Here is a 132,135-nt window from a genome sequence, read left to right on the forward strand (position 1 = left end):
TGCTTGTGTTGCTGCTTGAGGCTCCATTTTATCCATATATTTTTTTAATTGCCTACTGTTTGACCTACTGCTTGAGGCTCTATTTTGTCTATATATATTTTGTCGGTTAATGTTTTCGTGGTTATGAGTGCAGCTTAAAAACGTGGCTGACTGAGTAATCGGGGTAAGGTCCTTGGGTTGTCATCATATTTCACGTTAAAAGGTTGTGTGAAATGTTAGGTAAAACTCTGCTATTCAGAATGAATTTTTAAGAACATGTTGGGTTGAGTAACCGGGGTGAGGTGCTTGACTATTATCTCTCTTCGCGTTAAAAGGATCGATGTGTTCTTAAGAAAAAAAATTATAATTAGGAGTCTGCTAGGCTAAGTAACCGGGGTGGGGTGCTTGACTGTAATATCTTTTTGCGTCAAAAAGTTCAGTATATTCTTAAAGCATAAAAAATATAAATAATAAATAAATAAATAAATAAGAAAAAGAAAAAAAAAATAATTTGGGGACTAAAGGAGGAAACAAATAGGGTGTCTTGGTAGGTTTGGTAATTTACCTAATTTTCATTAAAGAATTCAAGTTGATTCTAATTTTTGTGTGTATTAATTGGAAAAATTTTTCTGTTTTACTTAAAGCAAGCTTAGGGTTCTCTTTATTTTTCATATGTATATTTTTACTGATTTTTATAAAAATTTAGAGTGGTATTTCTTTTATGGCAGAATCTAACTTTCACAGTAGATAGGAACCATACTTGAGGGCAAGCATGGGCTAAGTAGGGGGAATTTGATAACACTCTAGAATAACGTATTTTTATGTATTAATCATGTATTTATTCTAAGTATGATCCTGCTAATTTGAGTTATTTATGATCTTTTATCTCATAGAGACTAAATTTGAGGCAAAACCAAAATTAAGGGCCAAAAGTGTGAATTTAGAGATAAAATGGGTCAATGTGCGACACAAAAAAAAGTTAGTGCCAAAAGTGCAAGCATGGAGGACATAAGGGTTGAAATGCAAAAAGATGAGATTTTATTCTATCAAACTCCATTTTAATTATATTAGGATAATTAACATTAAGATAATTATTAAGGATTATCTAATTTTAGGATTTTATTTTATTTATATTTATTCAATTAAATGTATTTATTTGTTGGGAGTTTAAGTAGAATTAGACTATTTCCCCTAGCACTATAAATAGGGGGTGAAATAACTCAAAAAAGATCGATCTCTTTTTTTTTCTGTAAACACTCTTTCCCAAAAAGTCTAAGCTTTTGTTCTTCTCATATTTCTTTTCAATAAAATCTCTATTTTTATTATATTTATTTTCTTTTCCACCACAACCATGAGCCACTAAACCCATCTAGCTTAAGGTTATCGATATTCCCCAAAAAAGGTTCTTGAGGTTTAGAGTCCGTAGTTAACCTCCTCGCTGAGTATTCATCGTTTCTCTGCACTATGAGGCTGACGCTTCCGTCCATGTCCCTTAAGAAGTAAGCTTTTCAACGTATGCAAAGGCGCCGCTTTGTAGGTTTTGGGGAGGTTGCATAGTCGGTGCGTTAGGTTATTGCGTAAGAGGTTGGCGAGCCCAAGAGACACAATGGTGTGGGATTCGCTATTGAGAAGCGTTGATCTAGCATAAGACGATTCCACAGAAGCAATTGTTGGCTAGAGTCAGGTTCCACTAAATCGTAAGTCTAAATCCTTAGAGCTGGTGGTCGTAGGCGTCCTCTTCCACTATAACTGGCTAACTCAGTTTGGGAAGGGTCATCTAAAGGTCGAGGATTGAACCCAAGGCTGAGCGAGGCAACTGGAGGCTGGAATCTCTCATAAAAATTTCCTTTCTCTCAACTCTAATTTTAATTTCTCGAATCTTCGTTTCAACATTTTTAATTCTGTTTTTATTTTATTTTTTGTTTCCAAATCCTAACGTTTAATTCTGTTATAAGCTATAGAATAATATCAAAAGGGAGGTTGTGAATCAAAAGGGAAAATTCTGGTGAAGCTGATGTTGTAGAAGACTACAACGATTGTGAACTTCTAGTCGCTTTTGTCAACAATTTTAAAGTGAGCCAGGAGTGGATCCTTGATTCGGGTTGCACCTTCTACATGAGTCCCAATCAGGATTGGTTTACAACTTACAAAACAGTGTCTGAAGGTGTTGTTTTGATCGGAAATAATGTTTCGTGTAAAATTACAGGTGTAGGAACGATTAAAGTTAGGATATTTGACGGAGTTGTCAGAACACTTAGTGACGTGCGACATGTACAAATACACAGCTGAAAGTGGGGTTTTAAATATTTCCAAAAGTTTCCTCGTTGTGATGAAAGGGCAGAGAAAGACTGCCAAGTTATATATTTTACAGGGTTCTACTGTTACTGGTAATACAGCTATCGCTTCCCCTTTCTTGTCAGATGATGATATTACTAAACTTTGGCATATGCGCCTAGGGCATATGAGTGAGAATGGCATGGCAGAATTGAGCAAAAGAGGACTTCTTGATGGACAAGAAATTTGCAAACTAAAATTCTGTGAGCACTGTGTTTTTGGGAAGGAAAAGGGAGTTCGAGTCAGTAGAGGAATCATAACACGAAGGGAACATTGGAGTATATTCATTCTGATATGTAGGGGTCATCTAAAGTGCCTTCGAGAGGTTGAGCTAATTATATGCTAACTTTTATTGATGATTTTTCCATAAAAGTTTGAGTATTCTTCCTGAAGTAGAAAAGTGAAGTATTTTCCGCATTTAAGTCTTGGAAAACTATGATTAAAAATAGACGAGAAAATAAATAAAATACATTTGTACAGACAAGGGCTTAGAGTTCTGTTCTGATGAGTTTAATAAAATGTGCAAGTTAGAAGGGATTGTGAAACACTTGACAGTTCATCATACTCCACAGTAAAATGGCGTTGTAGAACGAATGAACAGAATGATCATAAAGAAGGTGCGATGTATGCTGTCAAATATCAACTTACCAAAGTCGTTTTGGGCTGAAGCAGCCTCTACTGCATATTTTTTGATCAACCAATCTCCATCCGTTGTCATTGAGAAAAAGACTCTATGAGAGGTATGGTTTGGTAATCCTGCTGACTATTCTGATTTAAAAATCTTGGGGTGTCCTACGTATGCTCATATTGATAATGGAAAATTGGAACCGAGATCTATTAAATGTGTTTTTCTTGGTTATAAAGCTGATATAAAAGGGTATAAGTTATGGTGTCCTGAAAATATAAAAATTATGATTAGCAAAGATGTTGTTTTTGATGAAACTGCTATACTACCTAACTTATCTCTGATGTTGTGTTTACTTTAAGAAAAACAATGATGGTTCTTTTGTGTATCTACTCTTTTATTTGATGACATGTTGATAATAGCAAAAGATAAATGAGAGATAAGAAAGGTCAAAGCCCAACTAAGTGAAGAATTTGAGATGAAAGATTTGAGACTAACAAAGAAGATACTTGGTATGGAGATTCTCGGAGATAGAAAAACAAGTAAATTGTACCTAAGTCAGAAGGAGTACATTGAGAAAGTTCTTTGCAGGTTCAATATGCAGAGTGCTAAGCCTGTTAGTACTCTTTTAGCAGCCCATTTTAGACTTTCATTGGCTTTGTCTCCACAATTAGATGATGAGATTGAGTATATGTCACATGTTCCATATTCTAGTGCAGTGGGATCTCTCATGTATGTTATGGTTTGTTTACGTATAGATTTATCATATGCAGTCAGTGCAGTTAGCAAATAAATGACGAATCTTAGTAAAGAATATTGGAAAGTAGTTCAGTGGATTTTAAGATACTTACGAGGTACTATTGATGTTTGCTTACAGTTTGGAAGAACTAAAGTTGGAGTCATTGGGTATGTTGATGATTTTACTGGAGACCTTGATAGAAGAAGATCTCCCACAGATTATGTCTTTACAATCGGAGGTTGTGCAATCAGTTGAAAAGCCACTTTGCAAACTACAGTCGTTTTGTCTACCACTGAAGCTGAGTACATGGCGATTACTGAGGCTTATAAAGAAACTATTTGGTTGAAGGGACTCTTTAGTGAACTCAATGATGACCTCCTAATCAGTACAATATTTTGCAACAGTCAGAGTGCCATCTTCCTTACAAAAGATCAAATGTTTTATGAGAGAACAAAACACATTGATGTTTGGTATCATTTTGTTCGTGATATTATTGTTCGTGGCGATATTGTTGTGAGCAAAATTAGTACTCATGAAAATCTTGTAGATATGATGACTAAGTCACTTCCTATAACCAAGTTTAAGCATTGCTTAGACTTGGTTGGTGTTAATTGTTGAAGTTAAACCCTTAAGGGGTTTTATGGAAGAGGTGAAAAACTTGTTCGTTGAGAATTCGTGTCAAGGTGGAGATTGTTAGAGTTGTGTTTCCCAAATTCTAAAAGATTGTTTGCAAGTCAAGTTAAACAAAATATATCTTCTTTCTAGAAGATGTAGTATTTATGAGTATAATATATTTAGCATTTATTAGCATAATATATTTGACTTTGATTAGAATTAAGTTTTTTCAACCTATAAATAGATGTAGTCGAAACTCCTCTTGTGATCATTCGAATTTGAGATAGTGAATTTTCTTCTCCTCTGCTCGTGGTTTTTTTCCCGAAAGGGTTTCCACGTAAAAATCAGTGTGTTCTTTATTTTTATTTCTCTTTTCTTTGTGATATATTTTCATTACCAACATTCTATTTTTACAATGGATGATGCTATGAAATCTAGCTCTAGCCTAACTTCGGCTGATGGTTTAATAAGAGATGAAAATGTTGATTGAATTGGTGGGTTCATGATGAAAACCAGTACTACTAATAGTGCTTAAGTGGAATTATGGGGAGTTCGAGCTGGTTTGCTTTTGGTGAAGAATTCAGACTTGTGTGCTTAATTGTTGAATACAAATATTTATTGGTGGTGGATTTTTTTAAACGACCAAAAGAATTCCGTCATCCTTTGAACACTTTAATTTCATATTGTTTGGATTTAACTAGTGAAGGTTAGTAGTGGAAGTTAGACATATTTTAGAGAAAGTAGTAGATGTGCGGATCATTTGGTGAATTTAGTGCAAGGTTTGGGTATTGGGGAGGTGTGGTTGGATGAGCCACCTTGGACTCGTAGACCTTTGCTACAAGCGGATGCTTGTGTTAAAGGAAGTGTTAGATTGTGGTTTTGTTTATTATCATTTTGTACCCAAAAAAATAAATGTATGAATTTTTCTATAATACTTTATTATATTTTTACTATTTTAATAGTTTTATATATACAAAGTAAAATAGTAATTTTTTATAATGAACAAGATGAGGTGTGACAAATAACTATTACAACTGTTCTATATCCATTGTGAACCTTGCCTCGTCCTAGATCTACTTTTTAAAAAAACCTATATTTTTCAAAACAAATTAGTTCAAAATTTAAAGGGATCAAATTTTGACATATTGTATGTATATTTAGATCATTATTAATAAAAACAGAAAATATAATCATCAACCAAGAAAAATAAAAGGTAAAAAGGAGTTAACATCAATGTCTTGTCAAAGCACAAGAATAGCAAAAATGATGTTTTGTTTTAATGATAATTAACCACTTAATATCATGATCATAATTTACATTTATGGTGTCTTAATCATTCAGTGTCTTTTACATTTTTTAATCATGTCATTTGGAACATGCATTAACTTCAAATCATGGTATAAAAATCTTTAGATATCTTTGCTTTACATTGTTGATTATGATTAGTTTTGGTCAATCTAAGACCTCCCACAAATCATTTCTTTTTGTTTAATCTTACCGACCAAAAATCTTGTATGAGAAAATTGCAGTTCTTTCACATCATTAAAGAGGCCCCAACAAATTTATGCTAATTTTTTTTTTAAAAGTATATCTTTTGCTTTTCTTCTTAGATTTGTTTAAACATTTTGTATTCACTCTCAACTTTCAATCTTAGCTTACTTCTTTTTTCCTATTGAAAATGGCATTAAAGGGCCAATCAAAGGGGTGGAAGATCTATTGTTTTAGTTTTGAGGATTTGACTCTTCTTTCTTCTTCTTTTGTAATATATAAATTATAAGTAGAGTTCTTAAATTAAATGATAAAATTAATTATTAAAAATAAACATATGATAATATTTAAAATTTGCTCTTGAAATTGAAGTATGTCACTATAAAAATTAAAAGGATAAATCTTAAAATTAGACATGAATTTTAATTTAATGTGTAATTATATATTATACTTTAATTATGGTTCAAATGTATATTTGAAACTTTAATTTTGACTTGATCATACACATTTAAATAAATACATAATTTTATTTTTATACTGGATAAATATAATTATTTATGTACATAATATATAAACATAAAACGATATTATATCGATAATTATGTTAATAATTCATACGAATTAAATTAAATCAAAATTTTATATATAAAATTACAAAAATCAAATTTATGTACACAATTATGCATTAAACCATAATTTATGTATAATTTTAATATTTATCCAATTAAACAAAAATACTTGAAAGGTATAGTATTAAGAGAATTAAACAAAAGAATGTCAGACATTTATGACAGTTACCTAATCTTTTCCGATTATTTGAATGCATTGGATGATCCATGTTTCACGATTTCTCCCAGTTTGTCTTTTCTAATTTTTTAAACTAATCATGATTTTTGAATAGAAAAGACAAACACGAATCAAACACCAGTAATTATACGTCAATAAATTAGTGATTATTATATTTATCATAGGCACTTCACGTGGAATTCGTTTTATTATAATTTTAAAATTATTTATTCGTAAATTTTCGTGATCATAATATAATTAAAAGCATTTTCTAGATTTAAAATTGGAATTGAAATTAATTTGGAAAAAAATTACAAATAACATAATTATCGATGTCCTGAATGTGTGTCACAATTAGGTAGGTGTCGGGCACGCCTAGGGTTTTGTCGCACTGTTTGGGTTGGCGACTCCTCATCGTCCTCATCTTCATCTTCACGTGCACGTCCATGTTGATGGCCAATTTCATCTCCTTCCTTCGTGCTTGACTGCCTTTGGGTCCTAGTCGCGCATCGTACATCCCTCTTTATATGAGTCGGCGGTTGCGAGGATGACCCTCCTCGGTAGAAAAACGTTGTTGGAGGTGTTTGCGGCACTATCAAAGGATAATTGTATGGTGTCGCATAGGCCGACTGTGGATAAAAGGTGAGAGTTGTCGACGATACCGGATACATCGGTGTTGCTGGCAGCATCGGCACGTAATATGGTATGGTGGGTGGCGGTTGTACGAAATATGCACCTGGAGAAGGTGTTAATGCAATGAATGATGGTGTGTGCTATGGTGCTTGTGTAAAATAAACTGGGTTAGTATGAACCATACTGACCGGGTGGTTGCATGACAATCGGTTCCCCGTGTGGAGCTGGGGCAGATGTTGATCTCCCCGCAACATGTTCTCCTGACCTAGGATTGATGGGCCCTCGTCTTTGCCTCCTACGACGACGCTGCCTACTCCTTTCTAAAGCCGACAATAGATACGGCTTGCCCTTATGCCTGAACCAATCCATGTAATCTGGAGATGTAGCCAACTCTGGTGTGAGAAATGGTTCACGCGTTGGTAAGTAATCGTACCTACGCTGCCAAATCTCGATATACTTTTGGTGGAATGAAGACCAATCTTCCTCAAGTCTCCCCCGCAAGTCGATATTGTGTAGGTCATCGAGCTTTTGGGGTGACGACGGAATACGTTGCATACACCCGAACTGCCGCATCACTCGGTTGGATTCATGCATCTCGACTGTTGCAAAAACGATCAATGGCACTTTAACGTGCCAGATGTTACGATTGGCCAAAAATTTGACCGGGATGCATTCTTGAATTCTTGGATTTGCATATGGCATCCATACAAACTGCAGTACAAATTTACAAATTTTAGCACGTACCTAATGTTTAATTTTAAATTTTAGAATTAAAAATCGATAACTTTGAAATTCATAAACTAACCTCCTCTTCGGTTTGTTGATCTAAAGCTAGTCGAATATCCTCGAGCTCGGTCGGTATACCACTATGTCTTGCGGGATTGTTCCACCTATTCAAATAACATGTTATTTCAAAATTAAAACAATGAAAACTTAAAACAATAAAAATATTATCAAATGAATTTTACCATATTACGAGTGGGAATTCATAAGGGAGGTCCACTCGGGGGCGCAAAAATGGTAGTCGATACCATGCCCACGATTGAAGAAGGAGCATGCAACCGCCGATTTTAGCTTTTTCTGGTTGCGTTGCTCGACACATTTCTCGGTACAATGTCGCCAACACTGCTGATCCCCAACTAAGTCGTCCCGCTTCTTTTAAGTTGGCTAGTAGTAGCAGCCACCTTAAATGTACCAGATTTCGAGATTTATCTGGCATGAGCAAACCCCCGATCAATTTTAAGATGAACGCGCGCGCGAATTGTTCTTTTTCAACATCACTGGCAGAAGCTTCGATAGTTTTGAAGTTGTCCTCCAACCATTTCATCTCGATTCGACTACCCTTAAACTTGTTCGGCACCTTCCCTAATAATTGCTCGCATGTTGCACTCCAATCAACACTAAGCACTGGCCCCGTAACAACTTCCCCATCAACTGGTAGACCGAGTTGTAAACTAACGTCCTCGAGTGTAATTGTACACTCACCACAGGGAAGATGGAATGTGTGTGTCTCCGGTCTCCATCTTTCGACCAAAGCACTAATAAGTGTGGGATCCAATTTAGTCCCCCCAAGCATGCGAGCCACGTATAAAAATCCTACATCTTGCAAGTGTCCATAAATGGCATTCGGCGCACCTTCGCTTAAATTGTTTATGTATGTCTCCAATATCCGATCTTCGCCCTAAGTATATAAACATAAAAAATTAATAATGTTAACAGCATAATAATTCACTAATTAAAATTAAATAATTTAATAACATTTTCTTAACAACATAACAATTAACTAATTAAAATTAAATAATTAAATAATATTTTTAACAACATAATAGTTAACTAATTAAAATTAAATAATTTATAAATATTTTGTTACCATTTGTAATTGAACGACGGAGATATGCTTGTGATCCAAACGAATAAGCTGATTTGCCATCTTACAAATTACAAGAAATAAAATAAAATTGGTGAATTCAGAGAAAAATTTAAAATTGAGAATTTAGAATAAAAAATAATAGAGAATTAACAATGGAGAATAAAAAAGTAGGAATTGAAAATTGAGTTGAAAAGAATGAGTTTATATAAGAAAAAAATATGGTTATAGGAATCCTATAATTGTTGGAATTGTGACCATTCAAGGATTTGTTACCGTTGACTTGAAAAAGCGTCTTATAGGGCGCGTTTTCACTATTACATGAATCGAGAAATTTCAAATTTTTCGGCATATATCAACAAATTAGCCTAATTAAATGGGTGAAGAAATTCTGCATCTAAAAGAACAAAAAAACATAGGTCGACAAATGTACGTACCTCTTAGAAAACAAACACAAAATTTCACCTCTGTTAACTTCCTCCTCACTTCTTATTGTTTCGTTTGCTTGAATGGATTTGACAATTGAAAGCTCCCACTCTTTCTAATTTACACAACAATTCCTGTAATATTATAAAATCATTAAAAAAAAGTTGCTAAAGAAAACTAATAACAACGGAATAAAAATCCCAGAAAGTGTGAGGAAGAAGAAGAGAAAATTTTGAAAAAAGAAAGGATATTTGGGAAGGAAGAAAACCGAGAAGCTAAATCCCGAGAAACAAACAGAAAACAGCGACATTCAAATATAAATTTATATATAAAATAAACATAAAAAATAAAGAAAATACACTAACTCACTAACCTATCGGCTCTCCCATGAAACAAAGATGAGCAAACCAAAGAACACCAGGGAAAGTTAAACATTACATAACCCCCCAAAAAAAGAGTTTAAAATCAATACAAATACAGAAACCTTTATTGATAGTAACATTACATCGAACAACTTGAAACTTCTTTTTCTGTGATAAAAGAAAAAGTATATATCAAACAATAAATGGAAACACAATAAAAAGGAAAGCATTACTAAGATTTCCGACTTACCTTAAAAACAAGGTTCGTTTATAGTATAATTTCGCAGAACAAGTAATATTGCTGATAAGGACAAAAGAGGGAGATTTTTGTTGAGACTCGAGATGGCATTTTGGGGTAAGTGAGAAGGTGAATAAGATTGGGTTATTTTTGATGATTTTATTTTAAATTTTTTTATATGATTATTAATTTATTAAATTGTGATCATTTACGGTATAATAATAAATTGATATGCGAATCAATTAGAATCATCAAATTATTTAAATTCAAATTCGGCTTGGGGTGTGTTTAGTATTGCTTTTCAAAAGTGTGTTTAGGGTTAAAAGTGTTTTTAAAGCCATAAATAATAGGGTAAACTATACCCATGGTCACTTTTGTTTACCTTAGGTTACATTTTAGTCACTTATGTTTGAAATCTTACGTTTTTGTCACTTATGTTATCGTGTTGTAACATTTTAGTCACTGAGCTATTGATTGTCGCTAACAGTGTAACGGTAAGTTGACGTGGCACGTTAAATCATCATTTCAAACAAAAATTTTAGGGTAAATTATACAATCGATCCCCATATTTTTTCATTTTGAGCAATTTAATTTTTTTATGTTCTTTAAATATTTTCTTTATTTTCCATTATCTTATGTTTCTCCCTCTATTTTCTTACCTTCTCCATTTCTTTTAACATATCAAGAAGTAGAATAGGCAGTGAAGAAATAAGTCGAAAACCATCATTGCCTATAACCAAAACCCATAAACCCATACCATGCTTTTTTCTTCACTGCCAATTCGACTTCCTGATATGTTGAAAGAAATGGAGAAGGTAGGAAAATAGAGGGAGAAGCATAAGAGAATGGAAAATAATGAAAAAAAGAAAGAAAGTTAAAAGAACATAAAAGAAAAAATTAAATTGCTCAAAATGAAAAAAATATAGGGACTAATTGTATAATTTAACCTAATTTTTTTGTTTGAAATGATGTTTTAATGCGCCACATTAGCTTACCGTTATACTGTTAACGACAATTAATGGCTCAATGACTAAAATGTTACAACACGATAACATAAGTGACTAAAACGTAACCTAAAGTAAACAAAAGTGACCATGGGTGTAATTTACCCTAAATAATACTAAATAGATAATTTTTGGAGTCAGAGTTACTTTTTAAAAGCACTTTTAAACTCAAAAGCAAAAGTAGTTTAAGACCAAATGACAATTTTAACCATTATAAAGTATTTTATATAATATTTATATTGGATATGTAATTATTTTTCTATTGAAATTTATTTTAAATAAATGATATTATATGTTTAAAATTTTATTAGTTATATTTTAATATTTAAAATATAGTTTATATAGATATTCAATTAAATTTTATAAATAAATAATATTAATTGCTTTAAAATATTTAAAATTTATTTTCATATATTAAAATATTAGTAAAAATTATAATAAATTAATTTCTATATTCTTATTAAAATATCATAATATTAATCAATTTGAACATCATTTAAATGTTTATTTGTTATTTTAACACTATATCTAAAATGAACATTTTATTTTTCAAAAACACATTTTAACAGCAATACTAAACACTTAAATCTTAAGCCAAGCTTCTCAAAATCACTTTCTCCACAGCACTTTTTAACAGCATTTCTCAAAAGTAATGCTAAACTAGCTCTTCGACTCTAACTTCACAACAATAAGTTATATTAAAAAAATTCAAAATCAGACCTGAAAATTTTAGCATATTTGTTTTGTTTACATCGTCACTTATAATATATTATAGATGGTATAAAAAACTTATATAGTTATATATATGTCACGATTGGATCCAACCTTAGAGGCATGGACTGAGCTGTAAAAATATAATTTGAAATTACCATCTTTGAGCCTCACAAGTCCTTCACAAATTTGTCAAAAATTCGATTTCATGTCACAACATAGAAATTTGCAGAATGGAAGTAAATTTGAGGTAAGTAGGATGGTAACAATCTCAGCTTTTTATTTTTTCTCTTTGAAATGCAATTTTGGAATTTTATGGTCTTAAAATGGAATACTTCATGCAAAAGAAATAATTGTTGACCCTCTATTATTGTTTTCTTTTTTCCTTCGCTTTTCATTCGATATGAATTTATATTAAAGAAATAGTGGAGTAACTAAATCTCTTTTTATTTAAAAAGGAAGATATCATGAAATAAATAAGGTATCCAATTATTTAGCAAAATACATGTAAAGTCGACATATGAAGGAACCAACTTCACCATTATATATTATACGTATATTTTTTTTTTCATTTGCATTACCTGCTTAACTTTGTGGTTAAATAGATCATGTAGGTTTAAAAAAATTGTTAATTGATTAAATAGGTCGATTTTTTTTAAAATTTAGAGAAATAAATTGTTTTTAGAGAGTGTGTGAAAATTCACCCAACTAGACAAGCTTTTTGTTGACATGTTGAGAAAACATTTTTCTGAAAATTTCAAAGAAAACGTGTCCAACTGGCATACTTTCCCTTACATGTTAGTAGAAATCTTATCCAGTTGGATAAACTTTCTTGCCAACCATGTAAAAAGCAAGCTAAAATAGATACATTTTCATATATTCTCTCCAAAAATAATTTATTTTTTAAAATTTTTAAAAAAAACCCGACCAATTAGCTTTTTTTTTTTTCAATATATACGGCTAATTTAGCTCAACTTTCTTGACGTAAAACCCCGACATCGAAGAAAAATTGAATCTACCCGTGGAACCAAACAGAATATTGGAATTAGTGCAACCCTGAACAACTGAAAATTGAAAGAAAAAAAAGAAGACCCGTGAAGCTTGAAAATTGATCGTTGCAGTGCAAAAATTGAGAAAAATAGAGACTTACAAAGTTGGCAGCTGGAAGAGCCGACTGCCCCATCTATTTCCATTATATATATTATTTCATACATACGAAAAAAAGACTTGAGTAAGTATTGAAATAAATATATAATTAAAAACTAATTTTTAATTAAAAAATAGATTTTAGTAATTTATGAGTAGAGGTATTTGAAAGAGAAAGTGAATAAACACAAGTGTCGAAAAAGTGAGAAATAAATTCAAGTGCGTAAAGCATTAAAGCTGAAGCCAGTAATTTCATTCAAAGCTGATAATGAGTGAGTGAGAGATGAGATAGGAAGTAGGAAGGTGGTGTACAGCATAGCGCCAGTATTTATTGTCCTCGACTTGGATCTGTCAACTCAGCTCACCTCTACCTACCTTGCTTTTTCATAGCCCTACATCATTTTGTGTACTTACAATAATTCTTTATGTATTTATGCTGCAATCATGTTATCTTTGAGAATTTCTTTTTTCGTGTATTTATATTGGAATTTTAAAAAAAAAATCTAAAATGAACTTGTTATAAGGTAAAGAAACTTAGCCGGTGGATCAAAAAGAAAATGATCTAAGCCATTGATAAGGGAAAAAACCTAAACGCTGAAGTAATCAAATTACCAAGTTGTTTACACGTTAAGAGTTATTTAATTTCTTACAAATCTTTTAATGTTTCAAGAACCTTTAATAAATTTTTCATTATTTATGAGTTACTTCAACTTTTTAGAAACGTATTAAATAAATTTTTATGATATAGGAATTATTTAATTTTTAAAACTTCTTCATTGTTTAAGACACCTCTTCATATTTTAGGTAACCTTAAGTAATTTTTCGTTATTTATGAGTCTAATGTTTCAAGTAACCTTTAATGTATTAAGTCGTAAATAATGAAAAATAATTTCAAGAAATTAAGTAATAGATATTAAAGATTTTTAAAAAGTAAGTCATCGTTAAATCATGAAAAGATTACACGAGATTACTTAAAACATTAAAGGTTTAAAAAAAATTAAATTATAAATAATAGAAAATTACTTAATACATCAAAGATTAAAATGAAATAATTTAACCGATAACCTATAAAATAGGTTGCCCCCATGGAATTCGAGGGTAGTAGATCCTGGAAATTCAGTCGGTTTCATTACCCATTTTGTTTGTTCATATGATGGAAATTAAACCCAATATTTCATTGTAAATCTTGCTATCTAACCTGTTAGTCGAGTCTAAACTAGGATGATGCAAAATGGGAAATGAAAGAAAGCCTACTACCTTTCCATTTTTCATCAAACATATTGCATTACTGCAAACTATAACCAAAACAAAGGATAAAGATCACTTTCCACATCTTCGAATTAATTCCCAAAATAATAAGAACTAAAGCAGATTAGTCTTGGAATTCCTAAATAAATCAATGTCTGTAAAGAATGAAGATTAGCAAGATATATATAAGTTCACAATGCTATTGCTTCGAGCCATGAGACAAAACACAGAACTAATCAATACCAGGCTGTTCAAACTGATGGTTGATATAGTTTTAACATATGAACCTAACACACTCCAAGGCAAAGTTCTAAAGGCTTCTCCTCAAGCAACTAAAGATACACAAGTTATAAGAAGTGTTGTCATTGCATGTGCGTCCAACCATAGAACAAACTTATATATTGCGAGGTATACTAGACAAAAGCAGCACTGCTTTCAGGCAATACCCTTTTTCTGTGATTTCTCAAACAAAATGTGTAAACAAAACATATTGAACTAACTAAATTGTAAACTCTGTTGTCAAAAGTAGGCCCGAAATGAATCCCTCAGCTTACCCAAAATTGCGAAAGCTAAGAAGCACAAGCATCCCCCCAGTCAAAGCCTTAGCTCACAATCCAAAGAAGCCAAGCTCACTGGCCTTCTCCTTCTCAAAAGTCTCGAAATACTGATAGATGATTGTGACTGCCAGAAGAATACCCGTCCCTGACCCAATTGCTCCCATAAGATCTGCCAATACTGTGAGTGCACCAATGCACATGCCTCCGAATGCAGCAGCTGTGGGAATGTAACGGTTTAGCTCTTTCTGTAAGCTTCCCTCACGATGGCCAGGCATAACCATTTGTTGTTCCTGCAAAATAGCAGAAGAAAAATGATTCATGAAATTTCTAATGATGCGTAATGCTACCACAGCTGATGATCTACATGCACAGCTTTACTCATAACTTTAGTATCACAGCTTAAGCCTTCTAAGTTTAAGGAAAAACTAAAAGAACCATGGGGGGAAGCATGCACATCCAAATATTGAACCAGAGCCCCCCTAGTATGTAGATATCAATCATATAAAATTGACAATTACAACACCACTGAGGTGTAAAATACCTCCAAACAAATACTTGACTATGTAATTTAAAGAATATTCAGGAATGATATGATAATTTTTAAATAATCTAACATAAAACAAAAGTTACTCAGAAGCATAGATGGTGTTGATAGTGACCAAGGATATGGGTGATGTATAAAATTTCTCAGGTATGATGTGGATATTTCAGTCCTTCCCAAATTTTGGATTCCTTAGTTGGCAAGCTGGATATAGGTAGAAACAGGAATAGGGGGTTGGCTCTAGGCGGGACATGGGTTGCTAATTGATGGAAGAGTTGAGGTGGGTTCAACTTATGCATTCTAGTATCTTTTGGTTTACATAAAAAATATCTTATGTTATATCCATCTACTAAGTTACTAGCTTTATCAGTTATGATTTACCATAAAAATACATTCTCTCATGAAAAGAGAAACACAACAAAGTGCAGATTTCACATTAGGTATAACTATAATTGTAGTGTTTTGACTAAATAAAACAAGGTAGGAAAAATATGCTTTCTGCAAAAAGGGTTACTCCGAGTTTTTAGCTCATAAGTAAAACCAAAACATGTAATTGCACAGTGAAAACACAAGTCTACAGAAACAAAGTAAATCTAAAGACAGATTTTCAGAGAAGATCACATACCCTGAGCTGCTTGGCAACATCTCTAGCAGATGATCCTGAGACTTCAATCCAAGTTTTTGAGAACAATGCACATGCTGACAACATAAACACAAGATAGAACAACGCATGGAAAGGATTGGCAGCCATCTCAGCTAAGCTGCAAGACATTATAGCCAGGAGTGTCAGCATAAGTTGATAATGAAGATTCCCAAATTACATTGTTATTGACTTAACCAACTAAAGTGTTAGCATCAGAGACCAAGATGGAGAAAATAGTTGCTCGAAAATAGGAAAGGTTCAAATCACCTTGATGGTGCAGTGATATAATATGCGAGGCCACCAACAGGAATGGTTTGACCATTTGAATATTCAGACTCCTTCCACTTGCCCAAGAGATTCACAAAAAAGTTTCCACTGTACCTTCTGTACAGTAACTGCAGAGGGACACATGATTAGATGCATTATATTAAAAGGCAACAGATATAGATACTCATGTAAACAGGTAAACTCCAGTACCTGAGAGATAAAGTAAAGGTTTGAAACAAGAGCAGAATGTAGAATGATGGGCATGTTAGAGGTGTAGAACAGCTTGATAGGATATGAACCCTGCTGTCCACGGGCATTCTTTGACCTCACAGGCAAAACCACACGGAACCCTTGGAAGTAGATAACAATTAGAAAAATCAAGACTGTAGCAAGCAAATTTGTCACGTTTGGTAGATTCTGTCGATAAAAGGCTTCTCGGAGAGCACGAATCTTGTTTTCTCGAGTTAAAAGATTATGGACAAATGCAATAACAGCTCCTTCAAACTCAGCACCTCTGCCACTGTTAATTGTTGTGGGGCTAAATGCCTTCCAGATTATGTTTTCACTGCAAGTCAATCAAACCTCTTTTTAGTGCTAGCAATTGTAATTCTACCAATGATTACGTCATGGAACCACAAACTCTGCTATATGATATTAGTGGTAAGACAATAAGAATCCTTAGCAACTTCTTTAGTAGATCAAGAAAGCACAGATAAAAATAAAAAGCTACAAATGCTCACCAGATATTTGTTGCTATGAAGAGGGAAATTCCAGAACCGAGACCATATCCTTTCTGAAGAAGTTCATCCAGACATATGACGATGATACCAGCAAAGCAAAGCTGAAGGATGATGAGAATGGCATTTCCTACTCCAAGCTGGCCGACACTACCATACATCCCAGAGAGAACATAGGCAACTGCCTCGCCAATAGCTATCAAGATACCCAACAATTTTTGGGCACCATTTCTGGAAAGAAAGAGTACTCATCATACAAAATTATACATCTTGGAAACTAAAGAAGCAATTTGCAGCTTAAAGAAAATATAAAGCCACCTGATGATTGCTTAGCAAAAACTCAAAGAGGTAAAGCATGAACACAGGTGTAAGCATGCATGAGCAATGCACACCAAAAGAAGCTCCCCTGCATGGAAACAATATTACATATTCCAAGAAACTATCACAATAGCATTTTACAGCACAACCATGAAAGGAAAAAAAATTCAATCTGCTACCCTAGCAAAATTACTGATTCCACAGTCAGACAACCAATAACATTAAAAGTCTAATGGAACAAATGAAGCCATCCAATATTGAGCAACAGAAGCCAGCAACAAAAAAAAGCCGATCTTCATTCAGTGACTATAGTTACTTGAATAATGTAAAAGACAGAATCATAGTTTACACCCTTGAAAGATACTTACAGAAGGGCACGATCTTCGCGGACATTGTTGTCCACTTCAATGATTTTAGAACCAGCAAGAAGTTGTATCACCAGTCCAGACGTCACAATGGGAGTGATTCCAAGTTCCATGACAGTCCCACGATTTGAGGCAAGGATAACACGCATCCAATAGAATGGATCTGCACCAGTAGTAGAATGTATGCCATACAGAGGGAGCTGGCTACAAACCAAGAAGATGAAAAGAGAGATCACAGTGTATATGACCTTCTCTCTGAAGGGAACTTTCTTGTCAGCAGTTTGAACTTCAGGCAGAAATGAAAGAAACGGTCTTACAAGATGAAGCACTCTAAACCCACCCCCCATCTTGTTTTATTCAACTGTAAAAAAAAAAGTAAAAATTTGGACCAAACCAAGAATTGAGAGATATAAATAAGTTGATAAAAATGATAGAATACGGCTCTAGAAGTCCTAGCAAAATACAACACTTGCACCAAAAGAAGAACTCACAGATGGACTGATGGAGTTTATAGTTCTAACTCTTCAAGCAATGAATCACAAAAAAAGAAAAAAGGAAATGATATGGATGATTTCTAACCTTATAAAATCATCATTAAGGGCAAGTGCCTGTTAAAACTGAACAGCATTGTCAAAAATCTCAAAGTAGAAGAGTTTCTAACAAGACAACAACGGAGAAGTTAAAGCACTCTAGCAAAGTTTACTCTAGTTGGAAACAGAAAAGAGAAAGATTCAAATACTGCTGACAAAACCTCATCTTTGATTACTCATTTCTTAAATCCATAAAAACAAATTTCTTCTCTCAATTTTATTTGAAAGACACAAGTTTTCACAGTTGAAACGAACCTCAAAACAGAAAAAAATCCGCAACTAAATTGAAAGACCGAGCCTCTCCAATTATTTCCAATAAATTTCAACGAGCTCATCAACATCTTCATCTAAACGAGAGGTAACAACCGATCTAAAGGTTCCCCATGTAGATTGCCCTAAATTCCTAAAGGATATTTATTCAAAAGAAAAAATCCTAATGGATGCACGGGGAAGAAAATACTGGTTTGAAAAACACTAAAGGGGATCTAAACTCAGAAAACTGAGTCAAATCACCACTTCTTTAAAACAATTTATCCTTAAATTAGCAAAAAATAATCCAATTTTCAGTGACCATTACATTAAAAATAAATTTCATCAAGATTCACAAAACCCTAATCAATATCCATCAGCAAATCAAATCTTTGAAACAGACACAAAGCACGATTCAAATATCATTAAAGAAAGCTAATAAAAAAAAACAAAGTAAGACAATAATTACGAATTGGAAATCATAATCATCATCATCATCAAAGATCTAAAAATGGAAAGGAGACGAACCGTACGCACTAGCAAGCCGGAACCGTACCGTATGGAGTAGGTGAATTCTGAGGAGGAACTGTATGTGGTTTGGCTGGGTTTTAAGGGTCCCTTCCGTAAATTGCTCCGTTTGTTCTGTTCTGGTAGATAAACTTCTCCGTTTTTCAAATCTTAAATAGAGACACGACGTCGGGCGAATGAGGACAAGACACGTGGTTTGTGAGAGTGACGTGGATAAGGAGACGGCAAGTTTGACCCGGGATTGTTGTCATATCTGTCAACGGGGGTACTACTTGGCACGACCATCCATTTCTGGATAATATGATCCCAATTTGGGATTTCTTTTTTAAACGAATTTTGAGATACGAATTTAAACTAAATACGTGTTCATCCTCTTAATGGGTTAGGAAGCTCGGTTCGGAATTTGAGATGATTTTCACAAAAATTTTAGATTCGTAAAATTGACTAGAACAAATTTTTTTTTTTTTAAATATGAAATAAGTTTAGATTTAAATATTCAAAGTCCGATCTCGACTTCATCCGATCTATTTTTAAGTTTATAATGTCGAAATCATTTTTTTGAAAATAAAAAATTTTAGTTGTCGACTTAAAAAAAAACAAAAATTGAAGTCGCCACCGATTCTTTATTGAGGTGTGATCGGCTCACCTTAAAAACGACTCTGGTCTACGATATTTGAGAAAACGGATTCGGGAGTCAGTTACGCACGAGGAAGGGTTAGCACCCTCGTAACGCCCAAAAATCGGTACCAAATTGATTATTTAATGTCTTGGTGTCGAAAATTAAAAAGATTTTGTTAAACTCAAATTTTGAAATCTGAAAAGGATAATCAATTATTCAAGTCATGCGAAGAAATTGAGTCCCAATACGTTAGGGTATAATTTCTCAATATCCCCGAATTTTGAATATCACTTTTTAATTAATTTTTTAAAGAAAATTTTCATTTCGAGAAAGCAATATGTCATGCCCAATGCGTTAGGACATAACATATTAAATTCCCGAAAATGATTTTTGTTTATATATTTTAAATAACGAATATTCTCGGTTATTTGGAATTAACAAAGAAAATCGGAACCCAATACGTTAGGGCTCAATTTTTCTCGAAAATCCCTAACTTTGAATATCGTTTTTATTTTGAAAATCTTTGAATCATAAAAATAATTTTAATGTTTTGACAAAATCAAAATGTATTTAAAAAATGTATTAAAAATGTCAATGCGATATGGAACAAATATTTTAATTTAAATTATATATATTTATAAGTATAATATATAAACAATTTTAGCAAATACGTATAGGAATATGAGGGAAAGGAAAGAAAAAAATGCGCAAGTCATAAAAATAATAATAAAATAAAATACACATAAAATATATTAATACATGTTTTTAATAAATGTATAAATATAATGTATTAGTAAATATAAAAACATGGAAAATGTTTATAAAAGCATTGAAAAGAATGCAAAAATATATGTACATATTACAAAATGTATATACATATGAATTATAAAACATGAAAACATAAATATTATTATATAAAAAAATGAGTGTATATAAAATATGGACGAACTATAAAATAAAATATATGATAATAAAATATATACACGTACTATCTATATACTTAAAACATTTATAATATATATGTATATTAATATATATATAGGCGCACACATATAAATACAATAATAATATTATAATAATAATAATAATTATAATAATAAACAATATACACAATATAATAAAAATAAACTAAAAAAACAAATTAAGGACTAAATTAAAATGCCAAACAGAAGTTGAGAGCTAAATTTGAAAATAAAAAAAGAAAGGGAGTAAATTAAAACAGGTGCAATAGAGAAAGGACCGGAAGAGAAATTTTCCAACTCGCCCTAAAGCGCTGCACACTATTGGACTAATTGAAACAATCATAATATATGTTGCAAAATTTAAAAGTGATAAATAAAGAATTTAGAAAACACCATAAAATCATAAGGACTAAATGCGCAAATGGCCCATTTTGAACCCTATAAAATCATTTCCCTTCTGTCACTTGAAATGCGCCGCAGCAGCACTTCCTCTTTGCTGTTTCAGACCCTCCCCTCTGCCGTTCAAGTCCTTTCCCATTTCCGACTAGAATCCGACGAATCGGGGACATCTTCCGACGACTCACAACGGTAAGTCCTCCCTTCCTTCCCCTCTTCGTTTTTTGTTTTGTTTTGAGAAACAAAAGGAAAATAAAATAAAATAAAAACAGTAAAAAAAAGAACAGAGGAAAAAAAGAACCAAAATCCGTCACCTTCAAAAAAATCTTTGTTCTCTCTTGTATTTTCTTTTTTAAATTTTCAATACAAAAAATTTTGCTAACCCCCCCTTTTACAGATTCGATTTCCTTTATATAGCCCCCCTAAATCTTTTTTACAACTTGCTATCCCCCCCCCCCCATTTTGCTTGCTGCTCGTGGTTCTTTTTATTGCAGGTACATGCGTGTATGGGAATTGCTGCGACGTGGGGCACGGCGCTGGAGGTTGCTGAGACGTGGGATGTTGTTGCGAGGGAAGAACGTGGGCAGTTGCGGCATAGGGCGATGGTGGCGTCAAGGCTCTCTGCTGGTTAGGCTAGGGATTTGGGTTAATGACTTGGGCTTGTAATGGGTTTGGGCCTTAGGCTTAGTTGGGCCCAGACAATAATTGGGTATTACATATAATATAATATATTATATTATTTTTATAAATTGTGTAATTTAAAACACATTAAAATAATAAGTTAATACTAAATATATAATGCTACTCTAATGTAAACATTAAAATAATGTTAAGATAACTATATAAAAAATTCAATAAATAGAAAAATATAAAATTATTAAATATTAATATAAAAAATAAAAAAATATTTTTAAAGAAATTTAAAAGATAATATAGGCAAGTCTAATATGAACTTAAGTTTATCTTTTGCAAATATGAGTTGGTTTGGGAAAAATTTTAGACCCATATTTTAGGTTGGGCTAGACTTGAACAAATATAAAGTATGTTAATATTATATTTAGGCTCGATCCATGAGCACCTTTGGCATCCACCATTCGGCTGAAACGAATTCATGAATTGTGTGATGGGATTAGAGATAAAATTTTAAAATAAAAATAAAATTCAAGTTAAATATTTTGTATCAAAATGGTTTAAATTGATTTTTAAAACTTTTTATTTGACAAAGAAGGTAAAAGAGATTAAATTGACTTATTAATATTTATAAAGGACTAAAGTTAGAATTATACCATTTAACCAAAAATGGTCAATCTCATTGCCCTGTTCTATCGAGTTGGCAAAAGATTAAAGGAAAATTTATATTTTAAAGAGAAAAAAGGATAATATACTTAGTAAGTCCCTCTTTATAGTAATTAGATCAAATTAGTCCTTTTACTATTAAATGGATCAATTTAATCATTGTACTTATAAAATAATCAAATAATATAAAATCTCAACAGAGTCATTAGGCTCATTTGAGCAGATTAGTCATAGTGTAAAAGCTTTTATGATTCTTTGAATGAAATATTTTGTTTAAAGTTGAACTATAAGTAAAAAGAAAAAAAATTCCATGTCGTAAACGTTAACTCTATTTCAATTTAATCTTATTCGATTCATATTAATAATATAGAGGTTGATATGATCCATTTAATAATAGGGGCTAATTTGATCTAGTTTGACTTTGTAAATTTTAAATTAAAATATGGTAAAATTACATATTAGCCTCCAAAAAAATAATTTTATTTAATTCTTATTAAAAATAGTAAAATTATAAGTTAATACACAACTTTAACTTTATCCCCCGGAGGAGTGACTGCATGTAAAGGGTGATGCGTGGTATACCCAAATTCACGTTTACCCACAGTATATGGAGATCAATGGCTACATGTATGCTCTTCTCTATTTATTTTTTCATTTCTGCAGTTGCTGATTCGAGGTTTACTTTCTATGTCAACTCATTATATGTCAAAGTTTGGTATTACTGCTATGTTTTTTTCTTGAATGCAAGCAGGGAATGCATACCTTAGACCTCAGAAACCTGATAATGGGCACGAAGCTTCCACAAAGAGGCTTATTTGGGAAGTATAGTTTCATCCAATAAAGCCTACCTTAGCAAAAACTTTTAACTTTCTCCTTCTTATCCTTCATTGCAGTAACCACCCAACTAAGCTATTATATATCCCTTCAAATTTGCACGTATGCTCAGGGAACACCCAAACCAAACATGAACACCCCCCTGTCACTGAAACCGTAACTGCCCAATTGTTTCAGCTTTCTCTCTGCACACTATACAAATCGGAGAATCAACAAGTTCCCTTCTCCATCAATTCTCTCTTGTACCAATTGTTTGTATTATTACAAGCCCTCTAAATGAAGTTCCTAGTCTTAGCAGGAACCCTCATTTCCCTTATAATTTTCTAAATGCCCACATTATCATCTCTTTCACTTTGTCCCCCGCCCCCCGGCTCTAATTTGAGGTCTATTTTGAGCACTTTCATCATTCCCACCTCCAATCCACTTGTACGAAGAATTAGATGGCAGCTTCGACGTATTCACATGTCTCTTAATTTATTCAGCTAGTTTGCAACACTAGCTAAAAAATGGTGCTAATAAGTGGGAACATACCCAAGAAGTGCAATGCCACAGAAATCTTTTTGAAGATGCAAAGGCAATCTTCCACCCACATGCATCAAAAAGAACTCTTGCAAATAGCTTATATCTCGTTTTAGTGACTGCATTCAACACACGATTACTTCCATTCAATTTATTAATTAATATCTAACAATTAGAAAGAATCAATCTTTACATTGTCTAACACATTAATTAGCAACTCTGTTTTGAATTTTGAAAAAGCTTCAGTTTACACTCTATTCCAACTTTAATGTTCAAACTACTATTGGAACAAATACCTTAGTTTGTAGTTGGAAAATAGTTTCGTTCTAAATTTTGTTAGAATAGAGAATGGGACAGAACAAATTATGATAGAACATTTTTAAGACAAAGTGAAAAAAGAAGCAAAGTAAGGAGATAATTAACACGTAATATTTGTTAAAGCAGTACGGATTCATCAATCTTACTCTATAGAGTCCTATTTAGAGAATGACTTTATTTCACAATTAGTCCATATAAACTATTTGCTAAAGCTCAAACTACCCTTACACCAACGGATATTCACAACCCAAATATTGAACTCAATTTGTTATGAATCACTCTCCCAAATACCTCACAATACAACCAAGCTAATGTAACACCCCTAGCCCATATCCGTCGCCGGAATAGGGTTATAGAGCATTACCAGAATATACAGATCAATTACAGACATTTTCATATCACTTAACATTCATACCAGAAATGGATCATATTGTCCCTTAAATGAGCCATCGAGGCCCAAAATGTGCATTAGAAACAAGTCGGGACTAAACCGGGTGCTCAGAGAATTTTTTTGCGAAACTTCAAAAATTTTTCCATAGTGCAAGGGACACACACCCGTGTGGTCAAGCCGTATGGCTCACACGGCCAAGAGAGACGCTCGTGTCTCAGGCCGTGTGGGCATTTGAAATAGGGCACACAGCTGTGTCCCTGCCCGTATCCATACCCGCGTAACTCTTTGGCTTGGGTCACACGACCGCGTGCTATGCCGTGTGAACATGAAAATTTGCATTAAATAGGTGAAGGGGTCACATGGCCAAGCCACACGCCTGTGTGTTAGGCCGTGTGATCAATACTAAGCATTCTGTTTTGAAATTTTTAAGATGCAGGGGACACACGGCCAAAACACACGCTCATGTGCTAGGCCGTGTGTCACACACGGTTGAGACACACACCCGTGTCTCTGCCCGTGTAGACAAAATAAGGCCATTATTAAGCCATATTTCTCACCCAAATTTTGACATCAACCTATCACAACAAATTGTACATTTACAAACCATATCAAAGCACTCAAAACATGCTAAAATCATGTCTTAAACATGACATATTACCACATACAACCAATGTACTCTTAAGCACCTCAAATAACAATTTATCATTATGTCATCCTAATACTCATATTTACCTAGGTATCAAATGCATATATGCATAATTAACTCATATTTCAAGGATAATAAATTTACTTATATATATACATCAAAACATATTCATCTTAAGCCATTCCCATGACTACTTACAACCAAAACATTTGTATGCCAACATTGGCCAAGTTAACCTATACATGCCATTATAACCAAAGTTGATTCACTAAATATACCGAAATAGGCTGATGGATAGTGTGATGTAGCTCCGACTAGCCTCCAACCTTTATGAGCTTCCAAATACTATAGAACATAAGAAATAAATAGAGTAAGCATTTAATGCTTAGTAAGTTCGTATAACAGGAAATTAACTTACCATTTAATTTACATTTAAGATAAGCAAATAAACATGCTCAAGCCAATTTGGCCAGTTGCTTAAACACATATCCTTATAAAGCATGTTAGTCATGTAATTTAAATGAATATCAAGAAACATGTATGAGCTCATCAATATTCAATTTCCACATATATATATATTTATCATATCAAGTGTCCATGAACATGCACATATCATATCTTGTATTTCAAGTATATATTCGTAACAGTTTATCTCAATTTCATAATTTCTCATATCAGAACTTTGCCCATTGAATCATTTATAATATCGATGGATACACGGGTAGTACACACGAAGTGTACAAATCTGAAATCCGTCAATTCACATTCGGGAGTGCTCATAAGAGCACATAAACGGGAAGCTCTCTCTCGAGCCATATAACAAGAAGCTCGTATGAGCTGTATAACGGGAAGCTTATCCGGGCTGTATAACGGGAAGCTCATAAGAGCCATAATTAGGAAGCTCATGCGAGCCAATAACGGGTAGCTCTGAAGAGCCATTAATTGGGAAGCTTCGGATAGCCATATATCAGGAAGTTCAAGCGAGCCATATTGGGAAGCTCCGAAGAGCCATTAATCAAGAAGCTCACAAAGAGCTTTTAATCGGGAAGCTTCGAAGAGCCATATATCGAGACGCTCATAAGAGCTGTGATGTGTCCACAACACATGCAGGATCACAACCAATCGGGATGCTCCGAAGAGCTATTAACGAGAAGCTCGCAAGAACCATATAACGAGAAGCTAATGAGAGCTAATAAAAGGACGCTCTTTCGAGCTGTGGTGTGTCCGCAACATATGCAGGACCACAACCAATACGGGAACCCTATATCCATCGAATTTTATTTGTTCAAACGATACTTAATACTTATCATATATTTTTCGGATATGTGATCAATTTCATAAACATGGCTGTTGTCAACTTGGGTTTTGAAAAATGAAATCGAATGTGGGAGTCGCCACTAATCTTTTTTTGATAAGGTGTGATGGATCACCTTAAAAAGTGGTTGTTTTTAATAAACGATTTGATTTTATTAAAACAAAAATTTTGGTCTACGAAATTCAGAAAAATGGGTTCGGGAGTCGGTTACGTACGATGAAAGATTAGCACCTTCGTAACGCCCAAAAATTGGTACCTAGTTGATTAGTTATTGTCTTGATGTCGAAAATGAAAATCTTTAAAGAATTTTAAAATACGATCCTTATATTAAAATGTTGAAAATTTTGGGGAAAAGAGGCATATTTCACGTTAATCGAGAAAAAGAATCATATCCAGTAAGTTAGGACACAATGTCTCGAATTCCCGATACGCGAACGAATGCCAAAAATTTACTTATTTAAAAGATATCATCTCAGATTTTAGAAAAAAGGGATCAGGCCCAGTAAATTAGGACTTGATCTTTTCTTAATTTCCGAGGTCGTTTAAAGCTTAGGTTTGAAAAAAAGACTCGTGTATTTGGATTCATCGTGAAAATCGAGACCCAATAAGTTAGGGTACGACCTTCTTGAATTTCCAAATGAAAAATACTATATTTATTATTTTTTTTAAAAAAATACTCATTTCGAGAAAACAACGTGTCATATCCAATGTGTTAGGACACGACTTATTGAATTCCCGATAATGAACTTTTTACTTATGTTTTTTGATTAAAGGGCATTCTCGATTATTTAGATTCAACGAAGAAAATCGGAACCCAATACGTTAGGGCTCAATCCTCTCGAAGATTCCAAATACCGAGTATTGCTTTTATTTTCAAAATTTTCCTTTTTCAAGAATCTGAGTAAAAATGAATGTAATGGAATAACAATGATGATAATCAAACAAACAAACAAACAAATAAATAAATAAATAAATAATAAGACCAAAAAATTTCAATCATGCAGACACAATGACAAATAATAAACAAATAAAAACTAAAACATAAATAATAATAATAAACATGTAAACAAATAAATGAATGAACAAAATGAACAAAATTATAAAATATAAAAGACATATATATATGTATAAAATTATGGAAAATATGAAAACATATGTATGTACACATATTCTAAAACTATTATACATGAAAATATGTATATATATATATATATTTTAAAGTTATAGAATATAAAATGTATATGTATGTATAAATATAAAACATAAAATATATGTGCGTGTATAATATATATATATATATATATTATATTATATTAGATACTTCCATATAAAAGATAGTGATATATCAAGGGTGAATAAAATATATAAAAGAAAACACATAAACATCAAATATACGTAAAGATAAAATACAATAAAGATTAACAATGGTATACCACCAAAAATGAGTAATAACGTATAAACTTTCAAAAGAAGCTTAAAACAATCATACATATATAATAAAATAGTATATACACAAAGTAAGTACATATATAAACGAACCATCATTAATAATAATAATAATAATAATAAACCAATAAAAACATATATATATATAAAAAGGAAGGATTAAATCGCAATTAAAACTAAATTAATAGGAAACAACTGCAATTAAAATAAAGAGCGGGATTAAGACGCAATACACAGATTATATAGGGGGTCGGATTGAAATATTCCCTTACACCCCAAAACGCTGCGCGGTGAAATGGATTAAAATGGGACAACATCAAAATGCGGGACAAATTTATAAAATAAAGAAAAAACGATCTAAAACTACGAAACAAATTAGGGGGACTAATAGCGAAAATTACCCATTAGGGCAAGAACGCGCGGACCCTGCCTGCGAGTTGGGTCAACGTGCGGATCTTCCCTCATTAAAACGGCGCCGTTTTGATAGTTTTATTTAAACTAAAATTTTTACAAAAAACAAAAAAAATTCATTTGCAGCTAGAAATAAAAAAAAAAAACTCAAACACTTTCTCTTCTCTGTTAGGGTTTCAAAATCCCTTTTGGGCCGTCGCCATTTTGACCCCTTTCGCCGCGGTTCTACCGCGATTGGCGGTCAGAGGCGCGGCTAAGCCGCTTCAATCTCCCTGAAGCCGATTTGGAGGTAAGGTAAAACATCCATTTCCTTTTCTTTTTTTTTTCATTAATAGTTTTTTTTTAAAACTAACAGATTTATAAAAAAGGGAAACAAAAATAAAAATGAATAAAACAAAAAACAACACAAGAAAAAGAATGAAGAAAAACAACAACCTTTTGTTTTCTTTTTGATTTCTAATGTCTGTTCAAACTAGAAGACAAAGAATAACCCTTTTACAAACTATTTTTGGGCTATTTATAGCCGATAAAAAAAATACATGCTTTTTCTGTTTTTTTTTCTTTTGTTCTTGCTTGCGTGCTTGTTTTGTTTTGCAGGGGGTTAGTGGCCGGTGGCAGAGAGCAGGTGCGGTGGCAGAGCAGGTGGATAGAGGGTCGGTGGCTGAAGACCCTAGGTGCGGCGCACCTAGGGTTGCTGCTGCTTTTTCTTTTTCTTTTCTGAACATGGGCTAGGGTAGTTGGGTGTATTGGGTTTGGGCTTTTAGATTTTGGGCTTATGGTATGGTTTGGGTATTGGGAGTTTGGGCTAGGGCAATAGTACAATCACACACAATAATAATATTCAATTTAAAACATATAAATTCTTAATTTAGTAACACGAACTTACCTTGACAAGTGTTTGTAATATACTAATCCGATACTTTTTCCTTTCCTCGATCCAATTCTGTATTTGTTCTATCTGGATCTATACAAGTAAATTTAACTCAATTTAATAAAATTCATATTCAATTCAATCCAATTCACATCTTAGGAAAATTACCATTTTGCCTTTATACTTTTATTTAATTACGATTTTGTCCCTAGACTCGGAAAATGAAAGTCATACAATTTAATTCTTATTCCAAGCCTAGTCAATTTTTACATGTAACACTAACAGCCTATGTATTCACAAAATTTATAATTTTTCCATGAATTTTACAACTTTTCAATTTAGTCCCTAAATTATAATTTCATCAAAATTCTCTTTACAAAAGTTGTTTATCTATCAACAACCTTTCATTTTCTACCATAAAATTTCATAATTCATACATACTCATCCATGGAAAAACTTTAATACTTTGATAACTTTTCAAATTAACCCTCGAGATAGATTAAGTTATTACGATCTCGGAAATATAAAAATTAGTAAAAACGGGACAAGAATGCTTACCTAATTAGGCCAAATAAGTTTCTCTTTCTTCAATTCTCCATGGCTAGGGTTTACATCTTTTTAACTTGGGACAGATGATGAAATAAGATGATATTAGATTTTTATCATCTTTAATTATTTCTATTTCCAATTTAGTCATTTTCTTTATTTAATTTTCCATGGATGAATCATCATACTTATCTACTAACTCCTCTTAATGGTCTATTTACCATATAAGGACCTCAAATTTTGAATTCCATAGCTATTTGACCCCTTTAGCTACAAGAATTTAACTTTTACACTTTATGCAATTTGGTCCTTTCTATCAATTAAACATATAATCAATAAAATTTTCTTAATGAAATTTTTATACGACATTCCTATCATAATGCGGACCATGCAATAATATTAAAATAATTTTCCTTTCGAACTCGGAATTGTGGTCTCGAAACCACTGTTTCGATTTCACTGAAAATGATCTGTTATAGCTAATCTCTTCAGAAAAATACCTAAAAGAGTGTCACTAATTTACCCAATAAAATAGAAAAATTCAAATGCTAAAGAAACTAAAAAAATAGTCCACCAAGTGCGACACAAACAACCTATACAAACAACCCCTATAACAGTGTTTTGATAAACTTTAATCTCTCATTTAAAAAATGAATTTATCACTTCAAATATCTTGAGTAATTATCGATAAGAACCTTCATAAAAAATTTCTTAACAACTTCAAACACTTTGAAGGATAAGGATAATGATGAGTATCCACAAAAATTCAAACTCATTGAAAGATAATGATCACCACATGTTGTAACTCAAAGTTACTTCCTTATTTGTTGGTCCACAAGATTAAATTATAGGTTATGTCATTAAAAAATCAAACATGTCCACACAAAAACTTTGACTGCACCAAAGCTGTTGTTCTATCTGATGTTTAAACATGAAGTGGAGCAAGAGAAGTAGTCAAAGTTCCAACAATCTCCCCTTTGATATTTTGACAAAACTAACAACAAATAATTAGCTTTTAATCCAAACAAGTCAAGTATGAAAGGAACAAGAATATGTTTTTACCTAAGAGGTAGAACCATGATCGAACATACACTCCTCATGATATCAACAAACAAGTTTATTTGTTCATCACATAATCAATCAAGAAAGTGCCAAAGTCATCAAAGCTAAATTCAAGGGATGTAGAGCATGACATATAAGCTAAACAAAACAAATATCATAACCAATATAAATCAGGATGATCAAATCGAAAATACTATTACCAAGAGATTTTCATTTTTTAAACAAATCTTTCATCCAAAGCCTTTACGCTGTATTTGAATTTCAATATTAATTGAATTCATTTAAGCTTCCAAGAACTCCAACACTTAAGTGTTTTGGGTAGTCAAAACAAAAGAATCCATCTCTTCAATATCATGACCAAACCAGATCAGCACATTAACCTCCTAAAACCAACAATATCAGTTCAAAGTATAGAAATATTGAAATCAATCATAAGTAAAATCAACAGTATTATCCCCTTACTTTATTCATCCCAATCAATTTCCATCATGTTATTTAGAGGGATGAGATTAAATGCAATATCAACAATAAGGGTCATATCTCATGGAACAACAAGTAATTTTTTCACGAAATTTAGAAGTGTTGACACCATTTTTTTGATTGAAAAAGGGGTCGACTTGGTTTTTGAAAATGAAAACGAAAAAAAGGGAGTCGCCACCAATCCTTTTTGATAAGGTGTGATCGGGTCACCTTGAAAAGTGGTTGTTTTTAATAAACGATTTGATTTTATTAAAACAACAGTTTTGGTCCACGAAATTCAAAAAACGAGTTCGAGTCGTTATGCATTACGAGGAAGGATTAGCACCTCGACACGCCCAAAATTGGTACCTAGTTGATTACTTAATGTCTTAGTGTCGAAAAACTTAAAACTTTAAAGAAATTTAAAATACGATCCTTAAAAAAAACTCGAATGGCATGGATTAAAATTCACGAGGATATTTGGCAATTTGGTTAAACGAGAAATCGAAACCCAGCACATTAGGGCACGTTCCTCGAATTTCCAAACGCAAAACATTGCCTTATTTTGAAATTTTTGGAAGGATATTTAGTTATTTGGTTGAATGAGAAAAATCGACACCCAGCACCTTAGGGCATGTTTTCTCGAATTTCCAAACGCAAAACATTGCCATATTTTGAAATTTTTTAAAAAGGATATTAAGCCATTTGGTTGAACGAGAAAAATCGACACCCAGCACCTTAGGGCATGTTTTCTCGAATTTCCAAACGCTAAATATTGCCTCGATTAGAAATATTTTCCTTTTTGAAACATGATATTTATGTGCACAATGGAATAATAAACATGATAATGTGAATAAAAAATGAACAAAAACGAATAATAAAATAAATCATGCATATACCATAGCAAATAAATAAATAAATAAATTATAGCATAAAAAATGGACATATAAATAAATACATAAAAATAAAGGAAAATATATGAAAATTATAAAATATGAAAAATATGCATATGTATATTTTAAAATTATTAAAATAAAATAAAAATATATATGAGTATGTATACATATATTCATGAGGAAAAGGAGTATATAGATATACATATATAAATATGTACATATAAAAAGTATTTAATATATATTAAATAAATTATATATGAAATATATATAAGCACTTATATAATAATAATATAATATAATATGACACATATATTTAAAATTACATAAGTAAATATAAATAGAAATATAATGATAATAATAATATTAATATTAATAATAATAGTAAAGATGATGATAATAATAATAATAATAATAATAATAATAATAATAATATTAAAAATAATAATGTTAAAAATAATTAGCTAAATAATAAAAGATGCTAAAATAGATTGAATCGCAATAAATACAAAGATATAGGGCCAATTCGAAATAAAAAAACAAAAAAGGATTAAATCGCAACTCGCGCCAAACAGAGAGGGACCAAAACAGTAAATAGACGGAGTCCCAAAACACGGTGCTTTAGTGGACTAAAATGAAACAACGATAAAACTATACAGCTAAATTAAAAATAAAGAAAAGAAGGAAAGGGGGCAAATTGCAACGCGCTGCAAAATTGGAGGGACCGCGCCCGCAAATAGCCCTTTAAAGAAAACACGCGGATCTTGGAGTGGGTCAGGTCTGTTGGATCGGGTTTAAAGCCAAAACGGCATCGTTTTGGTGCCTGAGAGGCATGCCCAAAACGACACCGTTTTAAATACCTATATAAATCAAATTTTCTTCTTAAAACTTCATTTTTTGCCTTCTCTCTTAAAAAAATTTGATTTTCTCTCAAAAACCCCTCCCCTCTCAAATGTCCGGCCTGGACTCTGGCAAGGAGAGCCGCCGTCGAGCCATTGCTCGGTGGCCGGAAAATCCAAAAAAGGTATTTTTTTTTGCTTTTTTTATACGATATATATATAGTTTAAAAAAAAAATAAAAGAAACAAAATCAAATACAAAATAGTTTCGAAAGAAAAAATAAAAATAAAAATAGAAAAGGAAAATAGATATACCGAAAAGGGTTTTTGAATCTGCTTTTTGTTTTTTTATTTCTTCCAATTGTGAAAGAGGGGCCGAACCCCTTACATTCGTTTGGTTTCGGCTTTTATAGCCGATTTTAACATTTTTTTATCTATGTCTACTGTTTGTTGTTGCGTGTTGGTTTCTCTTCTTGCAGGTGCAAGTGGCCGACGTGACAGTGGCAGGTGGAGCAGGTGGCGCTGGTCAGAGGCGTCTGAAGGCTTGCTAGGGGCGGTGGCAGTACTAGGGTTTCAGAAAAGTTGAAACCCTAGTTTGACAAATTGGTTTTGGGCCTGTGCATTTTGGGCTTCGGGTTTTGGGCTGTATTTGGGTTAGTTTTAGGTGGGTTTGGGTTTAATTTGTTTAAGGTCTGTTGTTTATGTTTTGGGTATTGGGTTTTGTAATTGGGCTTGGGTAGGTTAATTGGGTTTGTGGTTTGGGTTGTAATTGGGTTTTGCTTGGGTAGTGGGCTGAAATGGGTTAGGTCAAAATGGGCCTGTACAAGAAGTTTGTCCAATACTTAATAAATCTTCAATATTATCTCCATCAGTTGCAACTTCATGCTTCACACAAGCATCAATCAAACACCGAACTTTATAACTCAAATGTGCTCGATCCTTCCTCATCCAAATCTACCTATGTCTTGGTCTCCTTGTTTTAGTTTTAGTTTGAAATGTTTAGAAACTGAGATAAACTTTTTCCAATCTCGCATCAATATCTTAAAATAGCGGGGTCTGATGTGCCTTCTTTCCCACAATAATTACATATGAATTTTCTTTTCTCCTAGTTACATATAGTTGTTATATAGGTGTTCATTAACTGTTGCAACATTAGATTGAATGCTTTTTATACTTCTTCTTTGATGATTTAACTCTGGCTGGTTTGCTTTCATAGTTCATTCATTTTAACAATCGTCTCATTTGTATTTAATACTTGCGTTAACCTTTTTAATGAAATGCAAAGGTGAGAGTGTGAACCATACGCAGCCAACTAGCTTATTGTTAAGCTTTTAATCTTTTATTTTCCGTCTAATTAATGAATGATTTTAGTATTTTAAAGTTATCTTTACGCTTTAGTTGGCGGACTTCTAGGTTATGGATGGCCATTATTTGGTGTCACAGTAGAATTTACATGCGACATATCATTGACGGTATGAATCAATGTAGTCATACGTCCTGCTTTAGTCATTTTATTATCCAACATCTCATTGAAGCATTAAACTTTCCAAGAGAAACAAATGTTAAGGATTATGAGATATAAAATGAGTGGGAAACTCGTGATATATAAAAAAGGTGGTGGAAAAGGAACTGAAATGATCCAATTTTTTAATTGAGAATTTAATTTATTAAATTTTTATATTTAGGATCAAATTAATATAGCTTGTAAATATTAAAGAGCTAAACTTGTTATTAGACCAATAAAAAACTCATTTTAACACTTCATTAAATTTCAAACGATTGTTCATAATTGATGATAAAAATTGATTTTGAATAGTTTAATGACTAAATTATAAGAGAGATTACATTGTCCATTCCATGTCCTTTGGAGATGTTCATCTCTCTAATACTCATTAATCTATTTCCGGTTCATTTCTTTCGAATCATTTAATATTTTTTACTATTTTTAATTCTTTAATACATATATTTTGGTTTTATTTATAATTAATTTATACTTTTAGATTTTCTAATTATTATTATAATTTTATTCAAAATAAATATTTTAAAATTTTTCCTTTTTTTAAAAAAATTTAGAATTAGAACTACAATGACAAATTTTATAAATATTGAGGTCTAAATTTGTTGAATTTTTAGATTTAGGATCCAATTAATAGAATGTGTAAATATTGGAGGGCTAAATTTGTTATTAGGCTAATAAAAAAAAAGGCCCACATCACCTTTCCATTACTCATCTAATGACGACGAATGAGAGAGTGACTAAAATATTTGATTTCGAAAAGTTGAGTGATTAAATCGAAAAACTTAATAGTTGGGTGCCCAAAATAAAACTAAAGGCATAGTTGGGTGACTATTTTTATAGTTTACCCTTATTATTATTTGGCTCTCTCTCGAAGGAAGTCCTTGATTTTTTTCTCTCTTATGAAGCTAGCCGTTGAGTTGTTTCCCATATGACTTATTATTATTTATTTTAGTTTTGTATTATTGTAAATCTTAGGCATGTTCCCGTTTTAAGAGACAAGATTTATCTTTGAATTACCTTTATCATGGAAGTCACATAGATTGTCTTGATCTTCTTCTTCTCTCTGATGGATGATTAAAGGTTCAATTGGAAAGTTTTTTTTTTTTGGGTTATGGCATAAGACATTTCCAAATTTTTTGTAAGAGTCAGACAATTGTCAATAATGGCTAAGACTTCCATTAGTTCATCAACAATTAACCTTTACGTGAACATTATGTGCAAGCATCTGAGATTGTGGGCTTGTTCAATCACATATTTATTTTCCACCATTTGAAATATGAAATAACGACTACAAACATTCTAAATTTTTGTTGCAATGTCTTCTAAATTTTCTTTGCTGAAACATACTTTTGATCATAATAATCATACTGTAATAAGACCCAATCGGCCTGGGTTTAAACACAAAAAGAAAGTGGCCCAATAACCCCTAAACCTAGCAGCACACAAGCCCAATACACCAAAACACCCCAAACCCAAATTAACCTAGCCCAACTCAGCAAAAAAAAAAAACCTAAGTAAAAAACCCCAGCTCTTTTTACTCCAGCGCCGCAACAACCTCCATTGTGCTCTCCGATCGCCACACGTTTCGGCCCCCCACGCACGCCGTTTGCTCCACTCTTACCTGGAAATACGGACTCAAAGAGTCAGAGGAGAAAAACAAGCAAAACAATTTCATTTTTTTGTTTTTTTCGGCCTATAAAAGGCCATTCTTAATATGTAAAAGGGGGAGGAGGATATACACAAAGAAATACTGAGAAATATATAGAGAGAATCAATAAGAGCAAAAGTAGTTATTCGTTTTAAAAGGTGATCATCTTTTTAGATTGTTTTTTTTTTCTTTTCCTTTTTCCGATTTCATTTTTTTATTATATATATATTGCGATAAATAAAAAGAATAAAGAGAGGGAGACTTACCATGGTCCTCGAGAGTTGTTAAGAGGGGTTTAAGAACCCAGATTCGGCACCTCTCCGGCCTCCGATCACGTGGAGTCACGGCTGAGGGTGATAGGACGACGGCGCGAGGAGGCTTGGGTATTAAACCCTAGCAGAGCGCCAGGAAGTTTTTTTCTTTTAAGTTTTTTTTGTTTTCTTTTATTCAGGTTGTAAGTGTTTTTTTTAAAAGAGAAAATTTGTTTTAAAGATCATTCAAAACGGCGCCATTTGGTGCCATGACCCGTGCGGTGACCCGACCCGAATGGGAGGATCCGCGCGCTCTGACGTCACATGGTCTATTTGCGCAATCGGCCCTTCCTTTTTGCAACGCTTTTCAATTAAATCCTTTTTACTTGTTTTAGAAACTGGGCCGCATATTTTATTTTTGTTTCAATTTGGTCCCTTGCTGCGCGGCGTTTTGGAAGGAGAGGATAATTTCCCTTTTGGTCCTCCATTGTTACGCGCGTGTTCAAGTGGACCCTTTTCTTTTAAAAATTTATTCAAAATTCGCCCATTTTTTGTTTTCAAGTTCAATTTGGTCCAGTTTAGCTATTTTTCTTATTTTTTTTTATTTTTTTAAATATTTATCATTATTATTTTTATTATTATTATTGCTATTATTATTATTATTATTATTATTATTTTTATACATATACATACATTTTAAAAAAAAAGCTTTTAATACATACATATATTTTGTATATACAAACATTTTTTTACTTTTATAAATATGAGTATACGTATTTTTATATTATCCTTCATAGATTTTTTTACAAACGTGTGTATATATGCATACCTACATATTTTAATACATATTTTAATACATTCATTTTCTATAGTATAAATATATATATATATATATATTTGTTTCTTAAATTATTATAAACATTTTATTATTTTTATATGCTCCATTTTTTATATACATATTGTACATATTTTTTATATTTTTACTTTATTCACGCAATTCTCATATACATATATACATGCATTTTAGAAATTATTATAAGTTTTATGTATTTTATTCCCTTTTATATGTATACTTATATGTGTTTTATATATGCATTAGCATTTTATCATGTTTTTAAAGAAAATACATTTTGGTTTCGTCAAAGCATTAAAATCATTTTTAAAATATTTTTAAATATTTGGCAATCATGATTCTCGAGAAAGATCGTGTCCTAACTTCATTGGATTATGTTTTTTTTCGATGAATTTAGAAAGCCAAGTATTTGTTTTGCAATAAATTTGCAAATTTTAATAAAAGCTTATTCTCGAATTCAAAATGTTGGGTCCTAACTTACTGGTCATGACATTTTCTTCTAAATAAGAATTTTCAAAAACAAAAGGCAATATTCGGGTATTTTGAAGATTTAAAAACATTGTGCCCTAACTTACTGGGTGTGGTGTTTTATTTCTTTGAAATAAGAATTGTCTTATTATTTTAATCCATTCATGCAATAAAAAAGTTTCCTTTTAAAATCCTTTCGAATTTTCGACACCAAGGCATTTTAAAAAAATCAATTTGGTACCAATTTTGGGCGTTACGAGGGTGCTAATCCTTCCTCGTATGAATCGACTCTTTGAGCCCATTTTCTCAAATTTCGTAGACCAAAGTCATTTTTAAGGTGAGCCGATCACACCTTAATCAAGGATCGGTGGCGACTCCAAATTTTGTTTTTACTTTTAAAGTCGAAACTAAAATTTTTGTTTTCAAAAAACGGTTTCGACAGCTTGGCGACTCCGCTGGGGACATAGAGAGTCGAGCCATAAACTGATCATATTTGTTTTTGTGTCGAAAATAAAAAAGTTTTTAAAAATTTTCCCTTTGCACTCATTGATGTTTTATCATGGAACTTTGGCAACTTTGCATTTGCATTTTGCACTTTACCCTTAAGTGGGAGCGACAAACTAGTCCTTCGTGAGGTTTTCACCTCCATGCAGGATAGTGGACCGCTTCCGGGATACATCCGTACCTATGTCTTCGTGAGATTTTCATCTTCTTGCAGCCATAGGGAAATGTGTCCCCCTGAACTGAACTCGTTCCATATGAGCCTATAATGGGTGAGGATCGAGGAATCTGCTAGTTTGGGTACCCTTACTCTAGAAACTAAACCTCATATAGTGAGCTATAGGAACTTGCCTTAGGTAGAACTATACCGAACCCTAGTAGATTCCTAAATAAGTGTTCTTGTTATTTTATGTTGGATTATATTTTTATATGTGATACTGACTTGGGTTTCTTTTGTTTTGATTACATGACATCATAATTGCATGACATTTCATTATAAAGGCGTTGGTTTATATTCGGTTGCCATATAGAAAGTTTATCATGGGAAATGGGTTTCTTGATAGAGTGGAAGACAATGCAGCTGTCCGGCCTTGGTCTGAGAAGATACAGCATGAAAAAGGTGATAGTTTGGCCGTGGGATACGTATCAGAGTTATGGGACTTCACTCATGTTAGCGTAGCTCAGAACAACTTGCAGGAATTGAAGGAGATTTGGGATCAATGGGATAATGAGGTTAGGTAGTTATTCTATTTAAATTATGGGGATTTGCTTTATTTACTGGACATGAAGGTAGACAAGCGTCTGTTTCGAGCTCTTGCCCAGTTTTGGAATCCAGCCTACAGTTGCTTCACATTCGGGAAGGTTGATTTGGTGCCTACGATAGAAGAGTACACAACTTTACTTCGGTGTTCGAAGGTTCAGGTAGATAGAATTTATTTGAAAGCGGTAAATGTACTGACCTTCTTGAAGAACCTGATAAATATAACAGGGATGAGTGAGCAGTGGGTTACAGCTCGGATTAAGCAAAAAGGGGATAGTAGGTGTATTCATTGGAAAAGTTTGAAGGACCTCATTTTAGCACACCTAGATGCGAGGAAGAAAGTAGACGTCTTTGCTCTAAGTATATATGGTCTAATCTTGTTTCCTAAGATTTTGGGACATGTTGACGAGGCGGTCACTGATTTATTCGATCGGCTTGACAAGGGAGTTACGCCAGTTCCGGTGATTTTGGCAGAAACCTTTAGGTCATTAAATGCATGCCGAAGAACGGGAGAGGGCAGATTTATTGGATGTGCGCAGCTATTACTTGGGTGGTTCCATAGCCACTTTTGGAAGGTTGATAAGGTTTCATATCAGGTCTTCTCTGAAAGTTATTCACCATTGAAAGAGATAGTGGCTGCGTCAAGGAGAGATGATATTACAGAGGAGAAATGGATGGCAATCTTTCAGAATCTGCAAGAAGAAGATATCGAGTGGAGAGCTCCGTGGTTACTTCCAGATGAGATCCTATATAGGTGCGGCGATTTCGACTGGGTTCCGTTGCTCGGGATTTGGGGAGCTGTTGGTTATGCCCCATTGCTAGTGTTAAGACAAGACAGTCAAGACACAGTTTGTGCTCGCCACTCAAGGACTAGTGAGTGTGAATTCTCATATAAGGATGATGGCTACAAAAGGAAGGCTCGTGAGATGGCCAATGCGTGGAATCAGACTCGCCGAATGAAGAGATTAGCCGTGGGTCCAATGACAACTTCTGAATATAACGAATGGCGTGTTAGGAGGATTAATGACAACATTCCTGGGCCAAGTTCAGAAAATAGTCAGTCGATAGAGGAGCATTTACGCGTCGTCCCTTCTGAGCTGGAAATCATAAAGCAAGACCTCGAAAGAAGGAATGCAAAATTAGAGAAGAAAATAGAGAAAATGGATGAGGAAAATGTGAATTTAAAGTTGGACATAGATGTTCAAAAGCAGGAAACCGAAGGCCTGAGAAAAAGGAAGCGCAAAGTCGAGGAAGATTTGAACAGCTTGAAGACGGATTATAAGAGACTACGTCTGTCAGTAAGAACTGCTGGGTTGGGAAAAACCTCAGAGCAGTGGCGTCAAGAGGTTCAAGAAGAAAAAGCCAAGGCTGGCAGATGGGAAGAAAGATTCCAAGAAGCCCAGATGCAAAATAGATCGCTTGAGAAGAGTTTGTTAGAAAATCAAGATGAAAGGGATAAACTAAGGGATAGAGTGGCCGAACTTGAGAAGATTGTTCATCAATACCGAAATCGTAATTCAGTGGTGGAACTGCAAGCAAGTTTAAGTAGAATCGAGCAAGTGAAGAAAACTATAGAAGAACTAGAGGTGGCATTGCAGAACTGTGAAGCCAGGATTGAGTATTTGGAGGCAAACAAAGATCATCAAAGCGAACAGCTTCACTATCTCCAGAATCAGGTCAGAAGCAGGGATCATGTTATGGGATAAGCCTTGGTTAAGATTCGAGAAGTAGCTGATCACTTACAAACTCTGGCAGTACAAGCTGACACGTTGAGCGTAAAGTATGAATTGGAGTCAGACCGGGGACGGGAGTTAGCCTCGTTGCTTCAAAAAATCAAGGTCTTAAGTATTAGGGCGAAGTCGTATTTGTAGTCTATTCTATGTAAAGAGATTTGTTTTCTAATAAAGTTTTCCAAGTGGAATTGAATCATAATTAACGCCTTTCTTGCATTCATCTTATGCATCGCATCATATGCATTCAAAACTTTGAATTGATCCTAATTAATTAAAATTATTGCTCAGTTAACCTGGAAACCAACCAACCAATCCAACACCGATACGGCACTCGAGCAAAGACGAAAGATATGGATCAGAGATTAGAGAAGCTCGAACAATACCAGAAGGATATGCAAGACCGGCTTCAGCTACAAATGCAGGAGCAGTTAGACAAGATGAAACAAGAGATGTCTGAGAAGATGAGGGAATCTCAAGAGGATATAGTGGCAAAGTTAACCCGACTGATAACTAATGGAGGTGACAAAGGAAAGGGCCCCATGGCAGATGCCGATGAGGGAAATGATGATGAACTTTTCTATCCTCCAGGTTTCACCCCTCCACATAAGCGAGCTCAAGCTGAATACCCGCGCAAATCTACTGTCACCATCATGCCTCAGCAATTTCGAGCTGGTGTTTCGAACCTTCAAACTGGGCCGGGTTTTAATCCCGAAAATAATCCTATTAACTCTGCCATTCCTGACTTTGATGAAGTGGTTGAGAAGGAAAGAGTGAAGGAGGAGTTACCAAAACAGTTGGAAGAAAGATGCAGGTGGCTCGAAGAGAAGTTCAAGGCGATGGAAGTCACTGAAAGTTATCGAGGTATTGACGCAAAAGAGCTGAGTTTAGTGCCAGATCTTGTTCTCCCTCATAAGTTCAAGATGCCTGAATTCGAGAAGTACAATGGGACGACTTACCCAGAGGCTCATATCACCATGTTCTGCAGGCGAATGGCTGGATACGTTAATAATGACCAGCTATTAATACATTGCTTCCAAGACAGACTTGCAGGGGTAGCATCCAAGTGGTACAATCAGTTGAGTCGAGCTACGATTGGTTCATGGAGGGACTTGGCGCAAGCATTCATGAAACAATATAGTCATGTGACAGACATGGCTCCTGATAGAATCACCCTCCAGAACATGGAGAAGAAGCCGAGCGAAAGCTTTAGGCAGTACGCGCAGAGATGGAGGGAGGTCGCAGTCCAAGTTCAGCCACCGCTCCTAGAAAAGGAAATGACCATGTTATTCATTAACACCCTGAAGGCGCCGTTCATAACACATATGTTAGGAAGTGCCACAAAAAGCTTTCCTGACATAGTCATGAATCGCGAGATGATTGATAACGCCATCAGGAGTGGGAAGATCAATGCTGGAGAGAGTAACAGAATATCAGCTTCGAAGAGGAAGGAAAACGAGGTGAACAACACAAGCATGTACAACAAGGGTTACTCAAAGTCAGTAACAGTGAGTCAGCCGGAAAAGGCGGCTACCAACTAGCAAAGCTCGTCGAGACAAGATGTCGGTACAAGGCGAAATACGGACAGGCCTCAATTCACGCCAATTCTTATGTCGTACAGGGAATTATACCGAAACTTATTCGACGCACATGTAGTTTCTCCTTTCTATCTGAAGCCCTTACAGCCCCCGTACCCCAAATGGTACGACGCCAATGCACAGTGCGACTATCATGCGGGAATCATGGGGCATTCTATAGAAAACTGTACTGCCTTCAAGAAGTTGGTTGAAAGGCTCATTGTATGGGTGTCGTTAAATTTGATGACTCGATCAAGGCAGAAAACCCATTACCAAATCACACTGATGGTGGGGTAAATATAATGGGCGAGGACAGAAAAATTAAGGCAGACATTGCGGACGTGAAGACTCCTTTGAGATGGGTCTGGAAAGAGATGGTGAAAAGGGGGCTAATTGCTTCAGAAGAAAGCTGTGAGAAGAGGAGGAACTACTGTGAGTTCCACTGTGAAATGGGGCATGAAATCCAAGAGTGTACGAAGTTCAGAGCTGTGGTACAGGGTATGATAGATAATAAGGAGATGGAATTTTGTGAAGGAATTCAGAAAGAGAGTCATATATGTACGTAAGAGTTGGTATTAGGAGTTCCAAAGGCTAACCATCCTGTGGTCATCATCTCACGACCTAAGAATAGTGAGGCTGGAGCGCGAGTAGCACCAAAGGTCATCATTCAAAAACTGACCGTGTTTACTTACAAGGATAACAGGAGGGTTCCTTGGAATTACAATTGTAATGTGACAATCCCAGGGAAGGAGAATGTAATTAATAAAGAGGACCATGATGAAGGAGGGCATGACGAACAGGTGAAGGCTCGAGTAGAGCCAATAAGAGAAGAAACTTCGATTGGAAAGAAGAAGAAGGCAGTCGAACCTGAATTGGTGGTCAATGAACCAATCAAGGAGGAGGAAGCTAGAGAGTTTTTGAAGTTCATAAAACATAGCGAGTACAGCATTGTGGAGCAGCTGCACAAACAACCAGCTCGCATATTTGTGCTAGCTTTACTCCTAAACTCGGAGGGACATCGAAATGCACTACTGAAGGTGCTAAATGAAACTTATGTGGCTGACGATATCTCTGTTAACAAGTTGGATCGACTGGTCGGCAATATAAGCGCTGATAACTTCATCTCTTTCAGCGATGACGAAATACCACCTGGGAGTATGGGATCTACTAGAGCTTTACACATCACTGTAAGGTGTAAAGGGTGTATATTACCGGGAGTTCTGGTAGACAACGGGTCGGCACTGAATGTATTGCCTCTATCCACGCTCAACAGGCTACCTATGGATAGTTCACATATGAAATCGTGTCAGAATGTGGTGAGAGCATTTGATGGCACCGAGAGGAAAGTCATGGGACGAATTGACATACCTTTGTTAATCGGCCCAACTGTCTATGAGGTAGACTTTTTGGTTATGAATATTAAGCCTTCTTACAGTTGCCTATTAGGAAGGCCGTGGATTCATTCAGCAGGTGCGGTACCGTCATCGTTACATCAAAAATTGAAGCTGGTGTCAGAAGGTCGGGTAGTGATGATAGATACTGAGGAGGATATCATTGCATCTGTGACCAACGATGCGCCTTATCTAGAAACGAGTGATGATGCAATCGAATGCTCTTTCCGTTCCTTGGAGTTTGTAAATGCAACATTCATCCGTGAGGGGAATAAGATCCCGATGCCGAGAATATCAAGGACCACAGGGATAGGTCTGCGATTGACAGTTGGAAAGGGAGCTTTGCCGAGAAGAGGATTGGGGAAGTATCTTCAGGGCCGAGTCGAGGTCCCAGTATTGAGGGGCAAGTACGATCGTTTTGGTTTAGGTTATAAGCCAGATTCTAAGCAGAAGAGGATAGAGCAGGAAAAGAAGCGAGTGAGGAGAAGGGATCGCTTGACAGGTGATGAAGTCAAATGGGAACCCATGACCTTTCCTCACCTATCCAAGACTTTTGTATCGGGAGGATTCGTCTATCAAGGAATGCTAGGGGTCAGAAGTATTAACATGGAGCTAGGGAGTATTCATGCCGTGTATGAAGAAGCGACGCGAGGAAGAGCTTTGCCAGATATTCGTCCTTACGAGTCGGAAATAGAGCTAAACAACTGGACTGCAGAAGAAATACCTGTAGTTTTTAGGATTTCCTCAGAGTAATGTCCATAACACCCTTTATTGCTTTTTAGCCTAGAAGTGATAAGGATTCCTTTGTGAAATAGGCTCATGTCCAGAAAATTGTTATTTTAATAAAGTTCATGTTTGCAGTCATTTTTGGAGTAAATCTTTCTGTCCATAAGAGCAGTTATTTTAAGTTTCTCTCAAACTACACTTGCATTTCATTCATGACCATATTGCACCAAACAAATTCCTGAATCCATATTGTTTTTCATACCTATAACAGGTCCCACGATACCAATGATGCGAATGTCACTCTTACAAATTTAGAGTTTCCTTTTGAACGAAACATGTGTTCAGAGGAATCGCATGATTTTGAAGACAACGAAGACTGTGGTTTGTCTCCTGACTTGTTCAAGATGGTAGAAAGGGCCGAGAAGCAAATCCTACCTCACAAGGAATCAATAGAAATTGTGAGCTTAGAGGAGGGTAAAGAGGTGAAGATCGGATCGGATATCTCTGCAAAGACAAGATAAGACCTCATTGAATTACTCCGAGAGTTCAAGGAAGTGTTTGCATGGTCATACCAGGATATGCCGGGGTTGAGTATCGACATGGTAGTCCATCGTCTCCCTATAAGAGAAGATTGCAAGCCAGTGCAGCAAAAGCTCAGAAGGATGAGGCCTGATATCGTGTTGAAGATAAATGAAGAGGTCCAAAAGCAGTTTGATGCCGGATTTCTGCAATAAGTCAAGTATTCTGAGTGGGTGGCTAACATCGTACCAGTTCCAAAGAAAGATGGAAAGGTACGAATGTGTGTGGATTATCGGGATTTGAACAGGGTTAGTCCAAAGGATAACTTCCCATTGCCCCACATCGACACATTGGTAGACAATACTGCAGGCTTTTCATTGTTATCCTTCATGGATGGTTTTTCTGGGTATAATCAGATAAAGATGCATCCCGAGGACATGAGAAAGACTACGTTCATTACGTTATGGGGGACGTTTTGTTATAAAGTGATGCCGTTTGGATTGAAGAATGCAGGAGCATACTAAAGAGCAATGGTAGCCTTGTTCCATGACATGATGCACAGGGAAATCGAGGTTTACGTTGATGATATGATCGCGAAATCTAGAACGGAGGGCGAACATGTACGGGTCTTGAGAAAGTTATTCTTAAGATTGAGAAAGTTCCAGCTCAATCTTAATCCAGCGAAGTGCACTTTTGGGGCCAGGTCAGGAAAGCTGCTAGGCTTCATAGTCAGTGAAAAGGGAATTGAGATTGACCCAGACAAAGTCAAGGCAATACGAGATTTACCTCCACCTCGCACTCAGAAAGAGGTTCGAGGTTTCCTCGGAAGACTGAATTACATCGCTAGGTTCATTTCACAACTGACTGAAAAATGTGACCCTATATTTCGTCTTCTGAAGAAACATAATCCTGGTACTTGGGATGAAGAATGCGAAGAAGCTTTTAACAAGGTGAAGCAGTATTTGTCTAATACTCTAGTGCTGTGACCACCCAGCCCGGATAGGCCTCTGATATTGTATCTAACTGTATTTGACAATTCCATGGGGTGTGTGCTAGGTCAACATGATGAAACGGGGAGAAAAGAAAGGGCGATATATTATCTCAGCAAGAAATTCACTGATTGTGAAATGAGATATTCGCCTATTGAGAAATTATGCTGTGCCTTGATTTGGACAACCCGAAGATTAAGGCAGTACATGTTATACCACACGACTTGGCTAATCTCAAAGTTAGACCCGTTAAAGTATATGATGGAGTCAACTGCTTTGAATGGGAGAATGGCCCGATGGCAGATCTTACTGTCTGAATTTGATATTGTCTATGTGAGCCAAAAGGCTGTGAAAGGGAGTGCAATTGCTGATTTTCTAGCTAGTAGAGCTCTGGAGGACTACGAGCTGTTGAGTTTTGATTTCTCAAATAAAGACCTGATGTGTATAGCGGCTACTGAAGAAAATCCACAAGAAAGTCACGGTTAGAGGTTAAACTTTGATGGAGCCTCGAATGCCGTAGGCAATGGAATTGGGGCAGTCCTGGTGTCCCCAAATGGTGATCATTATCCTTTCACTTGCAAATTGGATTTTGATTGTACAAATAACATGGCAGAATATGAAGCATGCGTCATGGGTATTCGTGCAGCTATAGAGTGAGGAATCAAAGTGCTAGAGGTCTATGGAGATTCAGCATTAGTGATATATCAACTCAGGGGTGAATGGGAAACGAGAGATCTCAAATTAATCAGTTATCAAAAGTTGGTCCTCGAATTGATTAAGGAGTTTGAGGGCATCACTTTTTGCTATCTCCCACGAGATGAGAACCAGATGGCTAATGCACTAGCTACCTTAGCTTCCATGATCAAGCTGAACAGACATGGGGATATGAAACCAATCCAAATGAGTATCTATGAAGAACCAGCTTATTGTTACAATATTGAAGAAGGGGAAATCGATGATAGTCCTTGGTATCAAGATATACTACGGTATGTAAAAAATCGTGAGTATCCTGGCCAGGCAACGGAGAATGAAAAGAGAACTCTGAGAAGACTAGCCATTGATTACGTCTTAGATGGGGAGATCTTGTACAAGAGGGGAAAAGATCAGGTACTGCTAAGATGCGTGGACGCCGTAGAAGCAAAGAAAATTCTGGAGGAAGTCCATGAGGGCACTGCGGAACGCATGCTAGCGGGTTCACAATGGCTAGGCAGATTATGAGATTCGGGTACTACTGGTCTACCATGGAAGGGGATTGCATCAATTATTCCAAGAAATGCCATAAATGTCAAATCTATGGTGATAAAATGCATACACCTCCTTCACCTCTTCATGTCATGACTTCTCCATGGCCTTTCTCCATGTGGGGTATGGATGTTATCGGGCCAATATCGCTGAAGGCTTCAAATGGGCATCATTTCATATTCGTGGTGATTGACTACTTCACCAAATGGGTAGAAGTTGCTTCGTATGCTAATGTTACAAAGTCATCAGTCAGTAAGTTCTTGAAGAGAGAGATCATATGTCGGTATGGAATGCCTGAAAGAATTATATTCGACAATGCGTTGAATTTGAATAACAGCTCAATAGCAGAGGTCTGCAGTCAATTCAAGATCAGACATCACAATTTGTCGCCGTATCGCCCGAAAATGAATGGTGCAGTAGAAGCGGCCAATAAAAATATAAAGAAGATTGTAGGGAAGATGACTGAGACTTACAGGGACTGGCACGAGAAATTACTGTTTGCCCTCATTGCTTATCAGATGTCAACCAGGACCTCCACCGAGGCAACGCCTTTCTCCTTAGTTTATGGCATGGAGGCAGTCTTGCCCATCGAAGTTGAAATCCCTTCTCTCCGGGTTTTGTCTGAGCTACAATTGGATGAAGCGGAATGGGTTCAATCTTGATACGATCAGTTGAACTTGATAGAGGGAAAGAGGCTAAAGGCTATTCAGCACGGTCAGATGTACCAGAAAAGAATGATGCGAGCCTACAACAAGAAAGTCCGACCCAGAGAATTTCACGAGGGGGACCTGGTGTTGAGAAAAATTCTTCCTCTACAAAAGGATTTTAAGGGGAAATGGATGCCGAATTGGGAGGGTCCTTATGTTGTAAAAAAGACCTTTTCTGGAGGAGCCCTGATCCTGGCTGAAATGGACGGGAAAAACTTACCTAATCCGGTAAATTCAGATTCGGTGAAGAGGTACTTTACTTGAAGAAGGGAGGGAACCAAGGTGAAAACCCGCAAAGGGCGCTTTGATTCCAAAAAAAAAAATAGAGAGGCTAGGGTGAAAACCCGCAAAGGGCACCTTGAGACCAAAGGGGATTTGAGTTGAAAACCCGAAAAGGGCGGCTCAAATTTTGACTGTCACGTGGTAGTCTTGCTGTACCTAAATCGGCAGAAAGGAATAGACGACATCTTGGGGCATCAACAAAATACTGTGAATTTCCTAAACACGTGTTGAATTCAAAAGGGTCTTGAAAGTCAGATAGAGAAATTCAAGCGAGATATCTGGGCACATGTTCATAGTATTTGTATTGAATTCGTTGTTAAATTATGTCATTCTTTTTCAATATAAATGTCCCCAGACAATTCCTCTATCATTGACAATCCATTGCGAGCTATCCTCCCAGACTAATTTTGTTTTATCCATCGTTATGATCTTTTCGCAAGCATGTTGCATTAGAATGACGATTAATGGACTAGTAAAACTTTCACGAGGGAAGTTTTTCATATTACTCTAGGAATCTTTAAATAGCTCAGGAACCTGAAACAGGACTGTTGTTTAGACTTCACCGGGTTAAAAGGTCGAAGATATCTAGGGGTCAAGAGTCAAGATTAAGATTTCCAAGTTTTGACGAAGCGTCGTTGTCACAAAGGAAGCCTTAATGAGCAATAATGACTTTAAACATTCAATATTCATTTTTCATGACATAACATTCAAATGTCATTCACACACGTCTAGTTAGGAGCATTTGATTCATTTGATCATGACATCCTAATCACTAGGCATAATTAGGTTCATCATACAGGTCATGTTCCACAGAGAACAGGTCGGTGGAATCATAAAACCTTATCTCCCAAAGTTGCAGTGGAGCAGGGTGAAAGATAACAGATCTTGTCTTCATGTACTGGCGTGAAGTAGATCAGAGATCAGAAAAAAGCTGATCTTGCCTTCCCATACTGGTGGCGAAGCAGATCTTGTCTTCATGTACTAGCGTGAAGTAGACCAAAGAAACAAATCTTGTCTCCCCATACTGGTGGTGGAGTAGGTCAAAGAAAACAGATCGTGTCTTCATGTACTGGCGTGAAGTAGATCAAAGATAGTAGGTCTTGTCTTCCTATATTGGTAGCGAAGTGGATCGAATATACATATTTTATCTTCCCATACCGGCGGTGAAATAGATTGAAGATTACAGATTTTGCCTCCCTAAGCAGTAGTGGAGCAGATCGAAGATGGCGGATTTTACCTCCCTGAAGTTGCAGTGGAGTATATTGAAGCCAGTAATTCTACCTCCCCGGTCAGCAGTGGAATCGATTGAAAAAGCAGATCTTGTCTTCATGTATTGGCGTGAAGTAGATCGAAGAAAGCAGATCTTGTCTTCACATACTGGTGGTGAAGTAGATCGAATATACAAGTCTTATCTCCCTGAAGTTGCAGTGGAGCAGACTGAAGTAACCAATCCAATCTCCTTGAAGTTGAAATGGAGTGGATTAAGACCACAGATCTCATCTCTCTGAAGTTGCAGTAGAGCAGATCGCATCAGACTTACCCTTAAGTTGTAACAGAACAAGTTGAAGCTATAAGTCTTATCTCCCTAAAGTTGCAGTGGAGCAGATTAAAGATAGCAGATGTTGTTCTTTTGAGAAGCTACAACATACGAATCCTATCTCCCCGACATTGCAGTGGAGTGGATTGAAGCACCAGTTCCTATACCTCTGAAGATGCAGTAGGAAGGAATGAAGCTACTTAAAGAAGAAAAGCATCGAAAAAGTTTAAGGCTCAGTAAGACCAGGCATAATTGGGCCTTGTAGTCTTTGCTCTTTTCCCGTTACACGTCAATGAGCAAAGAGGGGCAGCTGTAATAAGGCCCAATCGGCCTGGGTTTAAACACAAAAAGAAAGTGGCCCAATAACCCCTAAACCTAGCAGCACACAAGCCCAATACACCAAAACACCCCAAACCCAAATTAACCTAGCCCAACTCAGCAAAAAAAAAAACCTAAGTAAAAAACCCTAGCTCCTTTTACTCCAGCGCCGCAACAGCCTCCATTGTGCTCTCCGATCGCTGCACGTTTCGGCCCCCCACGCGCGCCGTTTGCTCCACTCTTACCTGCAAATACGGACTCAAAGAGTCCAGAGGAGAAAAACAAGCAAAACAATTTCATTTTTTTGTTTTTTTCGGCCTATAAAAGGCCATTCTTAATATGTAAAAGGGGGAGGAGGATATACACAAAGAAATACAGAGAAATATATAGAGAGAATCAATAAGAGCAAAAGTAGTTATTCGTTTTAAAAGTGATCATCTTTTTAGATTGTTTTTTTCTTTTCCTTTTTCCGATTTTATTTTTTTATTATATATATATTGCGATAAATAAAAAGAATAAAGAGAGGGAGACTTACCATGGTCCTCGAGAGTTGTTAAGAGGGGTTTAAGAACCCAGATTCGGCACCTCTCCGGCCTCCGATCACGTGGAGTCACGGCTGAGGGTGATAGGACGACGGCGCGAGGAGGCTTGGGTATTAAACCCTAGCAGAGCGCCAGGAAGTTTTTTTCTTTCAAGTTTTTTTTGTTTTCTTTTATTCAGGTTGTAAGTGTTTTTTTTAAAAGAGAAAATTTGTTTTAAAGATCATTCAAAACAGCGCCGTTTGGTGCCATGACCCGCGCGGTGACCCGATCCGAAGGGGAGGATCCGAGCGCTCTGACGTCACATGGTCTATTTGCGCAATCGGCCCTTCCTTTTTGCAATGCTTTTCAATTAAATCCTTTTTACTTGTTTTAGAAACTGGGCCGCATATTTTATTTTTGTTTCAATTTGGTCCCTTGCTGCGCGACATTTTGGAAGGAGAGGATAATTTCCCTTTTGGTCCTCCGTTGTTACGCGCGTGTTCAAGTGGACCCTTTTCTTTTAAAAATTTATTCAAAATTCGCCCATTTTTTGTTTTCAAGTTCAATTTGGTCCAGTTTAGCTATTTTTCTTATTTTTTTTATTTTTTTAAATATTTATCATTATTATTTTTATTATTATTATTGCTATTATTATTATTATTATTATTATTATTATTATTATTATTTTATACATATACATACATTTTAAAAAAAGCTTTTAATACATACATATATTTTGTATATACAAACATTTTTTTACTTTTATAAATATGAGTATACGTATTTTTATATTATCCTTCATAGATTTTTTACAAACGTGTGTATATATGCATACCTACATATTTTAATACATTTTTAATACATTCATTTTCTATAGTATAAATATATATATATATATATATTTTTGTTTCTTAAATTATTATAAACATTTTATTATTTTTATATGCTCCATTTTTTTATATACATATTGTACATATTTTTTTATATTTTTACTTTATTCACGCAATTCTCATATACATATATACATGCATTTTAGAAATTATTATAAGTTTTTATGTATTTTATTCCTTTTATATGTATACTTATATGTGTTTTATATATGCATTAGCATTTTATCATGTTTTAAAGAAAATACATTTTGGTTTCGTCAAAGCATTAAAATCGTTTTTAAAATATTTTTAAATATTTGGCAATCATGATTCTCGAGAAAGATCGTGTCCTAACTTCTTTGGATTGCGGTTTTTTCGATGAATTTAGAAAGCCAAGTATTTGTTTTGCAATAAATTTGCAAAATTTAATAAAAGCTTATTCTCGAATTCAAAATGTTGGGTCCTAACTTCTGGTCATGACATTTTCTTCTCGAAATAAGAATTTTCAAAACAAAAGGCAATATTCGGTATTTTGAAGATTTAAAACATTGTGCCCTAACTTCTTGGGTGTGGTGTTTTATTTCTTTGAAATAAGAATTGTCTTATTATTTTAATCCATTCATGAAATAAAAAGTTTCCTTTTAAAATCCTTTCGAATTTTCGACACCAAGGCATTTTAAAAAAATCAGTTTGGTACCAATTTTGGGCGTTACGAGGGTGCTAATCCTTCCTCGTGCGTAGCTGACTCCCGAGCCCATTTTCTCAATTTCGTAGACCAAAGTCATTTTTAAGGTGAGCCGATCACACCTTAATCAAGGATCGGTGGCGACTCCAATTTTTGGTTTTACTTTTAAAGTCGAAACTAAAATTTTTGTTTTCAAAAAATGGTTTTGACACATACAAATTGTCAGAAAGAAAATTGAGTAAATAATTTTTGCGGTGGTCGTGATCCTTCTTCCATTCTTCACATTCTTTTCAAGCTCAATTTTTTCTTCTTCAATCAAAGATTCAATTTTTTTTTTTTGGATTCTTTTCCACTAGAATGTAATAGACATTCAAAAGTATTAGGTAAAAATATGTCTTTTGCTTCCATATTTTATAATTTGCACCATGAAAGTAGAAAAGGTGATTCAGTTCACCAGTTTGAGTAGTTTTTAGTAAGCTTTCAACAACATTCTCCATAAGGAATTCATCTCAAATTGTTGAAGAATGTGATACAATATTTCTTCTAGACAAGAGTGTAGAATTAATTTACTGTAGTCAAACTATCACAACTTTGATAGTTAAAATCAGGTGACGGAGATTGAAGCGCAGACCATGTCACTCTCTTGAGACGGTCCATGCCCTCTCAATGATAATAATCGGTGCAAAAAGATTTTATTGCACGCTGTCCTCCAAAATACAATAAGCACAATTACCCACTGTACACCTTACTAACCTACACGATTTGAAAAGTAAAAGCTCCACCCAAATTAATAATTTCTTCACCCAATTAATTAGCACCCTTTGAAAAACTTAAAACATCTTTTTATGAAATCACTATTTATCATGAAAATATGAAAGAAATCAGATGTTACATGTAGAAACCAATTACATAAACTTTTGTTGAATTGATTGTAAGTGATTAAACTTAGAATAATAAATACACTTAAAATATTAAACTCTCATAATCACAATAAATGTAAGTTAAAAATAATTTTAATGATTCGATTGAGTTTTAGTTCGATTGATATTGATATTGTTCCCGATGTAGGAGGACGTGAGTTTGAGTGCATTAAAGCTCATTATCCTCCTATTTAAGAGTTGGGGAAGGAGTATGGGTAGATATTATAAGAACCTATAATTAGATTAATATTAAAAAATAATTTTAATAATAAATGTACTAAAACTCTCTTTAATGTTGTTTAAAGGATAACTTTGTTCTTTTTATTAAAATACTCCAACAAGTTTAGTAATAAACAATTTTTTCATTTTTTATATCTAATGTAAATAGGGTGAATTGATTTATATATTCGTGTAAAAATAGGATAAATTAATATAATGTGTATAATGTTGAAAGCTAATTTTAGAAATTAAGACTCAATCGACATAATATGTAAATATTGAGTGCTAAATTTATTATTATGTTAATTTTAAAAGTTGTGACATCGTTTTTTGTTAAACATTTAATGGTAGGTGATTGAAAAGAAAAAAATGGATTATTTGAGTGGCTATTTTGTAACTTTTCATAGTTTGATGACTAAAAGAAATTACTAATAATTGGGTAACTACAAATGTAGTTTACCCTATTATTATTAGGGATAAATCTCAAAATTATACATGAACTTTGATTTAATGTGCAATTGTATACATAAACTTTAATTTTATACACATGAAACTCTAATTGTGGTTCAAATGTGTACTTAAAACTTGAATATTGATTTAATCATACACATTTAAAGAAACCAATACATCAATTTATTTTTATATTGGATAAATATAATTATTTATGTATGCAGTATATAAACATAAAATGATGTTATATTAATAATTGTGTTAATAATTTACAAGAATTGGATGAAATCAAAATTTTATGTATAAAATTGCACAAAATCAAAGTTCATGTATATATAGTTTCGGATTTATCCTTATTATTGTTATTACTATTATTATTATAGTTGGACAAAACTTTATCTACGTTCAACAATTGAAAATTTAGAGCAAAATTATTTAAACTGGACTGGATTAACCATTTAAACTAATTAGATTGAAAACTATTTGATATATTTATCTGGACATAAAATTGAATTAATTTTGAATAAACCACTTGGAACAATTAAATAGGCTGTGTATATGAAAATATTAAGTTGACTGGAAAATGCAAATCCCTTACCCTGATTTACGATTTTACTGAATTTAATTATATAAATAAAAATAGAAATAAGATTGGGTAGTTCGACTTTTGTATTTTAATACTATTTAGTCAACAATTTAAAAGATTAAATGATAGAAGTCTCCTTTTATAAATTCTTTTTGTATCTTGAGATTTTAAGATTCAGTATTCAAATCTTAGATCCATAATTTTATAATGCATCTATAGGTTAAATAATATAACAACATTTCGTGTATCCTAATGGTTGTGCCACTTGCCATGCACCATTTTCTAAAATAAATAAATAAATAATCTTTTCAAAAATAATTAAAATTGTCAACGAGATTGGGAAAATAGGAATGAGATTGGAAGTGCTAAACGCATGAGAAGCATTCCTTTAAAAAAATGGTATCTTCATCAAAGGGTTTTAATTTAGGATTTTAAAGAAAATAATATTTTAAGTTTATAAAATAGTTTACCCCCCTCTTTTCTCACCACTGAACGATGAATGTGGTTAGAGAGTATCCATTATTGAAGAAGTGAAAGGATTTTAGATGATAAATATTTCGATGTTTTTTTAAGGTAATTCAAACATGGCTTATCCAATTTCCACATCCTTTTATATTTGAAAATTAAAAGTTTACCTTATTTTTTTGGACTTAGGAATGCTATTAATAACTTTCAAACTTGGGTAATTCAAGTATGTTGGTCAAACGAATAAAGTCCTAAAAAAATTAGTTTATGAATAGAAAATACTATTTAAATTGAATCAAGGAGATAACTTTGTCGATTCCATATCTCATGGGGATGTCCAACGTCATCTCTCTAATACTCATCAATCTATTTTGTATTCATTTCTTTCTGAATTATATGATATATTTCTCTCTCTCTTTTTAATACATATGTTTTGTTTTTTATTTATAGTTTTAGATTTTTATATCTTTTTTATCCAAACATGAATTTTTAAATTTTTTTAGACATTTAGAATTAAAACTAAATTGACAAATTTTGTAACTGTTGAAGGCTAAATTAATTGAATTTATAGAATTAAAAATAAAATGACAAATTTTGTGGACATAAAGAGCTTTGAATTTTTCAGATTTAATACCAAATTGGTGGGAATGTGTAAACATTGATGAGCTAAATTTGTTATTAGGTCAATAAGAAAAGATCACGTCAACTTTCCGTCACTCAGCTAACGAGAGCGTAACTAAAATATTTTATTAATTCTTAATTAATGATTCTTAAACCGACGCTCGAACCTGTTGAATCAAAAGCCGATGATTTAATCAATTCGAAAAGCGATCCTATTATTAAGGACAATCAACCCTTTTTATCTCTAACATCATTGACACTTGTCTTATACTGATCTTATGGAACAAGATTAGCTTTCTAGATAGGTGATAACGTGCGGTTCTATACCTAGGAAAGTGTTGCACACAAACAAGGTTTTAGTTTAATAAAAACGACCGAGCAAGATGAGAATAACGAAGCCTACTCCAATCCAATGAAATACAAATAACATCTAACAACTTTATTATATTTTAAGATGTATATCATGGCTTTCACTTTATCACAATATTTAGAAATTGTATCAACACTGCTGCATGGACCATTTGGCATTGTCGCCCATCAATACAACATCGTAATTGAAAATTAGAATTTCCAGAAAGGAGATGACTTAGTAGCTGATCAGCTCCAGTAAAAATAATATGTGGAATAGGTAATCAAGTTTTAATCTGACTGTCTATAAAAAATGATTAATTTGACTTAGTAGATGGTTGGTGCAAATCTCTTCAACTAAATCAGAATAATTTATACCATGTGTACGACATTAATTTTACCCAATTGAAGTAAATATATAAATATGATTGCATAGTTTGAATTTTTGTTATTTTAATCTAATATAATAATATTTAGTCAATAACTTTTTATTGAAGTATTGTGTTGACATTTTAGTGACAATGCTAATTTATAATAACTGAGCTTGTATTGTTCAAAGAATATAATCCGTTCTAATGTTATACCCTTGCCGTACATACAATGAAAGTGTTTTAAAAACCAAAGAATTAATGTTGATCGAGTCTTAACTCTATTGGTATATGTATTGTTGTCAATGTAGGAGGACGTGAGTTCAAGTGTGCTGAAGCGCATTATCCTTCTATTTATGGGTTGTGGAGGGGCTTTGGGTAGTTCTAGATATTATCTAACCAAAAGAATAAATATAATCAGAACTTATAGTGGGATTATTCTGTTTTTTAATAGCTTCAAGCCATCAAGAATACCCCATAATTCTTCATTTAATATAGAACATCGACTCAAATTCCTGTTGTATCCAAGTATCCAACCCCCGTGCCGATCTCTCAATATCCCTCCAGCAATAGCCAACCCAAACTCTAACTTCATAGTGTCGTCGAATACGATTAATATTTTAATAATCTAACTATTAGATTTACTAAAATATTTGTATTTGTTATGCATGTAAATTTTGAGTCAATCCAATATCTCTATCACATTGATTTAAAATATTGTCTCTCTCTCTAAATTTAACTATTGAAAGTTTTTTTATATAAAATGAATAGTTATAAATTTTTAATTTATGTCAAACTTGACATGTATGATCTACATGAATGGAGTATGTAATATGAAGGTTAGGTTATTAAAATATTAATTGTATAAAAGGTTAGAGAAGGGTGTAAAACTACTTGAATCTAGACCTGTTCATGGGTGGGGCCACTCGGCTTGGCTCGAAGGCCCGTCCGAAATGTGGGAGGGTTTGGGAAAAAATATAGGCCCGAAAAATGAGCTTGGATAAAAAAATAAGGCTCATTTAAAAAAGGGCCAGGCCTCAGTAAGGTATTTTTGGCCTGGGCCCAGCCCGGCCCAAATTCACTAAAGGACAAAAAAATATGTTTTTTTATTAATATTATTTTCTTATTGTTTTCTCCCTATTTTGTTACCATTTTACTATTATGTTACTACTATTTTGTTGTTATTGTTTGGATATTGTATAAAACTTATTTTATTGTTAATTTTGTTATTATTTTAGAGGTATTTGCTTGTTAAGTTGCATCTATCTTTGTGTTATTTAAGTATATATATTTTTTAAAATTTATTTTCAATTTGTTGGGAAATATGTATTTTGATGTTTTTAGTATTTTTGATGTATTGTATATATTTTAAAATTATATAAAAATAATATAAAAATTAATATGGGCGGGCCGGGTTGGGCCCAAGTTTTAACATTTTTATCTGGGTTGGGATTGGGCAAAATTTTAGGCCAATTTTTCGGGCCGGGTCAAGCCCAGGCATAGCAAACAGGCCTAAATTTTTAGTTGAGCCCGGCGAGGCCAATGCACACCTCTACTTGAATCCTTCCGCTAAATAAGTTATTGAAATTTTATGAATTAAAAAAATATAAATGAATAATAATTATATTAAAATAAATAGTCTAAAAATATTTAATAAAGATTTCATTATATTTGTATAAAATTATACATAATTTTAATGAAATAAAATTATGAGGAATTTTGGAAAATCCGTGAAACTCGAAAAAGGAAACTAAGTCATTAAAATCCTGGAAATTACCAACAAAATTTTAAATTCTCAATATATTGACCGAAACAAATAAATTTATTTTAAAAATATTAATACAAATAAAATCCCTCCACAAGTCACCCACCCATAGGTATTTGAATAGTAATCTCAATGGCAAATATTTAAAGACTTTGAGTGCCGACCTATCAACTTCTAAGGGACAAAGCCTCCAAATTACAGTTAGGCTCTTCTCCAAAATTCTATGATTTACTAAAGTAAAATAAGAAACGCAAGAATTGCCGGCATTCACACATATCGTTTTATTTAAAAAAAGCTGTTTTTTTTAACCCACCACCAACTCTATTTAAAGCCCGAAGTTGTGCAACAACAAACACAAAACCATCTGTTTTTCTTTTTTTCTTTATTTTTAAGTGTCAAACCCCACAATTGTTGAGGTAAACATTGTGAAGAAAAATGGAAAAACAAATGATATTTGCATGGGCAATGATATTTTGCCTTGCCATGGCACCAGTGTATGGCCAATACTACTCCAGAACTGTTAAGGCAGGTCCTCGGGTGGAAAAGATTACCCACCTCCACTTCTACTTCCACGACATTCGCAGTGGCAGTAACCCTACTGCATTCCTGATAGCCAGTCCCAACATCACCCAGGACCCGCCCTCATACGGCACCTTGTATGCAATGGATGATCCTCTAACTACAGAGTTTGAACTAACATCCACGCTCGTCGGAAATGCCCAAGGGCTCTACTTAGCATTGAGTCGAGACCTTACCAAGTTTTCTGCTGTCTTTTACGCTGATTTTACTTTTACCACTGGCAGGTTCAACGGCAGCTCCTTCAGTTTATTCTCACGATTTCCCCCCACAGATGTTGTTCCTGCCCCTGGCACAATTCGTGAAATGGCAATAGTGGGAGGGACAGGTAAATTTAGGATGGCCACAGGCTTTGCCCTCCTGCGACCCACTTCTTCAAGCAACACGGTCGGGGATGCTAATGTCGAATTCAATGTTACTTTGTACCATTATTAAACCCAATTACAAAATATTGAAATCCAACGAATAAGATCAATAAAATGATGTATTCCTAAAGATTATATTTAATGTATTGTCAGTCATCAATAAATCATAATTCATCACCTCTTTTTCAATCTTATTGACATTGTTTTAAACTCAATTTATATAATTTCGATTTTGGAAATTTTATAAATATTTCTAAACTCCTTTTAATTCACCATGGACTGCAAGCAGTATCCGACTTCCACAGGAGACAATTCCAAGATCTTTTATTTTGGTTTCATGTTACCCCAGTTGTTAAACAAGTGCAAAACGATACGAATTATAGCATCAAGGCAATCGATGATAATTGTTGTTGTTTGACAGTGTTAAATATGATGGGAGTATTAATTTTCAAAAAAAGAAAAAAACCCCTCTCATTTGTATAATTATCCAACTTCATCCTTTTGCTTCAATTCAACTTTAATCTTAAACCTCAGTCATATGCATTGAAATAGGAGATAGTGAGTACGTAAAATAATATGTCTAAATTCATTCCAATAAAAAATTCAAGATTTTAGTAAACCCCCACACTTTATCAATTCCATGTTGATACACAAGAAGGGGATGAGAAAATTATAATCATGTGTAAATAATTCTTTTAGTATATATGAAAAAGTCTTCCAACTATTTTTTATTCTACAGATTAATGATATGACAAATTGTAATTTGTTGATGATGCATGATATCTATGTACTAACAATACATCAAATATAATTCCTTATTTTTAGTTCCCCACCACAACATTGATTAAAAATGATATCATTTAATTGTGCGTTATCTTTAATTTTAACATAGCGATTTTAATTTAGTATTTAAAAGTAATATTTGAAGTTTATAAAATTATTTTATTCATATATAAATACGAAAAGTTCTAACATAGCTAAGCTAAAATTTCCAATGTCTAATTGATGTCAATAATGAGCTCATGATAAATATTGAAAGAGTTTGAGTGTGATGGCCAAAATAGAGTTTGAGTGCAAGACACACCAACTTTTAATTAAAGTCGTGACAAGAATTATTAATTAATTGTTTATACTATATAATTTGGTGTAAATTATAAGAATAGTTATTCAATTATTTATTTGATTCTATTTTCGTCATTTAATTATTAATATTTTAATTTAGTCACTCATTAAAATTAAATGTTTTAATTATTCTCTCGTTAACTGTCATTAACTGAATGGAAATCCCCTACCTGCAACCTTTTTCTAAAATCATGCCACGTTATTATTATTTTTAAGTTCTTAGATAACCTTTGATCACCTTGGGAGCTTTTGTAGGCTCATTTAAAGCTCGGATAAGTATTTGAATCATATTTTGAGTTTATCAACATTAATAAAAATGTTCAATTGAATTGGAGTGGTTGTTGTTGCTTCGGCAACTTATATGACATCCCAGTTTGACCCGACAATCGGGTCAGGTAAAGGAGTGTTACAATAATTACTTGTGTAATTACTCCAATTCTCACCCTCCCGTAAGAATTGAAAAGTATAATTGGGGTGCTCCAATTACACTTAATTCAATGGGATTCACAAATTACAACGGTTACTCAAATATGGCCACCATTATGTAATTACAAACAACTATACCAAAATTCAATGACTAGGTGACTTTTCAAACACTACGTAAAAATTTGTTTTATTTAAAATAAAATATTATTTTTTCGATTATGTTGAATTAATTAAAACATGAAAATTTAAGTAAAACTTTTAAAATCATGTATATTTATATGAAAATTTTTATGTATTAGTAATATTTTATTAATGAAATAAAATTTAGTGAAGAAAATTTTCAGATCTTATTAATTAAGAAAATTTTGACTAAAGATATATTAATATTGTTATGATTTTTATAGACATAATCAATGTAAAGTTTTGATTAATTTTTTTATGAAAATTAACTATAAATGACTTTTTCCACTTAGATATGTCAACACTTGTAAAATAATTTTTCCACATTGAACTGTTACCTAATTCAAGACTATACCTTGTAATATACTACAATGTATTTATATATTGCATAATTGTAAATATGACATAAAACATCACATGTATCAATTTAAACTTGTTTGATTATAATATATTTAAAGTTGAAATGATTTGAATTTACGAAAATTTAATATTTTTTAGTGAATTATAAGAAGGGGTAAATCTCTAACAACATCACGACTAATGTAACTTAACTTAGATCACACTTGAAACGATAACATTCTGACCATTAGATCAACACGCAACATTGAGAAAAAGTCAAATTTGAAAAACAGTTCAACTTGAGAGAATCTAAACCCAAACATAATCAGAAATAATGGGAATTTAAATACAACCGTACTCCACCTCATGAGCACCCACCCCCCTTTTACAACCTCTAGTAATGAATAACAGTTACATTAAGCTCCGCAATTATAGTGGTGTCATTACGTGAGTAATCCTTAAGTTGTGCAAACCCTTTGGCCATCCTAAATTTTCCTCTCCCTCCGACCACCGAAAGCTCACGTACCGTCACTGTTGTCGGATTCCTTGAAAACATGCTTATAGAGCTGCCGTTGAACTTACCCGTGATAAATCCAAAGTCCCAGTACCAGAGCAGGTTTGTTGTATTTGTATCGGCTATGAGGATCCCAAGCCCCTGAGCATTTCCGATCACCTCTGAGTTATCCTCAGGACCAATCTTTAAGATATCATCAAGGGCAAATATGGTGCTAAATGGCACTGATGAATTGTTATCGCTGCTTGTGATATTAGCCTGAGCTATCATGGCCACCGTAGGGTTGCTGCCGCTGAGAAACTCATGCAAAAAAAAGTGGAGATTGGTGACTTTCGGCTCCTCGGGATCATATGGCAAACTTTCTGTGTAGTATTGGCTCTGCACTGATACGCTGAAGAGATGGAGGATTAGAATCCAAGTCAGTCTTTTCATTCTCTATGCTCTGATAATTGTATGGCTTATTGTCGATGTAATTTTCAACAAAAACTCCACTGAGAAAAATAGATATCTGTCACTGTTAAGAGGAAATAAGATTGAGGCAAGGATAATTGTTTCTACGCTTTGGCCAAAATAAATAGGAAATTTGGGAACTTATGATCATAATTAATTAATTATATCAATTATTTTAAAATTTTATTATAACATTTACAAATCGTATGAAGACTGCTGTATGTGCCATTTAGTATAGTCGCCCCAATCTGGATCAAAATCAAATAAAACATTGAATTTTAAAATTACAATTTATAGAAAGCAGGCGGCTTAGTTGCTCAGCAACAATAAAATAATAATATATACGAATTTTTTAATTAATTAAATGTCATACTTTATTTTGTTGAGTAAATTTATATGTAGAATTTGTAAATCAAGTATTGATTTATCTATCTATAAGAAAATATTAATTTGACTTAAGTTAAAGTCTTGCCTCTACCTCATCTTTTTTTTTTCTAGAGTGCTAATTATTTTTAATTAACTAAATGTAATGCTTTTATTTTGTTGAATAAATTTATATGTAGAATTTGTAAACAAGTATTAATTTTTCTATCTATAAGAAAAATATTAATTTGACTGAATTTAATGTCTTGCCTCTACTTTCTCTCTTTCCCTTCTAGAATGCAAGTTAGTCATGTCTTTGGGCATGTTATTGTCTTGTTAGTCAAGTTTCCCATGGATCTTTAGAGCCTTTCAATACAGGATAAAGAAAAGTCTGAATTGATTTTAGATTTAAGGAGTTTGTGGTGGATGTAGATTTTCAAGTTTTTGAAGCGGTTGACTAAGAGTTAACCCAAAGTGGTCATTTCCATCATCATTGTGATCATTTGTAATTTGTCATATTTGAAGTAAGCAAGTTTTGAAATAAAATCTTTTAGCTTTGAATAATGTTAATATTGTGGAAATATGTAAGCTTGAATTTGAAGAACAATCCATTTGAAGCAACTTACCTTGAAGATTAGATTGGATCGGATTAAGTAATCGAGTCCCTTGGATTGTAGAGATTAGATCAGGATAATATTGAAGACAACATCAAAGAACATATCTCCAATAGTTAACTTTACATTATATTGTATCTTGCTATTTTATAGCTATTGTTTATAGAGATTGGATTGTAATTGATCTCTAGTATGTTAGCAAGTCTCAAAATTCTATATATTCAAGAGGCTTGTATACACTTATGTACTGAGTAAAGAGAGCACCTAATTGTTCATCTATGAATGTATATTAAGAGTGCATTTGAGAGAGTAAACAAGTTGTGTTTATTACCTAAGTTCTTCAGGGGAAAACTTAGAGGTGAATGGTTTAGGTCTTTAGATACAAAAGTGAGATTTCTATATCAAGGGCATGATAGAAATTTGATAACTTGTTGTGTTGGAGATTAAAGATAGTAAATTTACTTAGCTAGACTCTGCGGATATAAGAAAATCGAACTATCTAAACAATAATTTGTGTCTTTTGATTACTCTATTTTTCAATTTGTTCATTGTAGTATCAAAAAAAATGGTCACTACAACTAAGCACTTCCATTCAAACACTTAGTTTCTAAGCAATTAGCAACTGCTTAATTCAAGAATTAGTATTAGAGCTATCTGCTTAACATAACTATTGGTGTTTCTTAGTGTTGCAAAATTCTAGATATGGAAGGATTTTCAGTTACTCCCCCTTATGTAGGATGGTGTCAACTATGCCTATTAGAAGGTAAGGATAAAAGCCTACATTAAGTTTACTGATGAGAAGGCTTAGCACTCCGCACTTATTAGATGGCAACCACCCATGATCAAAATTAGATCGGGAGATTAAATCAATAATGACAATTTTTTAAAATTTTAACATTTTTACAAATTGATACATGGGTTAGTTAAATCAAATTTTTATGACTTCAAATTTTTAAACCAACTATTTTTAGGTAAACATTGTGAAAAAATATGGAAAACCAGATGACACTTGCATGGGCAATTATATTTTGCCTTGCCGTAGCACCAGTGCATGGCCAATACTACTCCAGAACTGTTAAGGCAGGTCCTCGGGTGGAAAAGATTACTCGACTCCACTTCTTCTTCGACGACATTCGCAGTGGAAAGAACGCTACTGCAATCCCGATAGCCAGTCCCAACACCACCCAGGATCCGCCCACATACGGTACCTTGTATGCAATGGATGATCCCCTCACTATGGAGTCTGAACCAACATCCACGCTCATCGGAAATTCTCAAGGGCTCTACTTAGATTTAAGTCGAGAACGTACTCAATTTACTGCAATCATTTATGCGGATTTTGCGTTTACCACTGGCAGATTCAACGGAAGCTCCTTCAGTTTGTTCTCACGCTTTTCCGCCGCAGATGCTCCTAGCACAATTCGTGAAATGGCAATAGTGGGAGGGAGAGGTGCGTTTAGGATGGCCACAGGGTTTGCCCTCTTGCGAGTCACTTGGAGCAACACGATGGGGGATGCTATTGTCGAGTTCAATGTTACTTTGTACCATTACTAAACCCAATTGCAGAATACTGAAATTTAATAAATAAGCGAAATAAAATAGTATATTCCTAGGGCTTATATTGAATGTACTGTTTAAAGATTCTTGTAATAATTATATAAATATAATTAAAAAATAATTATAATTTTATCATTGTTGAGTGGTTATTTTTCTCTCTCCTCTCTTGAGGGTCCATTTCCATATTTATAAAATAACATTTTTTGATGTGATGTACTAGATTTAAATAGGTTCTATGCATGTCAACATATATCCTCCTCTAGGATCAACACGCATCCTCTTAACATGAGTTCGCCATCACGCTAACGAACTATGCGCTAGCGAAGCTTTCAGAGAATTGTGTGATACGCGAATTATATAATCATAAGCAATAATCGATTAAGTCGAGTTTAATCGAATAGCAGGTCGAATCAAGACAGATGATGATTAACACTATGACAATCATCTTTAATCTTCATCACTTAATATAATTGTCGTACAACATTATGATTTAATTCTTATCGAAATTAAATCCTTTAAAATGAAAACTATATCTAACAAGGTAGCTATTTTTCTTATTCTCTTTGCAGTCCAATTTTGTTAAAAGTAATCAATTAAAGGTTTCACAGAACTCTATTTATATAATTTGCGATTTGGGAAATTTGTGGATTATTCTAAACTGTTTGTTAAAGGCCCTTGGGTAACTGATTCACCATGATTTGCAAGTTGTAATTACAAGCAGTATTTGACTTTATTAGGAGGCAGTTTCATGTTACCCTGTAAAACCATCTAAATACCAATTATATGTGATGAAGACAATTGATTATAATTTTTTTTGGCCGTAACAATTGAATTGCATCTTCCTAAAAACGTGCCTCAAAATTCATGACACATATAAAAAGACGAAAGCAAAACCACCTCTCACAAATTAAAGATTGAATTAGGATTGAAATAAATGAACGATACATTCATTCGTCATTAATATAAAAATAATGATAACGGTAAAATTAAATATTGCAATAATATTATAGTGCGAGGCTGAACATACCGCATCAGATTGCTTATTAAAACCCTAAGTCTCTAAATCAAAAGCCCCATCGCAATTAATTTTGATCCATCCCTCCAGAGGCTTGGACCAAGCAACTTTGGACAACTTCTCCTATTGCAATTGTCTGTCATTAACAATTCCCTGAGCATCCATAAACTCCTTAGATGCAAATAGGATGCGCCGTATAGTACAGTGAATATCAATATTCTTGCCTTCCATCAAGAATTCACAACCAAGTTTCAAAAAAATCCAATAGGTATACAAAATTCTAATCATTAATACCTTGTTCTGATCCCAACAACTAACCTAGACTGGACTGATTTAGATATATCAACCTAGATAGGACATGAACTACAAACAAATAAAGGTAAGGAGATAATAGATTTCTCTGCCTCAGACCTCTAGATAGTAGTCCAACCATGTACAAGTGTAAGATCAGTGGGTACATAATTGATTCGCTATTCTTATAGTTTGCCCTAGTTTACTAGACATTAAAGATAAAAAGGACTTGCAAAATTTGTTACACTATGGGATAAAATAAATGATTGGAAAGTGCAAGAAAAAGCTAAAAAAAACTAATAAAAGAAAATAAAGTCACGAAGAAGAACATGACAGCCAACCACCTCTCTAAATCCATTCACCATTATTTATTTTTTTCTCCTCTTTTATTACATTATTATTTACTCAATCATTAATCAAATACGTAAGGTTAGCATATGTTATATAGATTAATCTTTAAAATGACACCATTTATTTGTTTTCTTTTTACATTTGTTGACGTAAAAGAACATGGGACTGACACGTAGAAAAATAAAGAGACAACATATAGATTCATCTTTAACCATTCTTTCACAATGTTTTTAAAACTTTAAAATTTTGAAAAATAAAAAAAATTTGTTAAAAAATAAGAAATATATAAATTATAAAACTTCAAATATATATAAATCAAAATTGAAAATAAAAAGAATATATAAATTGAAAATAAAATAACAAAATTAGTGAAAAGTCAAAAAATTGTTTTAAAATTCAAAATAAATAAAACTGGTTCGATTTTTAGTAAATTACAAGAAATTGTAAAAATATAAAATTAAAATATTTTAAATATTAAAGAAATAAAATTGACCATTTGACGTTTGTCAACTCCTTATTAGCGTCGGTTAATGTTAGTTAAGTTTGGTTAACTTCAGTTAACACCGATCAAATTCTTTTATAATATTTTTAAAAATTGACTATTTTTATATATTTTTAATTTTTTGTTATATATTTTTAGATTTTAAATTTTTTTATTTTTTATTTTTTAAGTTGAATTTTTAAAGAGTAAACTTTTAAATGATAAATTTTAACTTTAATTTTTTATTTTCAATTTTTATATATTCAGTTTTGGAGTTTTATCATTTATAATATTTTAAAAAATTAAAATTTATTAATTTTTAAAAAATTTTAAGGTTTTTTTTAAAATTTGTTAAGAATAATTAAAGATGAATCCACTTATGCTCTCCTTATTTCTCCAACGTGTCGCCCCCTACTTGTCCACGTAACAGATTCTCCAAAAACAAAGTGTGTTAATGTAGGGATGAATTTGTGTAATGCATGCCAACCTTAGGGCCAATATGATTAGAAAAAACATTTAGGGGTTAATGGTTGCCGAGTTCATAGGTTAGTCTATATATTAATCCTTAAAAAACTAAAGGTTAACAATAGGAACGGATTTGGTGTTAATCATATGGATCGATTTGAGTAACAAATGCCAACCTTAGGAATCAATGTGATAAAAAAATATTAGGTGCCAATTTGAGAAAAGTGCAAAGTTTAGGGGCAAATCTATATATTAAACCTTGAACAAATCACTTGTGTTTTTTTTTTCTCTTTTAAGAATTTAATTGAAGTCGCCGGAAAATCACAGGCTTTTTCACCAGAACACATTTCATCTCTTTTTCTCTCTTCTCAGACCAACTTTGACTTCAATCAAATTTCAATCAGCAAGAATTTGCTTTGAAAACATAGAGAAAATTCCTTTTTTGGGTTTCTAAAATTGTGAGATTTTGGGCTTTTAGAAGAAAAGTGGATTGGGCTGTGCTGGATCGACGCCGGCCGAAGGAGACGGTGAGTGTATTTTACTTTGTTTTTTCTTCTGGTTTTTCTTGTTTGGTTGCTGAGAAAATCGTCGGGAAAGTTGGAAGCTTGAAAAACAATGACAACATCTTTGATTTGTTTGAGCTCTAGAAAACTTTGATTTATTTGAGCTCAAGAAAACTTTGGAGCTAAGCTAGTTAAATGGTATATTAAGCAAGTAAAGTTTCTGATATTTCCAAAGCAGCTAAAAGGCTTCCGCTTGAATTTCTTTTTATTTTTAAAATTTTTGTTTCAATTTATAGTGTTTTTTTCGTTCATTTTAAGAGATAGATAGCATTTTGGTTATTCAATTGTGTGATAATTATAGTCTCTTTGTTTTCTTTTCCCTATATATGGATGATATATAAACAAAAACAAATTATAATGTTGGAGCAATGATTGAAATATCTATCATCTATATATTCCTTTTCTGACTTATTCCTTTTCATAGTATAAATGATGTTGTTATAGACTGAAAAAGAGAAAGTAGAAGAAAATGGGGCTAAATTTGGGATGATGATTTGAATGTTCTATTATTAGTACTCAATTTGTTTTCCAAATGTTTCTGAAAATTTTCTAATGTGTTCCATTTAGCTTTTTCAATAAAGAAAACTTGCATTTTTGGAGTTGCAAGCAACTACATTGTTAATTTATTTATTAGTATTTTTCTATTGTATCGAGATTCAATAGTTGAAAGTTTGGAGATTGCTGATCAAATTATGAAAAAGAAAAAGGACTAATGCCTTGGCTGCATGAAATGGGCTATGTAATTATATGTTCATTCATGCTATTGTCATATGTATGACAATGGATCAGTTTAGCACAATTCATAATCATATAGGAAACTTTATTTTCAGTCCAAAGATGGTCTCACATTGCGTAGAGAAGGGATAGTGGATGCTAGGATTCTAATCCGGGACTTGCTGAATGCCTCTTAAGCATGGCTATATAAACCGGTGGAGTTAAGTGCTGGATTCTTATCACGTAGGAAACTTTTTCCTAGTTTGAGCTCCAAGCATGCTATCTTCAAAAGAAGTAGTGCTTGAGTGTTTGGGTGGTTAGTTTCTTTTTACCATCCGCTAACCAACTTACTAACTCTTTCTGGCAAACATGCTGTATGAAATCATGCTTTTAGATTTGCATTCGAAGTGTATGTGTAGTAAATGATATAGTGAACTCTTTTGGCTCTGATAGGGAATGTGAAAAAGATCCGGAAGCCAAAGCCCTGGAAACATCCTCAGCCGATAACCAAGTCTCAACTTGAGCAGATGCGTGAAGAGTTTTGGGACACTGCACCTTCCTAAATTATTCTTCCAACGGCTCCAAAACTCTCTTAAAAGATAAGGATAAGAATAATCATTTTTTACACTTTAAACTTTTCCATATGATTAGTTAAAGAAGTGAAGAATCCTAGCCAAACACCAACTTTTGTTTTCTCAAACATGCCACTGCTTTGAAGGCTGGAAAAACCAATCATCCATGAGGCTGAAACATCCCAAACGACCTAAGCAAAAAATTTATGTTTGTTCTAACAGAACATGGAACGAGCAAGTAAAAAAACCGAACAATCTCCCCCTCAACATTTTTGAAAGAACCCCATAAAAAATGATTAGCACACAATCCAAACAAGTTAAATATCAAGAGAATTAAAATATGTCTTCTCCTAAGAGGTAAAACCATGCTCGATCATACACTCCCCTATCAATATGTTTGTTCATCATATAATCAACTAAGCATGCACCAAGGTCATAAATAAATAGTACATCAAGCACTTGCTGCGAATCTTCTTCCCTTTCCAAGTGGTCCTTTTTATATCATCTCAACAAATAAAATATAAAGTTACCAACCATAAATTTAGCACAATATATTGCACATAATTCTTAATATGATGTATCCCAAGATCTACTCTCAAGTCATTAAATATAATACCATATTTTCACCCAAACTTACAAAGCATGGACCGATTCCATTATCACAAACTGAACACCAATTTGACTGAGTATATAGATGATGCGAATCTGTAATCTTAAATTTACGACGTTAATTTTACTCGGTTTTAGGATTCAGTATTCGACACCTTCCTTAATTGATAATGCTTGTATGAGGGAAAATGCAAGTTGCCACACTTAGAAAACAAAGAATTAATTAATTTAATTACAACTCCTAGAATCATTTTAAAAAATAATTAAAAGTTAGTTACGTTTGAGATTGGGCAGATAGAAATGAGAAGCATTAATCCCTTAGAAAACGGTTATCATTCTCTAATGTTTTATCCTTGACTTTCACCAAGGGTTTTAATTTGGTATTTTCAAAGTAAATATCAAAATTTCTAACAATTGAGCTAAGCCAAGACTTCTAAAATTTTGTAAACTTAAATAGATTTTTTTAATGAAATATTCATCATAAACTATACAGATAGTCACCCAATTATAAAAAAAATACTATTTAGACATGAAAAAAATTTAATTTAAATACCCACGTTACATAGTTTGATCATTTTGATCACTCCTGTTAAAATCGACCTTTTTAGTCAATTTTTATGGGGTTTTAATGTTTTGGTAACTACTGATGGTGATGGTGATGATGAAACAATGAAATCAAAGGATTAATTTTTAAAATAATTTTATTATTTAACAGAAAATTTAATTTTTATTTGGATTTTAGCGGGAGTGATCAAAATGATCATACTATGTGACTATTTGTGTAGTTTACTCAATTATATAAAATTTATTAAAAAATTGAGTTTTGATGAAAATTTATAAATATTTTGAGATTTAAAATGCTAGCATTTTTAGAGCCCATCCCACAACTAAAGAGCGGGGATTGAACTCCAACCACATGGTTATGGGATGAGGTGAACAACTACCACCACACAACTCATGGTTAATTTATAGTTGTCTTGTTTGAAAAAATAATTGATTTAGGAAAGGGGAGGGATCTACTTACATAGATGTAAAACTAAGGTGGTTTTACACCCTTCTGTAAGTTTTTGTATAATTAATATTTTAACAATTAACTGTTGAATTTGTTAAAATATTTGTATTTATCATACATGTAAAATTTTAAATTAATCGGATATCTATATTATACCAATCTAAAATATTGTCTAAATTAATATATTTAATCACTGATTTTTTTATTACATAAAATGAATAGTTAATTTTTTTAATTTATGTCAAATTTGACACACATTATCTATATGCATATGTTATTGGAATTTTACTAATTAAAAATAATAATTATATTAAAATAAATAATAATATAATATATTGTCTCAAAATTTACAAATAGTTTTAATGAAATAAAATTTTAAAATATATATTAAAATTAAATCGGAAGCTTCAAGTGAAATTTGTAAAGGAAATTGAGCTACTAAAATCCCTCTTAAAAATACTAACAAAAATTTTGCCGATTGATTTATAGTTCGATTGGCATGGGTTTAAGTGTGCTGAAACGCATAATCCTCCTATTTATGTGTTAGAGAGGAATTATGGGTAGTTCTAAGTATTGTACTAACAAAAATTTAAATTCTCTAATATATTTGTCCCAATAAATGAAATTATTTCCATAGCTTTGAAAAGTTTAATTCCAGAAATAAATTAATTTCCATCACCTTGAAAAGTTTAAAACAAATAAAACGCGCCCACGAATCCCTACCTAAATTACATTTGAATAATAACCTCTAATATTTAAAGAGTTAATTTGAATTCCGGCCTACCAATCTCCAGTGACCAAGTCTCAAAAAATAAAAGAAGTTCCTTCAGTTCTCCAACCACAATTAGACTCTTCTCCAGAATTTTATGACTTTACAAAAGTAAGATAAGGAACACAAGAATTACCCATATTCACACCTAGATTTATTCAAAAAGGGCTGTTTCTTCATGCCGATCACAAATTCTATTTAAAGCCCTGAGGTGCGCCACAAAAAGCACAAAACCAACAATTTTTATTTTGTTCCATTATCTTCAAGTGTCAAAACCAACTATTTTTAGGTAAACATTGTGAAAAAATGGAAAACCAGATGATATTTGCATGGGCAATTATATTTTGCCTTGCCGTAGCACCAGTGCATGGCCAATACTACTCCAGAACTGTTAAGGCAGGTCCTCGGGTGGAAAAGATTACTCGACTCCACTTCTTCTTCCACGACATTCGCAGTGGCGAGAACGCTACTGCAATCCCGATAGCCAGTCCCAACACCACCCAGGATACGCCCACATACGGTACCTTGTATGCAATGGATGATCCCCTCACTATGGGGTCTGAACTAACATCCACGCTCATCGGAAATTCTCAAGGGCTCTACTTAGATTTAAGTCGAGAACGTACTCAATTTACTGCAATCTTTTATGCGGATTTTGCGTTTACCACTGGCAGGTTCAACGGAAGCTCCTTCAGTTTGTTCTCACGCTTTTCCGCCGAAGCTGATCCTAGCACAATTCGTGAAATGGCAATAGTGGGAGGGAGAGGTGCGTTTAGGATGGCCACAGGGTTTGCCCTCTTGCGACCCATTTGGAGCAACACGATCGGGGATGCTATTGTCGAGTTTAATGTTACTTTGTACCATTACTAAACCCAATTGCAGAATACTGAAATTTAATAAATAAGCGAAATAAAATAGTATATTCCTAGGGCTTATATTGAATGTACTGTTTAAAGATTTTTGTAATAATTATTTAAATATAATTAAAAATTAATTATAATTTTATCATTATTGAGTGGTTATTTTTCTCTCTCCCCTCTTGAGGGTCCATTCTCATGTTTATAAAGTACGATTTTTTGATGTGAAGTACTAGATTTAAATAGGTTCTATGCATGTCAACATATATCCTCCTCTAGGATCAACACGCATCCTTTTAACATGAGTTCGCCATCATGCTAACGAATTGTGTGATACGCGAATTATATAATCATAAACAATAACTGATTTTAATCGAATAGCAGGTCGAAATAAGACGGATGATGATTAACACTATGACAATCATCTTTAATCTTCATCACTTAATATAATTGTCGTACAACGTTTTGATGATTTGTATGTTCTATTATTAGCTTGCAATTAGTACTCAATTTGTTTTCCAAATGTTTCTGAAAATTTTCTAATGTGTTCCATTTAGCTTTTTCAATAAAGAAAACTTGCATTTTTGGAGTTGCAAGCAACTACATTGTTAATTTATTTATTAGTATTTTTCTATTGTATCGAGATTCAATAGTTGAAAGTTTGGAGATTGCTGATCAAATTATGAAAAAGAAAAAGGACTAATGCCTTGGCTGCATGAAATGGGCTATGTAATTATATGTTCATTCATGCTATTGTCATATGTATGACAATGGATCAGTTTAGCACAATTCATAATCATATAGGAAACTTTATTTTCAGTCCAAAGATGGTCTCACATTGCGTAGAGAAGGGATAGTGGATGCTAGGATTCTAATCCGGGACTTGCTGAATGCCTCTTAAGCATGGCTATATAAACCTGGAGTTAAGTGCTGGATTCTTATCACGTAGGAAACTTTTTCCTAGTTTGAGCTCCAAGCATGCTATCTTCAAAAGAAGTAGTGCTTGAGTGTTTGGGTGGTTAGTTTCTTTTTACCATCCGCTAACCAACTTACTAACTCTTTCTGGCAAACATGCAGTATGAAATCATGCTTTTAGATTTGCATTCGAAGTGTATGTGTAGTAAATGATATAGTGAACTCTTTTGGCTCTGATAGGGAATGTGAAACAGATCCGGAAGCCAAAGCCCTGGAAACATCCTCAGCCGATAACCAAGTCTCAACTTGAGCAGATGCGGAAGAGTTTTGGGACACTGCACCTTCCTAAATTATTCTTCCAACGGCTCCAAAACTCTCTTAAAAGATAAGGATAAGAATAATCATTTTTTACACTTTAAACTTTTCCATATGATTAGTTAAAGAAGTGAAGAATCCTAGCCAAACACCAACTTTTGTTTTCTCAAACATGCCACTGCTTTGAAGGCTGGAAAAACCAATCATCCATGAGGCTGAAACATCCCAAACGACCTAAGCAAAAATTTTATGTTTGTTCTAATAGAACATGGAACGAGCAAGTAAAAAAACCGAACAATCTCCCCCTCGACATTTTTGAAAGAACCTATAAAAAATAATTAGCACACAAACCAAATAAGTTAAATATCAAGAGAATTAAAATATGTCTTCTCCTAAGACGTAAAACCATGCTCGATCACTATCAATATGTTTATTCATCATATAATCAACTAAGCATGCACCAAGGTCATAAATAAATAGTACATCAAGCACTTGCTGCGAATCTTCTTTCCTTTCCAAGTGGTCCTTTTTATATCATCTCAACAAATAAAATATAAAGTTACCAACCATAAATTTAGTACAATATATTGCACATAATTCTTAATATGATGTATCCCAAGATCTACTCTGAAGTCATTAAATATAATACCATATTTTCACCCAAACTTACAAAGCATGGACCGATTCCATTATCACAAACTGAACACCAATTTGACTGCCTATAAAAAGGATATTAATTTAACTGCTGTAATCTTAAATTTACGACGTTAATTTTACTCAGTTTTCGGATTCAATATTCGACACCTTCCCTAATTGATAATGCATAATTTTCCAAAACAAAGAATTAATTAATTTAATTAATCATTTTAAAAAATAATTAAAAGTTAGTTACGTTTTGAGATTGGGCAGATAGAAATGAGAAGCATTAATCCGTTAGAAAACGGTCATCATTCTCTAATGTTTTATCCTTGACTTCCACCAAGGGTTTTAATTTGGTATTTTCAAAGTAATATTTTAAGCATATGTAAATATCAAAATTTCTAACATTTGAGCTAAGCCAAGACTTCTAAAATTTTGTAAACTTAAATAGATTTTTTAATGAAATATTCATCGTAAACTGTACAGATAGTCACCCTATTTTATATATATATATATATAAAATACTATTTAGACATTAAAAAAATTAATTTAAGCACTCACATTACATAATTTGATCATTTTGATCACTCCTGTAAAAACCGACCTTTTTAGTAAACTTTTATGGGGTTTTAATGTTTTGGTAACGAACGATGGTGATGGTGATGATGAAACAATGAAATCAAAGGTGTAATTTTTAAAATAATATTATCATTTAACAGAAAAATTAATTTTTATTTGGATTTTAATGAGAGTGATCAAAATGATCATACTATGTGACTATTTGTGTAGTTTACCCAATTATATAAAAACTTATTAAAAAAATTGAGTTTTGATGAAAAATTTTAAATATTTTGAGATTTAAAATGCTAGCATTTTTAGAGCCCATCCCACAACTAATGAGTGGGGATTGAACTCCAACCACATGGTTATGGGATGAGGTGAACAACTACCACCACACAACTCATGGTTAATTTATAATTGTCTTGTTTGAAAAAATAATTGATTTAGGAAAGGGGAGGGATTTACTTACATAGATGTAAAACTAAGGTGGTTTTACACCCTTCTGTAAGTTTTTGTATAATTAATATTTTAACAATCAACCATTGAATTCATTAAGATATTTGTATTTATCATACATGTAAAATTTTAAATTAATCGGATATCTATATTATACCAATCTAAAATATTGTCTAAATTAATATATTTAACCGCTGATTTTTTTATTACATAAAATGAATAGTTAAAATTTTTAATTTATGTCAAATTTGACACACAATATCTATATGCATAAGTTATTGGAATTTTAATAATTAAAAATAATAATTATATTAAAATAAATAATAATATAATATATTGTCTCAAAATTTACAAATAGTTCTAATAAAATAAAATTTTAAAATATATATTAAAATTAAATCGGAAGCTTCAGGTGAAATTTGTAAAAGGAAATTGAGCTACTAAAATCCCCTCTTAAAAATACTAACAAAAAGTTTGCCGATTGATTTATAGTTCGATTGGCATGGGTTTGAGTGTGCTGAAGCGCATTATCCTCCTATTTATGGGTTAGAGAGGAATTATGCGTAGTTTTAAGTATTGTACTAACAAAAATTTAAATTCTCTAATATATTTATCCCAATAAATGAAATTATTTCCATAGCTTTGAAAAGATTAATTCCAGAAATAAATTAATTTCCATCACTTTGAAAAGTTTAAAACAAATAAAATCCGCCCACGTAAATTACCTTTGAATAATAACCTCTAATATTTAAAGAGTTTGAATTCCGGCCTACCAACCTCCAGTGGCTAAGTCTCAAAAAAGAAAAGAAGTTCCTTCAGTTCTCCAACCACAATTAGACTCTTCTCCAGAATTTTATGATTTTACAAAAGTAAGATAAGGAACACAAGAATTACCCATATTCACACCGAGATTTATTAAAAAAAAAAAAGCTGTTTCTTCATGCCCAGCACAAATTCTATTTAAAGCCCCGAGGTGCGCAACAAAAACCGCAAAACCAACCTTTTTTATTTTGTTCCATTATCTTCAAGTGTCAAAACCAACTATTTTTAGGTAAACATTGTGAAAAAATATGGAAAACCAGATGATATTTGCATGGGCAATTATATTTTGCCTTGCCGTAGCACCCGTGCATGGCCAATTCTACTCCAGAACTGTTAAGGCAGGTCCTCGGATGGAAAAGATTACTCGACTCCACTTCTTCTTCCACGACATTCGCAGTGGCGAGAACGCTACTGCAATCCCGATAGCCAGTCCCAACACCACCCAGGATACGCCCACATACGGTACCTTGTATGCAATGGATGATCCCCTCACTATGGAGTCTGAACTAACATCCACGCTCATCGGAAATTCTTAAGGGCTCTACTTAGATTTAAGTCGAGAACGTACTCAATTTACTGCAATCTTTTATGCGGATTTTGCGTTTACCACTGGCAGGTTCAACGGAAGCTCCTTCAGTTTGTTCTCACGCTTTTCCGCCGAAGATGACCCTAGCACAATTCGTGAAATGGCAATAGTGGGAGGGAGAGGTGCGTTTAGGATGGCCACAGGGTTTGCCCTCTTGCGACCCGTTTGGAGCAACACGATTGGGGATGCTATTGTCGAGTTTAATGTTACTTTGTACCATTACTAAACCCAATTGCAGAATACTGAAATTTAATAAATAAGCGCAATAAAATAGTATATTCCCAGGGCTTATATTGAATGTACTTTTTAAAGATTCTTGTAATAATTATTTAAATATAATTAAAAATTAATTATAATTTTATCATTATTGAGTGGTTATTTTTCTCTCTCCCCTGTTGAGGGTCCATTCTCATATTTATAAAGTACGATTTTTTAATGTGACGTTCTATATTTAAATAGGTTCTATATATGCATGCCAACATATATCCTCCTCTAGGATCAACACGCATCCTTTTAACATGAGCTCGCGATCATGCTAACGAATTGTGTGTGAGCAAAGCTTTCAGACGAATTGTGTGATACGCGAATTATATAATCATAAACAATAATCGATTTTAATTGAATAGCAGGTTAAAATAAGATGGATAATGATTAACACTATGACAATCATCTTTAATCTTCATCACTTAATATAATTGTCGTACAACATTTTGATTTAATTCTTATCGAAAATCCTTTAAAATGAAAACTATATCTAACAAGGTAGCTATTTTTCTTATTCTCTATGCAGTCCAATTTTGTTAAAATAATCAATTAAAGGTTTCACAGAACTCTATTTATATAATTTTCAATTTGGGAAATTTGTGGATTATTCTAAACTCTTTGTTAAAGGCCCTTGGGATAACTGATTCACCATGATTTGCAAGTTGTAATTGCAAGCAGTACTATTTGACTTTATTAGGAGGCAGTTTCATGTTACCCTGTAAAACCATATAAATACCAATTATATGTGATGAAGACAATTGATTATAATTTTTTTGGCCGTAACAATTGAATTGCATCTTCCTAAAAACGTGCCCCAAAATCCATGACACATATAAAAAGACAAAAGCAAAAACACCTCTCACAAATTAAAGATTGAATTAGGATTGAAATAAATAAACGATACATTTATCTGTCATTAGTGTAAAAATAACGATGACGGTAAAATTAAATATTACAATAATATTATAGTGCGAGGCTAAACATACCGCATCAGATTACTTATTAAAACCCTAAGTCTCTAAATCAAAAGCCCCATCGCAATTAATTTTGATCCATCCCTCCAGAGGCTTGGACCAAGCAACTTTGGACAACTTCTCCTATTGCACTTGTCTGTCATTAACAATTCCCTGAGCATCCATAAACAGTACTTTAGATGCAAATAGGATGCGCCGTATAGTACAGTGAATATCAATATTCTTGTCTTCCATCAAGAATTCACAACCAAGTTTCAAAAAAATCCAACAGGTATACAAAATTCTAATCATTAACACTTTGTTCTGATCCCAACAACTAACTTAGACTGGACTGATGTAGATATCAACCTAGATAGGACATCAACTACAAACCTGCCTCAGGCCTCTAGATAGTAGTCCAAGCATCTACAAGTGTAAGATCAGTGGGTACAAATTAATAATTTTGAGAAAATAAGATAAGAAAAATGAAAATTTAAGATATAAAATCAGATTTGTAATATGAGAGTTTTTGCAAAAATGAAGTCTTAATTCTAAAAAGTTAGTTCTGAAACTTTACATAAATGATCATTTTAGTATAAATTTATTTATTAAATATGTAATTTACAGTTATTTTTTAAGAATTTTAAATATGTTGGTTATAATCTTTTAGGAGTAATGGATACCAAACTCATGTCATCTATTAACTTAGATCTACCTTGTAGACAATGGTCGATCGATTACAGCACCATATAGATGTTTTAGGACTGCATTTTCTTAACTTCGCCTGCTTAGCACCCTGCCAATGAGTCTTTGTGTACATAATTCACAATTCTATTTTGATAAAAGTAGATGCATTCAAGTCCTTCCATACAACTAGATACACTTAATCACGACCCCTCCCATCACTATTTGTTATGTTTTGGATAAATAGAAATTTCTTCTTCTTTAAACTAGGATAATCTAAGAGTAATTTAAGAACTAGCAATTCCATATCTTCAGTCAATTAACAATATGTTTCCATCAACAATCATAATGGGATTTAGATTTTTTTATATTTATCATCAAATTTATCATCAAATTTGTTGTTAGGTTAATAAGAAAAGTGCACATTAGAATTCCATTACTGAGTTAATAGAAACTAACCTGAGACTACTAAAATATTTAATTTAAAAAAAATTAAGTGATTAAATAATAAAAATAATAATTAAATGACTAAAATAAAATCAAGTACATAATTGATTCGCTATTCTTATAGTTAGCCCTAGTTTTGAGCTCAGAGGACTAACTACTAGATGTTAGGGATAATAGTAGTTACTGCTGTTAGTTAACAGTTAGAGTTGTTAGTAATTTCTGTTACAGTAGGTTAGTCAGTTACTATCTCTTACATGTATTAAATACGTGAATGCTTCTCTGAAATAAATCAAGATAGTTTCCATTCTGGAAAACTAAGGCAGAGAGAACTTTAATATGGCATCAGAGCCAAAAAAATTTCTTTGTAAGGTTTTTGTGGTTGTTTTTCTTTATTGTTTTCCTTCATGGCCACGGAGCCAATTCCTGGACTAGAGACTCCACGTTGTTCAACCGGTTCTGGAGAAGGGTTTCATTCGCCGCATCTTGGCAATGGTGGACTGTCGACAGTACAGTACTTTGCTAAACATGATACAGTCAAATTGGCTGATCATAATTTTTTGCTGTGGAAGCATCAGCTGTTACTCATTCTTGAAGGGTACAGACTTGAAGGTTTTGTATTGGGGACTGTTTCAGCTCCTCCAGCAGTTATTACAGGAGTTGATGGACAGATGTTGGATAATCCTGTGTTTCTTGCTTATATGAAGCAGGACAAATTTTTAGCTTCGTGGCTTCTATCGACAGTCACTGATGAAATCATGGTTCATCTCACAACAACAAAAATGATTTTTGATCTTTGGACTACGATTGAAAAGCGGTTTGGAACCTCGTCGAATATTAAGGTGGGGAATTTACGTCATGCTTTGTATTCTATCAAGAAATCTAATTTAACCATTAAAGAGTATCTGGCCAAGGTCAAGAAGTTGAGTGACAGTTTAACAGCAGTTGGCAGTGAGGTAACGGAAAGAGAACAAGTAAGTGTTGTTTTATCTGGTCTTCCTATGGAGTATGAGTCAATTCGAGTGTTTGCTTCTGTGACTCCAATTTCTTTGGATTTACTCACTGACATGCTTCTTGATTGTGAGACTAGACACTTAGAGTTGTTGACAGAAACTTCTGTGCAAGCAAATTTGGTGACTAAGTTTCAAGGTAGCTCTGGAAAAGGGTCCAAGTTGACTTATTCTCAGCCTTCTAAACAAGAAGATACTGGTGCTGGTCACGGATGGTCGCGTGGGAGAACTAGAGGTAGTCGAGGATGGTCTCAGTCTAGACCACAATGTCAACTGTGTGGAAAGATTGGATATGTGGTTCAAGACTGCTACCATCGGTTCGATGAAAATTTCTCTGGTCAAACTCCGTCGGTTAACTTTCATCAGTCTTGTGACTTCACTCCTCCTGCAACAGTTTGCTCGTCTATGGGTTCGTGCATAGGGTCGTGTTCACAATCACCATCTTCGCAGACCATAATTTAATCTGATCAAACTTGGTATCCAGACTCGGGTGCGACAAATCATATTACGCCTGAAAGGTCAACCCTTGTGAATGTCTCTCCCTATACAGGTACTGGTCGTGTTCTCATGGGGAATGGTAAGCCTGTTTCTATTGATCATGTAGGATCCTCTAGTGTTTTAGCAGGTTCGAGGCTCCTACATCTTCAGAATGTATTGCATGTACCTACAATATGTAAAAACTTGATGTCTGTAGGCCAATTTGCAAAAGACAATGGGGTTTATTTTGAGTTTCACCCGTTTCTCTGTTTTGTGAAGGACATTCAGACAGGGATGATTCTTCTCGAGGGCCACATGCATGAAGGTCTTTATCGGTTTCAATTTTCCAAGTGTGCTGTCAGTTCTAATCACTCTCTTTCAAAGCATAGTTCCTGTTTGCTCAATAATGTTCAACTGTCGTTGAATGCCTTATGGCATAATCGACTTGAACATCCATGTTCCAAAGTGTTGGCTCATGTATTAAAGTCCTGTAAAGTTCGTTTTGATCAGAATAGCTTACCTAGTTTGTGTAGTTCGTGTCTGCTAGGCAAAGCTCACAAGATTCCTTTTTCTCCATCCAAGACAGTGTATTCCTTTCCTTTTGAGCTAGTGGTCTCAGATGTATGGGGACCAGCTTGTATGACATCAAATGGTTTTTGTTACTATGTTTCTTTTGTTGATATGTATAGCCGATACACTTGGATTTACTTTCTTAAGAACAAGTCTGAGGTGGTTCGCTGTTTTCTTGATTTTCATAAAATGGTCAAAGTGCAGTTTGGGTGTTCTGTCAAGATGTTGCAAACAGACTGGGGGGAAGAGTATCGTGGTTTGACAAAGGAACTCTCTCACTTGGGTGTCGTACATCGAGTCACTTGTCCATACACTTCAGAGCAAAATGGAGCTGCTGAGAGGAAGCATCGCCAAGTTGTCGACATGGGACTGTTGCTCCTAGCTCAATCTGGTATTCCTTTAAATTTTTGGTATTTTGCATTTGCACATGCTGCTCATTTGACGAATAGACTGCCTACTCCCGTGCTTCACAATGTCAGTTCGTATGAAAAACTTCACAAACATAAGCCAAGCTTTAACCTGCTTCGAGTGTTTGGGTGTGCATGTTTTCCTGACTTAAGAGTTTTTCAAAAGCACAAGCTGCAGTTCAGATCACAACTTTATGTGTTTCTTGGCAGTGCCCCTAATACAAAGGGTTATAGGTGTTTAGCTGCTGATGGCCGAGTGTATCTGTCTCGTCATGTTCGCTTTGATGAGACACTCTTTCCTTTTCAGCATGGTTTTTGTTCTCGATCTCCAGTTACCTTTACACAAAACTTGCTTGGCCAGACCATACTTCCTGTAGTTGTCAATCGGTTTCCTTCTGAGAATTCTCATGGTCAATCTCATGTAGGCTCCGATCGGATGGCTTCTGAGACTTCTCATCATGGTTTTTCATCTGCCAATTCACCTCGAATTTCTCCTGTGGTTGTTGAGTCACAAGTTGATGGGTCTCCTTCAAGTGTTCAGCATGAGACCAGTGTGGAGGTTCCACAAAATATGAATGTCCATCCCATGCAGACTTGTGCCAAAAGGGGATTTTTAAGCCAAAGGTGTTTGCTTCATGTTTAGAGGAGAAGGAACCGTTGACCATAATTGAGGCTTTTCAGAGTCCTGCTTAGACGAAAGCTGCTGAGGAGGAGTATCGAGCCTTACTGGCGAACCATACGTGGGATCTTATGCCATTACCAGCTGGTCGTAAAGTAGTTGGCTGCAAATGGATTTTCAAGCTCAAACGACATGCAGATGGGTCTATTGCGAGGCATAAAGGTCGACTTGTGGTTAAGGGGTACTTGCAAGAAGTTGGAATAGATTTCCACGAAACATTCAGCCCTGTGGTGAAGCCTACTACCATAAGAGTGGTCATTGCATTGGCAGTCTCTTTCAACTGGTCGCTTCGACAAGTTGACATAAATAATGCGTTCTTGAATGGAGACCTTCGAGAAGAGATCTATATGTTGCAGCCTCCAGGGTTTGAACAGCAAAACGCCAATGGTCAACAGCTAGTGTGTCGACTTCAAAAAGCCCTGTATGGTCTCAAACAGGCACTAAGGGCGTGGTTTCACAAGTTGCGAGAGTTTTTGGTCAATTTGCAGTTTAAAGCATCCAAAGCTGACAGCTCTTTGTTTATTCTACAGTCGGGCTCTCTGATGGTTTATGTGTTAGTTTACGTGGATGATATTATCATCACAGGGAATGATGACGTATTCATAAACGAGTTTGTTACTCAGCTAAATGAGAAGTTTTCCCTGAAAGATCTAGGCAAGCTGCATTATTTCTTAGGCATAGAAGTGAGTTATACTACTCAATGAGTGTTTCTTACTCAGAAAAAGTATGTTGCTGATCTTATTCAGAAAGCTTCTATGGATAAAACGAATGGTTTACCAACGCCTATGGTCATCACGAGCCGGTTGTCAGCCTATGAAGGAAGTCCTGTTGAGGATGGGCGTCAATACAGAAGTATTGTTGGTGCTCTCTAATACGTTGTCATCACTAGGCCTGACATAGCATATTCAGTGAATAAGGTTTGCCAGTTTATGCACAAACCTTTGGATCTGCACTTTAAGGCAGTAAAGAGAATTCTAAGGTATTTACAAGAAACTTTGGACTATGGGTTGAAATTCACCCGAACTTCAAGGTTTTTACTTGAGGGATATTCGGATGCCAGCTGGGGCTCAGATGTGGATGATCGGAGGTCAACATCGGGTTTTTGTGTGTTTCTGGGAGGGAATCCAATCTCTTGGAGTTCCAGGAAGCAGCAAGTTATTTCAAGATCAACAGTAGAAGCTGAGTACAGGACTGTGGCTCTTGTCACTGCCGAGGTTGTGTGGATTTGGGCGTTGCTGACTGAGTTGGGTATCTCAATACCAACGAAGGCTGTGTATGGTGCGACAGCTCAACAGCGGTTGCTGTTGCAGGAAATCCAGTCATGCACTCTAAGTTTAAGCATGTTGAAATGGACTTATTCTTCATCAGAGAGAAGGTTGCAGATGGAGTACTTCATGTAGGGCATATATCTGGGTCTGACCAGACTGCAGATATACTAACAAAGCCTCTGTCAGTAGGAATGTTCTCTAAGTTTTGCGATCGTCTGTGTGTTGTTAGTACTAGTGGGAAAAGTCTTCATTGAAAATAGAAAACTGTTGTGTACGGGGCATGTTAGGGATAATAGTAGTTACTGCTGTTAGTTAACAATTAGAGTTGTTAGTAATTTTTGTTACAGTAGGTTAGTCAGTTACTATCTCCTACATGTATTAAATATGTGAATGCTTCTTTGAAATAAATCAAGATAGTTTCCATTCTGGAAAACTAAGGTAGAGAGAACTTTAATACTAGACATTAAAGATAAAAAGGAGTTGTAAAATTTGGTACAATATGGGATAAAATAAATGATTGGAAAGTGCAAGAAAAAGCTAAAAAAAAACTAATAAAAGAAAATAAAGTCACGAAGAAGAACATGACAGCCAACCACCTCCTAAATCCCTTCACGATTATTTATTTATTTTCCTCTTTACTACATTATTATTTACTCAATCATTAATGAAATGCTTAAGGTATAGATTGACAAATTTTCTTATACTGATTTCTAATTTTTTTAGATCATATTGGTTCATAAGGTTAGCATCTTATACTGATTAGTCTTTAAAATGACATCATTTTTTTTTACATTTGTTGACACGTGGAAAAATATATAGATTCATCTTTAACCATTCTTTAACCATGTTTTAAAAACCTTAAAATTTTGAAAAAAATTAAAATTTGTTAAAAAATAAGAAATATATAAATGATAAAACTTCAAATATATATAAATTGAAATTGAAAATAAAAAGAATATATAAATTGAAAATAAAATAACAAAATTAGTTAAAAAGTCAAAAAATGTTTAAAATTCAAAATAAATAAATTTGGTTAGATTTTAGTAAATTACAGAAGTCGTAAAAATATAAAATTAAAATATTTTAAATATTAAAGAAATAAAATTGACCGTTTGACGTTTTTCAACTCTTTATCAGCGTCGGTCAATGCTGGTCAAGTTTGGTTAACTTCAGCCAATGCCCAATCAAATTTTTTATAATATTTTTAAAAAATTGAATATTTATATTTTTATATTTTTAATTTTATTTGTTATATATTTTTAGATTTTAGATTTTTATTTTTTAAGTTGAATTTTTATATATTTAGTTTTGAAGTTTTATAATTTATAATATCTCTTAAAAAATTTAAATTTTTTTAATCTTCTTTCAAAATTTTAAGTTTTTTTTTTTTAAATTTGTTAAGAATAATTAAAGATGAACTCATATATGTTCTCCTTATTTCTCCACGTATTGCCATCTACTTGTCCACGTAACAGATTCTTTAAAAACAAATTGTGTTAGGGTGAGTTTGGATCGGCAGTGCGTTTACCTGCGGTTAGTGTAAAAACAATGGTGGCGGTGAGATTAGATGCTGTAGTAATACTGTAGCGTGAGACAAAAAGTAAGCTAAACACACCGCACCGCACCCAATCGCCCATCCAAACCCACCCTTAGTGTAAGGATGAATTTGTGTAATGCATGCCAACCTTAGGGCCAATATGATTAAAAAAACATTTAGGGGTTAATGGTTGCCGAGTTCAAAGGGAAATCTATATATTAATCCTTAAAAAACTAAAGGTTAACAATAGGAATGGATTTGGTGTTAATCATAGGGATCGATTTGAGTAACAAATGCCTACCTTAGGAATCAATGTGATAAAAAAAATTTAGGTGCCAACTTGAGAAAAGTGCAAAGTTTAGGCGTTAATCTATATATTAAGCCTTGAACAAATCACTTGTGTTTTTTTTTTCTCTTTTAAGAATTTAATTGAAGTCACCGGAGAATCACAGGCTTTATCACCGGAACACATTTCGTCTCCTGTTCTCTCTTCTCAGACAAACTTTGACTTCAAATCAAATTTCAATCAACAAGAATTTGCTTTGAAAACATAAAGAAAATACCTTTTTTGGGTTTCGAAAATAGTGAGATTTTGGGCTTTTAGAAGAAAAGTGGGATGGGCTGTGCTGGATCGACGCCGGCCAAAGGAGACGGTGAGTCTATTTTACTTTGTTTTTTCTTCTGGTTTTTCTTGTTTGGTTGCTGAGAAAATCGTCGGGAAAGTTGGAAGCTTGAAAAACAATGACAACATCTTTGATTTATTTGAGCTCTAGAAAACTTTGGAGTTAAGCTAGTTAAATGGTATATTGAACAAGTAAAGTTTCTGATATTTCCTAAGCAGCTAAAAGGCTTCCGCTTGAATTTCTTTTTATTTTTAAAATTTTTGTTTCAATTTATAGTGTTTTTTCGTTCATTTTAAGAGATAGATAGCATTTTGGTTATTCAATTGTGTGATAATTATAGTCTCTTTGTTTTGTTTTTTTTTTCCTATGGATGATATAAAACAAAACAAACCATAATGTTGGAGCAATGATTGAAATATCTATCATCTATATATTCATTTAACAGCTAAAAGATTGAAATTTCTGACTTATTGCTTTTCATAGTATAAAAATGTTGTTATAGACTGAAAAAGAGAAAGTAGAAGAAAATGGGGCTAAATTTGGGATGTTGATTTGAATGTTCTATTATTAGTACTCAATTTGTTTTCCAAATGTTTCTGAAAATTTTCTAATGTGTTCCATTTAGCTTTTTCAATAAAGAAAACTTGCATTTTTGGAGTTGCAAGCAACTACATTGTTAATTTATTTATTAGTATTTTTCTATTGTATCGAGATTCAATAGTTGAAAGTTTGGAGATTGATGATCAAATTATGAAAAAGAAAAAGGACTAATGCCTTGGCTGCATGAAATGGGCTATGTAATTATATGTTCATTCATGCTATTGTCATATGTATGACAATGGATCAGTTTAGCACAATTCATAATCATATAGGAAACTTTATTTTCAGTCCAAAGATGGTCTCACATTGCGTAGAGAAGGGATAGTGGATGCTAGGATTCTAATCCGGGACTTGCTGAATGCCTCTTAAGCATGGCTATATAAACTGGTAGAGTTAAGTGCTGGATTCTTATCACGTAGGAAACTTTTTCCTAGTTTGAGCTCCAAGCATGCTATCTTCAAAAGAAGTAGTGCTTGAGTGTTTGGGTGGTTAGTTTCTTTTTACCATCCGCTAACCAACTTACTACCTCTTTCTGGCAAACATGCTGTATGAAATCATGCTTTTAGATTTGCATTCGAAGTGTATGTGTAGTAAATGATATAGTGAACTCTTTTGTCTCTGATAGGGAATGTGAAACAGATCCGGAAGCCAAAGCCCTGGAAACATCCTCAGCCGATAACCAAGTCTCAACTTGAGCAGATGCGTGAAGAGTTTTGGGACACTGCACCTTCCTAAATTATTCTTCCAACGGCTCCAAAACTCTCTTAAAAGATGAGGATAAGAATAATCATTTTTTACACTTTAAACTTTTCCATATGATTAGTTAAAGAAGTGAAGAATCCTAGCCAAACACCAACTTTTGTTTTCTCAAACATGCCACTGCTTTGAAGGCTGGAAAAACCAATCATCCATGAGGCTGAAACATCCCAAACGACCTAAGCAAAAATTTTATGTTTGTTCTAACAGAACATGGAACGAGCAAGTAAAAAAACCGAACAATCTCCCCCTCAACATTTTTGAAAAAACCCTATAAAAAATGATTAGCACACAATCCAAATAAGTTAAATATCAGGAGAATTAAAATATGTCTTCTCCTAAGAGGTAAAACCATGCTCGATCATACACTCCCCTTTCAATATGTTTGTTCATCATATAATCAACTAAGCATGCACCAAGGTCATAAATAAATAGTACATCAAGCACTTGCTACAAATCTTCTTCCCTTTCCAAGTGGTACTTTTTATATCATCTCAACAAATAAAATATCAAGTTACCAACCATAAATTTAGCACAATACATTGCACATAATTCTTAATATGATGTATCCCAAGATCTACTCTCAAGTCATTAAATATAATACCATATTTTCACCCAAACTTACAAAGCATGGACCGATTCCATTATCACAAACTGAACACCAATTTGACTGCCTATAAAAAGGATATTAATTTGACAGAGTATACAGATGATGCGAATTTGTCATCTTAAATTTACGACGTTAATTTTACTCGGTTTTAGGATTCAGTATTTGACACCTTCCCTAATTTATCAACATTAATAAAAATGTTCAATTGAATTGGAGTGGTTGTAGTTGCTTCGGCAACGTATATGACATCCCAATTTGACCCGACAATCGGGTCATGTAAAGGGGTGTTGCAATAATTACTTGTGTAATTACTCCAATTCTCACCCTCCCATAAGAATTGAAAAGTATAATTGGGGTGCTCCAATTACACTCAATTTAATGGGATACACAAATTACAATGGTTACTCAAAGATGGCCACCATTATGTAATTACAAACAACTATACCAAAATTCAATGACTAGATGACTTTTCAAACACTACCTAAAAATTTGTTTTATTTAAAATAAAATATTATTTTTTCGATTATGTTGAATTAATTAAAACCTGAAAATTTAAGTAAAAATTTTTAAAATCATGTATATTTATATGAAAATTTTATGTATTAGTAATATTTTATTAATGAAATAAAATTTAGAGAAGAAAAATTTTCAGATCTTATTAATTAAGAAAATTTTGACTAAAGATATATTAATATTGTTATGATTTTATAGACATAATCAATGTAAAGTTTTGATTAAATTTTAATGAAAATTAACTATAAATGACTTTTTCCACTTAGATATGTCAACACTTGTAAAATAATTTTTCCACATTGAATTGTTACCTAATTCAAGACTATACCTTGTAATATACTACAATGTATTTATATATTGCATAATTGTAAATATTACATATAAAACATCACATGGACGAATTTAAACTTGTTTGATTATAATATATTTAAATTTGAAATGATTAGAATTTACGAAAATTTAAATTTTTTTTAATGAATTATAAGAAGGGGTATAGCCCTAACAATATCACGATTAGTGTAACTTAAATCTAAGTCACACCTGAGATGGTAACATCCTGACCATCAGATCAACACGCAACTTTGACGCAACTTTGACAAAAAGTCAATTTTGAAAAACAGTTTAACTTGGGAGAATCTAAACCAAACATAATCAGAAATAATGGGAATTTAAATGCAACCGTACTCCACCTCATGAGCACCCACCCCCCTTTTACAACCTCTAGTAATGAATAACAGTTACATTAAGCTCCGCAATTGTAGTGGTGTCATTACGTGAGAAATCCTTAAGTTGTGCAAACCCTTTGGCCATCCTAAATTTTCCTCTCCCTCCGACCACCGAAAGCTCACGTACCGTCACTGTTGTCGGATTCCTTGAAAACATGCTTATAGAGCTGCCGTTGAACTTACCCGTGATAAATCCAAAGTCCCAGTACCAGAGCAGGTTTGTTGTATTTGTATCGGCTATGAGGATCCCAAGCCCCTGAGCATTTCCGATCACCTCTGCGTTATCCTCAGGACCAATCTTTAAGATATCATCAAGGGCAAATATGGTGCTAAATGGCACTGATGAATTGTTATCGCTGCTTGTGATATTAGCCTGAGCTATCACGGCCACCGTAGGGTTGCTGCCGCTGAGAAACTCATGCAAAAAAAAGTGGAGATTGGTGACTTTCGCCTCCTCGGGATCATATGGCAAGCTTTCTGTGTAGTATTGGCTCTGCACTGATACGCTGAAGAGATGGAGGATTAGAATCCAAGTCAATCTTTTCATTCTCTATGCTCTGATAATTGTCGATGTAATTTTCAACAAAAACTCCGCTGAGAAAAATAGATATCTGTCACTGTTAAGAGGAAATAAGATTGAGCCAAGGATAATTGGTTTTACGCTTTGGCCAAAATAAATAGGAAATTTGGGAAACTTATGATCATAATTAAATATTAATTAATTAATTATATCATTTTTTTTTTAAATTTTATTATAAAATTTACAAATCGTATGAAGGCTGCTGTATGTGCCCCAATCGGGATCAAAATCAAATAAAACATTGAATTTTAAAATTACAATTTATAGAAAGCAGGCGGCTTAGTTGCTCAGCAACAATAAAATCATAATATATACGAAATTTTAATTAATTAAATGTCATACTTTATTTTGTTGAGTAAATTTATATGTAGAATTTGTAAATCAAGTATTGATTTATCTGTCTATAAGAAAAATATTAATTTGACTTAAAGTTAAAGTCTTGCCTCTACCTCATCTTTTTTTTTCCCCTAGAGTGCTAATTAAATGTAATGCTTTTATTTTGTTGAATAAATTTATATGTAGAATTTGTAAACAAGTATTAATTTTTCTATCTATAAGAAAAATGTTAATTTGACTGAATTTAATGTCTTGCCTCTACTTTCTCTCTTTCCCTTCTAGAATGCAAGTTAGTCATTTCTTTGGGCATGTTATTGTCTTGTTAGTCGAGTTTCCCATGGATCTTTAGAGCCTTTAAGTACAGGATAAAGAAAAGTCTGAATTGATTTTAGATTTAAGGAGTTTGTGGTGGATGTAGATTGCCAAGCTTTTGAAGTGGTTGACTAAGTGTTAAGCAAAAGTGGTCATTTCCATCATTATTGTGATCATTTGTAATTCGTCATATTTGAAGTTAGCAAGTTTTGAAACAAAATCTTTTGGCTTTGAATAATGTTAATATTGTGGAAATATGTAAGCCTAAATTTGAAGAACAATCCATTTGAAGCAACTTACCTTGAAGATTAGATTGGATAGGATCAAGTAATCGAGGCCCTTGGATTGTGGAGATTAGATCAAGATAATATTGAAGACAACATCAAAGAACATATCTCCAATAGTTAACTTTACATTATATTGTATCTTGCTATTTTATAGCTATTGTTTATAGAGATTGGATTGTAATTGACCTCTAGTATGTTAGGAAGTCTCAAAATTCTATATATTCAAGAGGCTTGTATACACTTATGTACTGAGTAATGAGAGCACCTAATTGTTCATCTATGAATGTATATTAAGTGTAGCGACCTAAAAATTGGGCACAGGCGCTGGTCGAAGTAATTATTGAAAACTTGAAAAATCGAATCTCGATTTTATTTGAAAAAGGAGTCGCCACCGATCTTTTTTCCTAGGTGTGATCGGACACCTAATAAATTCTCTTTTTAGAAAAAAAATTTATTTTTTTTAAATTTTTCTAAAAAAGAGGTAATTTTAGGTCTACGTGAAAATCCAGAGAAAATTAGAGTTCGGGAGTCGGTTACGCGCTAGGAAGGTATTAGCACCCTCGCAACGCCCAAAATTGGTATCTCGTTAAACGCGCGTTGTCTTAATTTTCAAAATATAAGTTCAATTTAATAGTTAATTACGATCCAATCAAAATACGAATTTTTTTTAAAAACACGAAGATTTTTGAAACAATTATTTTCTTTGAAAAACACGAAAAATTTTTAAAACACGAGAAATTTAGAGACACAAAAATTCTTAAAAACATGAAAATTTTTGAAAACACAACAATTTTGAAACACGCGAATTTTTTTTTTGAAAACCAGATTTTTTTTTGAAACGCGAAAATTTGTGAAACACGAGAATTATTGAAAACACATAGATTTTTGAAAACACGAAAATTTTTGAAACACAAAAGTTTTTAGAAAACACGAAAAATTTTTTGATCATTGGAATTTTTGAAAACACGAGGATTTTTGAAACACGAAATTTTTTGAAAACACGAAATTTTTGAAAGCACAAAAAATTTTTGAAACACGTAAAATTTTTGAAATACCGGAATTTTTTTTAACACAAATTTTTCAATTTTTTATTAAGCACGTATCGTATTTAACACGGACCGATGATATTCACTCAACATAGCAATGAAATCAACGAAATAGTGTTAAATCGATTCATTTCCTTATTATTATTTTTTTGGAAACGCAAATATTTTTTGAAACACGAGAATTTTTTTTGAAGACACGAAAATTTCGAAGCACGAGATTTTTTTTTTGAAAACACGAATTTTTTGAATATTTACAATTTTTAAAAGGGCGTATCGTATTTAACATAAACCGGTGATATTCACCCAACATAGAGATGAAATCGACGATTTAATGTTAAATCGATTTGTTGCCTCATTTATTAAAAATATTAAAAATTAAATTAAATTAAATTAAAAATATAAATACAAAAAATATAAAAATACATAAATTACTAATAACATTAAAATGAAATAGCATAAAAATACGAACATTAAATTAAAAGTGAAATAAACAAAATTACCGAAAAAATCCGAAACACGAGTTTGGTCGAACGGGTTACTCAAATTGAACCTTTTTTTCTTTTTCTTCCCTTTTTTCTTTTTTTTTCCTTTTTTCTTTTTCTTTCTTTTTCTTTTTCTGCTGAGCTGGCCTGTTGGGCTGCTGGCTTGGGCCTGGCCTGCTGGTGTGGGTGGCCTGCTACCGCACTGGGCCTGGGGGCCTGCTGGGCCTGCTGCTGAGCTGGGCCTGCACTTGGGCTGCTAAAAATGGCCTGCTGCTTTTTTTCTTTTTCTGCTTTGTTTTTTTTTGGGCCGGCCTGCTACTGTTGGGCCTGCTCCGGGCTGTTGGGTTGGGCGTGGGTCAGTCGGGTCGGGACGGATTCAGGTCGGGTCGGCCCGATTTAAAAAAATTATTTTCTTTTTTCTTTTTTCTTTTTTTCTTTCTTTTCTTCTTTCTTTCTTTTCTTCTTTCTTTCTTTTCCAATCAGCCCCCCCTTTCGTGTTGCTTTCGTCGACGGCGACATACTTCCCACCGACAGCCGGAGGTGGCGCGCACGGTGGTCTTCCCTTTCCCCCTTTTTCTCTTTTTTCTTCTTTTTTTTTCTTTTTGCTTGCTTGTTTTTTTTTTTTTATTTCTTGCCTCTTGGTTGTCTTGCTAGGTATTGGGGCGGCGGGGAGTGCGGTGGTGGGCGCGGTGGCTTGAGCACTATGGCGGCGGTGTCCCTTTTTGCTGCTGTTTTTGCTCTTTTTTTGGCTCAAAATTTGTTTCTTTTTTCTTTTTTTGCTTCCTTCCTTCTTGCTTCCTTCCAATTGGGGGTTTAAAACCCCTTTTAAATTGATTGTTCTTCTATTTTTTTTGCAGGTTGCAGGTGGCTAGGGAGGGGTAGGCCGGCACCGCCGTTGCAGGCGCAAGTGGTGCTGGTTGCTGTCAGAAGGACCAAAATGTAAATGCAGTAAAAGTTTTGGGGCCAAAACATAATTTTGAGAAAGTTATGGGTCAAAATGTAATTTCGATAAAGTTTAGGGGTTGAAATGTAATTTCAAAAAATTTAGGGGTCAAAATACATTTTTTTTAAAACACAAAATTTGTCCCGGACAAAATTCAGTGATTACATTAAGAGTGCATTTGAGAGAGTAAACAAGTTGTGTTTATTATCTAAGTTCTTCAGGGGAAAACTTAGAGGTGAATGGTTTAGGTCTTTAGATACAAAAGTGAGATTTCTATACCAACGGCATGATAGAAATTGGATAACTTGTTGTGTTGAGGATTAAAGATAGTAAATTTACTTAGCTAGACTCTGCGGATATAAGAAAATCGAACTATCTAAACAATAATTTGTGTCTTTTGATTACTCTATTTTTCAATTTGTTCATTGTAGTATCAAAAAAAATGGTCACTACAACTAAGCACTTCCATTCAAACACTTAGTTTCTAAGCAATTAGCAACTGTTTAATTCAACAATTAGTATCAGAGCTATCTGCTTAACATAACTATTGGTGTTTCTTAGTGTTGCAAAATTCTAGATATGGAAGGATTTTCAATTACTCCCCCTTATGTAGGATGGTGTCAACTATGCCTATTAGAAGGTAAGGATAAATGCCTACATTAAGTTTACTGATGAGAAGGCTTAGCACTCCGCACTTATTAGATGGCAACCACCTATGATCAAAACTAGATCGGGAGATTAAATCAATAATGACAATTTTTTAAAATTTTAACATTTTTACAAATTGATACATGGGTTAGTTAAATCAAGTTCTTATGACTTTAAATCTATAAAAGTTTTAAAAAAAAGAGTTAAAATTTATACCTAAATCAGTTATTTTTAAATGTACAATTATCACAACCTCCATTTTATTTAAAATGGATGAACTAAGAATTTTAAATTAGTTATAATTATTTTAAAATGTGAATTTAATAATATGATAAAAATAAATGGTATTATCATCGCTTTAAAATTTTTCCAAACTCATATATATATGTAATACCGAAAATTTCTACAATAAGGAAAGTAAGACAATATCTACGATATAGTAAAATAAGGAAATAAAGTGCTAAAAGGGGTAATTTTGAGTTACGGCAATATTGGGAAGTATATTATAACATATTAATTCAAGAAAGGATTAAATCTTAAAAGTAAGAAAAGTTTTGTTACCCAAGAGTAAATACTAAAAAGTTGAGGGGTTAAAGTGTAAATATGAAAAAGTTGAAGGACCAATGGTGTAAATATTTTAAGGGTGGAATAATCTAGGAACTAAGAAAAATGGATGGATTGAGACCAAATTGAAAAAGGTGAAGAAGTTTGAGGGACTAAATCACAATTTTACCAAATTAAATGATGACTCAAGGATGGAATTTTAAAAGATCATAAAGGGCAAAATGGTCAATTAGAAGAGAGAGAAATCTAGAAGATAATGATGATGTTGGAGATATTTTAGATTAATAAATAAATAAATATTAGTTTATTAATATTTTAATTTGAATTTTTTAAATGATATTATTTTATTATTATTAGTTTATTTAGTATATATATGTGGAAAGAAGGATGAAAAACATTCATCCCCACCATTTTTGCATGCATTAACGTGAGAAGAAGAGAAGAAGAAAGAAAGCTTTGTTTTCTTTACAATTTGGTCCTTTCACCAAAAATCTACCATTTTCACTTAGAAATCAAAGAAATTTCCATAGCCACCAAGAGAGAAAATTGACAAGTAGACTATGGGGAGCTAGAATATCAAGTTAGATTCAAGAAATAGAGGCTGGAGGAGAGAGAAAATCAAGTAAAAGATTGAAATCAATAGTACAAGGTAAGAACATCAATACTTCAATATATTTTTAAGTTTGATATTATTGAAAAAGCATGGAATTAATGTTATAGTAGAGTTTTCTTATGTAAGGTCTTATGTTCTTGATATATTAGTGAAGAGAAATAAGTGAAAGTGATGAGAAATATTATAGAGAAAGGGAATAAGGAAGTTATAAACTTAGTCATTAACATTTTGCACTAAAACAGTTTTGGACAACAGCAGTAGGTTAAATTTTAAAAATCACCATAAATTGTGGAAATGAAATTAGAGGATGAAAAAAATATTAAATTAAAGCTTACCGAGTATAGTTTCTCATAGAAGAAACGGTGTAAGTAATGGAATTGTAAATCATGAGATATAATAGATTTTGTGAGACAAGGTCAGAATGATTTCGGGTTCCCCTGTTCTGACTTTGGAAAATCATAAAAAATTGGAGAAAAATAATTAGTGGTTAAAATTTACATGATTAAAATCCTTAATGGGTCTATTTTTAATACAAACAAATGGGAACATCATCTGAATTCCGTATGATGAGATAATTAATTTTTAGTGAAGAAGGGTCGAAACTGTCAGATAGCAGAACAGGGATGACTTTAAAGAATAAACTATACTTATTAGCTAAACTAAAAATTCTGAAAATTTTATGGTAAGAAGATATATGAGTCTAGTTTCAGAGAAAATTAACGGATCTCAATTTGGAGTTCTGTATCTCAAGATATAAATAATTTAGTGACTATGACTCAAGTGGACAGCTTTGAATGAATATAAATAAATGTGAAATTATAGATAATGTTACATAAAAACATGTTATATATATTAAGGATGTGGAATGGAGAGGAGGAGGAGGAAAATATATGATTATTCAACTAGCATGAGTTTTTATTAAAATGACCAATTTATATGTTTCAGGGACTAAATTGAACAAATGTGAAAATTTAAGGGTAAATTTGTAAAAATGTCAAAAAGTGATCAAATTGCATGAAATGAATTGTTTTATTATTTAAATTAGTAAATTGAAGGAAATATTAATTTATATCAAGATTGGATGGAAATTGAGAAAATAGAAATTTTCCAAAATGTCCCTGGATTTTGGTATTTTCGCAATTTAGCCGGTAAGTTCGTATGAACTATATTCTGTATAATTTTAATTAAAGTGAATGTTATTTGATGATGAATATTATATAGATATGTGTTTTATTATTGAAATTGAATTATATTTGGTAATATGTACAATTATTAGATGTAGTGAGATGATTATCGAAAGCTTGATTGTGGTTAGTAGGAAATGTTGTATTATTTAAAAGCATGTTAATAATTTGAAAGTTTTAATTATTAATGGAATTTTACAACTCGGTTCAATACGTTTACAAGTGCATGTATTCTGGTAATGCCTCGTACTCTATTCCGATATCGAATATGGGTAAGGGGTGTTACAATATGTGTGTGTGGGGGGTCTATAGAGCCCACAACTAGAAGTGTTGTACACAGACAAAATCATCGTTTGACAAAGTTACGACTAAGCGAGATGAGAGAGAGGAAGCCTACTCCAATGAAATACAAATAAAATCTATTTAACTTTTATTATATTTTAAGATGTATAGATAATTATATATGTCACTGTTTTAATTTTATTATAATAATTAGAAATTATATTAATATTGTTGTATGGGCTGAAAAAGTCCTCGGTTTGCACTACATTCCACTATTGATGTATGTATTATGGATGGAACAATAAAACTTTGTGTGAAGCCATTTAAAAACAGTCTCGCCTTATCTTTTGTTGGAACAAAATCTAAATAGAATTAAGAGAGTTTGTAAAATAAATTTAAAGTGCAAGTGAGTCAAAGAGATAAGTAACGAGAGAATTGACACACAATATTTGTAAATATAGTTTAGATTCCCAAATCTTACATTTGAGGAGCTGCACTCAAAGAATAATTTTATTTGCCAATTGTTCGGATTACCTATTCGCTCAAGCTCAATCTACCCTTATACAAATAAGTAATTGAAACCTAAATCTCTAAACATGGAGTGTTATCCCAAACGACTTTCCAAGACATGTCGATCAACAGCCTATTAATAGGCTCTCCAACGTGATCAGCAACCAGTGTTGTAATAGCTTGAAATACTCCTTTAAAGGTTGAGATTATCACATTAATGATCTTAATATTTATCACATAAAAACCTTCATAAATTATTCTTTCAACAGCTCCAAAACTCTCTTAAAAGATAAGGATAAGAAAAATCATTTTTTACGCTTTAAACTTTTCAATATGATTAGTTAAAGAAGTGAAGAATCCTAGCCAAACACCAACTTTTGTTTTCTCAAACATGTCACTGCTTTGAAGGCTGGAAAAACCAATCATCTATGAGGCTGAAACATCCCAAACATTTGTTGGTTAAAGAATAATTACTTGTAATTATATTAAAAATAAATAATAATATAATATATTATCTCAAAATTTACAAATAGTTTTAATAAAATAAAATTTTAAAATATATATTAAAATTAAATCGGAGGAGTTCTGAAAAATCCCCTCTGAAAAATACTAACAAAAATTTTACCGATTGATTTATAGTTCGATTGGCATGGGTTTTGAGTGTGCTGAAGCGCATTATCCTCTTATTTATGGATTAGAGAAGAATTATGGGTAATTCTAAGTATTGTACTAACAAAAATTTAAGTTCTCTAATATATTTATCCCAATAAATGAAATTATTTCCATAGCTTTGAAAAGTTTAATTCCAGAAATAAATTAATTTCCATCACTTTCAAAAGTTTAAAGCAAATAAAATCCGCCCACATACGGTACCTTGTATGCAATGGATGATCCCCTCACTATGGAGTCTGAACCAACATCCACGCTCATCGGAAATTCTCAAGGGCTCTACTTAGATTTAAGTCGAGAACGTACTCAATTTACTGCAATCATTTATGCGGATTTTGCGTTTACCACTGGCAGGTTCAACGGAAGCTCCTTCAGTTTGTTCTCACGCTTTTCCGCCGCAGATGCTCCTAGCACAATTCGTGAAATGGCAATAGTGGGAGGGAGAGGTGCGTTTAGGACGGCCACAGGGTTTGCCCTCTTGCGAGTCACTTGGAGCAACACGATGGGGGATGCTATTGTCGAGTTCAATGTTACTTTGTACCATTACTAAACCCAATTGCAGAATACTGAAATTTAATAAATAAGCGAAATAAAATAGTATATCCCTAAGGCTTATATTTAATGTACTGTTTAAAGATTCTTGTAATAATTATATAAATATAATTAAAAAATAATTATAATTTTATCATTGTTGAGTGGTTATTTTTCTCTCTCCTCTCTTGAGGGTCCATTTCCATTTTATAAAATAACATTTTTTGATGTGACGTACTAGATTTAAATAGGTTCTATGCTTGTCAACATATATCCTCCTCTAGGATCAACACGCATCCTCTTAACATGAGTTCGCCATCACGCTAACGAACTGTGTGCTAGCGAAGCTTTCAGAGAATTGTGTGATACGCGAATTATATAATCATAAGCAATAATCGATTAGATCGATTTTAATCGAATAGCAGGTCGAATCAAGACAGATGGTGATTAACACTATGACAATCATCTTTAATCTTCATCACTTAATATAATTGTCGTACAACATTTTGATTTAATTCTTATCGAAATTAAATCCTTTAAAATGAAAACTATAGGTAGCTATTTTTCTTATTCTCTTTGCAGTCCAATTTTGTTAAAAGTAATCAATTAAAGGTTTCACAGAACTCTATTTATATAATTTGCAATTTGGGAAATTTGTGGATTATTCTAAACTCTTTGTTAAAGGCCCTTGGGTAACTGATTCACCATGATTTGCAAGTTGTAATTGCAAGCAGTATTTGACTTTATTAGGAGGCAGTTTCATGTTACCCTGTAAAACCATCTAAATACCAATTATATGTGATGAAGACAATTGATTATAATTTTTTTGGCCGTAACAATTGAATTGCATCTTCCTAAAAACGTGCCTCAAAATTCCATGACACATATAAAAAGACAAAAGCAAAAACACCTCTCACAAATTAAAAATTGAATTAAGATTGAAATAAATGAACGATACATTCATTCGTCATTAATATAAAAATAACGATAACGGTAAAATTAAATATTGCAATAATATTATAGCGCGAGGCTGAACATACCGCATCAGATTGCTTATTAAAACCCTAAGTCTCTAAATCAAAAGCCCCATCGCAATTAATTTTGATCCATCCTTCCAGAGGCTTGGACCAAGCAACTTTGGACAACTTCTCCTATTGCAATTGTCTGTCATTAACAATTCTCTGAGCATCCATAAACTCCTTAGATGCAAATAGGATGCGCCGTATAGTACAGTGAATATCAAATATTCTTGCCTTCCATCCAGAATTCACAACCAAGTTTCAAAAAAATCCAACAGGTATACAAAATTCTAATCATTAACACCTTGTTCTGATCCCAACAACTAACCTAGACTGGACTGATTTAGATATCAACCTAGATAGGACATCAACTACAAACAAATAAAGGTAAGGAGATAATAGATTTCCCTGCCTCAGACCTCTAGATAGTAGTCCAACCATGTACAAGTGTAAGATCAGTGGGTACAAATTAATAATTTTGAGAAAATAAGATAAGAAAAATGAAAATTTAAGATATAAAATCAGATTTGTAATATGAGAGTTTTTGCAAAAATGAAGTCTTAATTCTAAAAATTCTAAAAATTTAGTTCTCAAACTTTACATAAATTATCATTTTTAGTATATATTTATTTATAAATTTTGTAATTTACAATTATTTTTTAAGAATTTTAAATATGTTGGTTATAATCTTTTAGGAGTAATGGATACCAAACTCATGTCATCTATTAACTTAGATCTACCTTGTAGACAATGGTCGATTACAACACCCTATAGATGTTTTAGGACTGCATTTTCTTGTGTAGTCTTCGCCTGCTTAGCACCTTTGTGTACATAATTCACAATTCTATTTTGACAAAAGTAGATGCATTCAAGTCCTTCCATACAACTAGATACACTTAATCACGACCCCTCCCATCACTATTTGTTATGTTTCGGATAAATAGAAATTTCTTCTTCTTTAAACTAGGATAATATCTAAGAGTAATTTAAGAACTAGCAATTCCATATCTTCAGTCAAACAATATGTTTCGATTTTTAGTGAAAAGTCAAAAAATTGTTTAAAATTCAAAATAAATAAAATTGGTTCGATTTTTAGTAAATTACAAGAAATTGTAAAATATAAAATTAAAATATTTTAAATATTAAAGAAATAAAATTGACCATTTGACGTTTGTCAACTCCTTGTTAGCGTCGGTTAATGTTAGTTAAGTTTGGTTAACTTAAATTAACACCCAATCAAATTCTTTTATAATATTTTTAAAAATTGACTATTTTTATATTTTTAATTTTTTGTTATATATTTTAGATTTTAAATTTTTTATTTTTGTAAGTTGAATTTTTAAAGAGTAAACTTTTAAATGCTAAATTTTAACTTTAATTTTTTATTTTCAATTTTATATATTCAGTTTTTGGAGTTTTATCATTTATAATATTTTTAAAAATTTAAAATTTATTAATTTTTTAAAAAATTTTAATGTTTTTTTAAAATTTGTTAAGAATAATTAAAGATGAATCCACTTATGCTCTCCTTATTTCTCCAACGTGTCGCCCCCTACTTGTCCACGTAACAGATTCTCCAAAAACAAAGTGTGTTAATGTAGGGATGAATTTGTGTAATGCATGCCAACCTTAGGGCCAATATGATTAGAAAAAACATTTAGGGGTTAATGGTTACTATATATTAATCCTTAAAAAACTAAAGGTTAACAATAGGAATGGATTTGGTGTTAATCATATGGATCGATTTGAGTAACAAATGCCAACCTTAGGAATCAATGTGATAAAAAAATATTAGGTGCCAATTTGAGAAAAGTGCAAAGTTTAGGGGCAAATCTATATATTAAACCTTGAACAAATCACTTGTGTTTTTTTTTCTTGTACAGCCCAATTTTGCCTACTACCCAAACCTCAACCCACCTAAACACTAACCCAACACTCATGACCCAAACATCAGCCCAAATAAATTAAAACCCTAATGGCCCAACAAGCCCAAAACCTAAACTATTTTCAGCAAAAAAAAAAAGAAGAACAAAAACCCTAGCCGCCGCTCCCTATCCCTAGCTTCAGCCACCAACCTCTCGCCATCGACGCCATGACTCTCTGCCACCAACTCCTCTGACACCTGCAAGGAAGAAAACACGCAAAGAACGGTAGCAAATAGTAGCAACAAAAGCAAAAAAAAACATTGTAACAAAATGGCTATAAAAGCCATTCGAAAATGTAAAAATGGAGGATTTTTCTTTTTCCTTTTCGGCAAAAAGCCGAGTTTACTGTAGAATAAGAAGAGTTTTCTCTTCTTTCGTTTGCTACGAACGTTTGAAATAAAGAACAAAAGCAAGTTTAAAAGTTTTTTTTTCTCAGATTCGCATTTTTTTATCTCTTATGTTTTATTTATTTTAGATATCAATAATATAAAATAAAAGAGAGAAAAAGGAGAAGAAAATCTCACTTGTGCCACGCCGGAGGAGGAGGAGACGAGCGGTCTCTCCTCATTTTCGGATCTTGGACTCATCTTTCTCGACGTTCCACCTTGGATCTATGGTCTAGAGGCAATCGGCTTCAAAAGGGACCGAAAAGATCTGATTTTGTGCCTCGACCACCGTCTTGTGATGGTATTTGACTGACGACGACGACGATGATCGGCCAAAGAGGGACCGAGAGAGAGAGATGGAGAGCTCCTTTCTTTTTTTTTGAGAAAATGTTTTTAAAACTGTTTTTTTTTTTGTTTATTTTGCTATTTATATAAGAAATGAAACGGCACCGTTTTGGCCCTCCATGACCCGCGCGATGACCCGACCCAGGGGGAGGATCCGCGTGTTTTCTTTGAACGGTATAATTCACGCGCAATCCTCTGACTCTGCAGCGCGCTACAATCAGGCCCCTTTTCGTTATTTTCTTTTATTTTTAATCTAGCCCCATAAATTTATTTTTGTATCACTTTAATCCATCGCAGTGCTGCGTTTTGGGAGTCTTAGTTTATTTACTCTTTTGGTCCCTCTCCTTTTGGCGCTTGTTGCAATCTAATCCTTTTATTTTAAATTTGCCCAATATTTTCATTATTAGTTCGATTTAGTCCGCATTTTAATACTTTCATTATTTTAGTTAATTATTTCAACGTTATTATTTTTAATATTATTAATTATTGTTAGCTTTATTTTCCTTTTTATGTATTTGCTATTATTATATTAATATATTAATTAGTTTTATTTTATTTCCAGCTTTATTTTTAATAAATGTATATTTTATATATATATTTTAACATACTTACATACTTACCTTTTTGTGATACCTATTTTTATAATTTATTTTGCATGTATACATATACTTTTAATATATACATATATATGTCAGTATGCGTTTTTTAATTTTTATAAATATACATATATATACCTACCTTTATATTTTTATATATTTTAACTTTATACGCATATATTGGTACATATACATACTCATATTTTTATATAGTTTATAATTTGTATACATATACTTATATCTACATACATATTTTCTAAATTTTATAAGTATATAATTATATGTACATATGTTTTTATATTTTATATTACATATACACGTGAATACAATCACATAATATATTTATGCGTACATAGTTTTTTTTATAAATATATAAAATATACATATATACATACTTTTATATATACATGTTTTTATATATTTCTATGATTTTATGTATATACACACATATATATCTTTTTATTCTTTATTTTTATAGTTTTTATACATGTACACATGTCTTTTATTGTTTTATAATTTTGTTAATCTTGTTCGTTTATTTATGTACATGTTTGTTATTGTTTTTCTTGCTTTAGTTTTTGTCTGTTTATCATTCGTTATGATGCCTGTATGATTATTTTTAGTCTTATTATTTATTTATCCTCTGCTTTGCTCGTGTTATTTTTACTTATATCACCATCATTGTTATTCCATTACACCCATTTTTATTTAGATTTCAAAAAAAGAAATTTTAATAATATAAGTAATACTCGGTATTTCAGATTTTCGAGAGAATCGAGCCCTAACGTATTGGGTTCCGACTTTCTTCGTTGAACTTAAATAATCGAGATTACTCTTTTAAAAAATGATAAAAAGCTTGTTATCGAGAATTCAATATGTTGTGTCCTAACATATTGGATGTGACACGTTGTTTTCTCGAGACGAGGATTTTTTGAAATAAATGCAATATTCAATGTTTAATATTTTGAGAAATTGTGCCCTAACTTATTGGGTTGCGATTTCTTCATTTGGTTTAAATAATTGAATATTATTTTAAACTTTATTACATGAACATTTTCAAATTCAAGTTTTAAACGATATCGGGAATTAAAAAAGGATCGTGTCCTAACTTACTGGTCGTGATCCCTTTTCTAATCCAAGATAGTTAAATATTTTTTAAACAAAAAAGTATTTTTCATTCGCGTATCGGGAATTCGAGACATTATGTCCTAACTTACTGGATGTGATTCACTTTCTCGAATAACGTGAAATATGCCCCTTTTCTTGAAAATTTTCAACGTTTTAATACAAGGATCGTATTTTTAAAATTATTCTAAGTTCTCAATTTTCAACATTAAGACATTAAGTAATCAACTAGGTACCAATTTTGGGCGTATTGAGGGTGCTAATCCTTCCTCGTGCGTAACCGACTCCCGAACCCGTTTTTCTGAATTTCGTGGACCAAAATTGTTGTTTTAATAAAATCAAACCGTTTATTAAAAACAACCACTTTTCGAGGTGATCCAATCACACCTCATAAAAAAAAGATTGGTGGCGACTCTCGTTTCATTTTTCAAAACCCAAGTCGACCCCGTTTTCGTCAAAAAAATGGTGTCAACAGCTTGGCGACTCCACTGGGGACTTTAAATAAGAGAGTCAAGCCACGAGTTGATTATTTCTTGTCTTTTTGTCGAAAGTTGAAAATGTGATTTAAATATACGATCCTCTCATTGCATTTCATTTGTTTTGAGTTATAGTTTTCATCATGTTTAGTATTTTAAATTTTTATATCTCTGCACATTGCATTGCATGACCGTTGGTCATACCTTTTTAAGTGGGAGTGAGAAGCTAGTCCTTCGTGAGGTTTTCACCTCCGTGCAGGATAGCGGATCACTTTCGGGATACATCCGTACCTATGTCTTCGTGAGATTTTCATCTCCGTGCAGCTATAGGGAAATGTATTCCCCTGAATCGAACTCGGTCTATATGAGCCTATAATGGGTGAAGATCGAGGAATCTGTTGGTTCGGGTACCCTTACTTTAGAGCCAAACCTCATGTAGTGAACCTTAGGAGCCCACCCTAGGTACAACCACTTCGAACCCCTAGTATTCACCTGAATAGGTTTTCTATTTATTCTTGCTTGCTTTTGCTTTGTACTAACTTGTTTCTTTTTTTTGTTATGATTGCATTGCATTTTCATCATAAAAAGAGGTGTTGATTCATGTTCGGTTGTTAAATAGAGAGCTTGTCATAAGAAAATGGGTTTCTTGATAAAGTGGATAATAATACGATTGTTCGACTATGGTGCAAGAAAACGAGATAAGAGAAGGATGATAGTTTAATGGAGGACTACGCGACCATTGCTCCGTTACCCGAGAATTCAAGATGACAAAGATTATTCGAGAGCCGCTGAACTTTCTTAAAGAGAAGCCAACGAGCGTCACGAGGATGAGTGATTAACGAGTCGCGGCCCAGACTAAGCAAAAGGGAGATAGAAGAGACGTCCTTTTGAAGAGTTCGTGAGATTTATCTTAACATGCGAATGAAGAAAAGGATCGTTTTCTTGGAATATAAGGGCAAAACCGTATATATATATCCGCTTTATATAAAGAGATTTGTTTTCTAGTAAAGTTCTTCTAATAGAATTGAACCAAAAATCAACGTCTCTTTTTTGCATTCATTTCATGCATTGCATAGCGTCATGCGCATTAAGGGCCATTAAAAGACCTTAATTGAGTAAAATTATTTCATCTAATTTGGAAAACCAACATTCTTGTGATACCCGAATAGGAACAAAAGGACATGGGCCAAATATTGGAAAAACTTGAACAACTCCAAAGGGGGACAAGACCAACTACAACTGCAAATACAAGAGCGGTTAGCTAAGGTCCAACAAGATAGAGTTCTGTGAAGGGGTCAAAAAAATGTCATACAACTGAAAATGGACCTTGTTAGATATCCACTCTTATAAATTTGGGAGCGTTCTAAGCAATTGAACTACAGAAGAAATCCTTGTAGTTTTTAGAGCTTATTTATAGTAATGTTCAGAACACTTTTGTTGTTTTTAGCCTAAAAGTGATAGAAATTCCTTTGTGAAATAGGCTAATGTCTGAACGTTATTATTCTAATAAAATACATCTTTGCATTCCTTTTTGAGCCAATATTCTTTCATTCTTTTTGAATAATTATTTCTTATTATTTCATTCTTTTGGATTTTCTTCCACATCATTCATTCATTCATAATTATATTGAATAAATAATTATTCATAAATTTATACATTCTTTTATATATTCTTTGGTACTTATTATGAGTCCCCAGATATCAAAGACATGAATGACACTGCTACAGACTCAGATTTTCCTCTTGAATGAGGCATGTGTTTAGATGGATCTCATGACTTTGGAAATGACATAGACCGTAGCTTATCTCTGGACTTGATGAGGAGGGTAGAATAAGAAGATAGACAGATCTTACCTCACAAGGAATCATTAGAAATTGTGAGCTTGGTGAATATTAGAATTAACTTGACCGCAAAGATGAAGCAAGACCTTGTTGAGTTACCTCTAGAGTTCAAAGATGTCTGATCATACCAGGATATGCCCGAATTAATCGCTGATAATGAAATCTACACAGTAGCACGTTTTCAGAAATTTGCAGTGAACGATGCGATTCTTCGTCAGGGCAAATGCCTCTCTCGTTGACTCAGCATAGCTTTGCCCATTTAAAGTCGAGCTTCCATCTCTTCAAGTTCTATGGGATTTTATCCTGATTAACGAGGAAGATCAAAAGATTTCTGTTGTAGTTTCACCCCAGAAGGCTCTATAAATGAAATCCGATCAAAGAAGATCCTTCAAAAGGGATAACAAGGACTTGCCTAACCTTATGAGTTCAGATTCCATAAAAAAAAAGAAAAAAGAGGGAAAAAAAGAAAAATCAAAGTCAAAAGAAAAAAAGAAAAAATCAATCAAAGTCAAAAATAAGAGAAAAAGAAAAAAAGAGAAAAAGAAAAGAAAAATGAGAGGTTAAGGCGAAAACCCGCAAAGGGCATCTTAGGCCAAAGGGGGTTTGAGTTGAAAACCCGAAGGGCGGCTCAAATATTGATTAGAATGGGGCATGAAGTGATCAAATTAGAGGCATGTGGTGATCTTACTATACCTGAAAGGGTAAGGCGACATCTTGGGGCATCGACAAAGTCCTGTAGATCTCCTAAACACATGGTCTTCAGAAAGTTTGTACAGAGAAATTCAAGCTGCGATATCTGGGGCACCTAGTTTTTATACTATTTATATATTGAATTTGTTGTTCTTGGAATGCTTCATTCTTTTTCAAGATACGTGTTCTAACCAATTCCTCTTTTATTCTGACTACCTTTGATAATTTATTCCTTTCGAGCTATGCTCAGAACCAACTTTATTCTTATCCATTGTTATAACCCTTTTTGCAAGCATGTTGCATTGGAATAGTGATTAATGGACAAATATTACTTTTACAATGGAAGTTTTGCATATTACTCTAAAAGTTTCTAAATAATATAGGAACCTGAAACAGGACTATTGTTTAGAAAACACCAAGTTTAAAGGGTGAAATATCTAAGAAGGAAGAGTCTAAATAAAGTCTATCCTTTCAGATTTTGTTGTCAAAAAAAGAAGAAGAAAAAAACCTTGATTGAACAAAATGACAAGATGCCGTGTTGGTGGCCAAGTTTCAATGAATAAACAAGCAATGATCACCAAGTGATAAGGAAAGGTTTTCTCGGAGAAAAATTTTGCAATTGTGCATGAGCATTTGGTATGACACCTAGGAATGAGGTAAAGGACCAAAGAGCTTCACATTCTGTATCCTTGAATTGCGATAGGAGAAGATTGAGAAAGGCTAGATCTTTCTACCCTTGGGTTACAGCGGGAGAAAGATGGTTCAAATTTTTCATCCAGAGGATTGAACTTGGAGGTTTACAGTGGGGGCAATCTGATTAAGTGTTTCGCTGGATATGCCAGCCGAGCAAGAAGGTGTTGTAACACGTCAGTGATAAAACAATGAGCAATAACAACTCAAACATTAAAAATGGATCATTCTCATGACATTCTGCATTCACGAAAATATCATTCATACACATCTAGTTAGGAAATTTTGATTCATCTTAATCATAACACCCGAAACACTAGGCATAAATAGGTCCATCAAATGGATCATATAGGTCATGTTCCCCAAAGAACAGATCAATGAAGATGGCAGATCTTATTTTTCTGAACTGACAGAGAAGCAGATCGAAGAAACCATAGTTTGCAGCAATTAAAAGATTGAGGCCACAACGACGAATCTTACTTTCTCAAGCGGTGCAGTGGAACAGATTGAAGCTACAATGGTGAATCTCACTTCCCCGCGTTACAATTAAAAAATTGAAGCTACAACGGCGAATCTTCTTTCCCCGACATTGCAATTCAAAAGATTGAAGCCACAACGGTGAATCTTACTTCTCAGGCGATGCAGCGGAACAGATTGAAGCTACGACGGCGAATCTTACTTCCCTGACATTACAATTCAAAAGATTGAAGCTACAACGATGAATCTTACTTCCCAGGCGATGTAGCGGAAAAGATTGAAGCTACGACAGTGAATCTCACCTCCCCAACATTGCAATTCAAAAGATTGAAGCTACAACGGCGAATCTTACTTTCTAGGCGGTGCAGCGGAATAAATTGAAGCTACAACGACGAATCTCACTTCCCCGACATTGCAATTCAAAAGATTGAAGCTACAACGGTGAATCTTACTTTCCAGGCGGTGCAGCGGAATAGATTGAAGCTACAACGGTGAATCTTCTTTCCCCGACATTGCAATTTAAAAGATTGAAGCCACAACGGTGAATCTTACTTCTTAGGCGATGCAGCGGAACAGATTGAAGCTACGACGGCGAATCTTGCTTCCCCGACATTACAATTCAAAAGATTGAAGCTACAACGGTGAATCTTACTTTCCAGGCGATGCAGCGGAAAAGATTGAAGCTACGACAGTGAATCTCACCTCCCCGACATTGCAATTCAAAATATTGAAGCTACAATGACGAATCTTACTTTCTAGGCGGTGCAGCGGAACAGATTGAAGCTACAACGGTGAATCTCACTTCCCCGACACTGCAATTCAAAAGATTGAAGCTACAACGGTGAATCTTACTTTCCAGGCAGTGCAGCGGAATAGATTGAAGCTACAACGGCGAATCTTCTTTCCCCGACATTGCAATTCAAAAGATTGAAGCCACAACGGCGAAGCTTACTTCTTAGGCGATGCAGCAGAACAAATTGAAGCTAAGACGGCAAATCTTGCTTCCCCAACATTGCAATTCAAAAGATTGAAGCTACAACGGCGAATCTTACTTCCCAGACGATGCAGCGGAAAAGATTGAAGTTACGACAGTGAATCTCACCTCCCCGACATTGCAATTCAAAAGATTGAAGCTACAACGACGAATCTTACTTTCTAGGCGGTGCAGCGGAACAGATTGAAGCTACAACGACAAATCTCACTTCCCCGACATTGCAATTCAAAAGATTGAAGCTACAACGGTGAATCTTACTTTCCAGGCAGTGCAGCGGAATAGATTGAAGCTACAACGGCGAATCTTCTTTCCCTGACATTGCAATTCAAAAGATTGAAGCCACAACGGCGAATCTTACTTCTTAGGCAATGCAGCAGAACAGATTTAAGCTACGACGGCAAATCTTGCTTCCCCAACATTGCAATTCAAAATATTGAAGCTACAACGGCGAATCTTACTTCCCAGGCGATGTAGCGGAAAAGATTGAAGCTACGACAGTGAATCTCACTTCCCCGACATTGTAATTCAAAAGATTGAAGCTACAACGGCGAATCTTACTTTCCAGGAAGTGCAGCGGAACAGATTGAAGCCACAACGGCGAATCTTGATTTTTCTACATTGTAATTAAAAGATTGAGCCCGCAACGGCGAATCTTACTTCCTCGATGAACAGATTGAAGATAGCAAATCTTATCTCTCTGAAGTTGCTGTAGAGTAGATTAAAGCTATAAACCACTGATCTTATCTCTCTGAAGTTGCAGTAGAGCTGATCGAAGATGGTGAATCTTATCTTTCCAAGATAGTGGAGAAGTAGATTTAAACCATTAGTCCTATCTCCCTAAGCAGTAGTGGAGTAGGTTGAAGATTCCAAGATTCTATCACCCTAAGCAGTAGTGGAGTAGATCGAAGATGGTGAATCTTATCTTCCCAATACAGTGGAGAAGCAGATTTAAACCATTAGTCCTATCACCCTAAGCAGTAGTGGAGTAGGTTGAAGATTGCAGATTCCGTCACCCTAAACAGTAATGGAGCAGATTGAAGATGGTGAATCTTATCTTCCCAATACAGTGGAGAAGCAGATTTAAGCCATTAGTCCTATCACCCTAAGCAGTAGTGGAGTAGGTCAAAGACTGTAAACTCTGTCCCCCTAAGCAGTAGTGGAGCAGATCAACAATAACGAATCTTACTACGAATCTCATCCTCCTGAAGTTGCAACAGAGTGGATTGAAGCTACAAGTCGTATCTTTCTGAAGTGCAGTGGAGTGAATCGACGCAACAAGATACAGTGGATTGAAATAAAGCTACTTAAAGAGAAGCGTCAAGATAATTAAAGACTCGGAGACCGGGCAAAATTGGTCTTTCTTAGTCTTTACTCTGTTCCTGTTACACGACAACGAGCAAAGAGGGGCAGCTGTACAGCCCAATTTTGCCTACTACCCAAACCTCAACCCACCTAAACACTAACCCAACACTCATGACCCAAACATCAGCCCAAATAAATTAAAACCCTAATGGCCCAACAAGCCCAAAACCTAAACTATTTTCAGCAAAAAAAAAAGAAGAACAAAAACCCTAGCCGCCGCTCCCTATCCCTAGCTTCAGCCACCAACCCTCTGCCACCGACGCCACTGACTCTCTGCCACCAACTCCTCTGACACCTGCAAGGAAGAAAACACGCAAAGAACGGTAGCAAATAGTAGCAACAAAAGCAAAAAAAAACATTGTAACAAAATGGCTATAAAAGCCATTCGAAAATGTAAAAATGGAGGATTTTTCTTTTTCCTTTTCGGCAAAAAACCGAGTTTACTGTAGAATAAGAAGAGTTTTCTCTTCTTTCGTTTGCTACGAACGTTTGAAATAAAGAACAAAAGCAAGTTTAAAAGTTTTTTTTCTCAGATTCGCATTTTTTTATCTCTTATGTTTTATTTATTTTAGATATCAATAATATAAAATAAAAGAGAGAAAAAGGAAAAGAAAATCTCACTTGTGCCACGCCGGAGGAGGAGGAGACGAGCGGTCTCTCCTCATTTTCGGATCTTGGACTCATCTTTCTCGACGTTCCACCTTGGATCTGTGGTCTAGAGGCAATCGGCTTCAAAAGGGACCGAAAAGATCTGATTTTGTGCCTCCGACCACCGTGCGCGGTGGCCGACGGACGGCGGCCTGATGATCGGCCAAAGAGGGACCGAGAGAGAGAGATGGAGAGCTCCTTTCTTTTTTTTTTGAGAAAGTGTTTTTAAAACTATTTTTTTTGTTTATTTTGCTATTTATATAAGAAATGAAACAGCACCGTTTTGGCCCTCCATGACCCGCGCGATGACCCGACCCAGGAGGAGGATCCGCGTGTTTTCTTTGAAGGGTATAATTCGCGCGCAGTCCTCCGACTCTGCAACGCGCTACAATCAGGCCCCTTTTCGCTATTTTCTTTTATTTTTAATCTAGCCCCATAAATTTAATTTTGTATCAATTTAATCCATCGCAGTGCTGCGTTTTGGGAGTCTTAGTTTATTTACTCTTTTGGTCCCTCTCCTTTTGGCGCTTGTTGCAATCTAATCCTTTTATTTTAAATTTGCCCAATATTTTCATTCTTAGTTCGATTTAGTCCGCATTTTAATACTTTCATTATTTTAGTTAATTATTTCAACGTTATTATTTTTAATATTATTAATTATTGTTAGCTTTATTTTCCTTTTTATGTATTTGCTATTATTATATTAATATATTAATTAGTTTTATTTTATTTCCAGCTTTATTTTTAATAAATGTATATTTTTATATATATATTTTAACATACTTACATACTTACCTTTTTGTGATACCTATTTTTATAATTTATTTTGCATGTATACATATACTTTTAATATATACATATATATGTCAGTATGCGTTTTTTAATTTTATAAATATACATATATATACCTACCTTTATATTTTTATATATTTTAACTTTATACGCATATATTGGTACATATACATACTCATATTTTTATATAGTTTATAATTTGTATACATATACTTATATCTACATACATATTTTCTAAATTTTATAAGTATATAATTATATGTACATATGTTTTTATATTTTATATTACATATACACGTGAATACAATCACATAATATATTTATGCGTACATAGTTTTTTTATAAATATATAAAATATACATATATACATACTTTTATATATACATGTTTTATATATTTCTATGATTTTATGTATATACACACATATATATCTTTTTATTCTTTATTTTTATAGTTTTTATACATGTACACATGTCTTTTATTGTTTTTATAATTTTGTTAATCTTGTTCGTTTATTTATGTACATGTTTGTTATTGTTTTTCTTGCTTTAGTTTTTGTCATTTATCATTCGTTATGATGCTGTATGATTATTTTTAGTCTTATTATTTATTTATCCTCTGCTTTGCTCGTGTTATTTTTACTTATATCACCATCATTGTTATTCCATTACACCCATTTTTATTTAGATTTCAAAAAAAGAAATTTTAATAATATAAGTAATACTCGGTATTTCAGATTTTCGAGAGAATCGAGCCCTAACGTATTGGGTTCCGACTTTCTTCGTTGAACTTAAATAATCGAGATTACTCTTTTAAAAAATGATAAAAAGCTTGTTATCGAGAATTCAATATGTTGTGTCCTAACGTATTGGATGTGACACGTTGTTTTCTCGAGACGAGGATTTTTCGAAATAAATGCAATATTCAATGTTTAATATTTTGAGAAATTATGCCCTAACTTATTGGGTTGCGATTTCTTCATTTGATTTAAATAATTAAATATTATTTTAAATTTTATTACACGAACATTTTCAAATTCAAGTTTTAAACGATATCGGGAATTAAAAAAGGATCGTGTCTTAACTTACTGGTCGTGATCCCTTTTCTAATCCAAGATAGTTAAATATTTTTTAAACAAAAAAGCATTTTTCATTCGCGTATCGGGAATTTGAGATATTATGTCCTAACTTACTAGATGTGATTCACTTTCTCGAATAACGTGAAATATGCCCCTTTTCTTGAAAATTTTCAACGTTTTAATACAAGGATCGTATTTTTAAAATTATTCTAAGTTCTTAATTTTCAACATTACGACATTAAGTAATCAACTAGGTACCAATTTTGGGCGTATTGAGGGTGCTAATCCTTCCTCGTGCGTAACCGACTCCCGAACCCGTTTTTCTGAATTTCGTGGACCAAACTTGTTGTTTTAATAAAATCAAACCGTTTCTTAAAAATAATCACTTTTCAAGGTGATCCAATCACACCTCATAAAAAAAAGATTGGTGGCGACTCTCGTTTCTTTTTTAAAAACCCAAATCGACCCCGTTTTCGTCAAAAAAATGGTGTCAACATTTCTCTTTTAAGAATTTAATTGAAGTCGCCGGAAAATCACAGGCTTTTTCACCAGAACACATTTCATCTCTTTTTCTCTCTTCTCAGACCAACTTTGACTTCAATCAAATTTCAATCAGCAAGAATTTGCTTTGAAAACATAGAGAAAATTCCTTTTTTGGGTTTCTAAAATTGTGAGATTTTGGGCTTTTAGAAGAAAAGTGGAATGGGCTGTGCTGGATCGGCGCCGACGAAGGAGACGGTGAGTGTATTTTACTTTGTTTTTTCTTCTGGTTTTCTTGTTTGGTTCTTTGAGAAAATCGTCGGGAAAGTTGGAAGCTTGAAAAACAATGACAACATCTTTGATTTGTTTGAGCTCTAGAAAACTTTGATTTATTTGAGCTCAAGAAAACTTTGGAGCTAAGCTAGTTAAATGGTATATTAAGCAAGTAAAGTTTCTGATATTTCCAAAGCAGCTAAAAGGCTTCCGCTTGAATTTCTTTTTATTTTTAAAATTTTTGTTTCAATTTATAGTGTTTTTTTCGTTCATTTTAAGAGATAGATAACATTTTGGTTATTCAATTGTGTGATAATTATAGTCTCTTTGTTTTCTTTTCCCTATATATGGATTATATATAAACAAAACAAATTATAATGTTGGAGCAATGATTGAAATATCTATCATCTATATATTCCTTTTCTGACTTATTCCTTTTCATAGTATAAATGATGTTGTTATAGACTGAAAAAGAGAAAGTAGAAGAAAATGGGGCTAAATTTGGGATGATGATTTGAATGTTCTATTATTAGTACTCAATTTGTTTTCCAAATGTTTCTGAAAATTTTCTAATGTGTTCCATTTAGCTTTTTCAATAAAGAAAACTTGCATTTTTGGAGTTGCAAGCAACTACATTGTTAATTTATTTATTAGTATTTTTCTATTGTATCGAGATTCAATAGTTGAAAGTTTGGAGATTGCTGATCAAATTATGAAAAAGAAAAAGGACTAATGCCTTGGCTGCATGAAATGGGCTATGTAATTATATGTTCATTCATGCTATTGTCATATGTATGACAATGGATCAGTTTAGCACAATTCATAATCATATAGGAAACTTTATTTTCAGTCCAAAGATGGTCTCACATTGCGTAGAGAAGGGATAGTGGATGCTAGGATTCTAATCCGGGACTTGCTGAATGCCTCTTAAGCATGGCTATATAAACCGGTAGAGTTAAGTGCTGGATTCTTATCACGTAGGAAACTTTTTCCGAGTTTGAGCTCCAAGCATGCTATCTTCAAAAGAAGTAGTGCTTGAGTGTTTGGGTGGTTAGTTTCTTTTTACCATCCGCTAACCAACTTACTAACTCTTTCTGGCAAACATGCTGTATGAAATCATGCTTTTAGATTTGCATTCGAAGTGTATGTGTAGTAAATGATATAGTGAACTCTTTTGGCTCTGATAGGGAATGTGAAAAAGATCCGGAAGCCAAAGCCCTGGAAACATCCTCAGCCGATAACCAAGTCTCAACTTGAGCAGATGCGTGAAGAGTTTTGGGACACTGCACCTCATTATGGTGGTAGTAAAGGTAGTACCTATGACATATAACCAGTAATGATTTTGTTTCTAGAAATCAACCGTTAGCATAAGATTACGAGTATCTTTCCACAATTATCAATTTTGTGGGTGAGAAGAAATTTTGTTGATCTTGAGTTGACCAAATGGAAAAGGTCTTTTTCTTCTCCTTTACTGTATGAGTTAGGGGAAATTCAGAAAATGCTGAAACACTGAGTGGATAATCTGATAAAGCCAACTGATCCGCCAATATGCTTTTCTACTTAGGTGGGGATCTGTTTCTATGGAAAACTGAATCAAAGTGAAATGATATATGCCGTTTCAAGTTGGTTCTGAAGTCAGACCAAGAATTGTAGATATGAAATTATTGTAGTTAGATACTTGGATTCATGTAGTGAGTTATTTTCTTGTTCATTTTAAGTTCCTTGGCCCTGATATACAATGTTAAGAGCTTTGGTTACCAGTAAGATTACTTGAGCATGCATGTGAATCAACAGAAACTGGAAAATATAAATTAGGTAGACCAACTCTTTCACTATTCAGCCTAATTTCAATTTTATAGCCCAAAAGGAAAATAAAAGAAAAACTGAGAGAAAAACATGTGTATTCAGCAGGTTTTAGGTTCCTCTTAGCAATGTTCTTATGGTTGTTGGTGTTGGCTTTAGCTTTATTTATTTATTTATTAGACTTAGTGTTTGATTGATTAGAATGGAGTCATTAACTGGAACTATAAGTTTCATGGGAAGGTTCTCCATAGATGTGATTTCCAAACTAAACATTTGTATTTAGGAGTTCCTGCCAACTTAAATACAAAGGCAGGGTAAGTCATATTGAGTTAAAGATGACACAGTTTGTAACCCTTATGACGCTTGTGTTTTAGGAGAACAGCCTTTTTAGTTACACTTATTTTAACCAAAATCAGGCTTACTAAAAGCCTACAATGATTTTTGAAAATCCCTAGACTGAGTACGAACTCTCAGTACTTAATAACAGTAGTCGGTTTTCTAATATTTGACTACTGAACGGTATTATGATTACAAGACGGAAGTATGTCTTCCAAGGAAGGAAAAAAAAGAACAATAGGAGTTGCTGGAAAATCAAAGAAAAATACTGGATTAACTAAGGGCAGAGTTTAAAAGAAATAGAGAAGAAAAGAGAGAACCAAGCAGGAAACCTCAAATAATAATACCAGTTTTTTTCATTTAAATATTGGAATAAATATCACAGGCTGTATGTCTTCAATTTCTGGTCTCATCAGGAAATATGGTTTCTTTGCTAAAATGCAATCTAGTTTTATTGTAGAACAGAACATTAGAAGTAAATGATTGAAAGTGAACTGAAAAAGCTATGGTGCCGTCTACTTATTATAAAGCATATTTACTTTTAATCTGTTTATATGTTAATAACTTGGTTATGTTCACATGGATCTGGAATGTAAATGTCAACTTCCTGGACGCTAGAGATCTGGGATGCACTTAAAGCTGCTACTAAACAGGATTTAACATTTGCTCAAGCTATTGTGGACAGTGCAGGGGTCATAGTGCAATCTGCCGATTTAACTATCTGCTACGATGAAAGAGGTAATGAAACCTTGTTGAATCAAAACTTGAAAACCAGTCAAGCCTCCTTCAACACCCCTCTGATTCATCCTTCTTGGAAATAGTTAACTTTCTGAAAATGCCACATATTCCGGCTTGAAATTTCTTCTAACATGCTTTCACTAACTCTTCTTTGCAGGTGCCAAGTATGAACTACCAAAGTATGTTTTGAGTGAGCCAACCAATTTGATCCGAGAGATTTGAAAATAGAGAGAATACAGAGTGCATTGCACACAAAGGTTTAATGTAAATCATGTATATGATTCTCTCATCTTCTTCAAACCCCTTTATGAACTTAGGGCCGCTCACTAATGTTCCTTTTTAACTTGTGTTTACTTTCGATGTTCACTAGGTTGCCGTAAGTTTCTCTGATGAAATGATCAAAAGACATAAACATTGGTTTCAATCAAGATGTCACAGTTCTTCTCTGAGCTTTTGTGTAGAGATAGTTTTTGTTTGGCCCTTGTTTGGACCTGAAGACCATGTATAAGATTTTACCAAAACGAATTAAATAACTGAGTTGAATCAATGCAATGGCATAATATCTTGTATGAAAGTTAAAATTTTTGTTCAATGAAAAACAAAGTGTCGAATCATAAAAAGAATTCTTTAAGGCACTGCTCTTCATTCCAAAAGGTAAAGAAATAGAATTAAACAGCGTTTAGTCATGTTAAATCCCTCATATATGGAAGCCTTCTATCAGACTATCCTGCATGAACATGCAGTATACATATTCATAATAATACATTAAAATATACGCGAAAATGCATTTCCAGCTCAGTTGCTTGCTGGTTTCACTGTGATCAAGCCTTTTTAAAGAAAGACAGAATGTTGCCTTGCTTAGGATCCTTTGCATTTCCAGCCTTCTTGTTTCCGGCTTTGCCTCCAGGATTAGATGGTGCAGTGCTTCCTACAGCAGACCTTTTGGGTGCAGTAGGCCTGCACCAACAACTTGAAAAGTTAAGACCACCCTGCCGGCTGCCACCCTAACTATTAATTTCCCACTAAATATGTAAATTGAAATAAAACATCTACATGATAGAAGCAAATATTGGCCTCAATGAAGGCTATCAATCTTATTGACAACACAGCTTAGTAACCTAACAATTATATTTCAATTGCTTGAAGTAGTAAAAGAATTACATATTGTAGAGGGGAGATTATACCATCCCTTCTCCCACTTTTCCACTGTTTTCTTCATCTTTAGTCCCCTACAGTTGGGCTACACAATTTTATACGATAACACTATGAATTATAGTTAAAACCGTAACAGGAATCCCCGTTGGCTTATTTCCTTTTTGATGTTCTAGCAAAGATTGTTAACTCTTCATCCTAGGACCTATTTTCGGGAAATAATTAGGCTTTAGTTTTATCCGTTCTCATGTATGGCAGGAGGAAAGAAGGAGAAAAACAAGGAAAACATGAGAGATTAAATCGGTTGTCAAAAGTGAGAATCCTGAAAAAGATTATACATATTTGGATGCTGAGTTTCAAATAACTAGAATGTCAACTAAACCACTGCCCCAACCTGGAAACCTGTACAACTAAACATAATGTTCACTAGCAGGAACATACGATTAAAACCAAACAGGTGGTTAATTTTCAATCAAAGATGTACTGGCTTAGAGAAGCACTTCATGGCAAAAAGAAAAGGACATGATAAGCAATTGTCAAATGCACTTCTGCTAAACAGCAACATGAGAACTAGCAAAAATAAAAATAAACAGACAATACCATAACCTGTTAGTGGTATTTGTAACAGTATTGGCTTCAGCATTGGTTGTTCCACTTCCAACTTTCTTCGGCATATGATTTTCAACTTTCTTCACCTCTGTCTCCTCGCCTTCCCAAACTACCTCATTTACTAATATTAACATAAATGAAAAAGAATATATGAGAAGATATACTCTGTTGAATTAGCACTACTATTATTGTTTGCTTCAGTTTATTGCATTTAAGGGGGAAAGGGGGATACAAATGTACAAACACCAATTTCTGCATTTCTCATAAGAAAGAACAGGCCATAAAATTATCTAAATTGATGAACTGACATAGGGAAAAGGAAAACAGCACTCTCGGAGAGAAGCTAGGCATTGGATTTACCTTCTCTTCCATGGTCATCGATATGTGTTTTTATCACCTTCCTCCTTTTAGGTGAATTGGGTGCAGCATCAGTCACTTCATCCATCTTATTTGGAGCAGTTTCAGGAAGCTGGCTCTCAAGCTTAACCACAGAATTTCTACCATTTGTGCGTTTGCTGACAAGTGAAGTTTCTTCCCTCAACGATCTATTGGGTTCTCCATCAGTCATTGTCTCTTCCTTAATATTCACTTCATCCTTGTTTGGCTTGTCTACAATTGAATTGGGCCTCTCTGAAACCAAAGTTTTAGAATCTTGTTCTGAACCTAAAAGTGATTTCCTTTTAGGGAGATCAGGTGAAGCTAGATTGACAGCATCTTCATTCTCATCTTCATCTGAGAAATCAAAAACTACCCTCCGCTTCTTATTGCCTTCACCATAAGAAGCTCTCCTGAAATTAACCTCATAAGCGTCAAGGTCACTGTTCTCGTCTTCTACTGCTTCACGAGCACAAATTTGTGCATCCACAGTACCTAGTAATTTAAAAGGAAATTACAAAAATAAGAAAACCAGTCAGCTATGATATAAAAGAAAAGAAGAAATTTAAATAGCAGAACCACTCAAGTAATATGAGTCTTAGGTTGATGAATACAAGTTTGCTTTATAATTTATAGAATGCAGTTAAAGAAATTCATATAACAAGGAAACTCTAGTAAACACACCATTGAAATTTTGGATGGAATCGCTACCAACTTCTGGCACAGAACTGCACTTTGGTTTTGTACACGCACGACCCAATAAAGTTACTAACGAACCTCCATTTCCAGTGGAACTTTTACCATTCTGATCTTTGTTTTTATTAGAAGGCAAGGAGGTAGTTTTCTTTTTATCAGTAGAAGGCTTGACGGCCAGATTATGGACTTCACCAATACCATCACTTTTGACATCTTTTACCATAATGGGAGTATGCTGAGCAACTTTTGAGCTTGATTGCAGAACTTTATTTTGTTGAGATGGTAAAGCTGCGTTGGTTTGAGAAGAATTCTGTTTGGATGGTCCTGAGATTCCCGCATTATTTGGTTGTGCAGCAGCAACCCTTGCGGGAGTTCCATCAACATTGCGCTTGACAAATGAAGCTGAAATCCCGCAGAACCTGAAGAAAACATTAAGGATAAGATATACACATGACAGACAGATGTAAATATTCATCTGATAAGGAACTAGCATGTGACTTTCACCTAGATTTTAGGATTATATGAGCTGACTTCATGTCTCTTGACTCACCCAACCCCTCCCATCAGCCCCTGCCCCCAAACCAAACTACTACTCTTGTGTGGTTTTCTATTCCAAAAAAGTTTCTGTAAACAAACAGGCTACTTGAGCCTCCACTAAATGTATAGATAAGTAACTAAACATCTGAATGGAAACTACAAGGACCAGCAAAAAGTGATTAACACGGAGGAATCACTAATGGAACATTGAAATATAATTTTCTCCTTGTGCTGGGATGATCACTTTATGGAAGTAGGATACCTATTATCTCTCAAGCAATTCTCCACTGGGGCAGGCTGCTTGAAGAGCTCTTCAGCTTGTAGAAATTCAGTATTCCAAATTGCAGCTGGGTCCTCTGGGATGCAAACTTGCACACTGTAGACATCAGCTCTGCAATTGCCATCATATTCTTGCTTGGCTTCTGCAGGAAATTCAGGAAAAAAGAATTTACATTAATCATTTACCTAATTTTGATAGCCCAACAACGTAAATATTATTATGGCACAAGAAGTCAATCATCTAGAGGATTAATATAGTATACCAAAAACCACCAAAAGCATCTTAAAACACTGATAAACTCAATAGTATATTGGCAATATTGAAAATGTACTTGATACTTCTCTATTCACATGGAGGAGGCATGGTTTGATAAAAGGTAACTTCTAAGTAAAAGGAAACTGATATGAAGGAAGCTTTCCAGCAATACTGAAAATGTTGAAGTTAAATAAAATGTGAAAAGCAACTACCCTGTTTCTTGTATATAACTGTACTTAAATTTGCATTATACAGTTGTAAATGCTCCTTCATGAGCCTTAATTATGAAACAGGAATAACAGGTCAGTTAGTCAAGTGAATGAAGATTTCTCAGAAAATAACTCTCTTCTTTTAACAGGGAATATATATAAACTTGGAATTATACGAGAAAATCATGAGGAAGAATGTGGATTCAAGTTAGCATTATAGATATAATGGATATCAACAGTTGAATGAACTACAATCTACTTTGACCATGACTACCCTACTATATGTAGTTCATCTATTCCAAGAAATATGATCCTGCAACTTTTACACAATCACACATGTAAAGGCTATTACAGCCTAACTGCAGACGTATTAGAATAAGTAGAACCAGATGAAATTTCCATGGGAAGTCTAACCTGAAAGTTTATGTCTTGTTACAAGCTGAATATGATAGTTTGATGGAGAGTTCTTCAACCAGCCAGACAAACTATATACAACTTCTAATCCACTTCCATGCTTCTCAACAAACTCAGCAAGCAATCTAAGTACAACTATCGGTGAGTTGGAAAACATTATCTATATGATTCTTGATGTACATGGCTACTTAAGTGCATGGAAACTTTAACTACATTCTTGGCGGGAGAATTTTACCTCTTTGCAACGTTGGATGAGACCAGAAAATTACGACTCAACCACTTGTAGGATACCTGAAAAGAAATTCACTTTGAGTTAAGCAGGAAAAAAAATATTTTATGTAAAGTCCTTGCTTTGAACAAAAATTCTAGCCTACAAATAAAAGGAGAGTACTTTCATTGACCTGAATTATCATAGAATTCCTCCAAGATAATTTAATTTAAGCATATAAATCGAGAAGATAATACAAGGAGAGGTCAAATATGGTCCTACTACATAATTTTTTATTATCAAAATCTCCTTCCAAACTGCAAACAACAAATCACTTCTTCCAAAGACTGTATACTATACAAATCCTCCTTGGAACAGAATTACCATCTTACCAAATCGAAATTTCATTTTCCAGTGAATAATTCATACTCTAAAGAAGAGTTGTAAATTCAGTTGGTTTTACTTTAAAAATTACCATATTCCTTTAATCCCAAAATCCATCAAATAAAGACACAAACAAATAACATGAAAAAGGGAATAGGAAGAAATTTCCTTCTAGTTACCTATGTAATCAAAAGAGACTCCATTTAAAAACCCGACCCAGAAACCAATTGATGCAATAAAAAATCAGTAAAAAAAGCAAGAAAATGGATAAAAACCCGTGAATTTATTACCACAAGAGGGAAAGAAAAAAAATCAAAATTTACAAAAGAGAATAGCACTATTACCAAAATCCTGGAAGCAACCAACGAATTAAGCCAATACGAAAGTATAGTAAAAATATATATATCTAAGATAACAGAACTTACGACTTGAAGTTTATCGGAGACGATAGCTTGGATCTCTTCAAGAATACCTAGGGTTTCAATTTGAGTCATTTTCTTCTTCTTCTTTTTTTCTTCTCTCTTGGGAGGGTTTTGAAATCAGATTTGGGAGATTTTCCCTCTAATAATGGCTCTGGTTTTCCCGCCATTGCTTGTAGAGCTACCGGGAAATTAAAATAGGGATACCGGCGGTTCATGTTTGCACGTGACTATTCGAGTTTGCACGTGACTTTGTTCTTTATGAAAATAAATACAGTTCTTTTATAATATATAGAATAAACACATAAATGGTTATGTAGATATTTTGTCATAACATTTTATAAATAAATAAATATATTGTAGTACTTTTATAACATACAATTTATTTTTATAACGAATTTTTGGGCAAATTGTAGAAAATTTTATGATCTAAATAATATAAAAAACATTTGTTATAATTTTATAAAATACACAAAATATTTTCATAATATAAACTTTTTTGTCATAATCATCCCAAACACTCATGCATATTTATGCTCAAAATATATTTTTATAAATTTTAAAAATTGAATATGAGTGTAATTATCAGCGTAATTACTCCAATTCTCACTTTCTAATATTTAAAAAGTATAATTCGAGTACCTTAATTACATCCAATTTGATGAGACCCACCAATTACCATAATTAACCAAATATATTTTTCTTATATAATTACAAATAATTGCATTTAAATTTAATTCCAAATAAAAATACATAAGACATATTTTAAAATATATTATATGAAAAGGGTTATTCGGTCAGACCATGATATATGTAATTGTTAAATAATATAGGAGTATTATTTATTTTATTTTATTTTATGAATTAATAATAAATTAATTTTAATTAATAACATTTAATCATTTTATGATCTATTTTTAATAGGAAAAGAATTTACTTATTTTGAAAAAAATTATTTCTCATAAATTTGATGGCTCAATATGGAATTTAGTTTTGACACTAGTATAGTTTACTCATACTTCATGTTGGATTAGTTATTTGTTTATGTCAAATTGTAGAGTAATATTTCAAGCAAAATTTTTAGAATTAAAATGGTAGTTGAACTGGTTAGATATTGGTTCATATGGTTCGATTAAATAAATCATTAAAAAACATAAAAATAAAAATATTTTTTTTAAAAATGATTCAATCGGTTTTTTAGCCTAGTTTTGCTAACCTGTAACGGTTCACAGGCCAACCAATTTGACGCCTCTCCAGACTGGTACCCTGGCCGATTTGATTAGTTTAAACAACCATGACTCACTCTCTACACTTCGTAGATTTGGAATTTAGTAGTCTAACTTTTATTTATAAGAACTCAATCTCTCAAGTTTATGGATTCAAAGATTCGCTTTCAAATTATATATAACTATGTGATATTTTAATTGAAAAGGTAATGGTATTATTTACTTGAACTAATTAATAAAATTATAAAAATATAGAGACTAAATTATATTAGATATTAAAGTATAAGAATTAAATCTCAAATTTAAACATAGACCTAAATTGAAAATTAACCATTTCTCATAAAATGAAAAAGAAAAGAGTTGGGAGAAAGGTATTTTTAATATATAGCTATATCGATTTTGAGTCATTATATTTTGGTTAAAATATGTCATTAGTCTCTGCATTGTATATGTTGCTTTGTATGCAAACGCCATTAGGAAGTTTCCTAATAGTTAGAGACATTTAGTGAGTAAAAGAGTGGCCATTATACTGAGAAAGGCAGTGGAGATGGTCGATGTAATAGCCCGATTTTGGGTCTAGTCGGAACAGTGGTTTCGGGACCACAAATCCGACGAGGAAAAAAAATGTAATGGCCTGAATTTTTAAAGGTGTCGGAATGGTGATTCGAGATCACTAAATTCGACAAATGAGTAGAAAATATTATTAATTTAGTGAGTATAAGTTAAATGTGAAGTTAGGAAAAATTTTGAAATAGTGAATAGTGCACTAGAAATAAATATTAAAATAATTAGAATCGAAAACGAGGTATTGAGACCTCAGAGATTTTAAACCGAGCCATAAATATTTTTATAAATATTTATGAAGTGTTAAAAAGTTAGTATTAAAGTTTCGTCAAGAAATTTTAAAGTTCCGATAATTAATTGAACAAAAAGGACTAAATTGTAACAAATGCAAAATTATAGGAAATGATTAAATAGCTTAAATGATAAAAGGAAGAGGGCTTAAAAGGAAAATAGACCCAAGGTCTATTTGGGCTGGACGGCAAATGCATGAAATCAGCAGAAAGTAAGAAGAATTAAGGGCAAAATTGGAATATTGTAAAATTTGCTTAATAAAGTTAGGACCAAAGTGGAATTACCTAGATTTCTCTTCATTTTTCTGCATTCTCATCAGCTAAAACACCATGGAAGGGTTTCTTCAAGCTGGTTCTTCATATTTTTACTGCAAGTAAGTTCAATTCTTGATCATTTCTTGAAATTTTTGTATTTTTATGACTTTTACAACTAGGCCCACTTGTTAAATTCATTAGTTTTTGATTTTATGAAAGAAGTTGAAAGTTGATATGAATATATGCTGGAAGTATATGATGATTTAGCATGGAATTAGAGCTTTAAATTGTTCATATGCTGATTTTATTGAAAGAATTGAATAGAAAGTGAATGTTTGGGACCTAATAGTAAAAGAGTTTGAAGTTAGAGTTATATGTGGAAATTCTGAATTTCAATAGTTTTGAAATAAATTATAATGTCTAGGTAAAGTATTAATTGAGAAAATTAGATCAATTGAGGGGTTAATTGAGAAAGGACCGAATTGTATAAACTGTGAAATTTGGGGGAAAATGGTAATTAACATCATGCACTAAAACAGTTTTGGACAGCAGCAGTAGTCTAACTTTGAAAAATCACCAAAAATTATAGATATTTAATTAGAGGATGTATAAAATATGAAATTAAAGCTTATTGAGTCTAGTTTCTTATAAAAGAAACAGTGTAAGCAATGAAATTGTAAATAATGAGATATAATAGATTTTGTGAGACAATGTCAGAATGAATTCGGGTTCCCCTGTTTTGACTTTGGAAAATCATTAAAATTGTACAAAAATTATTATGAGTTATAATTTATATGGTTAGAATCCTTAATGAGTCTATTTTCATAAGAAACAAATTAAAACATCATCCGAATTTTTAAAATGATATAATTAATTTTTAGTAAAGAGTGGTCGGAACTGTCAGACAGCGAAACAGGAGAAAATTTAAAGAATAAACTGTACTATTTTGCTCAACCAAAAATTCTTAAAATTTTATGGTAAGAAGATATGTGAGTCTAGTTTCAGGGAAAATTTATGGATCTTAATTTGGAGCCCTGTAGCTCCGGATAAAAATAATTTAGTGACTCTGACTCGGATAAACAGCTTTGAATATACATGTGAGTGAATAGTGAAATTATAGTTAATGTTGTTTAAGTGTGTTATACACATTAAGGATGTGGAATGGAGAGGAGGAGGAGGAGGAAAATTGGGAAATATATGAATGATTTGTGTATAAATGGTCATATGTTTGATTATAATTGATAAACGATGAAATAGAAATGATGCTTATATTTGTGCATTATTGGTCATGGTTTAAGTTCATGTGTGAAAATAAAGTTTTATAGTATGTGTGAATAGTATATTTGGTATATGATTGGGCATGAAGTAATGTCATGAATGGTTTATGAATTAACACATGTTGGTAAATGTGGTACATTAATAAATGTTGTGCTCATCCATGCTTATAATGCTTATGCTATATGTGTATTTGGCTAACATATTTGGTATACATGCTTAGGCTTTGGCCAAGTAGTGGCTGAATTATGCCACGTTAAATTTATAAGTTATGCATTAAAATGGCTTATCATGTGGTTAGTTCCAAAAAGAGTTTTGTTTAAATAAACTAGCTTGCAACTATGGTTGAATGATAAGTTTATATCTTGTGTGATGCACATAGGAAACAAGTGTGAAAAGATAATGAAATAGTAAGTTCATATGGCTGAAATTTAATGATTAAATGTTTATTTCATGAATTATATAATGTATGATGAAATATATATATATATATTTATTGATGAAATGAGAATAGAATAAAAATGCGAAAACTGAATAAATGATCAAATTGAGCGGAACGCCGGATTTGAGTACTTCTGATCAAGTGACAAAGTGATAAGTGGTAGCTTTAGCTACACTTATCTGATCAAGTGACAAAGTGATAAGTGGTAGCTTTAGCTACACTTATTTGATCAAGTGACAAAGTGATAAGTGATAGCTTCGGCTACACTTATCTGATCAGTGACAAGTGGAAAGTGATGAGTGATAGCTTCAGCTACACTTATCTGATCAGTGACAAGTGAAAAGTGATAAGTGATAGCTTCAGTTACACTTATCTGATCAGGGACAAGTGATAAGTGATCATACGCAAGACCATAGTTATACTATGGCAAAGTGAAAGTGAAGTACTCAATTTTCCGTAACCGTTCCCTCATTTGATTAAGGATGGTAAGGGACAAATGGACCCAAAAGAATTAAAGTAAATGGATAAGTGGTAGTGTATTTATACCAGGATGATGTTGTTATTTAAGCTAAAGTGATATTTTTATTGCAAAATTGAGAATTTCATAAATGTGCTATTGAATGGCATATTCGATAAACGTTGAGTTAAATGGTAAATACGTATTAGTGTTGAACTTATTGTCATTGAATTGTACGTGAATTAAATAGAAATTGCTTGTGATATGATTTAAATTGTGAGCATGAGAAGTTGCGAATTGAATGAAACAGAAATGAAGCATTAAATTGCATGAGTATGTATCGGGTCTCGTAGGCCCTATTTATTATGATTATAATATTTTGAGGTTATATTGTGAAGAGTTATAAAAGCATGTTAATAATTTGAAAGTTTTAATTTAGATGAAATTTTATAACTCGGGTAAATACGTTTACAAGTGTATGTGTTTTATTAATACGTCGTACCCTATTTCAGTGTTGGATACGGGTAAGGGGTGTTACAGTCGAATTTGATCTAAGTTAGACAATTTTGATGAGATTGTAAAGAATGCGGAAAAGGTACACCCTTGGTATTTGTTGTCATTCCCCTCCCTTATCTTCCTAGTGTTGCACACTTAAAATCCTCGGATTGTTCGAGCAACAGAACAATTTGAGAAGTCTATGCCAAAATTGAAATTTCCTCACAAATGGTACTCAAAAGGGAAACACATTGTAAATGATCCAACCAAAGAAACTTCATATTTAAGTCAGATAATGCAAATGAGGAGGAAGATGCTCAACCTCTAGATGAGCCTAATATTGCAAGTACCACATCCATCCCCTCATTCATTAAGCAAAAGATTATTGCTAAGCTAACTCTAACAATTAGTTCAATTAGAGACATGTAAACAGGTTGCATATAGAGGCCAAAGCAATTCACGGACAAAAGGCCATGCAAGCTGATCTTCTTGCCCTTCCTGATGATGAATAGTTTGACAAGTTAATTGACCTAAGTGGGGGGTGTTATTGTTGTTGGGGGAGTTATTTTGTGAACTACTATTTTTTTTTTTTGGATTAATGTAATCCTTCATTTCTACTCGATGATATACTACTGTTAAACTTTATTCCTTGTGAACAAATGACTTTTACTGTTGATGTATTATTTCCTTGTTTCATTTACTTAGTTATAATTATGGTTGGTTGATTATTGGTGCAAAACACAAACTTGATATTGATGGTTAATTTACGTAATTATTTTCTAAGATAAGTTTTTGGAAATAATGGAAATATGCTAAGGGGGAGCTAAAGTTACTTGATGATATAGCTTCACGTTTTGTATATGCTTTGCTCAACAAATTGTCAAAGGGAAAGACTGTTGAAAAATTTGGAATGACTAAGATGTGCTTGAGGAAGCGCCACTTCCTGAAGCACTGCATTAGTTGAACTATTTTCATATTTATGTGATTGACAATTTATTGAATCAGATTTTTGAGCTATATTAATATTGTGGATTGTATCTAGCCCATCAATAAAATCATATCACTTCGGAAAACATGTTTAAGGAATTGGATTGGATCGAATCAAATCAGATTAAATCATGTCTATCTAATTGCTTGGATCAAGGAAGTTGGATCGGATTAGAACATTGAAGGCTTAGCTACCAACGATCCTTGTTTACCTTATTTGTTATTATTATAATATTGTATTCAACTAATTTAGTTGTTGTTTAATAAGAGTTGATATAGATATACATTATGTTAGCAAATCTTGAAATTTATATATAATTGAGAGACTTCTATAGGTGTATAGATAATTGTGAGCACTTAATCTATTTAAGTGAGGAACATTATTTGTAAGAGTACATTTGATACGAGTAAGACTTATAATAGGGTTGAGGGGGGGTTTCTTGTGCGAGATGATGCTGAAAATGGGTTTTGAGAGGGCGTGGGTGGATTTGATTATAACATGTATTTCTTTAGTGTCGTATTCAGTGTGCTTTAATGGAGAGATGGGAGAAAAATTCAAGTTGGCAAGGGGCTTTTGTCACATCCCAAAAGTCAGGGGTTAGTAAAATCGGGTTAGTGAATCAAGAGTGAGCGGTCACGCCCATATCTTTTAGATTTTCGATTTTTTTTTGTTTTTTTAAATGATGTATTAGTTTGTTGGTTAATTTTTAGTGAAACGTTTATTGAAACTCAAGTTTAAATTCCTTCCCTCGCACCATTTTTATTATTATACAAATTTTGCCTCAAATCTGTAACATCCCAAATTTTTGGTTTAAAACTGGTAAAATTAATTCAAGGATGAGCTATTAGCCTATTGGTTAAAAGAAAAATAAGGAAGCAATGTAATTAGATCAAGGTCACAAGTTTGAATTAGAGGTTCTCATGGGCCAAGCCAGGCCCAGAAAAAATTTCGGCCCGCGTCCTAGGCCCGGCCCGAAATATGGCCTAAAATTTTGTCCAGGCTCGGCCCGAAAAAAAACTCCTAAGCCTGAGCCCGGCCCGGCCCATTTTTTAAATAAACACCAAAAAATTATTTTAAAAATAAAAAATAAAAAAAGTATTTTAAAATTAAAAAATATATTTATTTATTATATTCGGGCCAGGTCGAGCCGGGCCGGGCCAAAAAAAGTGGTGCCCGAGGCCCGACCTATTTTCTAAACAGGCCTCGTTTTTTTGCCTAATCCCATATTTCGAGCCTATATTTTTACTCAAATCCTCCCATATTTCGGGCGGGCCGTTAGGCCGGGCAGCCCTGAGCACCTCTAGTTTGAATCCATTCCTTTGTAAGATAGCTTAATTTTTGCTAAAATTCCTCATCCTCTTTATTTTGTGTTGCCCAAGCCTTGAACCCTAGGTATAAATACAACTTTCTTTTTTGTATTTTTCAGCATTTAATTCAACTTTTCCCTACCCTAGTCGTTCACCCTCTCCTTTCCTATTTTCTCTTTAATTTTCTTTCTTTTCTCTTTAATTTTCTTTCTCTTTCTTTCTTTCCTTGTGTGCCGCCGCCCAAGATTCACCATCAATTTCTCTTCTTTTTGCAACAGGTTCTTGCACCATTCTTTTCCCTCCTTTTTGCTGTCATTTTTCTTTATTTTTCCAATCATAAATCCGAAATCTTTAATCTCCAAGAACGATCTTTATTATTGCCCAAGAAGCTCCATTGTTGCCCATTTCATCTAGCTAGTGTAAGTGCTTATTTTCTTTAATTTTTTTGATGAATCTTTCAAGAAAATACCTAAATTTATAAATCTGGAATTAGGATAATTTATAATGATTTTATTGGTATTTTTCTAGCCTTTAAAAGTAATTTCAATTGGCCCTTTAAATCAACCCCAATTTGCCACCGTTGGTGGTGGTGCACTGTGCCTAAAGGCACAAAAGGGGGTTGCTGTTTTCTTTAATTTTTTCCCACCTATTTCCAAAAATATCTTGGTTTCTTAAACCCTTCCTAATCATCCTTAATCATGTGTGATTTAAGAAAAATTCAATCTTGATCATTCGACAACTCAAATCTGACAATTCGAGAAGCGTAAGGTGGTTGATTATGGGATAGTGCGTAATTCGATTTAATTGTTGGGGAAATCGATAATTGGTTGGATTAAGATTTTAATGATGGAATAGCTACTGATTTTCAGTATTTAATTGTGTTAGGTGCTGATTTAAACGCCCCAAATCAACAGTGAAGCCGTACGTGTGTTTCGCATCAAACCAGTGTAAGAAACCTAGCTAATTTAGATCTGAAAAATTGTTATGGTTGTGGTGATTGGGTTGAACCCATAAAAGGGTGTTTGAGGGTTGTTTAAGCGGTATATCAATTTGATAAAATAATGATTTTTTATTTAGGTTCATTTTAAGGTCTTAAGGGGAAACCGCAAGTTTTGTAAGTGTGCTATAGTAGAGTGAAAAATAATGTATGGGTCCTAACTTGTTAACTTGAATGTTTTGATAATATTATATATATGGTCTAAATGTGGATTAAGCTTGCTGGTTGGGCTTAGTTAATTGACTAAGTGAATGTGTTAAAGTGGCTAATTCAAGTACGTTACTGGTCTTGTCTAAATGGCATGTTTGCAAAATTGTTTGATTGACTGAATAGTTAATTGTTTGATATTGATATGAAAGGTTTATTGGTATGATGTGTGATTGATTGTATGTATAACATGTGTTATTTTGGAAATAGATATTGAATGCCCTAAATCTTGTTGGGTAAAATGCCATGAAAAGTATTGAATGAAAAAACTGCTATTCATGCACTGGAAATATTTTTCCATAATGTTAATGATTGATGATATGATTAAATGTCACCGTATTGATGGTGAAACTAAACGATTGATATGTGAACGTTATAATGATGACATGTAATCTATGCTATTGAAAGAATATGTATGAAGCGTGCATTTGATTGAAATATTGTATGACATATCGCATGTGCATGAGGTGGGTTATTATGGTTGATGGAGGAGTTCCATGGAGTTCTGACACTGAGAGTACTGTGAAGAATGACTATTTTATCGCATTTAATGTTAAATGGCAATATAACTGCATTATGTTTATATGGTGGTTTAACCACATCGAGCTTTGCTTGCAATATTTAGAGTTTGGCATACGGGTTTTGGGAAACTCGTAGTGTGTAGCGGATGGTTTGGGTAGGAATTCATTATGCATTATGATATGTTCATGACACTTACGAATGAAAATATTTATGTTATGGTTGTGATGCCACAATAATTTTGATGAACGACATTTGCTTGAATGGTTGAATGTGCTTATGGTTTAGATTTACACTGAGCTAATTAACTCGTTTATGCTATGTATTGTATTGTGTTAAATCAAATGGTATTGGATTAATGACTGTTTTTTGTATGAATGTTTGTGTGATTATATTGTTATAGACTCACACTGAGTTGGTTTAGCTTACCCCATAGTTCAAAACTTCTCATGTAATGCTCGTGACTAGGATCAGACCCAGCATACGGGGTATCACCTCGGACATCGGATTGTTTTTAAATAAGTATTTTTAATAAATTCTTTGTTGGTTTTGGATTGTAATTTTTAATGTATTGGGTATGTGGCTTGATTATTTTTGGGGGGGGGGGATTTTGTGCATGCATTACTGAAGCTTAATAACTAATAATTGCATGATATATGACTTAAGTAAAAATAACATTGATCACCAATTTTTTGTTGTGTTACAAATTAACCGTTTTGAAAAACAAATTGATAAGGCAATTGGATTTCCAAAATGATATGAATAATAGTTTTCCACTACATTTTGAATATTCAATTTTTGTGAAATAAAATGTCAAAACAATTAGTCTTCTAAAACATGACAACAATAATAAAGTAAAGATGGCCTAATTGAACGAATGTTTTAATGTTAATTAATTTCAAGGGTGATGACTTTTCTAAAGTTAGAAAAAAAATTAGGGTTTTTTTGTAAGAAAACCCAATAAACGAATGTTTTATCTAACTTGGATCACCAATAACGGTTTTCTTTAAAATTAGTTGCGTGTTAAGGATTTTCAAAGGTCAAATAGTCTGTTTAGCTATTTTGGTGGCTAATGCAGTCTTCTCAATATGGTCATAACGTCTAGGCCGGGTTAAGGAGGTTATAACCTTAGACAAGGGGATTCGCTAAGTCATTATCTATTCCTAATTTGTGGGAAGGGATTGTCGACATTGATGAGGATGGTGAAAGGGGAGGGGAGAACAAAGGGTGTCAAGGTATGTAGAAGGGATCCTGAGATTACTCATTTGCTTTTTGCGAATGACTATATTTTGTTCGGTGAAGCTACGGAAAAGCAAGCAAATGAGATTAGAAGGATTTTGCAGAAGTATGAAGAATATTCAGGGCAAAGTGTCAACTTAGAGAAATCAACACTATTTTTTAGTTCAAATAATTCTGCATATGCAAAGGACTCAGTAGCTCAATTACTAAGGGTGCGTTGTTTGATGGATCTAGAGAAGTCTTTGGGGCTCCTGAATGTTGTAGGGAGGCAAAAATGAAGGACCTTTCAGGGTTTGAAAGATAGGATTGCAGAACAAATAAATAATTGGTGTGTTAAAATACTTCCTTAGGGAGGGAATGAAGTTTTTATTAAGAGTGTACTGCAATCAATTCCAACTTATGCTATGTTTTGTTTTTTACCACTGAATTCTTTATGTCATGACATGGAACAAGCTACAAGTCGGTTTTGGTGGCAGAAGCAAAAAGGAAAGAGGGGGATTCATTGATGCAATTGGAATAAATTGTGTGAACTAAATGAAGATGGGGGAATGAGGTTTAAAAATTTATCCAAGTTTAATTTAGCCCTTGCAAAACAGGGTTGGTGTTTAATGAATTATCATGATTCGTTATTAGTTAGAACTTTAAAAGCTAAATATTTCCCCAATGTCGATTTCATGCAACAAAAGTTAGGTAATTATCCTTCTTATACTTGGAGGAGCGTATAGGCGACGAAGCAACTACTATAAGATGGAACGGCTTGGAGAGTGGCGGGATGCTTGGTTCCTTGGGTTGAAGGATAAAAAAAAACCCAAGAGTTAGTTTGAGATCACAATATAGTTAAGGTGGAAGAGCTGAGTGAATCTAATCTGAGACAATGGAAGGAAGATCTTGTTACCTTTTTGTTTACAAGGGAAGAGGTAGAAACTATCTTGCAAATTCCTCTAGCGAGACATCCGCGAGAGGACAATAGGGTATGGAGTGCGGAGGTAACAAGAGAGTATA

General features: G+C 33.3%; 10 protein-coding genes, 1 long non-coding RNA gene and 1 pseudogene across 17 annotated transcripts; 7 read left to right on the forward strand and 5 right to left on the reverse strand.

The window, feature by feature from the left end:
* Positions 1-6,833: 6,833 nt before the first annotated feature.
* LOC105776960 (serine/threonine-protein phosphatase 7 long form homolog) lies at positions 6,834-10,210 on the reverse strand. 2 transcript variants are annotated; one of them, XM_012599959.2, is made up of 7 exons: positions 10,105-10,210; positions 9,504-9,626; positions 9,070-9,129; positions 8,168-8,880; positions 8,005-8,089; positions 7,388-7,910; positions 6,834-7,302 (listed from the first exon to the last, which is right to left on the reverse strand). In XM_012599959.2, the coding sequence occupies exons 3-7, from the start codon at positions 9,127-9,129 to the stop codon at positions 6,893-6,895; spliced, it is 1,791 nt and encodes a 596-aa protein (XP_012455413.1). In that variant the 5' UTR covers positions 9,504-9,626; positions 10,105-10,210; the 3' UTR covers positions 6,834-6,892. The 2 variants fall into 2 exon arrangements, with proteins under 2 accessions (XP_012455413.1, XP_012455405.1); XM_012599951.2 differs by lacking the exon at positions 10,105-10,210 and adding an exon at positions 9,866-10,074.
* Positions 10,211-14,383: 4,173 nt separating this feature from the next.
* On the reverse strand, positions 14,384-19,180 carry LOC105776981 (uncharacterized). 4 transcript variants are annotated; one of them, XM_052630287.1, is made up of 8 exons: positions 18,997-19,116; positions 18,209-18,237; positions 17,633-17,990; positions 16,950-17,177; positions 16,420-16,774; positions 16,210-16,337; positions 15,925-16,060; positions 14,384-15,048 (listed from the first exon to the last, which is right to left on the reverse strand). In XM_052630287.1, the coding sequence occupies exons 3-8, from the start codon at positions 17,974-17,976 to the stop codon at positions 14,809-14,811; spliced, it is 1,431 nt and encodes a 476-aa protein (XP_052486247.1). In that variant the 5' UTR covers positions 17,977-17,990; positions 18,209-18,237; positions 18,997-19,116; the 3' UTR covers positions 14,384-14,808. The 4 variants fall into 4 exon arrangements, with proteins under 4 accessions (XP_052486247.1, XP_012455448.1, XP_012455439.1 ...); XM_012599994.2 differs by lacking the exon at positions 18,209-18,237 and having other exon boundaries at positions 19,025-19,180; XM_012599985.2 differs by lacking the exon at positions 18,209-18,237 and having other exon boundaries at positions 18,997-19,146.
* A 9,075-nt stretch (positions 19,181-28,255) lies between these two features.
* LOC105787161 (uncharacterized) lies at positions 28,256-29,167 on the forward strand. Of its 2 annotated transcripts, none has more exons than XR_008195790.1 (2): positions 28,256-28,438; positions 28,747-29,167. It is a non-coding gene; the product is annotated as an uncharacterized LOC105787161 (long non-coding RNA). The 2 variants fall into 2 exon arrangements; XR_001131459.2 differs by having other exon boundaries at positions 28,296-28,443.
* A 13,182-nt stretch (positions 29,168-42,349) lies between these two features.
* Positions 42,350-44,976, forward strand: LOC128040476 (uncharacterized). The gene is made up of 4 exons (XM_052629239.1): positions 42,350-42,623; positions 42,705-44,265; positions 44,514-44,724; positions 44,818-44,976. Exons 1-4 carry the CDS (start codon positions 42,350-42,352, stop codon positions 44,974-44,976), a joined length of 2,205 nt encoding a protein of 734 aa, XP_052485199.1.
* A 13,023-nt stretch (positions 44,977-57,999) lies between these two features.
* On the forward strand, positions 58,000-58,771 carry LOC105787162 (dirigent protein 15). The gene has a single exon (XM_012613603.2). It carries the CDS (start codon positions 58,089-58,091, stop codon positions 58,662-58,664), a length of 576 nt encoding a protein of 191 aa, XP_012469057.1. The 5' UTR covers positions 58,000-58,088; the 3' UTR covers positions 58,665-58,771.
* A 2,114-nt stretch (positions 58,772-60,885) lies between these two features.
* Positions 60,886-61,732, reverse strand: LOC105787164 (dirigent protein 4). Its single transcript, XM_012613604.2, has one exon. The coding sequence runs from the start codon at positions 61,605-61,607 to the stop codon at positions 61,056-61,058; it is 552 nt and encodes a 183-aa protein (XP_012469058.1). The 5' UTR covers positions 61,608-61,732; the 3' UTR covers positions 60,886-61,055.
* A 1,550-nt stretch (positions 61,733-63,282) lies between these two features.
* LOC105787165 (dirigent protein 15) lies at positions 63,283-64,157 on the forward strand. The gene has a single exon (XM_012613605.2). It carries the CDS (start codon positions 63,593-63,595, stop codon positions 64,154-64,156), a length of 564 nt encoding a protein of 187 aa, XP_012469059.1. The 5' UTR covers positions 63,283-63,592; the 3' UTR covers position 64,157.
* A 7,090-nt stretch (positions 64,158-71,247) lies between these two features.
* Positions 71,248-71,943, forward strand: LOC105777049 (dirigent protein 15). The gene has a single exon (XM_012600104.2). The coding sequence runs from the start codon at positions 71,308-71,310 to the stop codon at positions 71,869-71,871; it is 564 nt and encodes a 187-aa protein (XP_012455558.1). The 5' UTR covers positions 71,248-71,307; the 3' UTR covers positions 71,872-71,943.
* Positions 71,944-75,814: 3,871 nt separating this feature from the next.
* Positions 75,815-76,422, forward strand: LOC105777059 (dirigent protein 15-like; annotated as a pseudogene).
* An 8,490-nt stretch (positions 76,423-84,912) lies between these two features.
* LOC105777068 (uncharacterized) lies at positions 84,913-115,780 on the forward strand. Its single transcript, XM_012600126.2, has 4 exons — positions 84,913-85,098; positions 113,645-113,767; positions 115,215-115,334; positions 115,492-115,780. The coding sequence occupies exons 1-4, from the start codon at positions 85,062-85,064 to the stop codon at positions 115,554-115,556; spliced, it is 345 nt and encodes a 114-aa protein (XP_012455580.1). The 5' UTR covers positions 84,913-85,061; the 3' UTR covers positions 115,557-115,780.
* Positions 87,996-88,936, reverse strand: LOC105784803 (dirigent protein 4). The gene has a single exon (XM_012610728.2). The coding sequence runs from the start codon at positions 88,817-88,819 to the stop codon at positions 88,268-88,270; it is 552 nt and encodes a 183-aa protein (XP_012466182.1). The 5' UTR covers positions 88,820-88,936; the 3' UTR covers positions 87,996-88,267.
* A 168-nt stretch (positions 115,781-115,948) lies between the features above and the next one.
* Positions 115,949-121,057, reverse strand: LOC105777044 (uncharacterized). 2 transcript variants are annotated; one of them, XM_052630297.1, is made up of 8 exons: positions 120,879-121,057; positions 120,097-120,152; positions 119,862-119,986; positions 118,966-119,125; positions 118,155-118,585; positions 117,456-117,965; positions 117,087-117,216; positions 115,949-116,291 (listed from the first exon to the last, which is right to left on the reverse strand). In XM_052630297.1, exons 1-8 carry the CDS (start codon positions 120,945-120,947, stop codon positions 116,156-116,158), a joined length of 1,617 nt encoding a protein of 538 aa, XP_052486257.1. In that variant the 5' UTR covers positions 120,948-121,057; the 3' UTR covers positions 115,949-116,155. The 2 variants fall into 2 exon arrangements, with proteins under 2 accessions (XP_052486257.1, XP_012455548.1); XM_012600094.2 differs by having other exon boundaries at positions 117,093-117,216; positions 120,879-121,055.
* Positions 121,058-132,135: the final 11,078 nt, after the last annotated feature.

Source organism: Gossypium raimondii, chromosome 1, assembly GCF_025698545.1.
Source record: "Gossypium raimondii isolate GPD5lz chromosome 1, ASM2569854v1, whole genome shotgun sequence".
Taxonomy (NCBI): domain Eukaryota; kingdom Viridiplantae; phylum Streptophyta; class Magnoliopsida; order Malvales; family Malvaceae; genus Gossypium; species Gossypium raimondii.

Excerpts from the sequence above, each read along its gene's own strand:
- LOC105787162 (XM_012613603.2), top strand. The coding sequence starts at position 58,089 with ATGGAAAAACAAATGATATTTGCATGGGCAATGATATTTTGCCTTGCC.
- LOC105777049 (XM_012600104.2), top strand. The coding sequence starts at position 71,308 with ATGGAAAACCAGATGATATTTGCATGGGCAATTATATTTTGCCTTGCC.
- LOC128040476 (XM_052629239.1), top strand. The coding sequence starts at position 42,350 with ATGGGTGTCGTTAAATTTGATGACTCGATCAAGGCAGAAAACCCATTA. Across the intron at positions 42,624-42,704 it reads GTTCAGAGCTGTGGTACAGG|GAGTTCCAAAGGCTAACCAT; the intron begins GTATGATAGATA and ends AGTTGGTATTAG. Across the intron at positions 44,266-44,513 it reads GTTTTTAGGATTTCCTCAGA|GTCCCACGATACCAATGATG; the intron begins GTAATGTCCATA and ends TACCTATAACAG.
- LOC105776960 (XM_012599959.2), bottom strand. The coding sequence starts at position 9,129 with ATGGCAAATCAGCTTATTCGTTTGGATCACAAGCATATCTCCGTCGTT. Across the intron at positions 7,911-8,004 it reads ATCAACAAACCGAAGAGGAG|TTTGTATGGATGCCATATGC; the intron begins GTTAGTTTATGA and ends TTTGTACTGCAG. Across the intron at positions 7,303-7,387 it reads GATTGTCATGCAACCACCCG|GTGCATATTTCGTACAACCG; the intron begins GTCAGTATGGTT and ends CACCTTCTCCAG.
- LOC105787164 (XM_012613604.2), bottom strand. The coding sequence starts at position 61,607 with ATGAAAAGACTGACTTGGATTCTAATCCTCCATCTCTTCAGCGTATCA.
- LOC105784803 (XM_012610728.2), bottom strand. The coding sequence starts at position 88,819 with ATGAAAAGATTGACTTGGATTCTAATCCTCCATCTCTTCAGCGTATCA.
- LOC105777044 (XM_052630297.1), bottom strand. The coding sequence starts at position 120,947 with ATGACTCAAATTGAAACCCTAGGTATTCTTGAAGAGATCCAAGCTATC. Across the intron at positions 120,153-120,878 it reads TCTCCGATAAACTTCAAGTC|GTATCCTACAAGTGGTTGAG; the intron begins GTAAGTTCTGTT and ends ATTTCTTTTCAG. Across the intron at positions 117,217-117,455 it reads CGATGACCATGGAAGAGAAG|TAAATGAGGTAGTTTGGGAA; the intron begins GTAAATCCAATG and ends TGTTAATATTAG.
- LOC105777068 (XM_012600126.2), top strand. The coding sequence starts at position 85,062 with ATGGGCTGTGCTGGATCGACGCCGGCCAAAGGAGACG. Across the intron at positions 113,768-115,214 it reads TCATTATGGTGGTAGTAAAG|AGATCTGGGATGCACTTAAA; the intron begins GTAGTACCTATG and ends CCTGGACGCTAG. Across the intron at positions 115,335-115,491 it reads TATCTGCTACGATGAAAGAG|GTGCCAAGTATGAACTACCA; the intron begins GTAATGAAACCT and ends TCTTCTTTGCAG.
- LOC105787165 (XM_012613605.2), top strand. The coding sequence starts at position 63,593 with ATGGAAAACCAGATGACACTTGCATGGGCAATTATATTTTGCCTTGCC.
- LOC105776981 (XM_012599994.2), bottom strand. The coding sequence starts at position 17,976 with ATGGGGGGTGGGTTTAGAGTGCTTCATCTTGTAAGACCGTTTCTTTCA. Across the intron at positions 17,178-17,632 it reads CGCGAAGATCGTGCCCTTCT|AAATGGTGCCCAAAAATTGT; the intron begins GTAAGTATCTTT and ends CTTTCTTTCCAG. Across the intron at positions 16,775-16,949 it reads TTCATAGCAACAAATATCTG|TGAAAACATAATCTGGAAGG; the intron begins GTGAGCATTTGT and ends ATTGACTTGCAG.